This window comes from Canis lupus, chromosome 26, assembly GCF_048164855.1.
Source record: "Canis lupus baileyi chromosome 26, mCanLup2.hap1, whole genome shotgun sequence".
In the NCBI taxonomy this organism is placed as follows: domain Eukaryota; kingdom Metazoa; phylum Chordata; class Mammalia; order Carnivora; family Canidae; genus Canis; species Canis lupus.
This window is the reverse complement of record NC_132863.1, coordinates 1,841,725-1,980,861: the sequence shown is the minus strand read 5'-3', so window position 1 is coordinate 1,980,861 and position 139,137 is coordinate 1,841,725. Positions and strand designations below refer to the sequence as shown.

General features: G+C 57.5%; 2 protein-coding genes and 2 long non-coding RNA genes across 11 annotated transcripts; 2 read left to right on the top strand and 2 right to left on the bottom strand.

The window, feature by feature from the left end:
• Positions 1 to 28,952: 28,952 nt before the first annotated feature.
• LOC140617942 (polycystin-1-like protein 1) lies at positions 28,953 to 108,696 on the bottom strand. Its single transcript, XM_072799775.1, has 55 exons — positions 108,673 to 108,696; positions 108,523 to 108,583; positions 107,633 to 107,721; positions 104,807 to 104,895; positions 104,516 to 104,636; positions 103,841 to 104,037; positions 102,752 to 103,035; positions 99,735 to 99,908; positions 98,374 to 98,493; positions 97,724 to 97,892; positions 97,023 to 97,262; positions 95,699 to 95,831; positions 91,594 to 91,800; positions 88,566 to 88,747; positions 86,472 to 86,693; positions 83,985 to 84,145; positions 82,809 to 83,123; positions 82,142 to 82,207; positions 80,532 to 80,702; positions 79,572 to 79,649; positions 78,284 to 78,426; positions 77,593 to 77,713; positions 75,685 to 75,796; positions 73,287 to 73,482; positions 72,511 to 72,567; positions 67,827 to 68,039; positions 66,419 to 66,658; positions 64,603 to 64,713; positions 64,338 to 64,492; positions 63,174 to 63,274; positions 62,166 to 62,358; positions 60,927 to 61,010; positions 58,993 to 59,200; positions 57,970 to 58,076; positions 57,104 to 57,326; positions 56,201 to 56,374; positions 55,200 to 55,473; positions 54,917 to 54,963; positions 54,086 to 54,230; positions 52,471 to 52,609; positions 51,451 to 51,535; positions 50,913 to 51,065; positions 49,921 to 50,039; positions 46,628 to 46,738; positions 45,570 to 45,693; positions 44,243 to 44,326; positions 43,846 to 43,994; positions 43,089 to 43,323; positions 42,426 to 42,530; positions 42,048 to 42,188; positions 41,043 to 41,177; positions 39,242 to 39,415; positions 35,247 to 35,408; positions 34,202 to 34,372; positions 28,953 to 30,627 (listed from the first exon to the last, which is right to left on the bottom strand). Exons 7-54 carry the CDS (start codon positions 102,963 to 102,965, stop codon positions 34,214 to 34,216), a joined length of 7,431 nt encoding a protein of 2,476 aa, XP_072655876.1. The 5' UTR covers positions 102,966 to 103,035; positions 103,841 to 104,037; positions 104,516 to 104,636; positions 104,807 to 104,895; positions 107,633 to 107,721; positions 108,523 to 108,583; positions 108,673 to 108,696; the 3' UTR covers positions 28,953 to 30,627; positions 34,202 to 34,213.
• Positions 108,697 to 108,792: 96 nt separating this feature from the next.
• Positions 108,793 to 122,368, top strand: LOC140617945 (uncharacterized). 2 transcript variants are annotated; one of them, XR_012018094.1, is made up of 6 exons: positions 108,793 to 109,108; positions 109,436 to 109,515; positions 113,127 to 114,961; positions 115,234 to 115,372; positions 116,119 to 119,010; positions 119,533 to 122,368. It is a non-coding gene; the product is annotated as an uncharacterized lncRNA (long non-coding RNA). The 2 variants fall into 2 exon arrangements; XR_012018093.1 differs by having other exon boundaries at positions 119,527 to 122,368.
• On the bottom strand, positions 120,824 to 134,708 carry LOC140617943 (checkpoint protein HUS1). 7 transcript variants are annotated; one of them, XR_012018091.1, is made up of 10 exons: positions 134,549 to 134,708; positions 133,885 to 134,012; positions 133,626 to 133,802; positions 132,380 to 132,487; positions 131,222 to 131,296; positions 126,649 to 126,748; positions 125,213 to 125,332; positions 124,488 to 124,673; positions 123,256 to 123,567; positions 120,824 to 122,615 (listed from the first exon to the last, which is right to left on the bottom strand). XR_012018091.1 is itself a non-coding variant. In XM_072799776.1 (9 exons), the coding sequence occupies exons 1-8, from the start codon at positions 134,598 to 134,600 to the stop codon at positions 124,504 to 124,506; spliced, it is 903 nt and encodes a 300-aa protein (XP_072655877.1). In that variant the 5' UTR covers positions 134,601 to 134,708; the 3' UTR covers positions 123,335 to 123,567; positions 124,488 to 124,503. The 7 variants fall into 7 exon arrangements, 5 of the variants coding, with proteins under 5 accessions (XP_072655880.1, XP_072655881.1, XP_072655877.1 ...); XR_012018092.1 differs by lacking the exon at positions 124,488 to 124,673 and having other exon boundaries at positions 133,912 to 134,012; XM_072799776.1 differs by lacking the exon at positions 120,824 to 122,615 and having other exon boundaries at positions 123,335 to 123,567; positions 133,912 to 134,012.
• On the top strand, positions 133,600 to 135,709 carry LOC140617946 (uncharacterized). Its single transcript, XR_012018095.1, has 2 exons — positions 133,600 to 134,054; positions 134,973 to 135,709. It is a non-coding gene; the product is annotated as an uncharacterized lncRNA (long non-coding RNA).
• Positions 135,710 to 139,137: the final 3,428 nt, after the last annotated feature.

Here is a 139,137-nt window from a genome sequence, read left to right as displayed (position 1 = left end):
TCTGGTCCTTGCAGAGCGGCCCCGGGACGTGCAGACATTCCCCAGAGTGTGATGTGTGAGAGCCCATTAGTTCTCAGGAGCCCCAGGAGGATGACCGTTGATCTCCATCTGGCTGGCAGCGTAACAGAAGCCACAAGAGATTGGAGGAATGACACAGAGATTGCCAGAGCTGAGCCCTGAGCCCTATACTTTGGTTCTAAGTGGCAGGTTATTTCGGCCATATGGGTGGTGGCTTCTGGTTCTAGAAGGAGGGTCACGTGCGGGGCCAGAGGATCCCCGGCTCGTGGAGCTTTCAGCGCTGCTTGTTCTCGGCATCCTTTCGGTTCCAGCCAACATCAGGGGAGACATGCTCTCGTGTCCTGGGGAAAGACCCAAACAGCCAATCCACAGATGGCCAGTTTACTTAAGAATGAATTCCCTGTTTTAAAAAACCCTGATGGAAAAAAAAAAATAAATAAATAAATAAAAAATAAAAAACCCTGATGGGGGTGTGACCCCAGGGTCCCGGAATCGAGTCCTACATCGGGCTCCGTGCAGGGAGCCTGCTTCTCCCTCTGCCTGTGTCTCTGCCTCTCTCTCCGCCTCTCAAGAATAAATAAATAAAATCTTAAAAAAAAATTAAAATAAAATAAAAACCCTGATGGGAATGGAGGGTATGATGCTGAGTGAAGTAAGTCAGTTGGAGAAGGAGGATCACATGGTCTCACTCATTCAGGGCCTAGAAGTAGTGGAAGGGATCACGGGGGAGAGGAGGGAACCGGGTGGGAAATACCAGAGGAGGAGACAAACCATGAGCGACCCCTAACTCTGGGAAAAGAATAAGGGGCGGTGGATGGGGAGGTGGGCGGGGGCGGGGTGACAGGGTGACGGGCACGGAAGGGGGTACTTGATGGGATGAGCACTGGGGGCTAGACTATATATTGGCAAATCCAACTCCAGTAAAAAAGATACATATAAAAAATAAAATAAAAATTCAGTTAAAAAAAAAACAAAACCCTGTTAATAACTAAAAAAGAAAAGCTAGCGCCCGGCGCCAGGGAAGTCATGGTGAGGGGTCCCGGCCACACTGTGGGCCAGGGGGCGTCCACCGCCCTACGCCCTCCCGGGAGTGATTCAGCAGGGGTCATGGGTTGAGTCTGTCCGTCTGAAGTGGTCTTGCCCCTCAGGACCTTCATTCCCTTGGGTGGAGGTAGGGTCTTGCAGGTGCTGCCCGGAGAAGAAGGGGCTGCGCTGGGGCAGGGGGCCTGGGCCAACACCACACGAGCTCTGAAGCCAAGGGGAGCTCTGCACACAGCCACACCGGGGGAGCACGGCGCACACAGACCCAGGACGGGAGGCCGTCTACACTCGGGGGAGTGGGCTCTTCGTCCCTCTGGCCCAGAGGGACTGCCTCCAGCCTCTGGGCATCTGGGACAGTCCAGCAATGGGGACCCTCAAAATACCCGACTCCACGTGGCACAGGGCAGAGTCGCCTCCGGTGTCCCCTCAGATAACGAGAGTGGACACAGACTCACACACGGGGGTGCAGGGCTGTCCTGCCCCAGCGACGGCCAGAGACGTCGGGAAGCCTCGGGCCCACGCACCTCTGGAAGCTCTTGGGTGGTGGCGCCAGGGCCTGCGTCCTCCCCGGGGTGCCTGGGGCCTGCGCCTGGCTCTGCCACCATCCAGCCATCCACCATCCAGCCTGTGCGCTGTCCCTGCGGCCTCGGACGCCTGCGGCATGCACCTCTTGCAGCCCTAAGCGGCCCGTCCTCTGGGGCAGCCCCTCCCCGACCCCAGGGCTCAGGCAGCAGGATCCCCCAGCACAGCCCGCCTGACCCCGACCCCTGGCTTTGGCGACAGCAGTTCTGGTTTCCGACAGCAGCTCATTGTGGGGCCTGTGTGCTGGACCCCCCGCAGCCTGAGCAGCTCTATGGACCTCTGACCCCTGACCCGCGAGCAGAGACAAGGTGAGCCCGTCTGGGGCAGCTCAGCCCCCCAGGAGAGCCAGAGGATAAATCTGAACCTGTTTACATGCTCTTTCCCCGAAGGTGATGAATGGCCTCCCCCACGCAAGGCAAGCCTCCTTTTACGTGGCTTGGAGAGGCACAGGCTGTCCTGCCTGTCCCTCGGCTCTTGGCCCCAGAAGGGCAGGGGTCAGATTACCAGCGCCGTCATTCATCTCTCCTCCAAGGCAAAACCTGTGTCCACACAGGCAGAGGGAGAAGCAGGCTCCATGTGGGAGGCCTGATGCGGGACTCGATCCCAGGACCCCGGGGTCATGCCCTGGGCCGAAGGCAGGCGTCAAACCACTGGAGCCCCCCGGGTGCTCCTTCTTCTTCTTTGTAAAGATTTATTTATTTATTTGAGAGAGAGAGGGAGTGAGTGGGGCGGGGGGGTGGGGGGCAGAGGGAGAGGGAGAGAGGCTGAAGCAGACGCCCCGCTGAGCTTTGGGCCCTCCCCGGGGCTCCGTCCCATGACCTGAGCCGAAACCGAGAGTCGGACGCTTAACCGACTGAGCCCCCAGAAGACCTGCCTCTCGGCAAACCGTTGGGGCAGTGACTGTAGGGTCTGTAGTTCTCCGGTAGCGTACAGGGGTCTCCTTGCCTCTCCGTCCTGGGCAAGCCCCCGTGCCCGAGGGAGGGGTACGAGCAGCAGCGCGGGTTATGTTAATGTTTCCTTGATTCCTGGGGCTTTTGAACATCCGTCCTTTTGTCCTGCTGACTGCTGCTGTGCTGGTTGTGCTGACCCTCATCTTCTCACTTTTGGCCGTTTTTGTAGATTTGCCTTTTTCGCTTGGACTCCCGGTGTTCATTGTACGTGTGGTGTGCAAATTCGTTGTCACTTATGCGTAGTAAGAATCTCTCTTCTCACCCCACGGCTATCTTCTCACTTTTGCTTACAGGTTTCAATTTCGGAGAAAAATTTTAGAGTTTTAAACGTGAAAAGAGAAATTACAAAAAATACATGCCACTTACGCCACTATCAAAAAGAATAAAACACTAGGGGAATAAGTTTAACCAAGAAGGTAAAAGACCTGTGGTCTCAAAATGATAAGACTTTGATTAAGGAAACTAAAGATGGGGATACCTGGGTGGCCCAGGGCGTGACCCCGGGGTCCTGGGATCGAGTCCTGCGTCAGGTTCCCTGCATGGAGCCTGCTTCTCCCTCTGCCTGCGTCTCTGCCTCTCTCTCTCTTTGTGTCTCTCATGAATTAATAAATAAAATCTTTAAAAAAAAGAAAAAAGAAAAAGAGACTGAAGATAACATAAATAAATGGAAAAATATCCTGCGTTCTTGGAGTGGAAGGCTTAGTATGGTTACTATGTCCATACTACGCAAAAGGACCTACAGATCTAATGCTATCCCTATCCAGACTCCAAAGACATTCTTCACAGAAATAGAACAAACAATCCCAACATTCACACGGACCCACAGAAGACCCCAAATGGTCGAGGCAACCATGAGGAAGAAGAACGGGGCTGGAGGCGCCATGATTCCTGGTTTTCAAATGATGCTAAACAGCTGTGGTGACCGGCACAGCCTGGCACTGACATAAAACAGACACACGGACCCACGGAACCGAAGACAGAGTCCGGAAGTAAATCCACACGTACACGCTCGCCTGATCCGAAGATGGTGCCACAAGGGAGCCAAGAACACGTAATGGGGAAAGGGCGGCCTTCAATAAATAACATCGAACAAACTGGACGTCTGCTGAAGAGGAATGAAACTGGTCCCTACCACTCAAAAAAGAAGAAATGGATTAAAGAGTTGGGTGTAAGACTTGATACCATACAAGAGGCAGAAAAAAACCTAGTGAAGAGGCTCCTTCACGTGGCTCTGGGCCATGAGGTTTTGTTTTGTTTTTTTTTTTTTTGATTTGACACCAAAAAAGAAGGCAACAAAAGAAAACAAAAAATAAGTGCGACTACTTCAAATTCAAAAACGTCTGCACAGAAACCATTGGCATAATGAAAGGCAATCTACAGAACGGGGGAAGATATTGGCCAAGTACATTGGATACATTGGATAAGGGGCTGATTTAACCCGACGTGTGGATAACACACATAACTTAGCAGTGAAAAGCAGACAAGAAAATCTCTAAAATGGGCAAAGGAGCCGAATAGATATTTTTGCAAAGAAGGTGTCAGAACGGCCAACAGGCGCACAAGACGCTCCACGTCACTCGTCACCAGGGAAATGCAAATCCAAACCACAGTGGCCCGCCGCCGCACCCCCATCAGGATGGTTTGTCAAGACAACAAGAGAGACGGCACGTGCTGGCAGGACGCGGGGGAGAGGAGCTCTTGTGCGCCGTTGGCGGGAGCGCGAACTGGTGGAAAACCGCACGGAGGCTCCTCAAGGACGTCGCACAGGACCGCCGTGATCCAGTAGGCCCAGTCGTGGGTATTTATCCACAGGATGTGAAGCCACGGTCTCAGGGCGGTCTGCACCCCACACCCCCCGCAGCATGATTCACGGTAGCCGGGACGTGGAAGGGACCCACGCGTCGTCCGTCAGCGGGTGAATGGGTAAAGGAGTTGGGGTACGTGCGCCGTGCAATAGCATCTGGTCTCAAAAAGGAAGGAAGTGACGCCATTGGCAATAACATGGATGGACCTAGGAGACGGGCCGAGTAATGCGGAGTTGGGCACAGAGGGACAGATTCTGCACGATCTCACCTGTACATGGGAGCCAAACGGTTGGGCCTCCCGGAACGATGGCAACCGGGGGCAGGAGGTGAGGGGACATCCATCCACCGAAGGGCACGCGGCTTCAGTTACAGACGGATAATTCGGCGGGGCCCGCGTGCAGCATGGTGACAACCGTCACTACAATGTTGTGTGCTCGACGTCTGCTGCGACAGTAGGCCTCGGGTTCTTATCACACGCAAGAGATGACAAGTCTGTGAGCGAAGGGATGTGTGGGTCAGCGCCTATTGGGGTCACTGCAAGCGCGCGTGTACACCTCCTTGCTGTGTCGTTCGCCTTAAATACTTCTAATTTCATTTGTGAATTCTATCTCGGGGAAGCTGGGCAAAAGCTGTAAATAACAAGATTATTTTAGTTTTTTGAAGTTTGCTTTTGGGTCTTGTTTAAAAAAAAACAACAAAATTCCTTTCCTGCTATAAATTAGGCCATAATGATTTTTTTGTGTGTGCATTAAAAAAAAACACATGAAAGTTTTACATTTTTACATTTAGGTCTCCAACACGTTGGGAATGTACACTTTTTTGTAGTGTGAGGGTGAATCTAATTTATGTTGATGCACATGGACTCCAGTGGTCTCATCACCGTGAGTTCCCCGGGGACGTGTCCCCTCCCCGTCCTGTCGTGCATACACCACCTCCCCAGTCGCCCCAGCTCAGAGCCGCACTCAGGGCCGCTCTGACTCCTGTCCCCGAAGCCCACCCCACAGCCCCTCCTTCAAACAGAGCCCCTCAAACCAGCCGCTTCTCACCCAACCTCAAACCACAGCCCCCCGCCCCCCCCCCACCCCGGGCGACTCCTCGGCCTCCCAGCCAGTCCTCCTTCCTCATCTCCTGCTCGCTCCCCTACAGCTTCTTGTTCTTGCAGCACAGTTCGGTCTTTACGTCTTTACGCCCTGCTTGCTCACACTCGGAATCAAATCACAGTCATACTGTGTCCACAAGCCTCCCCCGTGTCCTGGTCCCGGGCTACCTCCTTACCTAGTTTCCTACCCCCTTCCCTCTCTGCCCTTCTCTCTCTCTGTCTCTGTGTCTCTCTCATTATGTTGCAGACACGTTTGCTGTCCCTCACACACTCAGGGCCTTTGCACTTGCTGTTTCATCTTCCTGCCACTCCTCCCCCTCAGGCAGGTGCACAGCTTTAACCTCATTCAGTTTTCTTTTCTTTTTAAGATTTATTTATCTCTTTCAGAAAGAGAGAGAGACAGAGACAGAGAGACAGAGAGAGAGAGAGAGGGAGCAGGGTGGGGAGGGGCAGAGGGAGAGAAGAGAGAAAATCAAGCAGTTTTCCCATCAAGTGCAGAGCCTGACCCAGGCCTCCATCCCACGATCCACAAAATCATGACCTGAGCTGAAACCAAGAGTCACATGCTCAACTGACTGAGCCACCCAGGACCCCCCCCCTCCCCGCCCCATTCAGTTTTCTGTTCAAATATCACTTTATCTGACGGGCGTTTCCTATTCGCCCTAAGATAAAACCCTTTCTTTTTTTTTTTTAAGTTTTATTTATTTATTCATGAGAGACACACATAGAGGCAGAGGGAGAAGCAGGCTCCATGCAGGGAGTTGAGATTTAAGTCCCTCCTTGTTTTTATCTCCGCGTAGACTCGCACTGGGATTTTGATTGGAACTGAATTGAATTCACACATTCGTTTTGGGTAACTATCACCCAAAAATTGGAACATCTCTCCATCTATTCAGATTTTCTTTCACGTCTTTCAATAGTGATCAGTAATCTTTAAAAATGAAGGGCATCCACGTATCTCCTTAGATTATTTTTTTATCTTTTTTTTTTTTATCTCCTTAGATTATTGTTGGGTGTACTCGCTCATGGCCTCCCCGCCCACGGTGAGTAGCAGCGTCTTTTACTCCGGCATTTTCTAATTGCTGATGTACAGGGACATCATTCATTTTTGTATATTAATTTTCTATTTAAGATTTTTTTATAAATGTATTTTTTATTGGTATTCAATTTGCCAACATAGAGAATAACGCCCAGTGCTCATCCTGTCAAGTGCCCACCTCAGTGCACGATATTTTTTCAATTGATTGTATTGATTTGGGGAGGGGGCAAGCATGTCATCTGAAAATGAAGACAGTTTTGTTAGTTCCCTATTCTCGTCCTTCTTACATCTTTTTCTTATCTTATTGCATTGGTTTTCTATCCACAGCACAGAAGCAGTGAGAGCAGACATATGTACCAAATGCCTCTAACACCGCGCCATCCGGCGTGACATTCACTACAGCTTTGGAAAAGCCACTCGAGTTCTCTCACTAATTAGTGGGGAAGACTTTATGGTGAAATAGTGCTGAATTTTATGGATTATTTTTTCTCCTTTAATCGATGATGTGGCCAATAACATTAATACATTTTCTGATGTTAAGCCATCTTTTCATTGTCACGCTAAGTCCTACTTGTCATAATGCATTGTTTTCACACTGTTGAATTTGATTTTTAAATACTTAATATTTCTGAAATTATGTGTGTTCATAAGACTGATCTGTAATTTTCATCTCCTACATTGATTTTAGTCAGTTTTTCTTTAAAAAAATCCATGCCTGGGGATCCCTGGGTGGCTGAGTGGTTTGGTGCCTGCCTTTGGCCCAGGGTGTGATCCTGGAGTCCCATGTCAGGCTCCTGGTGTGGAGCCTGCTTCTCCCTCTGCCTGTGTCTCTGCCTCTCTCTCTCGCTCTATGTCTATCATAAATAAAAAAATAAAATAAAATAAAATAAATAAATAAATAAATAAATAAATAAATAAATATCTTAAAAAAAATCATACTAGTTTCACAGAACAACTTGATTAGGTTTTCCTTTTCAGAAATTCTCTGGTACAATGGGTATGAGACAGAAATATCTATTTTTTTGAATGTTTCATAGCACTTGTTTGTGAAAAACCCTCTACAGGTTTTCGGTACTCCTAGATTTTTAATTCTACTTATTTAATATTCATGATTTAGATTTCCCATTTTTCTTTAGTCAATTTGATCATATTTTTCTAGAAAGTGTCTAGTTCATTTAAGTTTTCAAATGTGTTGGAATGAAGTTATTCATAGTATTGTCTTACTAAATTTTCAATTTGCATGGTGTCTGAATTCATGTCTTTTTATAATCTTATTATTTATTTGCATTCTTTCCCCATTATTTCTGTATCATTTCTGATGAGATGTATTTACTTGCAACATTCTTTTCAAAAAAAATCTTTTGATTTTGTTGAGTTTACTGTTTTATGTTTTAATAACATTAACTTCCGTGCTTGCCATTTTTATTTTTGTTTTCTACATGTTTATTTATCTTTCTCTAGGTTCTTGAGTTGAACATTAAGATTATTTTTAAACCTTCCTGCTTTATAATAAATATATTTAAGATATGTTTTCTTCTAATACTGCTTGAGATGAATCATTCAAGGTAATTTGCATTGTGATTTTATATTTAAGTCATGAGTTATTTCAGAGTTATTTTAAGTTTCCAGTCATATGGCTGTTTCCAAATAATCTTTTTATTTTTTGCTCTAAGCAAATGGTTGCATTGTGGTCAAAGAAGGGGTTCTAAGTAACATTAAGTTCTTGAAAATTTGTAGAGACTTCTTTTGTGGCATATTGCACAACAAACTTTTGTAAATAACTCACGTGACTTCAAAAATAATGTATAGTTCCTTTTTGTTGAGTTCATAAAGAGCCATCAGATCAAAATTAATAAGTTTATAAAAAATTGTCTGTTTTTACTACTATTTTGTGTATACTTGATCCTTTTCCAGATGGAGGTCAAGTTGTCATTTTATTGTAACTCTGTCCACCTTTGCTTCAAGACTACGTTGTTAGGTACAAACTATCTTGTGATGATTACATCTTCATCATTGATCATTCCTTTTATATTTACCCCTTTTAAACCTCTTTGCCTCAAATTCTATCTTTTGATATTATTATTGCTGTCCTTTGATTTAATTTGTACAGTTTTAATTCTAAGTGTTTTCAATATTTCTACATTGTTTTGTTTTAGGTATGCCTTTTATAGGGGCGCCTGGCTGGCTCAGTCAGTGGAGCATGTGACTCTTGATGCTGGGTTTAGCTCCTCACTGGGGGTAGAGATTACTTAAAAAATAAATCCCTTTTTAAAAAAAGATAATGCCTTTTTTTAAAAAAGAGACTCATTTATTTATTTTAGAGACAGAGTGTGTGTACATACCCACCATTTGCTTCAACGTGGATGGAACTGGAGGGTATTATGCTGAGTGAAGGAAGTCAATTGGAGAAGGACAAACATTATATGGTCTCATTCATTTGGGGAATATAAATAATAGTGAAAGGGAGTAGAAGGGAAGGGAGAAGAAATGGGTAGGAAATATCAGAAAGGGAGACAGAACATGAAGACTCCTAACTCTGGGAAACGAACTAGGGGTGGTGGAAGGGGAAGAGGGCGGGGGGTGGGGGTGACTGGGTGATGGGCACTGAGGCGGGCACTTGACGGGATGAGCACTGGGTGTTATTCTGTATGTTGGCAAATTGAACACCAATAAAAATAAATTTATTATTAAATAAATAAATAAAAATAAAAAAGATAATGCCTTTTTTTAAAAAAGAGACTTATTTATTTATTTTAGAGACAGAGTGTGTGTACATGGGGGAAGGGGCACAGGGGAGAGATAATCTCAAGCAGACTCCCCACTGAGCATGGAGCTTGTCACGCGACTCGTCCTCATGGCCCTGAGATCATGACCTGAGCCGAAATCACAATTTAGATGCTCAACTGACAATGCCACCCAGGCACCCCAAGATATGCTTTATACAACACATAGCTGAATTTTATTTTAAAACCCAGCCTCATCATTTTTGTTAATAACAAGTTTAACTCATCGTATTTCTTGTTATAGGTGACCATGTTTGGGCGTATCTACCTTTCTTCTCTTTTGTTTTTATCATTTTTTTCTCCGCTTTTCCTTTTAAAACTTCCTTTGTAAAAATAAATAAAAAAATAAAATAAAATAAAATAAAATAAAATAATGAAATAAAATAAAACTTCCTTTGTGCCTCCGTTCTATTGTAAATGTTTTGTATACTGTTTATATTCGGTGCCTCATTTTCCTGGTTCTGAAGAACACACAGGGTCTGCTGGGGGTTATCCTCACCTCGGATGCAACATGGTATATATGTGGCATGTAGATCAACACGCATGTATGTATTAACGTATTATATAGCCAGTACGTTACGTTAATACACAGATTCACACGCACACGGAGCTGAACTGTCGTTCATTACCCTCAGTGTTATATCACAACATTGCATTCCCGCCTCTTCGCCTAAGAGAGCAGCACATCTTCTAACTACCTGCTGAACATCATCCACCCCATACAGTTTCTGTCGTTCAGATTTGTAATTTATCATCTTAACGAAAGAATTAATAATCATTTTTTTATTTTATTATAACGTATCAAGTCCTGTCCTGGCCCTTGACCTTGTACACACGACTTCACTCTGGGTGTGCTTGTCTTCTCCCTCGTGTGCAACTGTCTGCAGGCAGGACATAGCTCTCAAGCCTCTCGACCTCATGCTGGAAGGCGAGTTTACAAGGCATAGGATTCCACGTGATGAACGCTCACCCTCCGTGCTCTGAAAACACCATTCTGGTGCCTCTTGCCTCTGCTTTCCCTGCAGAGGACTCTTCTGTGGTCTAGCTGACCCCTGTTTTGCACCATCTTCCCTGGTAGCGTCAGCGTTGTGACGCCCAGAGTCCCTGTACAGGTGTCTCGCTGTGGACTGGCCGTTGAGCAGGACGCCTTTTGCAGGGGGCACTTCTGGTTTGAGGACTTCTGCATTTCTTCAGAGCCTAAAATGTCTTAGGTACTTTATCTTCAAAATGGGTTTTCTTCCATTCTCTGCATTCCTTTTTTTCTGGAAGTCCGTTGTCTGCTGTGGGGCCCCTCATTGAGGTGTGGTCTCCTCTGCTCTCTGTGGATCCCGGGGAACGGGGCCCTTGATCCACCTTTACCTTCAACTGTCTCTAAAGTCCATCTTTCCTACTGCTTTTCTTTTTTTTTTTTTCTACTGCTTTTCTGATTGTAATGTCAGCACTACAGTTCAATTTCTTAGATTAAAACTTTTCATCATTCTCTCTTGTTTTACCTTACGACAGTTCTATTTCACACTCTTTGTTTTTTTTTTTTTTTTTTTTTTAACTTCATCTGGGGGCCCTTGGATGGTTCAGTCAGTGGGGCATCCAACTCTTGGTTTTGGCTGGGGTCGTGATCTTGGGGTCCTAGATCAAGCCCTGCGTTGGGCTTTGTGCTCAGCACAGAGTCTGCTTGTCCCTCTCCCTCTGCCTCTGCCCCTCCACGCTTGTGTGCACGTGTGCGCTTTCTCTCTCTAAAATGAATAAATGAATAAAATCTTTAAAAACATGTTCTATCTGCTTTTAAGTTCTTGTATTGATCACTGCTTTTATTGACTTTCCTCCTGAGTTTCGAAAAACTTCAGGGGTTTTGAATTTTTGGTATCATCTCATTTTGAGTGGAAATCATCTCATTTTGCTTGGATATTGTTTCATCTTATTCTTCGTCTCACCTACAGCTCTCTTGCTGCTGACTCTGTGGGTGCCCCACCCAGACCAGGGCAAAACCACCAGTTCCTCTGGTGCTGTTTTGAGGTGCTGACCATGGAGTCAGTGTAGGGAACTCAGACCCAGCCTCACGGCCACGGATCCTGGTGGTGCTGTCCAAGCCCCCAGGGCCGCAGGAATGCACTTTCTGTCTCCGTGCACGGAGGCGCCGGAGCTTTGAGGAGCCGGGCTCCTGGGCAGATGTGGTGTCCCCAGGCCAGCGTCCAGCCCCAGGGCAGGTTGCACTTTGTCCGAGTATCTCCTGGGAGTCACTGCGGGACGCAGAGCCTGGGGGCTCTCATTCCTCCTCTGCTCCCTGGAGCCTGGCTGCTCCTGGCCCATGGGGGTGGTGCATCTGGCCTCCCATTCGTCAGTGCTTTGTGTCGGAGCAGGTGGGTGCATCCGGGAGCCCATGCCTAATGGCACATTGAGTAGAAGAGCAAGAAGGCTTCCTGAGTGTTTCGGGACAAGCCTTGAAGTGAACTGACGGGACAATTCCTGAAAAGTGCCTCCGCGTCCTTCACGAGGAACTGCTCAAAACCAGGGCTGGAGGAGCATCGCTCAATGCCTTTCAACAATGCCTTGCCTTTCAAGGCTGTGGACCGGCCGAGTTTCCTCTTTATCCTGGTCGCCTGTGGCTGGTTTCGGGCCCAAATTTTCATCCTTGCTGTCATTTGCTTTCTTCTTCATGGTTTTTATTCCCCATCTAGTTTATTGACTACCTTGCAGGATTGACATCCTTGTTTATACCTTGTCTCAAGATTTTATTTATGCATTTATTTATTTAGAAAGAGGCAGGTGTGAAAAACAGAAATATGTACAATTCATTGTTTGCAATAAAAAATACTACTAAAAAGAATTTTTTCGTAAAATACGCTTTAATGTTTTTATTGACATAATCTCCGTGTAACATTTTGTTCGTGGCAGGTGGACAGTGTGATGAGTTGATACCTGTGTGCGTTGCAAATGGTCACCATGACATCTTTATGGAAAGGGCTTTTAAGGTCTACACTCTTGGCAGACTTCGAACACACAGCACTGTTTTGTGCACTGCTGTCGCCGTGCCCCCCGTTAGATGCCAGGACTTGCTCATTCACTTTGCACCTGCAAGTTTGTACCTTTGAGCCTGTCACTCACTGGCCCGTTCTTACCTGCTGCCTCTGGCATCCACCAAACTACTCTGTGCATCTAAGAGTTTGTGGCTTTAGATTCCACACCTAAGGGAAGACATACGGTATTTGTCTTTCTCTATTTCACTTAGGAAAGCAATTTTATAAAAACAGAAATTAGCCCTGCATGCGTGTTTCTGGCTTTCTCACCTGCACACAGATTCATAGAAAATGCCCTGTGTTCTTCCCTCCCTTCCAGCCAGCTGCCTGCCCCGCTGTGAGGTCCCCACCCTGTGTGTGACGGGGGCTCTCAGGGCGAGGGCGAGAACCACGGGGGCGGGAACCCGGCCTGGGCAGGCTGCACCGGGAGGGGCCCCAGCACCCGGAGTGCAGCAGGAGGCCAACGCGATGGGCTGCCCCCCCATAGTGGGATGCACGGGCCCCTTGAAGCAGCTCTGTTCTCCATGGAAGTGAGGAGATGCCCCCTCAGAGCCACCTCCAGAGGGTCCCTGGCATCTGGCCACGGGGCCGGGCCACTCGCCTCCGAGCCGCTCTGTCCGACAGCAAGGACAGTCGGGACCTCCGTGGCTCTGGGGAAAACGAAACGGTCCTGTGTGTGCAGCTTTCGGGTAGCGAATCGGCTCTGTGCACACGACAGCATCACGTCCTCCCCCGACAGCCTGGGAGAGCGTTTCCATCGTATTTGATGGAGCTGTGCATGACCCCATAGCTTTCTGGGGCCAAGTATGAGCCTGAAGCTCAATAAAAATCATAAGCCAGTTCCCTCTGCTACCATGGGAGGCAGGAGACGCAGCCACATTTTGCAAATGAAGAAGCCGTGTCTCTCGGAAACCGGGAAATGCTCAAAGCGGATAAAGGAGGAGGAGGGCTGTGGCCTTGGCCAGTGACCCCACAGCCTCTGCACGCTCCAGCCCGACTGGAGCAACGCTACCTGCCGACTGTGCAGCGTTCCGGGGTTCCGGGGCTGCTGCCTGACTGGGGAGTCCCAGCCGCCGGCTGTGGGGCCCACACGGCGCCTTGGCGCTGCACCACCGTCCGTGTTCAAGGTTGGGGGTGAAGGTCCCTTAGCACCTTCCCTAGTGGTTATTTCCCCATTGGTTTTCCCAAACAGAACCTTCTCCCGAGTCCATTTGCCCAGTGGCTGTCGGAGCCCACAGAGGAGTGATGGGGACTGTGGTTCGGAGAGCTGGCCCTGCCACTCACTAGCCCAGGTACTTGACCACCCGAGGGCCCTTGTTTACTCAGCTGTACAGTGGGCGATGGTGACAGCGTCTGCTGCGGAGTCGTGAGACCCCAGGAAGTCAAGCTGTAGCCCCTGGACGATGTGTGACTCCCCTCCCTGCGGGAACCCCGCACCCTCTCCACCCTGTTTCCTGCAGGGCCTGGTCAGGTGTGTGTGCAGGTGGATGGAGACACCACGGTGGGGACAGAATGGCCCTCCCGGAGGCGTCCCCAGGCCAAACCTGGAGCCTGTGCATGGTAAGGGGCTTCTGGCTGTGGATCGAATTATGGTTGCCAGTCACTGTACCCTAAAATGGGGAGATAATTCAGGATTGGCTGGTGGCCCAGTGGAATCTCAGGCTCCTTAGCGGCAGAGGCAGTGGGGGAGTCAGAGCCGTGGCCCCAAGAAAGACGCCCCGGGCTGCCTGCTGTGAAGATGGAGGAAGGAGCAGCAGCCACCCATCAGGGCCCCTGGAAGCCGGAAGGGCCAGAGACGTAGATTTGGTCCCAGGCCAGGCCTCAGCCAACTCCAAGACTTTTGCCCAGTGAGACCCATGTCAGTGTTCTGGCCTCCAGAACTGTGAGATAATGAATTTTGTGGTTTGTAAGCCACCTAGCTTGCGGACCAAGGTACTCCCGGCAGGTGCCTGGCAGGGGCTGCGCCCAGAGACGCTGCCTTGCTTGGTGCCATCACCTGCGTCCTCGTCACGTGGCCTCGGGCCCCCAGAAGCTAAAGCGGCTCATCCTCTAACCCACCCTCATGTAAGACCACCGGGTCCCCACGGACGTGTCACTCTTGCAAGCTGCAGAGCAACAGAGACGAGCCAGCAGCCCACTCCCGTGCCTACCTGTGCTCACCTGAATCACGCACACCACGGCCCAGGTGGCGGCTGGCCCTGCCACGTCCTGAAGCAGACATTGCGCCCGCCACGCCAGCAGCACGGGGCCACACGGGTCTCCCCGCACCGGCGCCCCTGCAGAGTCCAGAGACACACTGTCCTCTCGGAGGAGCCCTCCCCGTCCCCAAATATATAAACGCACAGAAATTACCACCAATTCTCTTAACATAACACTCTTCGAGGCGGGTTCCAGTTTACTCCCATTTTGCCCACAAGGTGACGACGCTTCGAGATGAGCCTTGCCCGGGGTTCTCCACACCACGAGGCACCGCTGAAAACCTCCCCTGTCCGCCGGGCGCCAGCCCGCTGCTGGGAGGCCGCGGCGCACATCCGTGCCACCCACCTGCCCCATCTTCTCTTTTTTAATGCACTCTAAACTAGGCACTTGGAAACTATTAGAATCCAAAAATATGAGCATGCCCTCCAAATTCAATAATCTCCTTAAATCTGATCTGAGCAGGTAAGGTTTTTTTGTTTTTTGGTACTCCAAGAAGCGGCAAAAGAGCACGTAGGTTTTTATTTTTATTTTTTTTATTTTTTATTTTTTTTTGCACGTAGGTTTTTAAATGGATCAAAAATAGCAGCCCAGTCAACCGCAAGGCTTCAGTTTGACCATTTAGTACTGAATTAGTAAGGGAAAAAAATGAAAGCCAACTTTACAATCAATTGCTAACTTTATAGAATGAGGACTTTATTTCAAAAACTCTATTTAAAAATCAAAACCCCGGGCAGCCCAGGTGGCTCAGTGGTTTAGCGCCACCTGCAGCCCAGAGCTTGATCCTGGAGTCCCGGGATTGAGTCCCACATTGGCTCACTGCACGGAGCCTGCTTCTCCCTCTGCCTGTGTCTCTGCCTCTCTCTCTCTCTCTCTCTGTGTCTCATGAATAAATAAATAAAATCTTTAAAAAAAAAATCAAAACCCCATCTTGGTCCATTTCTTTTCTTTTGAGAAGGAGCAGGCGGGGAGGGGTAGCGGGAGATGGAGAGAGAGAATCCCAATCAAAGCCCCACTGAGCAGGGGGCTCGATGCTGGGCTCAATCTCATGACCCTGAGGTCATGACCTGAGCTGAAATCAAGAGTCAGATGTTCAACGACTGAGCCACCAAGCAGCCCTGTCCTGGGACAGTTCACTGCATTTATTAGATTTATGTGCTAACTTATAGGAACAGAGACTCAGCAGCTAAACTAGAAATTTCACAACATAAGATTATACTCTTGTTGCTAGGACAGATTCGGTAAAACAAATAAACAAATACAATACAATTCGCAGTCCTGTTCCTAGACTCTTGTTAGTCATTCTGGACACAAAGAAAGTTCATGCAGGAGACTCGCCAGGAGTCACTAGGCAAGTGAGGGACGCAGAAATGTCAGATGGGATGGTGGGTGCAGGGCCATGTCCTTTGGGGGGGGTGAGCAGGGCCATGTCAGATGGGATGGCGGGAGCGGGGCATGGAAGATGGGGTGGTGGAAGAGGGGCAATATCTTTTTTTAAAAATATACATATATTTTTTATTGAAGTTCGTTTTGCCCACACATAGTATAACACCCAGTGTTCATCCCGTCAAGTGCCCCCCTCAGTGCCCGTCACCCAGTCACCCCCACCCCCCGCCCCCCTCCCCTTCCACTACCCCTTGTTTGTTTCCTAGAGTTAGGAGTCTCTCATGTTCTGTCTCCCTTTCTGATATTTCCCACTCAGTTCTCCTCCTCTCCCCTATAATCCCTTTCACTATTTCTTCTATTCCCCGTTTGAGTGAGACCATATAATGTTTGTCCTTCTCCAACCAGCTTACTTCCCTCAGCATCATACCCTCCAGGTCCCTCCACAGCGAAGCAAATGGTGGGTATTTGTCATTTCTATTGGCTGAGGAATATCCCATTGTACACATAGACCACATCTTTATCCATCACCTGTCGATGGACACCGAGGCCCCTTCCACAATGTGGCTATTGTGGACATTGTTGCTAGAAACATCGGGGTGCAGGTGTCCCGGCGTTTCCCTGCATCGGAATCTTTGGGGCAAATCCCCAACAGTGCAATTGCTGGGTCGTAGGGCAGGTCTATTTTTAACTCTTTGAGGAACCTCCACACAGTTTTCCAGAGTGGCTGCACCAGTTCACATTCCCACCAACAGTGTAAGAGGGTTCCCCTTTCTCCACATCCTCTCTAACATTTGTGGTTTCCTGCCTTGTTAATTTTCCTCATTCTCACTGGTGTGAGGTGGGATCTCATTGTGGTTTTCATTTGTATTTCCCTGACGGCAAGTGATGCAGAGCATTTTCTCATGTGCATGTTGGCCACGTCTGTGTCTTCCTCTGTGAGATTTCTCTTCATGTCTTTTGCCCATTTCCGGATTGGATGGTTGGTTTCTCTGCTGTGGAGTTGAATAGGTTCTTTAGAGATCTTGGATGCTGGCCCTTTATCCGACAGGTCATTTGCACGTAGCTGCTCCCATTCTGGAGATTGTCCGTCAGTTTTGTTGAGTGTCTCTTTGGCTGTGCGGAAGCTTCTCATCCTGGTGAAGTCCCAATAGTTCATCTCTGCTTTTGTTTCTCTGGCCTTCATGGGTGTATCTTGCAAGAAGTTGCTGTGGCCAAGTTCGGGAAGGGTGTTGCCTGTGTTCTCCCCCAGGGTTTTGACGGAATCTCGTCTCACATTTACATTTTTCATCCATTTTGAGTTTATCTTTGTGTCTGGTGTGAGACAGTAGTCCAGGTTCACTCCTCTGCATGTGGCTGTCCAGCGTTCCCAGCGGCATTTATGGAAGAGACTTGTCTTTGTTCCAGTGGATGGTCTCTCCTGCTTGGTCGAATATAAGGTCTTGACCATCGAGTTGAGGGTCCACTTCTGGATTCCTCTTCTGTTCCATTGATGGATGTGTCTGTTTTTGTGCCTGTACCACACTGTCTTGCTGAGCACAGCTTCGCAGCGCAACCTGAAATCCGGCATTGTGCTGCGCCCCCTCTGTGGTCTTCTTGGCTACTATTCCCGTGGCCATTCGGGGTCTTTTCTGATTCCACACAAATTATAAGATGACTTGTTCCAACTCCATGAAGAAAGTCCATGGTATTTTGAGAAGGATTGCATTAAACGTGTCAATTGCCCTGGGTCACGTTGACATTTTCCCAATATTAATTCTTCCAACCCATGAGCATGGAATATTTTTTCATCACTTTATGTCTTCCTCAGTCTCTTTCAGACATGTTCTGTCATCTTTAGGGCAGAGATCCTTTACCTCTTTGGTTAGGTTTATTCCTAGGTAGCGCATGGTTTTGGGTGCAATTGTATGTGGGATTGAGGGGAGGGGCAATATCCTATGGACATGGGGGCATCATCAAAGAAGTACTGTTTTCAGTTGGGCAAAATGAACAAAGTATTCCTCTTACAAATAATGAAGCCACTTCTGCTCTTTGACGTGTCGCAGCCTTTGACCTAAGACTCACCAGTTTCCAGGGTATTTATATTTTATTTTATTTTATTTTATTTGAAGTTTTTCATTTTTTTTAATTTATTTTTTATTGGTGTTCAATTTACTAACATACAGAATAACCCCCAGTGCCCGTCACCCATTCACTCCCACACCCCGCCCTTCTCCCCTTCCACCACCCCTAGTTCGATTCCCAGAGTTAGCAGTCTTTACGTTCTGTCTCCCTTTCTGATATTTCCCACACATTTCTTCTCCCTTCCCTTATATTCCCTTTCACTATTATTTATATTCCCCAAATGAATGAGAACATATAATGTTTGTCCTTCACCAACTGACTTACTTCACTCAGCATAATACCCTCCAGTTCCATCCACGTTAAAGCAAATGGTGGGTATTTGTCGTTTCTAATGGCTGAGGAATATTCCATTGTATACATAAACCACATCTTCTTTATCCATTCATCTTTCGTTGGACACCGAGGCTCCTTCCACAGTTTGGCTATCGTGGCCATTGCTGCTATAAACATCGGGGTGCAGGTGTCCCGGCCTTTCATTGCATTTGTATCTTTGGGGTAAATCCCCAACAGTGCAATTGCTGGGTCGTAGGGCAGGTCTATTTTTAACTCTTTGAGGAACCTCCACACAGTTTTCCAGAGTGGCTGCACCAGTTCACATTCCCACCAACAGTGTAAGAGGGTTCCCTTTTCTCCGCATCCTCTCCAACATTTGTTGTTTCCTGCCTTGTTAATCTTCCCCATTCTCACTGGTGTGAGGTGGTATCTCATTGTGGTTTTGATTTGTATTTCCCTGATGGCCAGTGATGCAGAGCATTTTCTCATGTGCATGTTGGCCATGTCTAGGTCTTCCTCTGTGAGATTTCTGTTCATGTCTTTTGCCCATTTCATGATTGGATTGTTTGTTTCTTTGGTGTTGAGTTTAATAAGTTCTTTATAGATCTTGGAAACTAGCCCTTTATCTGATATGTCATTTGCAAATATCTTCTCCCATTCTGTAGGTTGTCTTTGAGTTTTGTTGACTGTATCCTTTGCTGTGCAAAAGCTTCTTATCTTGATGAAGTCCCAATAGTTCATTTTTGCTTTTGTTTCTTTTGCCTTCGTGGATGTATCTTGCAAGAAGTTACTATGGCCGAGTTCAAAAAGGGTGTTGCCTGTGTTCTCCTCTAGGATTTTGATGGAATCTTGTCTCACATTTAGATCTTTCATCCATTTTGAGTTTATCTTTGTGTATGGTGCAAGAGAGTGCTCTAGTTTCATTCTTCTGCATGTGGATGTCCAATTTTCCCAGCACCATTTATTGAAGAGACTGTCTTTCTTCCAATGGATAGTCTTTCCTCCTTTATCGAATATTACTTGACCATAAAGTTGAGGGTCCACTTCTGGGTTCTCTATTCTGTTCCACTGATCTATGTGTCTGTTTTTGTGCCAGTACCACACTGTCTGGATGACCACAGCTTTGTAGTACAACCTGAAATCTGACATTGTGATGCTCCCAGATATGGTTTTCTTTTTTAAAATTCCCCTGACTATTCGGGGTCTTTTCTGATTCCACACAAATCTTAAAATAATTTGTTCTAACTCTCTGAAGAAGTCCATGGTATTTTGATGGGGATTGCGTTAAACGTGTATATTGCCCTGGGTAACATTGACATTTTCACAATATTAATTCTGCCAATCCATGAGCATGGAATATTTTTCCATCTCTTTGTGTCTTCCTCAATTTCTTTCAGAAGTGTTCTATAGTTTTGAGGGTATAGATCCTTTACATCTTTGGTTAGGTTTATTCCTAGGTATCTTATGCTTTTGGGTGCAATTGTAAATGGGATTGACTCCTTAATTTCTCTTTCTTCAGTCTCATTGTTAGTGTATAGAAATGCCACTGACTTCTGGGCATTGATTTTGTATCCTGCCACATTGCCAAATTGCTGTATGAGTTCTAGCAATCTTGGGGTGGAGGCTTTTGGGTTTTCTATGTAGAGTATCATGTCATCGGCGAAGAGGGAGAGTTTGACTTCTTCTTTGCCAATTTGAATGCCTTTAATGTCTTTTTGTTGTCTGATTGCTGAGGCTAGGACTTCCAGTACTATGTTGAACAGCAGTGGTGAGAGTGGACATCCCTGTCTTGTTCCTGATCTTAGGGGAAAGGCTCCCAGTGCTTCCCCATTGGGAATGATATTTGCTGTGGGCTTTTCATAGATGGCTTTTAAGATGTCGAGGAATGTTCCCTCTATCCCTACACTCTGAAGAGTTTTGATCAGGAATGGATGCTATATTTTGTCAAATGCTTTCTCTGCATCTAATGAGAGGATCATATGGTTCTTGGTTTTTCTCTTGCTGATATGATGAATCACATTGATTGTTTTACGGGTGTTGAACCAGCTTTGTGTCCCGGGGATAAATCCTACTTGGTCATGGTGAATAATTTTCTTAATGTACTGTTGGATCCTATTGGCCAGTATCTTGTTGAGAATTTTTGCATCCATGTTCATCAGGGATATTGGTCTGTAATTCTCCTTTTTGGTGGGGTCTTTGTCTGGTTTTGGAATTAAGGTGATGCTGGCCTCATAGAATGAATTTGGAAGTACTCCATCTCTTTCTATCTTTCCAAACAGCTTTAGGAGAATAGGTATGGTTTCTTCTTTAAATGTTTGATAAAATTCCCCAGGGAAGCCATCTGGCCCTGGACTCTTGTGTCTTGGGAGGTTTTTGATGACTGCTTCAATTTCCTCCCTGGTTATTGGCCTGTTCAGGTTTTCTATTTCTTCCTGTTCCAGTTTTGGTAGTTTGTGGCTTTCCAGGAATGCATCCATTTCTCCTAGATTGCCTAATTTATTGGCATATAGCTGTTCATAATATGTTTTTAAAATCGTTTCTATTTCCTTGGTGTTGGTAGTGATCTCTCCTTTCTAATTCATGATTTTATTAATTTGAGTCTTCTCTCTCTTCCTTTTAAAAAGGCTGGCTAATGGTTTATCTATCTTATTAATTCTTTCAAAGAACCAACTCCTGGTTCTGTTGATCTGTTCCACAGTTCTTCTGGTCTCGATTTCGTTGAGTTCTGCTCGAATCTTTATTAACTCCCTTCTTCTCTTGGGTGTAGGATCTATTTGCTGTTTTTTCTCTAGCTCCTTTATGTGTAAGGTTAGCTTTTGTATTTGAGTTCTTTCCAGTTTTTGAATGGATGCTTGTATTGCGATGTATTTCCCCCTTAAGACTGCTTTTGCTGCATCCCAAAGATTTTGGATGGTTGTATCTTCATTCTCATTAGTTTCCATGAATGTTTTTATTCTTCCTTAATTTCCTGGTTGACCCTTTCATCTTTTAGCAGGATGGTCCTTAACCTGCACATGTTTGAGGTCCTTCCAAACTTCTTGTTGTGATTTAGTTCTAATTTCAAGGCATTATGGTCTGAGAATATGCAGGGGACCATCCCAATCTTTTGGTATCGGTTCAGACCTGATTTGTGACCCAATATGTGGTCTATTCTGGAGAAAGTTCCATGTGCACTTGAGAAGAATGTGTATTCAGTTGAGTTTGGATGTAAAGTTCTGTAGATATCTGTGAAATCCATCTGGTCCAGTGTATCATTTAAAGCTCTCGTTTCTTTGGAGATGTTGTGCTTAGAAGACCTGTCGATTGTAGAAAGAGCTAGATTGAAGTCACCAAGTATAAGTGTATTATTATCTAAGTATTTCTTCACTTTGGTTAATAATTGATTGATATATTTGGCAGCTCCCACATTCGGGGCATATATATTGAGGATTGTTAAGTCCTCTTGTTGAATAGATCCTTTAAGTATGAGATAGTGCCCCTCTTCATCTCTCACTACAGTCTTCGGGGTAAATTTTAGTTTATCTGATATAAGGATGGCTACCCCTGCTTTCTTTTGAGGACCATTCGAATGGTAAATGGTTCTCCAACCTTTTATTTTCAGGCTGTAGGTGTCCTTCTGTCTAAAATGAGTCTCTTGTAGACAGCAAATAGATGGGTCCTGCTTTTTTTTATCCAGTCTGAAACCCTGCGCCTTTTGATGGGGTCATTAAGCCCGTTCACATTCAGAGTTACTATTGAGAGATATGAGTTTAGTGTCATCATGATAACTATTCAGTCCTTGTTTCTGTGGATTGTTCCACTGAACTTCTTCTTAAAGGGGAATTTTAAGAGTCCCCCTTAAAATTTCTTGCAGAGCTGGTTTGGAGGTCACATATTCTTTTAGTTGCTGCCTGTCTTGGAAGCTCTTTATCTCTCCTTCCATTTTGAATGAGAGCCTTGCTGGATAAAGTATTCTTGGTTGCATGTTCTTCTCATTTAGGACCCTGAATATATCCTGCCAGCCCTTTCTGGCCTGCCAGGTCTCTGTGGAGAGGTCTGCTGTTACCCTAATACTCCTCCCCAGAAAAGTCAGGGATTTCTTGTCTCTTGCTGCTTTAAGGATCTTCTCTTTATCTTTGGAATTTGCAAGCTTCACTATTAAATGTCGAGGTGTTGAACGGTTTTTATTGATTTTAGGGGGGGATCTCTCTATTTCCTGGATCTGAATGCCTGTTTCCCTTCCCAGATTAGGAAAGTTTTCAGCTAGAATTTGTTCAAATACATATTCTGGCCCTCTGTCCCTTTCGGCACCCTCGGGAACACCAATTAAACGTAGGTTTTTCTTCCTCAGGCTGTCGTTTATTTCCCTTATTCTATCTTCATGGTCTTTTAATTGTTTGTCTCTTTTTTCCTCAGTTTCCCTCTTTGCTATCAACTTGTCTTCTATGTCACTCACTCGTTCTTCCACTTCGTTAACCCTTGTCGTTAGGACTTCTAGTTTGGATTGCATCTCATTCAATTGATTTTTAATTTCTGCCTGATTAGCTCTAAATTCTGCAGTCATGAAGTCTCTTGAGTCCTTTATGCCTTTTTCTAGAGCCACCCGTAGCTGTATAATAGTGCTTCTGAATTGGCTTTCTGACATTGAATTGTAATCCAGATTTTGTAACTCTGTGGGAGAGAGGACTGTTTCTGATTCTTTCTTTTGAGGTGAGGTTTTCCTTCTAGTCATTTTGCTCAGTGCAGAGTGGCCAAAAGCAAGTTGTACTTGATAGAAGCGCGAACTCTTCTCACTGTAGCATTCCAGGTGTTCTCTCTTTAATTCTCAGGCCGAATTCATAGATTTTCAGGATAATTTGAAGGTTTTCTAGGTAATTTGGTGGAGACAGGTGATTTGGAGACCCTACTCTTCCGCCATCTTGCCCCTCCCCCCCAGTTTCCAGGGTATTTAAATCCTGAGTAGCAACAACGGCGCTGGAAATGCAACTGTATCACTTGTACCCAGATCAGTGACCTGAAAGTTCCTCTTTCATGGCCTGGAGGCGACTGACGTCTCAGGCCCATGTGTACTGGCCTCTGTCCCATGACTGCCGTCCCCCACACAGGGGCTGTGGGGGCTGCGACCCAGACCTCCTGCTACCTCAGAGGCACCTGGGATCCTGAACCAGACCTATGCGGAATGCAAGGCAAGACCATTTATCTTTGAAGGAGTTTTGCCCATAGAACAAACGGGTGACCATATCTTTTTAGACATGAGCTGAGCTAACAAGCTGTTGTATTAGTGATTCAATCAGGACATTTGTCCAGTAGAGAATCTCAACAGTCTTTGAAAATATACCCTCATACCCTTAACTCAGTGGAACAACGGATCTAGTCTGAGGCCCACCTGAAGCACGCCATCGGCCCTGCCCAGCACCACAAAGATTTCCATTTATTTCTTAGGCGAGGGCAGCAAACATGGGCCCAGAAGTAGAAGAAATTGGACCCTGCTGAAAGGTGTCCCACCAGCCGGTCAGCGACCGCATGGCCAGGGAGGTGGGCCCCCCACCCTAGGGCAGAGGCCAAGCTCTTGAGCAGGATGTGTTGACTACGAACCCTCATGGTCCTGGGCTGGCTCACTTTCCTTGGTCCATTTGGGTCTGGGCTGTGATGCTGTTCAGATGCTGGTGAGCCTTTTGTGGCTGAAACATGCTGAAATGTACTGCTTCTTCCGGAGCAAGCTGTCAGCTCGCTGAGCTGTAATGTCAGGCAGGGTGGTTGCTGTTGTGGGCAGAGCTTCTGTATCTCTCGGGCTTGGCCGATTTTCTGATCTTTCTTCCACCCACATTTCCTGCCAGTGTTCTCTCTGGAGGGGCCTGGTCACTGACACAAACATATTACTCTGATCCCAAATAATCCCAACCTTTTGAGCTTCCAGGAATGACTCTATAGGATCCACCAGGGCACAGGATCTCCCCCATCTGAGTCTCAGTATGTCAGGAAATGGAAACACATGGCATGGGGCCCAAGGCGGGGCTGGACCTCATTAGGCAGAAATCAGAGCACTCAGGACGGCCACCCCCTGGAGGATCTCAGATGCCTCCGTGCTCTGGAACTTTCACCCTGGAAAGATAATTGAGGGAAAAGATAAACCACAGGCTGGGCTGGAGGAAGTTGGTCTGGGAAGCAGCTCAGGTTGTGATACACATTTCTGAGCCGAGCCACTCTCCTGCCTGCTAGAAAAAGACACTGCATTTCTTATTAAAGTGTCATTTCCATCATGTTGGCCTTGAATGTTATAATAAGATTATTAATTTTTTTTTTTACTTTAAGAGAATTGTAGGGTTAGATGCAGTTGTAAAAACCTGTACAGAGATCCCACGAGCCCTTTATCTGGCTTTCCTCAATGGTAACATCTTGCACAACCAGAGGACAATCCCAACTTGGATGTCACATCTGATAAAGATACAGAACATTCCATCGCCAGGGTCCCTCCTGCTGCCTTATTCTAGCACAGGCTTCTCCCTCCTCCTCCAGACTCAGCTGTCCAGCCCTACAACGTTGCCACTTCAAGAGTGATCCTACAGGACATACCCTGAGCTTGGCCCTTGCAGGCAGCAGAATTCTCTGAGACCCACCCTGGTGCTGCACACACAGAGAGCCTGTTCCTCCTCAGTGCTGCGTAGTATTCCACAGACAAAGGCCCTACGGTTTAGCTGTTCCATCGGTGACGGCTATGGGGAGGTTTCCCTGCTTCGGGGTATCACAATAAAGCTAGGGGCATTCATGCACAGGGCTTTGTGTGAACACTGGTCTCCATTTCTCTGGGATAAATGTATCGTTTCTGGTGCCATTCCCAGATCCTAAGTTTTCATGTTTCATTTTATAAGAAATTGCCTAAGTACTTTGCAGAGGGGCTGTGCCACTTTACATTCCCACCAGCAGTGAATGAGAGACCTGGTCTCTGCATCCGCACCCTGTGTAGAGTCACTGCTCTTCCCTGAGCCACTGTTATGGGTGCGGGGTGATGCCTCACCATGGTCTCACTCTGCATCTCCCTGGCGGCTGCTGAGGCTTCTCCCAAGTTTCTGGGCGTTCTCTTCAGTGAACTGTCCAATCATGTTTTGGTCTTTCTTTCTTTCTTCTTCTTTTTTTTTTTTAAAGATTTTATTTGTTCATGAAAGACACAGAGAGAGAGGCAGAGACCCAGGCAGAGGGAGAAGCAGGCTCCATGCAGGGAGCCCGATGTGGGACTCGATCCTGAGACCAAGGATCACACCCTGAGCCAGGGGCAGGTGCTCAACTGCTGAGCCACCCAGGTGTCCCTTGGTCTGTTTTCTAATTGGATTTCTTGTAATTTATTATGGAGTTCTGAGAGTTCTTTATATATGCTAGATACTAGTCCTCTGTTGACTGCGGTTTGCAATCTACGGTCGTTTGCCCTTTAAACAGGGTAGCATAGAAAGCAAAGCTTCTGGTTTTGATCTTGTGAATTGTGCTGATGTGTTTCTTTGGCTCTTTTTTCAAGAACGTTATGGCTTTATGTTTTTCATTTAAGACCCTGATCCACTTTGAGTTAATTTTTGTAGAAGATGTGAATTGCAGGTTGAAGCACTATTTTTCTCTTTTTTTTCCTTGCTTCTGACTGTCCAATTGCACCAGCACCGCTGTTGAGAAAGCTGTTCTTCCTCCGCTGAATTATCTTGCACTCCCGTCAAAAACTGGTTGGGCCTGTTTGCGTGGCTCTATTTCTGGATTCTCTGTTCTGTCCCCGTGATCTCTGTGTCTGTCGCTCTGGCCCACTGCACCGTCCTGACCATTGCCGCTACCTGGCACAGCCATCCCTCTCCGCTGACTCAGCATCCAAGAAACCAGCAACCCGTGAGGATTATGCACTTTGGCACCCACAGCCTTAGGAGCAAAACCTGGGCCTGCTGAGGTCATTCGAAGGGCAGCCCACATTCCTGAAATTCGACAACCAAGTTTCCTTGCTCCTTGCCCGACCTCGGGGCCAGGAAGATGGTGCAAACGACAAGCAGTAAGGTGAAGCTGCCAGAGTCAGCACAGATGTCCAGAAAATGGCCAAGCTCTGCTTGCTGCACAGAAAGCCTCCCTAGGGCCTCTACCTTTCTGAGGCCGAAGGCCAGTATTTTAGTGCCATTCAGCCAGTTTGGCACGTAGACGATCCACAACAGCGGGAGACATCGGGGAGAAGGTGGTCAGCCGGGGACAGGGGTTCCCAGTCTACAAATCTGGTCCAGCAAATCCCCACACTGGGCGGTGAGTGGTGACACGCTTGGGCCTGGCACAGCCACCACGCCTGCTGTAATTAGGGCATTTTCTGTTCCACTCAAGAAAGACGTAGGAGATGCCAATAGGGGAGAGTGGGGTCTGGCAGGGAAGCTCTAGCCTCTGCTCTTCCTCTCCCCTTGGCTCCCCCTTCAAAGTTCCTGCCTCACCCCTTGACTTCATGATGTGAGATGAGCTCCTCAGCACCCATCCCTGAGGCAGCACCCCGAGGGCACCCCGAGGGCAGCCAGTTCACTAGAATCTGCCAGGGTAGACACTTACTTCCCAGCCACTGGGGGATGGGGCCAGTCCTTTGCTAAAGGTGTGGCGCACAGACACCCGTGTGGTTTCACGGGGAGGCCCAGTCATGCTCCTGTATTGTTTTAAGATGTATTTATTTTAGAGAGAGAGAGAGTGCGTGGGCCAGGGAAAGGGATGCAGGGGGAGGGAGAAGCAGGCTCCCCCCTGAGCTCAGAGCCCAACTGTTTGGGGCTGGATCCTACAGCCCTGGGATTATGATCTGAGATGAGACCAAGAGTCAGGTGCTTAACCACCTGAGCCACCTAGGTGCCCCTTAAACTGCCATTTCAAGGGGCAAAAAAGAATTCACTTTTGGTTATTACCTGATCTTTTTCAGAGTGAAAGAACTCAGATGATTCATTTCTTCTGTAGTTTTTGTGATAATCAACGGGTCCTAACATGCAAACGTTCGTTCTATGAAAGCCTCTCTACAGGAGGATCTGTGCAGAGTGAAAAAATAGAAAGTCTGTGAAGTTTTTGTGTTCACCCAAGTGCAATTCCTCAAAAAGCTGAAATTAATTAAAACGACAGGGCCCTTGTCTGCAAATGGCTGCAGCTATTCAAAGGTATGTGTGATGGGTTCCACACCTGGGGGTGACATCCAGATGCTGACCCCAGGGCCTGCGGATGGGACCTCACTCTGCAGATGATCACATCAAGATGAGATCCCGTGGGTGGGCTCCAACCCCGGGAAACCGCGTCCTTTTAAGACACATAGAGGTATGTGCTCGGGGTCACGCCAGGGAAACCAGAGCTGCGGGGTCCCTGGTTGAGGCGCCGGGCGGGGGGGGCGGGGGGCGGCCTGGAGCAGACCCGGCCTCCCCCACCCTTACCCCCACCCCTGCGCCCTCAGAGGCCACGAGGCCGAGTGGCACCGCGTCTCGGATCCGGGCCCCCCCCCCCCCCACCGTGACACAGTACATTCATGTTCCGGAGGTTTTGTTGCCGCCGCCCCAGCAGACAAATGCAGCATTTTGCTTATTATTTTGGGAAATAACTGTGGTTTGACTCTTTAGCTAAAGCAGAAACTTCTCCGGAAGGAAGCCAGCTGACAGCGTAGTTCAGTCTTGAGGAATTCAACTTCCTTGGCTCCCCCTACGAGATAATTTGGTTCGAGTAAATAAATTATGTCTTCATAGTAACGCAGAAGTCCTGGTTTATATCCATCGTGTCTCAAATGCTACTCTAGCGCACATCTAAATAAAAAGGGATTAACAATAATATTTCAACCTTGCCGGAGCTCAGTCTGCCCGGAAGGAATGAATCAAGCCCAACAACAACGCTCCGTCTTGTGAAGTTATCACGGGCAGACTTAAATATAATCCCGAGAGCAGAGGACATTTATCTCTGAAGACTGTCTGCTTGAACATTTCTGTCTGGTTCTTTCCACCTCTAATGTAGTATGTGTTTGCAAATCACATCTGAATAGTTCTCTTGAATTTAATTAGCTTTTCTTGTGGTGTCCATGGAAGGGAAAAATTCCAAAATATACTTGGGCATGAAGAAAAGTTTAGGAAAAAAACAAGAACCATCACAACTAATCACACCCGTAGCTGTGACTCTAGAGTGTTGTCATCTTGCCGTTGAATGAGTCAACAGAGACTTTTTGTTTATTTTCTTAATTTTTTTAAGTCAGCTCTGCACTCAGTGTGAGGCTCGAACCCACAACCGTGAGATCAAGAGTCACTCCGTCAATCAAGCCAGGCCGGTGCCCCCGAAGCTTTTCATTTGGAAATCATCTCAGACGTATAAGAAAAATTACAAAAAAAAAAAAAAAATTACAAGAATAGTTCACTGGAGCGCTCCTGTACATCTACTTGGAATCATGTATTAACATCCTGCCCTGGTTATTTTGCCTCTTTCTACCCGTATCCACATTCCGGTAGCTTCTTTTTTGTAATTGATGGCTACATATTTACTGGGCAGTCGGTTCTGTAGAAAACACTGTGAGAAGAGGGGGAGACACAGCTCACGGGCTGCCCAGCAGGAATGCTGAGTCACTTCAGTCAAATCCAGGACAAATCTCCTGCTTCCAGACCGAGTGGATCTTGGGAGTTACAGGGGAGCACGTTCTTCCCAGGACACCTCATTTTATTCATTTATTTATTTAAAAAGATTTTATTTATTTATCTGGGACAGAGAGGGTGGGGGTGGGGACAGAGAGAGAAGCAGACGCCCTGCTGAGCACAGAGCCCACATGGGGCTCAATCCCAGGACCCCGAGATCAGGACCTGAGCTGAAGGCACATGCTTCACCAACTGGGCCTCCCAGGCGCCCCCTAATTTTATTCTTTACTCTCCCTTAAAAAGATTTTATTCTTAAGTGATCTCTACACCTAATGTGGGGCTTGAACTCACAGCCGTGAGATCCAAAGTCACGTGCTCCACCAACCCCGCCAGCCGGGCACCCCAAGACCTCACTGTAATCCAGCATCTGCATCCTGAGTGGCCCCTCACAGCCTCGTCCTGCAGATCCGTTGCTCAGAACTTTGCCCCCAGTTCTGAGATGTGCATTTTCCAAGTTCAGGAACACTGTGTCTTCTTGGTGGACACAGACATCAGTGGACCCCCACCCGCAGCCCCTGGAGCTGTGCCCGCTGCATCTCTTGGTGAACGAATGAAAACCCAGGTTGAGTGATTATATGTGAAGCCCGTGAGGAGCACCACACATTTAGGCACCGGGAGAGCCTCCTTTACCGGGGAGGACACTGAGGCTCAGGAGTGAAGTCACTACCCAAGCCCCCCACCCCCCGCCACTGGCCTCTGACCCTCACTCAGCAGGTGCTCCCCCACCAGTCCTGCCTGCCTCTCTGGGGGGCCCAAACTTTCCGTGTGCTCAGGCTGAGTGGATATTTCCTTAAGCAAACCAAACCCTTCATAACCCGTTTTCTTCTCAAGGATTCAAGTATTGAGTGTTCATGAGCCCAGAAAGCTTGGTTTACAGAACCCAGTTATGACCACAAAAAGTCCTGGGTGGGAGAAGGGAGCTGAGCAAACTTCCCGGACAGGTTTCTGTGACATTTGTAGGCGGTCCGTATTAAGGAAAATCAGGTCTTCTAAGTATCTCCTAAGCTCGCCCGCAAACTGGCAAAGTTAAGGGAAGAAGTAGGAAGAAAATCCACCCTTTTGATGGCTCCCTGTGTCCTGTCACTGACTCGCAGGACGCACACACAAACCTCCCTGAAAGCAGGGGCCATGGGCGCCGGCGTGCCAGCCTCCTCGGCAGACCCACGTCCACAGTCACGAGGACCTCGATGTGGAAAGTGAGTGTGGATCCTCCGCGGTCACACCAAACGCCCAGTGTCCCTCCTGGCCGGCGAGTGCTAAGGAATTAACACTTCTTTGTAAAAAAGGACCAAACCCGCTGGGGCAGACTATAGCTTGAGGCCAGGGTGTTTCTGACCTTCTGGATGTTCCTGCCTTACGTAACCAAATTCATAAAGGTGAATCCACAGGAAAATATGCAGGAAAAGCTGCTCTGGCATCTCTCACTTGCATCGAAATTTCAGTGGCCTGGCCATCCCTGCAAAGCAGCGTGTCCCCGGGGTGGGGTGGGGTGGGGTGGCAACGGGGCTCGCACATCAGGAAGAATTAAGAATTAAGAATTTGGGGGCAAAGTCCTTCTGCTCAGCGAGAAGCACCGCTGGGGTGCGGCTCTCCCCGTGGGTGGATCAATGCAGCCGAGGCACCCTGCGGTCACCACGCGGGGGGGAGGGGGGGGCGAGAGGAGTGCAGAGGGGGGCAGCCCCACCGCATGTCGCTGCACTGACTCACCTGGAAAAGACAAAGAACAATGTGATTTGTAGGTGGTTCTGATAGCTCCAGGCATCCAACTCTTCCAGTTTATGATACAAATCTTAATCATTAATGGCTAAGATGAAAAACAGCTGCCCCGAAGTTAGGAAATTCAAATGGGTTGTTTCCTGAGATCACATCATACAAAAGGGGTCTGTCCTGCGAGGTCCGGCCCAGCCTGCTCCAATGCCGACCACCGTCCTGGTTCTCTCCTGTTCTGGGCCAGCTGGTCAGGGTGCAGGAAGCTCCCACACCCAATGTGGGGTTTGAACTTGTGGGGTTCGAACTTGTGACCCTGAGACCAAGAGTCGCTCAGTTGCTGACTGAGTGAGCCAGCATCTTAGCAAGATTACATTCTTAATAAAGAGGATGACCTCCAATCATGATGATATTCTTCTGAGAAAATGCTAAATTCCTAAAGTCCTGTTTTATGATTTCTAGAAACCTGCTTCTAGGGAATCAGGATCAGTATGCACTTGGCACCACATTGGAAGGCAGCCTCACTGCCCTGTTCACTGGACGCCACCAGCTCCAGGAGGAGGGGCAGGAACGTCCTCTCTCCACCGTCTCCACTCACCGTGCAGGATGCTCAGCCTATTGAGCATAAATGTTGGTCGAATACTTGCTTGTTCATCTTATGAAAATGATCTCTTGAGTCAACCCTTAACTTGCTCCATGTATTTTAGAAATAAACTCGATTTATATGCTTTTCAAGATTCTCATGATAAAGAAGTTGGATGTGACTCAGCAACTTTGTGATAGAAAGCCACCTGTTCTATCCAATTCTCTGGCAATCCAGGGTGTGAAATGAGATGTGAAATGTGGTTAAAAACACAGAGCTGCACGCTGCCCACCTTCCTCCGATCGAGAGAAGAGGTTCCGTATTTTGTGCCTGGTTCCCTGGAATCCTTGGTTTCATGAATAGGGCTCGTTCATTTTATGGATTTAGGTATTCTGGTATCAAAATCAATAAGGCCTGGCATGTGGTTGTTTTGTCTTTCTGAATTAGAGATGTTGCTGCCCGGTTTTGACGTCAACACATCACTTAGTCCTGCAGAAGCACACCTGGAAGCTCTCTCTGTCTCTGCAGTCTGGGACCGTTCAAAGGACATTTTGAACTCAAGTGTCTCGGAACAGTTTGATCCTATGTCCCCTGTGGGACCATCTGAGCCAAGATGCCTTGGAAAGGACAGTCTTCACACAGGGCTTGCAGCTTTGGTCCGACGAGTCAGCTCGTCGGAGCATTGAGGGCTGTTTTCATGTTCCAAATATTTTATAGTTCATTTAATTCCCCTAACTTTTGCTTTCTCATTTTTATTCTGTGCATTTCTTGTACTTTCTTCTATCATATTTAGCTATATATTAGCTGAGAATTTATCCACTGTTATAAGGTTCCTCTCAGGTTATTTTTAGCTGATTTAATTAAATTGCATTTCATCCTACAAATTCCTTCCTTCTAGCTTTACTTAGTGTACGCGTGCATGCATGCACGTGTATACATATGTGTGCATGCGTGTGCATGAGTATGTACGAATGTGCGTGTACACGCATGTGTGCATGTGTGTATGTGTGTGCATGTGCATTTGTACACGTCCACATTTTTCTGATGATTTCAGTTGAAGACACATTTACTTCACTTTCATTGGCTGCTACTCCATAACATGCCCTATTTTCCTCTGAGCGCTAAGTTAGTGGTATACATTGTCCTTTGTTTTAACTCTATAATCTAGAAATAATATCATTGACCTCACGGTGTGAATGAATACAAATGCACAGAATCATCTTTCTTCTGAAATTTTGTATTGAGCTGTTCCATTATTTCATGTTACAAAGATAGTAAGGGGCACCTGTGCTTTTTTTTTTTAATAGATTCTTTCTCTTCAAAGTTCAAATATGGATGCCATATTTCCTATTCTGTAACAATTCTGTTTTTCCTATCATTTGCCCAGTTTTCTACTGGCATATACATTTAAGTAGTTTCTCATAACTTAAATAGTAATTAGTAAATAACCGTTAAAAAATTTTAACTACTTGGAAGTGACTTGATTTTCGGGAGGAGGGAAGGCATTTGGATGTCAGTAAGATATTTCTTTAGTTACTTTATTAGGATTGGTTCTTGTTTTAATAGATTGGAATCCACGGAATCCATTTCTTCCCTGGGATACAATCACTCTTTAAATATATAGATCTATATCTTTAGTTCAGGAAAGTTTTCGTAAATTATATCTTTAAATATTTTTCTTTTCTGCTCAAACTTCCTTCTCTGTGAGGGAGAGGCAGACACTAGTTACACACGCCCTTTCTTTGACTTCTTTTTTGTCTGACTTCTATGTGTATGATTTCCCCTAAAGTCAATTTTAACTTTTTGTTTCTTAGATCCTATTTTGTGGAGTATTCTCAAACTTGCCATCCATATCCTCCACTCTCCGTTTTGTGACTCGGTTATGTTTTCCTTTTGCTCAGCCTGTGTTTCTGGCATCTGTTCCCGTTCTTTCCTCGACTCTGTCAATTCCCCTTTGTGCTCCCAAACACTCTTTAGCTCTGACATCTTGGCTCTGTACTCTTATTTCAGAGAAGTGACTTCTCTGTGCATTTAGTCTTGTGTGTGGAGAACATCATGCCTATGATCTGACCTGTGTGTGGCAATCCTTTTTAGGCCTGGTCCTCCTCACGGTCATCTTTAACGACTACTTCTTGGGTAGCATGACACATCATCCCATGATGATTTGAGTTTGTTATGAGTGCCCACTTCTGCACGAAGGGGTCCATCCCACAGTGGCCAGGGAGCACGCCCATGACACTGGGTTTTGTGACTGTGGCTGGTCTGGGCTCCACAGAGTCTCTCTGGATCTCAGGGAACCCCCTGAGAACACACTGGAGCCCCATGCTCACCTGTCTTTTCACTGTGTGGCTACCCCAGCATGTGTGTCTGTGTGGCTCCAGGTCTGTGGGCCACCAACAGCCTTTCTCTGGCTACCACATCAACAGATGGTTTCTTCAACAGATGGCTTCCCATCAGCCCTGTGTCCTCAACACTTGTGTTCCAAGGGGTTCTTTTAGCTGTTCTGTGTTGTATTCTCTTTTCTTCCAAACCAGGGGCCTTTGTGTGCTGTTGAGATTGGAGAACTCTGTGTGTTCTTGGAAATGGCAGGGTCCTCTCTCCTTTTGGTCTAATTTTCTCTGCAGTGGCCACCACTTGGGGGCTTCTTGGTCATGTTCTGGGGCATGGATATTTCCTGGTGTCTGGGAAGATGGAATTCCCATTTCTGTTTCTCAGTATTTTTGTGGATCCCAGCTGTAATCAGAGGTAAGGGCACAGAGATATTTCTGCCACCATTATAAGCTGGAAGTCATGTGACACCTTTTCCATTATTAAGTAGTTCTTTAGTTCTGGCCAGAGCACACCTGCCTACCAGCTTACCTCCCCAGAGGAAATATTTATGCAAATCAACCTCATGATTTAGAACAGCAACCAGTTCATACCTTCCTTAGAACTTAAAAAAACATTCTTGCTACAAAGAAGAGTGATAAAAATAATTTCTCATTTGTTTACCCCAGTGGCTTGTTAGGCAGAAATACCCGCTGAGGAATGACCTTTTGCCCTGGCCTCTCGCATATCACAGAATTGCTGCTCTGGAAGAGGAAGCTGTAGGCTGTCAGACAAAGCATGAATCTTTGACAGAAGTTCATCCAGCAGATCAGAAACGTCATCCAGGTAGTAATTCTGAAGCAAAGAAAATCAGATTAGTGAATGCCTTCAAGAAACTGTTTTTTTTTTTTTCTTTTCCCCTCATTTTCTGAAGTATTTTATGATACTGACTTTAGATGGCATTGTGCTTTGTTAGAAAGCTAACTGGATCCTGGAGTCAGAGGCCTGGGTGCTGGGCCGGAATTCTAAGCTCTCTGTTCCCTGATGCCCCAGGCACATACAGGTGTGCACACTAGTCCCTGACTCCCCAGGTCACACGCAGATGAATGTTGGGGTTCAGAATGCCCATATGAGGACTGTACCGTGGATTTAAAGGCAATGAGGGATGGTAAAATATATGATAAAGAGTGAAGCCCTATAAAAATGCCCAAGATCACAATCGCACATGATTGGCTTTGGACCTGTACTGAGTGATGCCCAAGTATCAGTCACAGAGGAGTAGCCTGGCCTTCAGTGTGCCGTGGTCTGCTTTGATTCGCTTACATTCATGTTGGGGTGACTAGGCGACCCTGTGCTAAGTCCTCATGTTTGGGGAGAAGTTTGGCCCTGGTGGCAGAAACCGAAAGCAAATGGTTGCTCTGCAGGGACAGAGTGTGGGGCGGGGTGGGGGGTGGGGGGTGGGGGTGGGGGAGTCTGTGTTAGCAGAGGCCAGAGTCCTAAACCCCATTTCTAACCTTACAGGGTCATCCAAGGATATCATGAGCTAATGGAAGAGACTGTGCTTCTAATCTGCTAAGTGCTTTAGAATTTCAACTGGAAAAGCCACGGCTTTGCAACAACACTTGGCAAAGAAGCACAATCACACTTAAATAACCAGAAGCAACGCTGTGCAAGGAAAGCATCGTCTGGATGAGCCATCATGCTTGCCGGCCCAAGACCCACAGCTTACATGACTCTCAACCATCTCGGCCTCTTCCTGCTGTGGCCTTTCCAGTCCCAGCCAGGCCAGGGCCTCTGTCCGCACATAGGCAGTCACGTCTGCCAGTCTCACAACAGACTGGCTTTGAAAAGATTTCCTTTTTTGAGCAAGAGTCGTGAAGGAACCTCTCAGCTGGGGAGAATAAAAAAAAAAAAAGAAAAGAAAAAAAAAACAGACAAATTTCATGTTATCAACCAAAACATGGCTTTCCTAATGTGATAGACTATAAAATGGAGATTATAGCTGATGATGCTATTCTATCACCTTTTAATAAGACGGTAACTGCTTAGCAAAAAAGTCAGGAAATATCTCTCATGCGTTGAACTAAATTGCAACAAGATGAATTCAGTGATGAAAATGGATCTTATGGGCACCCGGGGGGCTCAGTCGGTTAGGCTTCTGCCTTCAGCTCAGATCATGATCCGAGGCTTCTGGGATCGAACTGCACGCCAGGCTCCCTGCTCCGTGGGGAGCCTGCTTCTTCCTCTCCCTTTTCCTTGTGATCTCTCTCACTCTCAATCTCTCTCAAATAAATAAATAAAATCTTTAAAAAAAAAGAAAGCAAAAGCATTTTTCTATAAAGGGTGTTTTCAGTGTCTAACAGTTGAGGACAAAGATGGTCAACAGGGTGGACATCTCCACATGCAAACTTGGCTTCAAGGTGCTCTGCAGCCCCTCCAGGCTGGGGGCAGCTACCTCCGCCCCCTACCCCGCAAGGCAGGGAAACGACCTCACGGGGCCTCTGCAAAGCAGCCCAGCTTGTTCCTTTCTCGACTGCAGGCTGAGACCTGTTAGGTCAAAAAGCCTGTGGGCACAAAACTCAAAGTTGTATGCATTCAACTGTTGTAAAAATAGTCCAAACAAGCAAAGTTTGAGCCATTTTGAGCCTGCTTTGCATACTCTGCAGAACCTCAGGGACAGCTGTTTCCCAGGACTCCAAGACGCTGCTGCCCCTGGGCGCTCCGACTCAGCCTTCCCACTTGCTGCCGGGCGCCATCTCCCCACGAAAGACGCGCACGGTCCCCTCCACATCCCCCTGGCCTTCTCCCCCTTCTTCTTTTTTTTTTTTTAAATTTATTTATGATAGTCACAGAGAGAGAGAGAGAGAGGCAGAGACATAGGCAGAGGGAGAAGCAGGCTCCAGGCACCGGGAGCCCGACGTGGGATTCGATCCCGGGTCTCCAGGATCGTGCCCTGGGCCAAAGGCAGGCGCCAAACCGCTGCCCCACCCAGGGATCCCCCTCCTCCCCCTTCTTGATGGTGGCCCTGAGACACAGCCTCTGGATGGTCTCCTGCCACGACGCCTGTCAAGATGTGGCCACATAGAGCTCGTGTGGGTTACTGTCTCTCGTGGTCATATCTTTTTCCTGCATCAGCCCTAAATCCCTGAGCCCTGGCAACGGGCCAGAACCCCGCAGGGACGCCTAGGTGCTGAGCACAGGACACTGTCCGTTCAGATAGCATATGTGGGCAGCAGGCTTCCTGCCCTCCCAGCCACAGGAGCCTGTGGTAATGCGTCCCTGCTCCTGCACTCAGAGACGCTGGGCACCACCGCCCTCCTGCTCCTAATGACAAAGTCCAAGCACCTCATGATCTTAGCATGACATTCAGTGCCCGCCACACCTGGCTCCAAGCATCATTACCGAAACCACATCTGCTTGACCCTGAGCTCCATCATGGGCTTCACCACCACCTTTGTTCTTATGCTGCACCCCCAGCCCTCCACCCCAGACTACAGATGCCGCTCCCAGGCGTCTCCATGGGCTGGTCCCTCTCATCCGCTAAAGGCCACCTCAACTATCCCTTCTTCTGTGTGAGGATGTCCTGGTCTCCTCAGGAGGACGAAGTGGTCACTATTTCCCTTGCTCTTTGAGGAAGCTTTAGTTAGGTTCTAAAACCACAGACAATTTGTGGAGCTCCTGAGTGGTTCAGTTGGTTAAGCAGCCAACTCTTGGTTTCAGCTCAGGTCATGATCTTGGGGTCCTGGGATTGAGCCCCATGTGGGGTTCTGTGCTCAGCAGGGAGCCTGCTTGAGATTCTCTCCCCCTCTTTCTCCCCTGCATGTACACTCTCTCTCTCAAATAAATATAAATAAATCTTAAATAAAGTAAAATTGCATACAATTTGCTAAAAACTACTGAACACTGAAGAAAAACAACAAAGACCTAAACAAATGGAGATACAGGGATGCCTGGATGGCTCAGTGGTTGAGTGTCTGCCTTTGGCTTGGGTCATGATCCCGGGGTCCTGGGATCGAGTCCCACATTGGGCTCCCCACAGGGAGCCTGCTTTTCCCTCTGCCTGTGTCTCTGCCTCTCTCTGTGTCTCTCATGAATAAATAAATAAAATCTTAAAAAAGTAAAGAATGAAACTAAACAACTTCCAAGAGAAACATAGGAGAAAACGCATGTGACCATGAGGTTGCCATTCATTTTCAGATAGGACACTAGTAGAATTTATAAAGGAAGAAATTGATAAATTGGCCTTTATAAATATTAACAACTTCTACAAAAAAACCTGTTAGGAGAATGACAATGACAAGCCACAGAATGGGAAAAATATTTCCAAATGACATATCCAATAAAGGAAATGTATCAAAAATCTAAAAATTGCTATAATTCTTTGTTTATACACGTGTCTTCCTCTATGGACTGTGGACCATGTCTTTCTATGTTTGTTTCACCATTGCTTGAATAGAATAGGTGTTCTTTAAGTAATTGTTGAATGGGCGCATGATTGAACAAATGAGTGGATGGATGGATGGATGGTAGATGGATCATGGATGGATGGATGGATGGATGGATGGATGGATGGATAGGTGGATGGATGGAGGATAGGTGGGTGGGTGGGTGGGTGGATGGATGGGTGGCTGGATGGATGGAAGGAAGGAAGGATGGATGGATGGATGGTAGGTGGATGGGTGGATGGATGAATAAGTCTATGGATAGATGGATGGATGGATAGATGATGGATGGATGGATGGATAGATGGATAGGTGGACGGATGGAGGATAGGTGGGTGGGTGGGTGGGTGGATGACTGGATGGATGGACGGAAGAATGGATGGATGGATGGATGGATGGATGGATGGTAGATGATGGATGGATGGATGGATGGTGGATGGATGGATGGTAGATGGATGGATGGATGGATGGATGGATGGATGGTAGGTGGATGGGTGGATGAATGAATAGGTCTAAGGATGGATGGATGGATGGTAGATGATGGATGGATGGTAGATGGATGGGTGGATGGATCAATAGGTCTATGGATGGATGGATGGTAGATGATGGATGGATGGATGGTAGATGGATGGGTGGATGGATCAATAGGTCTATGGATGGATGGATGGATGTATAGATGGATGGATGGATGAATGGTAGGTGGACAGGTGGGTGGATGGATGGATGGAAGACTAGGTAGATGGATGAGCAGTGAGTAGGAAGCTAGGAACACTGAAAGAAACAAAGGGCTCAGGTCTGAGCATTGTCAAAGTCTGAGTTTATGGTGTGTGTGTGTGTGTGTGTGTGTGTACATGACTAGATTTGCAAGTGACGGATCAATAGGAGGCTGGGAAACAGGGAGCCCCATTCCTAATGCAGCCCTGAGGCCAGAGAACCTGTCCAGTGAAGGCTAGCCGATAGACTGCAACCCTTATAAGGTGGGAAGATTGAAATAATAAGGCAAGTTAGCAGCAAGTGTGAGAGGAGGTTGGGAAAGAGACAGGGTGTGGCTCGGTGCCTAGAGGGCCGGGGGCTCCCTGGAGGAGGCAGCTCCCTGGAATGCTTGGTCTTGCTGGACCTGTTCAGGTTGCAGCCATGTCCAGCCCCTGCCCAGCATAGGGCAGTGGCCTCAGGGAGCCATGGCCACGTGGGAATGTGCACACGGACCAAGGAGAAGGTCAGCCCGACGGCAGGTGGATCCCAGGCACACCCTGACTTCAGAGTCTGGGCAACAGGCACGTACCATTCCCAACCATGCGGTGCTCATCACCATGAAGAGGGCCCCGCAGCACCAGGCTGGGGCCTGCAGGTCGGACCTGGAAAGACGGGACCGCGGGCCTCGGGAGAAGTCTGTGAGGGTGCCCGGTGGCACCGCACGCAAGTGGCTGTGCGCGGCCAGCGCCAGGACGCCTGCCAGCTGCAGGGAGAGAGACCGTGACCCCGGGCCCTGGGCCCACAGAGCCTAAGACAGGCTTGCAGGCTTCCAGAGCTTTACAGTAACAAGAAGGTTGGAGAAGCAGTTATTGGAGTGTTGGTCATGTCATCCCTCGTGGCCTGGCTCCTCCTGGCGCGTGCCCTCTGAGGCCCTGCTCACGGCCCCTTCCTCCCCGCCCCCTTCCCCCTCCCCTGACCCTCCCCCAGAGCCCCCCACCCTGCTCCTCCTCCATCTTCAGTGGGGAAGGGTGCCTATCCCTCCTGCCTCTCCCTGCCCTGTGCCCTTGCTGCTGGCAGCCGCGCTGTCCCAGGGGCTGGCCCTGTCACCCGCCCCGTGGCCCGGCGCCCAGCAAGGCCCCGGTAAAATAAACCACTTACGGAGCAAAGAGAGTTCAGTTTAGCTCAGGTGACATTTTATGGTCGGTTGTTGGCCTGGGAGCCTGGGGTTGAACCCGGGGCCCAGTGTGTGTGCGCACGTGTGTGTATCTAATGCACCAGCACGAGACAGCCCCGGTGGGCGGACCAGCCATCGCAGCACCCTCCTCGGCTGCACCCCCCAAGCCCCTGCTGCTCCCATTTCCCGGCTCCCTGTCCCAGCCCTGCATCCGGGGCCTCCCTACGAACACGTGGGCACTCCCTTCACTTGCCGTTACTCCCCCAGTGGAATCGCGCGCCGCCAGCGTCTGGACCAAGCAGGTGCTCTCCCTGCATGCCCGTAATTTCTGGACGGTTTGGATTCTCTGCTTAATTTGGAAATAATTTATTCATGATGTTCTGAGCTTTTTTTCTTAATTTTTTTTGCACTGCTTGTATTGCTAAGGGCTATAATATAGATGAATTTAATAGATAAGCTCCTCACACGTAACCTCTGGGCCCGGGCAGCCACCAGGCACACACCTTCCATGTGCTTCTGGAGAGAGAGCTTGGGGAACCGGCCCGCAGGTGTGACAGTGGGTTTAGGAGAGGTGCAGCCGGGCTTGAAGCCAGGTCTCCAACTCCTGTGTTGGCTTCTCCTGCCCCGGCCACCGAGCATAAGGCCAGCAGGGTCTGGGGACCTGTGCTTGGTGCCCTGGGAGGCTGACAGCCAGACCACCTCATCTGGCCAGCTCGCCTGCACCCTCGTCCACCTGACAACCTGGCTGTGGGGCAGGATCGCCAGGGACCAGGTCGGAACCACCTGCACCCCAGAACGTGGCCAGCATCCCACGCGGGGCCCTGGCCCTCCTGATTCTGGGTATCAGCAGCCTGCCAGTGCGGGGCTGAGCCCTGGACCCCCCGGGCATGGGAGCCAGGCTGTCCGAGCACCCACACCTACAGGTGTGTTTTCTTCGGAGGCCCACTGAGGCACGATTCCGTGGGGAAGGGGGAGTAAGCAGCTTGCAAGTGGGCTTCGGGCAATCGCAGGGGCGTCTCCAGGTGCAGGGCCAGAGTCGGGAGTGTCACTGGCGTTAGTGCCCCACTCCTGCCTCCGAGGAAGGACCTGGCCTGCCATGTGGGGTTGTGATGATTCGGCGGGGGGAATCATGAGAGAGCCCTGCGTAGGCTGCGTCCCCCTCGAGAAGGTGCCGAGAGGGCACGGCCTGTGCCCGCCTCCTGGGGAGACCTCTTACCGCTGCCGCGAAGGCGCTGGCGAGCGAGCGCCGCATCAGGAAGGAGCAGGACGCCGTGGTGCCCCGGATGCTGACAAGGTGGATGCACTTCAGGGTCAGGAGGAAGCAGAGGGTCCCCTGCAGCCACATCACCCTCTGAGACAGAAGGACAGAGCCGGTCAGCGGGTCACCCCGGCCAGCGAGGGTGCATGACGCCCGAGCACCTGCCAGCCCTGCTCCAGGGGCACGTCCCACGGGTGGGTGTCCACTGGGTGTGACGTCTGCGGGACGGGAGGCGACCATCTGCACAGCAGGAGCAGGACGCGGAGTAAGGACAAGTCGCGACGCAGCTGCCAGCCCGGGACCCTGACTGGGCCAGCTTGATGCAGGTCTGCACGGCTCAGACCTGGCCGGCTGCCCTGTCTGGGCCTCAGTTTACCGGGCTGGGAAAAAGCAGCCACAAGAAGGGCCTCACGTCCCCAGGCCGCAGTCGGGGAGCACTGTGCACCATGTGGGGGGCCGGCAGGTGGGACCACACTCCTGTCGGTCGGCCCCACGCTGTTCACGCCCCTGCCCACGTTGGGGGGGTTCGCTCACGGACCAGCGCTCCGGTCTTTGTATGGCTCCTTCCTGGGGGCCAGGCCCCCTCTCTGCATGGGGGCGTGAGTGTCGGCCACCAGCCCGTGGTCCCCGGAACTCAGCCTGGCCTCGCAGCTGCGGCTCTGGGGTGGAGCCCAAGAAGGCGGAGGAGCCACAGAGCCCAGACCCGTGGCGGGGGCGGGGGGGCGGAGCAGGAGCCTGAGGGAGCCCTCCTGGCAGGTGAGCAGCCGAGGATCCGCCTCCCTGCCCCCTGGAGCCTCCAGCCCTGAGGAGAGAGCCCCCCAAGGCCGGGCTGACGTTCGCGGGACTCGGGAAGGCCGGGAGGGGCCGCACTGCCCCCTGAACTTTCAGGGATGTGCATGAGCTGTCCCCTCGGGCGGCGTCACGGGCACGGCCCACCGAGTGGCCCCGGACGCCCCGCTGTACCTGGCTCCATGACGCCGCGAGGCTGAGGTCCATGGACCCTCGGAAGTGTCCTCTGTGGAGGCGGTCGGTCACTGCGCCCGCCACGGTGGCCAGGTGGCAGGAGGCGGCATAGCGGGCGAGACCGGCCCCGGCGATGGCGAGCTGCGAGGGCGGGAGAAGGTGCCTCAGGGGGTGCCCGGGGGGGCCCACCACGGCCCCCGAGGCTCAGCGGGCAAAGGGAGCCGGGGGCAGCGAGGGGACGGACAGCGATGCCGTGCGGAGGGTCAGCACGCAACCGGGGGACTGCCTGACGGCCGGAAGGAGCCGGCACAGCAGGTGGCATGTCCGGGTGGGGCTTTACTGTCCGGCTTCTCCTGGGGAAGGGGACAGGACCGCTACCTCCAGCCAGCTCCCAGGTTCGCCCCAGTAGCTGTGGACGCCCTCCTGGGCCGCGCGGTGCAGCTGCAGGCACGACTGGGTCAGGCTGAGCACCAGGAAGGCCAGCTGCTGGAGGAGCGGCGACGCGGGGGGAGAAGGAGAGGGTGGCGGGACTCGCGGGGCGCCCACGCTTGGCGCTCCCCGCGGCCTCCCCCCCCGTCACCCCTGGGCGACCTGCCAGGTGTGAGCGCGTCTGGGCCGGGCGCACACACAAATCCTGAGAGTGTGAGCCGGAGAGTCCCCAGGGCCTGTCCCCAGCAGCTCCGGAGATCGAGCCGTGGCTTCTCAGCCCTGGGCCAAGTAGGGCCCTCGAGGCTCCCGAAGCCCGGCTATGCTCCCCTCCGCGCCGTTGGGCTATGCCCTCCCTCTCCCGTGTCCGTTCACTGAGCCGGGGGTGGGGCACGGGGTACCCGGGAGCCCGTCCTGTGGGGGCGGGGAGCTCCCCGGGACCCCCAGCTGGGGCTCTGAGGTAAAAACCCCTTCAGGACATCCGTCTGCCTCCTGGGGAGCAGCGGGGCACGGGCTGAGGTCTATGTAAACCAACCCGCTATCTGGGCGCCCACTGTGCCCAGCGCTACAGGGGAGACCTGTGAGCCCCGGTCGGCAAGGGGCAAGAGGACCCACCTCGGGAAGCGCGAGGCGGTGCCACAGGCCCGAGTCACTGTGGAAGGCCGCCACCGACTCCACCAGCGGGGCGAGGGCCAGGCCGCCCCCGGGGAGCAGCTCAGCGTGCAGGGCCACGCTGGACAGCAGCCGTGTAGGACAGTTGTAGAGGACGAAGTGCACGGACACGGCGCTGGTGCCGCCGTCGATCCACCCACTGGTCCTGAGGCCGCTCAGTGCTGCGTGGGCTGCCGGCCTGCAAGGTGGCGCATCAGGGGCCCCGGCTGCGGCTGCGCACGTGCCCCTGCGGGTGCCCGCCTCCCGCCGCGGCCCGAGGCCGGGGCCTCCCCTACACACGCACGTCTGGGGAGGCCTGGCCCTCTGCCTCCCGTCCTGGGTGCACCCACCGTGGCGCCGGACTGAAGCCCCCTGACCTGTCAGCACCCGGCCGCGGACCACGGCTGCAAGGCGGGTGGCTCATCAGAGCCACGTGGGAGAGGCCTGCCCTGCTCACGAGGCCCCTGAGGACCAGGAGGCCCGTGAGCATCCGCGAGGCACGAAGCCAACAGGACGACTCCCATTAGGCTCCCTGAGCGCCGGCCTTGGGCGGATTCGGGAGGAACGTGGCTCGCTGCTTCCGTGCTCAGGGCCGAGGCCCCGTTAGCAGGCAGCACCGTCTCCGCCACCGCCTCCCCACCCTGCCTTGCCCTGCGATGGGCCTGCCACTGCTGCCGCGACGGACGGACGGACGGGGCGGAGCCGACCCGAGCCCACTGACCTTGTGCTGCCCAGGCTGAGCTCCCATGGCTCCCTGGACCCACAGCCTCTGGAATCCCCAGGGGTCGCAGGCTCCGTCACGGGGGCGCCGTCGGGGCCGCCAACTTCGGGGGGAGGGTCTTCGGGGAGCGCCGGGGCCCGGCTGGGCAGCTGCGGGAGAAACCACTGGTTGGAGGGAGAACCAGACGCTCAGCCCTGTGGCCTGGGGTGCCCGAGCCCCGGCGCCGGCTCCCACACAGCCCACCCTCCTGTCCTGGGCTTCTGCTGAGCCCAGTGGGTCAGGGCTCAGACGTCGGGAGGGCCGCGCAGTGCAACACGACACATTGAGTGCACTTCGAGGAAGCCGACGCCTGAGCAAGAAGCGAGCCCGGGAGAAGGGCCCGAGTGGAGCAGCTTACCTGGCCCGCGCTTCCCGAAGGCCACCGCAGCTGTCTGATTACCAGGGAGCCCAGCAGGTAGCACGTGCCACCAAGGGCCCGGGGCTGGAGGGAGAACAGAGGCGGGCCGGTGGGATGTCGCACGGCCCCCACGGCGCTCCCCGCCAGCCGCCGGGTCAGCAGCCACCCCCACCAACAGGACGCCCTGTGGGATCTCAGCTCCCCTACGGCCTTTGCATCACAGCTGAAGGGCCACCTGGCCTGTTCCCCTAGACCGTGCCCAGCGCCGTCCCACGTGACGACATGGGGGCCCGGAAGCCCGCGGGCCCTTGGGCAGCACTGGTCCACTTGCACGTGCATTTTTTTCCGATAAATACAGGACAGGACTGTAGTCGTGTTTCCTCTCCCTTAGAATTCTCTTAATCACACGTCTCGTCTCCAGCTTCCTTCATCGGGACAACACAGCAAATGGCACGTCTAACACAGACGGCCGTCTGGACGCGGCGTGTCCAGTGACGTGTCCTCGCTGAGGCTTTGGGTCCCCCCCGCCCGCCGGCTGCGAAGAGCCCGGTTCTGGGGGGACCGGAAAGTGCCACGGAGGGCGGCACCCGCACCCTGCGCTCCCCAGAGGTTGCTGCATGGTGTTTGGGGGATGCAGGAGAGAATCATTTTATTATTTCTTAAAACAAGGTAGAAAGTGGAAGATAAGCAGGGAATAGGGCTCTATTCTCTGAAATGCGTAACTGGTCACTTTTTCTCAGAATTTAGGGCAAGCCTGGCCTCTTGGTGGAAGCTTCCTGGATGCTCCCCCTCGGTCCTGGGCTGCCCTGCACCCCCGTGCCACAGCACTCTGTGTGCGGATACAGCCCTCTGTCCCCGCGGCCCCAGAGCTCCTGGGGACCCGCTGAGCCCTGCGCCCGGCCCGGCCTGGCCCCCGCAGGTGTGCACCTGACAAGGGTGTGCTAGGACGCAGCAGGGCCGCGCTGGGCCAAGAAGCAGCCAGGTGACCCACGGCAGGCAGCCACTGGCCTACAACCTCGTGGTCACTCGGGAATACACACGGTGGGGGCACCGGGGGTGACGTCGCTCGAGCGTCTACCTTGGTTTCAGCTCGGGTCGCGACTCAGCATCTGCTGGGGAGCCTCTCTCTCTTCCCTTCGCCCCGCCCTGTGCTCTCTCTCTAAAGCAAATAGATAGATCTTTCCAAAAAAACAAGAAAAACAAAAACAAAAAAACAAAACAACCACCCCAAACCAGAGGGCACCCGGTACTGCACGCTAAGCGTCTGGCAGCCTCGGCTGTCTGTGCCGCGCCCTCCTCTACGGCCCCGGCTGCAGGCGGAGCCCACCTGAGTGCCCGGCGGGCGGGCCGGGGGGGCGCCGCCTCCGTGCAGGCCATCCAGCAGCGTGGTCAGAGTCCAGCCCCACCAGTCCGCCACACTTCCCAGGCCGCCCGAGGCGCTGCTGGCACCCCTGAGCACGAGCAGAAACAAAAAGCGATTATTTTTTCTCACATATGGATTTGAAGTCCCTGCAGGAGTGAAAGTGAAGCCACGCGCAGCGTGAGGTCCGGCGTGACTCGGGGAGCCCTTCGCCCCCGGGCCGCGGGCGGGAGCGCCGCCCCATGTGATGCCTCTGTCGCTTGCCCTGCTCGCTCGACCGCCTCCGCCGCGCAGGCAGGGGGTGGCCAGTGCAGGGCGGGCACGGGGACAGGAGCAGAGGGCGGGGGCCGGGACCCTCAGCAGGGACACGGCTCGTCCACCACCCCCTACGGGCACAGCATCGCCCTGCCTCTCCCCGGCCAAGCACCCGGAACAGCCACCGACCCCGCGGCCAAGAGACCACGAGCGTCGGGCGAGGGGGCGCAGGCCAAGCGGGGGCCGCGTGCGCTGGGAGTCCGTGGGTGCCGGCCGCTTTCTCTCCAGCTCATTTCCGTTGCTCCCGTCAGATACCCGTTTCACCTCCCAACCGGGGGCTGCTTTCGGGAGCACTGAAGCCATTTCAGACTCGTAAAACGGATCATTTTTGCTCGCTGGGATGATAGGCTGGGGCCGCGTGCCCCGGGCTGCGCTGCACGCACACGTCAGGAGTGCCAAGCCGCAGCCAAAGGGAGGACGAGAAGGCGAATCTTTAGAGAGCGGACCCGTGTCACCTCCTGGCACGCTCCCTCCCACGCGGCCTCTTGGGAAGGACCCGTGGTAGAGCCAAGGATGCTGCGCCCCTAACGTCCCCACAGCAAACAGCAGTGGGTCCCCGTGGCTCTACGCCCGAGTCTCCCTGAGGACGGAGGCGGGGGGTGTTTGTTCCAGGCCAAGCGGCCCCCGCCCTGGACCTGTCTGCGCCGCCAGCCACGCACAGGCCTCTCCCAGTGCAGTAGCCCGGCCTGAGCAGCTGCCAAGCGTCCTACCTTGTAAACTCGGTCCGGATGGCGTGATGCAGGGAATGCGCATCCCGGGAGCCCGTCCGGCAGAGGATAAGCAAATGCAGAAGCAGCAGGAGGGTGAACATGCACATGTCTCTGAGAGAAACGAATTTTAAAATCAGCTGTGCGGCCAGACAAAACAGCAGGACCTGTTTCAGACCCGGCCTTTCAACGCCTTCGAAATCCCCGCACGAGTTTTTGTAAAAGGATCATTTTTTTTTTTCTGCGCATCAATGCCCAGGTTCCCTAGCACCATTTTTATTTATTTATTTTTTAAGATTTTTTAAATTTGGGATCCCTGGGTGGTGCAGCGGTTTGGCGCCTGCCTTTGGCCCAGGGCGCGATCCTGGAGACCCGGGATCGAATCCCACGTCGGGCTCCCGGTGCCTGGAGCCTGCTTCTCCCTCTGCCTGTGTCTCTGCCTCTCTCTCTCTCTCTCTCTGTGACTATCATAAATAAATAAAAATTAAAAAAATAAAATCTTAAAAAAAAAAAGATTTTTTAAATTTATTCATGAGAGACGCAGGCAGAGGGAGAAGCAGGCTCCGTGCGGGGAGCCCGACGCGGGACTCGATCCCGGGACCCCAAAAAAAGGCAAGACCACGCCGCTTGGGGTCGGGTGTGCCCGAGGCATAATATCCGCTTCTTCCTCTCTCTCTTTACGTTGGCCTTTGTCTAGGATCAAGGCTTGCACTCGTTAGTTCATCAAAGGCTGCAAAAATGGCCCGGGCCTAATTCCATCAGTTTGTCTTCCTCCAGTAACTAAACACGTCCGTAAGGAGAAACGTTCCCTCTCTCGGTACGTGATTTCACGGGGCTCGGTTCTTCGCCGCCAGCTTTGTAAGAGTCGGTTCCCACGCGTCTGCTGACACCCGCCGACCACATTGCCGGTGTCGCTGCAAACTCAGGGCTTTGGGGACGTCAGATGAGCTCCAACTCGCGGTCACCACGGTCCCTGATTTCAGGTCGCATCGTCAGTGTTTGGACCGCGAGCCTCTCCAAAGGGGCCTCCGTGTAGCTGGTCATTATTCCCTCGCTCACGATGTGTCCTAGGCTCCCTTTGTCCGTTTCCTGCCACAGACCTGAAGTTGAGAGGCCCAACGGCGCCCGTTTCTTTTTGGTGGAAAATGATATTTGTGGACCAGAATCTAGGTGCCACAGTTGCCAACTGGCCCCGGGTTTCTTTCTAGGCCTCTTCTTGGGGGATAGATGGAGGAAAATAATGGGTTTCCCTTAAAAACAAAACAACAGGGGCACCTGGGGGGCTCAGATGGTTCAGTGTCTGCCTCTGGCTCAGGTCAGGATCTCAGGGTCCTGGGATCGAGTTCCGCGTCGGGCTCCCTGCTCGGGGGGCGGGGGGGCCTGCTTCTCCCTCTCCCTTCACCCTTCCCCATCCCCCGCTTACACTCTCTCTCTCTCTTAAAATAAAATACTTTTAAAAACCCAACATGATCTCATACCGATCCTTCTGATTCCCACTCAGGACTACAGGTTCTGACTTTCTCGGACTTGAGTCTGCGCCTCCGCCGTCCCGTACCGAGGGCACGAGGATGGCAGGCAAAGACCCTCACCGGCTTCCTCCCATGTCAATGACCAAGGCTTCCAACAGGAAACACCATTAGTGGAAACAGCTTTATGACTTTTTCTCTGTCCTTAGGGACCGGGCTTGTAAGGTCAAAGCTTTTAATCTTAAAACAATTTTTTTCAGATTAAAAAAAAAATTTTTATTTATTCATTTGCAGGGGGCGGGGGCAGAGGCAGAGGGAAGGGGTGTGAAGCTGGCTCCGTGCTGCTGAGCTTGGAGCCCGACGCGGGGCTTGGTCCCATGACCCTGAGGTCATGACCTGAGCCAGGACAGGTCGGACCTCACCCGCGCCAGTAACCGGGGGCCCAGTAGGCTCAGCTGCACCCGCGTGGGGCCGAGCATGGGGCTGGACTCACCACCCTGAGACGGAGACCTGCGCTGATGGCACAGAGCCCCAGGCGCCCCAGTGTTAGGCTGTCTCTATCACAGGAGGCCCGGCGCCCGGGGCCTGTTGCGGGTTTGCGGCTGGCTCCCTGGGACAGGTGCACCTGTGACCGTGCTGGGCCTCCCCAGGTCCCCACAGGAACAGCGGCGCTCACACCCGCTCCGCGTATGACACCTCTTCTCCGTGAGCTCCCGCCCCGGCACGGGGCCAAACATCCAGATTCCAGGGCTTTCAATTAGCGATTCCTCATCACGTCCGCATGGACTTTTTCTATGAGCCGTCCACTGGCTTCCTGAGTCCAGTTTCATTCTAAAGACATTGTTGGTCTTTTTCTTTCCAATTTTTTTTTTTGAGCCTCTTTGTACCCGAAGACGAAGCACCGTCGGCTACAATATGTTCCCCATCCTGCAGCCGTTTCCTTACACTACGTGCAGCCTCCTTTGTGACGCAAGGCGTTTGTTCCCTCCCAGGACTTGTATGGTTTGGTTTTCACGTCTAAACGGTTCTCATTCACAATTAACCTGAGTATTTTGTAACAAAAGCCTGCACTTGTTGGGTTTTCCCCACTCCCCTCATGACCGTCTGCTGATTCCTCGTGGAAAACTCCATGCTTTCCCCAGAAGCCGAGACGGCGCCTCCCTCGCTCATGGCGCTGTGACGTTCGGGTGTGGGTTTGGGTCGGCCTCGGGGCTCGTCTTCTGCTGAGTCCCCCGTGCGTGCAGAGCCGCCCTCCCGGGGACACCCACAGCCTAGGTCACGCGGGGCCCCTCGCTCCACCTCCCGGCTCTTCCTGGCCGGCCCTCGCACTCGTCCCTGCCGAGGGGCCTCAGCACCAACCAGACCCCGCCAAGGGCGAGCAGGGGGCGGAAAGGCGAGGGGTCGAGTGTGAGCTTGCACATGGAGTTCAGAGCTTGAGAGGACACGGCATCCTGCCGTCCTGCACAGGTGACCCTGGGCCTCCCGGGGCCGCTCACGCTCCCTGCGCAAGCTCTGGGCGACAGCCCCTGGGGAGCTCGCATGTTCGTGCTGCCGTTCCTCCCCCGCTTGAGGGAACCTCTGCTGCCTTCTCCGCGCACTCGAAGCCGCCAAGTCTCGCATTTTAGGGTCGCAACCTGTCACCTTACTAGGTTCCGCGTCGGTCTGCTCTTCTCGTTTCGCTTCGGTGGGATGTTCCGAGCGCCAGGGAGTGGCTTCTCCTCCCGCCGGATCTGCTGTCACTGCCAACCCGGCCCTGCTGGTCCGTTGGTGTCCCCTTCCCTGCGCCTGGGTCCCCACGTGCGCGCCCAGCTCCCAGGGGCTGCCACCCACCTCAGCGCCCACCGCGTCCGGGTCTGTCGCTGTAGCTTCTGTCTGACGGCGCTGAGCTGGGCAGCGGACGGTGGCCGTGCCCGGCGCAGGTGGCGCACTCGCTGCCGGGCCGCCAACACCTGTGGACAACAGTGCGGTGAGCTGCGTGGATGTGGGCAGGGCTGCTCCCCTGAACCAGGTCGTGGGGGCATGTACAAACCCCTGCCCTGGGCCAGCCCTGCGGCCCGTACAGGACAGCCTGTACCAGGCTGGGTCAGGGGCCCACACGCCTAAGGAGTCAGAGGCCCGTGTCCAGGGAATCACGGGTGCGGAGCCTGGGCCAGGACGCTCCTCCCTTGCAGCCCATGCAGCACCCTGAGTCCAATAGGGACAGGACCCTGCTGGGTGACGCTGGGTGTCGCAAGGTGCAAGGTGCCGCAGGGCCACAGGCGTCCCAGGCTTGCTGACCTGAGGATGCGACCTCTGTGAGAGACCTGTCCCCTGAGGCGAGGTCACGGAGGGCAAGGAGCAGACCCCGCCCCCACCCCCTGCACCAGCCACGGGGCAGGAAGGGGAGGAAAGACCCAGAAGGTGTGAGGAAGTCAGAGCAGGGGTGTGACCCAGAAAAGCCTACACACACAATAGGAAATGCTGATGCCCCACAGCGGGGGGTGGGGGTGGGTGGGGGGGGTGGGGGGGGTGAGTTTCTTGTGGGTCCACTGAAATGTAAATGACTTAGAAGTTCTCTAAGATCATGGCCCAGAATTCTATTTCTCATTTATTTGCTTCCATATTTTAAAATAAGCTCATGTTCTTGATACTCTGGTGTCTTGGTGGGGGGGATGGAGGTGAGGAGGTGGGTCCCATGCGGCCCCATCGCGAGGCACATGTGAAGGAGCATCAGAAACTAAATGCACTCAAAGAAGCAATCAAATCTGAGCCCGAAGAGTCAATTCCAAGGGGCTGGGTGAAGCTGGAAAGCGACGCGGACACGACGCGGACGGTGGCCTCACCTCCTCCTTCTGGCTCGCACAGTGGGGCGGGTGGGGCCTCGCACGCGCTTCCAGTTCAGGGCCCAGGTCCTTGGTGGCCGCATGCAGAGCCTCAGTGAAGAAGTGCGGGTCGTGTCTCCTCCTCCAGGCAAAGCCCAAGGCCAGGAGGCTCACCTGGAGGGAGAGACCCCGACAGTGCATCCCACCTCCCTCGACCAGTCGGCCCCCCGGGATCTTACACGACCCAGTGTCGTCTGCCTGGGAGTCCCCAGCTGGCCACTCCCCAGGCCAGGCTGGGCCAGAGCCTCCGCTCCCCGTGGCCCTGTGTCCCTGGGTGAAAAATGGGTTGGAGAGGCCCCCGCTCCCCGCCCCCCCGCCCAGTCCGCGGATGTGTGCAAGGACCAACGAGCAGGCCCCAGGCAGCAGGGTGCAGGCCCTGCCCCCCAAGCTCCTCCTTATGCTCAGTCACATGTGAAGGGATGTAAGGATGCATCACGTGCAGCCCCCACCCCGGCTGATGCAGCCACTCCGTGGGAGCCCCCCCGGCCCCCCTGCTCACCAGCAGCGGCTGCGTGACCAGCACACAGCACAGCACAGAGGCGGCCAGCAGGTACAGCCAGCGCACACACTGCGTCGGGTTGAACCTGTCCGCGGGAGAGAGCAGCTGTCAGCGCTGCCTGGCTGTGCGTGGGTGGCGTGGGGGGGGGGGCGCTGCGGGGGGGGGGGGGCAGCGCGGAGCTGGGCGCCCTGTCCGCTGTCCGTCCCTCTGTGCAACGGACGGAGTTCTATGGGGAGGGGCAGGAGGGCACGTCACCCCGGGAGGCTCTATGGGGAGGGGCGGGAGGGCACATCACCCCGGGGGGGGGGGGGGGGCGCTGCTGAGCCACACAGGGACCGGGAGAGCAGAGGGGCGGGCACTGGGGGCAGGGGCGGGGGGGGGGGGGGGGAGGTGTGGGGGAGGCTCCAGGGTAATGAGGCCGATAGGTCTTGCATCTGCGGAGCACTGAGCAGGTGCCAGGCGCCGAGCCCGGGATTTCATCTGCTTCTCCTAAACCCTGTGACCTGTGAATGTCCCCATTTCACAGCTGAGCAAACCGAGTTGCAGAGAAGTAGGATTTCTGTTTGTTTTTTAAGTCCCCTGTCATCACGTGAATGACTTCGTGCATTTGAAGAAAAGAGTCGGGGAGAGCAGGATGTGTCCCGGTTTTACAGCTGCCCTCCCCTCCCGGGGCCCGAGGGCACGCCGAGCTGCCTGGGGACCAGATGGAGAGGCCACCGTGCAGAGGGACCGAAGCAGAACCGTGGTGCCGGCACGCCTGGCCCAAGCCCGGCTCCTTGGGTGTGAGGGTCCTGCGGTCTCTTGTGGCAGGGGCTGCATCCGCGAGCCCATGGCCCAGCTGCCCCGTGGGGCCTGTCGACACATTCCCCACCCAGGGCCGCGGGAGGGAAACACGGGAACCGAACTGGCAGCAGCCATCGGGGCCCTCACGTTGCGCCCCAGACATGCTGGGGTTTTTTTACTAAGCGCCAGACTCTCCATCCAAGGACCTGAGGCTACCTGAAGGCCGTGCACGCTCACCTGTATCCTAGAAACGCCGTCCCTAGGCCACAGGCCACGGACACCGTCCCGCAGAGGACCCATGCCGCGGAGCCCGACCAAGGCAGCAGGGCCCACGGCCAGCGGAGCACAGCGACTCCTCCAAACCCGCTGCTGGCTGCTGCAGGAGAGCAGGGAAGAGGCATCACCTCCAGCCACGCGTGCGGCTGGCGCCCTGTCCACGGGAGAGCCATGGGCGTGGATGTAAACGGTTCCTGAGTGGCTCGGAAAGGTTTCCAGAGATACGGACCCTTAACTGGCCAGACAGAGTGAAGCGGGGTGCCTGCCCCGCGTGGGTGGGCCGTGGCCAGCGGCAGGCAGCCTGCGTGAGCGCGGCCCCACTGCCTCACGTTCTCAGGGCACGGTGCTTCTTACACCCGGATTTCCCCCTCGGATGCCGCCATGGTCTGCGCCCCTTTACAGGTTTCATTGTGCCCTTGAGGGAGGAGGGGAAGAAGGGGGAGGGAAGGGATGGAGGGGAGGATGGGGGGGAGCAAGAGATGGGGAGGAGGAGGTGGACCAGGAGAGGAGCGGAGGATGGGAAGCGAGGAGCAGGGGAGGGGAGGGGAGAGCAGGGCCACGCAGAGCAGGCAGGACCGTGTGGAGGCAGCCGCCTCTTGCAGGGCCCGGGGGGCACGTTCTGGGGAGCGGAGCACGTGGTCACAGGCCCCCCAACATCTCGTGTCTGCAAGAGGAGGCGGCGGGAGCCCCGCCACTCAGGGGAGCAGCCCGGGGCACGCGTGGGGCAGGAGGAGGCCTGCCGGCCTGGAGCGAGGAGCACCCGCGGGGAGGCTCCAGGCAGGAGGCTGCTGTGTGCGCGGTGGGGCCGAGCTCAGCGGTTGTCCTTTCCCCCGACCTCCACGGCCTGCTGGCCTTTGCGCCCACATGCGCCCAGTGCGCCTGCTGGGCTGTCGGTGCCAGTCGCCCTCCCCGCTCCCCGGGACGGGCCGCAGACCCCGGCGCCTCCGCCGCCTGCGCCCCCCGGCTGACCCGTGTCCACACCCGGGCCCGAAGCCGGCGCCGAGGACCTCGGGCACCTGGAGCTGGGGGCTCGCTGCTCCCCCCGCAGGCACCTGCACCCGCCCCCGCCCCAGGCACCCCGTGCCAGCGCTGACCGGCTGCCCCCTCCCCACCCCCGGCTCCCTGCCGCAGCTGTAGCGGGTCACCCTGCGGCACAGCCAAGGTGGCCGAAGAGCCAAGGGCAGCGGAGAGTCCCTCCTGACCCAAAGACGCGACCAACCCACGTAAGTGAGCGCCCGCCGGCCGGGAACGCCCGGGACGCGGGAACCAAAGCTTCGCGTGTGGTCAGAGCGTCCGGCCTCCTCGGCTCCAGCTCCCACTGCGGGGCCCCGCGTCTCCCAGGAGCCCCGGGTGCAGGAGGGCCCGGCTCTGCACCCCAGCCCGACGTCACTGGACCCCCGCCCCGACGTCACCGCGCCCCGCCCCAACGTCACCGCACCCCGGCCCAGACGTCATGCGCCCTGGGCCCCGATGTAACCCCACCCCCGGCCCCGACGTCACTGGGCCCCCGGCCCTGACGTCGCTGCACGCCCGGCCCGATGTAACCCCAGCCCGGCCCCGACGTCACCGTCTGCACCTTGAGCCCCGGGGCTCCCCTTCTCCCTCCGAGCGCGCTGGGCGGCGTCAGCTCCCAGGTCCTCCCGCTCAGGGGGCGGACACCCTGCACCGTCACCCCGGGCCGCCCTCCTGCAGGCCCCGCTGCTCCCGGAGACAAGGCTGCCCTGCAAGGGACGGAAGAGGACGAGGCCGGGCTTGCGGGCTCTCTCCGGAGCTGGGCCGGCGTCTCCCGGGGACTCAGCCCGCGGGGCCGAGGTGGGGGTGAGCGAGGCACGGGCAGCCCGGGACCAGCTCCTCCGCGTCTGCCGGGGTGGTCGGCGCCCCAGGCAGTGCGGGGTGGCGGCAGCCAACAGGGAGAGACGGAGCGGCCAGAGTGGGTCCGGAGCGGCTGACAGCCCCAGGCGGGGGAGCAGGGCCCAGGGGCCCGACCCGGAGGGAGGGGGCGCTCGGCAGGCAGGCGGGGGCTGCAGAGCACAGGGAGCCACGCGCCCCGCCCGGCCCAGGCAGGCCCCGAAGGACAGCAACGCGACGCTCGCCCGGCCTCAGAGGCGCCCCGGGCCCAGCCGGACCTGCTCGTGGGCACGTGTACCGGGCTGAGCCCCCGCGGCCCTGGCCCTGCCGACCCACGACCCCCAGCCCGACCCCCAAAGTGCCTCTGCCGGTGGGTGCGTGGCCCTCCCGACTCTGGCCCACGGCCCCTCTGGTGCAGCCTCCATGGGGCTCCCCTGTGGTCCGGCCTGCTGGGCCCTGACCCCGGTTCGCGAGCTCCATCCCCGCCTGGGCCTGGCCCGCCATGTCCAGAGAGACCCGTCAGGACGGCGACAGGACCAGGCCGGCCGCCTGTGCTTACCTCGCGCCTCTTCCCTGCCTCTGCCGTTCCTCCACGGGGGTTGGGGCCTGATGATAAAGGGGTCCAATGGCGGTGTTCACCCAGGGACTCCAGGTTCTCTGGGAGAGCCTCCTTCAGGACACAGCCTCCCCACGGCCCCGCCGGGCCGAGCTGGGCCTCCCCGAGACACAGGACACGCGGCCCGTGAGCCCTTCCCCGTGGCTTCCCAGCTGGGGCTTGGCGGGGTCGCAGCCTCTCCCCTTGCCGTTGCCTGATTTCCCGGCTGCTCTCCACATCCACTCACCCGGAGCTGCCCCCACGAGCTGGGAGCGGGACTGGCAGGCATTCACGCGGGAAGGTCCGCCAGCGTCCTGCACAAGGGAGGCGGCCGTCAGGGCGGGCGCCCCACGACGCAGGAGGACCGGGGAGCAGGGCGCGTGCACAGGCTGCCGTACCTGGCTGAGCCTGAAGAGCAGCGACAAGAGTTGTGCCCCGGGAGAAGCCAGCAGGGTGCCCAGGAGGCCCGTCCACAGGGACCCGGCGGATGCAGCATCGGGGGCGCTGAGGGCCCACGCCAGCTGTAGCGAGGTGCTCAGGTCACCAGAGTGCGTTGGTGTCATCGCACGGGCTTTAAGGTGAGCGCACCAAACTCTCTGCTGGATGCGCTGCCGGACGCCTATCTGAGGATCCCTCACCAGGGTCCCAGCAAAGGGGAGGCCCGCGAATGGCCATGAGGTCACCATAAGAGGCGAGTGTGAGTATTTCCACCTCCCAAGAGTCGTGCTGCGCTTCTGCAGGAGAGCAGAGCCCCTAGCCCCTCCTCCCCCCGCCTGCCACCAGCCGCCCATGCGGATTCTGAGCAGCGTCTGCGTCACATGCGGCGCAGTCAGGCCACATTGCCAACCGCAGGCGGGCATCCCCTGGGCAAGTATGGCCTTCGGAACTCTTCCCTGCTGCTTCTGGCCGGAGGATTTGTAAAATCTGAATTAACTGGCAGCCTTATAAACAGCCTAGCAGCACGCTCTGGGAAGCCCAGGCTGCTGCGCCCCTCGGGGGCTCAGGAGGGCGTGCTGTGCGCTGCGGTGGTCGGGGAGGAGGCCCGCCGCCCAGAGAGCACCCCGCCTGCACCCAGGCCAGCGGCCGTGCATCCCCTCTGGGCGCTCGAATCACAGCCTCCCCCCGCCCCCCCACCCCGCTTAGGCCCTCTTCCGAGGACTGTGAGCCCGCGGATCCCTGGGCTGAGCAGGAGTCACACCGTGAGTCTGGGAGTCGGAAGCCACTTCCAGAAAACGTGGCGCCCCCCACCTGCTCCTGTCCTGCCGCCGTGACCAGGGCAGTGAGACACGCGTAGGCACACAGCAGGGCAAAGGCCACGGTGAGGCGTGCCGTGGGCAGGAAGCCGCTGGGGGAGGGCCGGCTGTACACGGAGGTCCACACGTGGAAATCCTCCAGATACTCTGTGAACTTGCAGTACAAGAGCTGCAACAGACCGCGAGAGGGACGTCCGCTGATGCGGGGGGTCGCCCCGACGGCGGGAACTCCGGGGGGCAGCCATCCCAGGGTGATGCTGCTAGCCCACCAGCGGGACGCTGGGCCGTGCTGGGTGCTCGGGCCCCCAGGCCCCCCCGCCCTGCGCCCGGGCCCTGCTGTGGGCTGGCGCCTCCGAGCCCCGGGATGAGCCGTCGCTGGCTCTTGTGCCACCCCTGAGGGTCCACAGTCCATGTGCCCACAGGCCCCCCCGTTCCCAGCATGCTCCCCACGGCCGGGAGTGCGCCGGCCACCCGGGCTTCAGAGGCCTCAGCGAATGTGCAAAATGCGCACGTGCAGTTACACCCGTGTAAAGCACACTGGCGTACAGGGCAGATGGGGCCATGGGCAGAGCAAGTTCCATACGTGGCGTTGCTGTGGCCCCTCGTGCTTCTGCCCCCGGTCCCACCCTTGCTGCTTGCTGGTCATCCGGGGCCCGGGACACACAGGGCACCCATCCTAACAGGCGGCCCCCTGGGCGCCGCAGGCCATGCATGGCTGTGAGTTCGGTGAAATGTCCTCACGGGCAAGGTCGGCACCGTGCTCAGTGACGGCGGCAAGGACCGTCCCTCGGCGGTGGGCTGCTCGCTGGGCGCGTCACGCTAACCGCAGTGCGGGTCAGAGCGTCGCCGCAGGGGGATGCGGCCCAGCCTCGTGTCGTGCCAGCAGCCCCCCACCTACCTTCCAGAAGCCGAGGCCCCGGCGCAGGCTGCCCAGCTCCCACGCTGTGTGGCCGTCCCGCCCGCTTGCCGCCAGCCAGCACTCAGCGGGGAAGAGCCAGCTGTGCCCCGGCCCGGCTGCCAGCTCCTTCACCATGATGTGGCTCACGTACCAGGCCGGGGCGGGCCCACGGCTGTCGTGCCAGAGGCAGATCCTCCGCAGCGGGCCCAGCAGAGCGGGGACGCTGAGGACACAGCGGCACCAGGTCAGGCCGGGGTGTGGGCGGTGGGGCCTGGAGCATGGTGATTCCCACCCTCGGGGGGCCTCGGGCGTGTCAGCCCACGTGCGCCTCGCAAGGGACCTCTGGGGCCCCTCCGGAGCCTGGGGCATGGGCAGGGAACCCCGCAGGCCCCCGGGCCCCTCAAAGCAGGTGCCTGGCTGCGCCGGGCGGGAGCACATGCAGCTCCTGTACCTGCCGGCCCCCCTGAGCCCCGTCGCTTCAGGGCCTTCGTGCACCTGCCCCCGGCGTGGATGAGCCTGCAGGAGACCCCTCTGGGGGCAGGACCCTGGCACCCGATGCACCTGGGACACAAGCTCTCCAGGAGCAAGGGCGCCGAGGGTGGCTCCTCCACACCTCGGGGCCCAGCGGGGCCGATCTTGGGTCAGTGGCCCCACCCGTCCAGCTGCTCGGGCTCCGCACAGACACGTGTCCACTCTCCCCAAGGCAGGAGAGCGGGGTCAGGGCTGTGAGGAGCTGGGCACCCCCCCTTGCCGTGCGCAGGGGGCTCCCCTCCGCGTCAGCACACAGGAACGACCAACCCACGTGCGCACTGGTGCTCCCCCCGGACTCCTGCCTTGGCCACCCCATCCTCACGGGCCTCGCTCACCTCAGGACAAAGGTGTGCCTGGAATTCCTTTCAAACAGGGGCTGCTCTGGACAGTAGAGCTCCCGGGGTCCTGAAAGCCCATGCTCCCCACATAAGACGATGTAAACCTCAGAGCAGAGACACAAGGGTAGGACTTTGAGGTCCTGGACACCCCACACTACGCTGTTCCGGAACCTTCCTGGAAGGCCGAGGACCACAGCACAGCCCTGCCCCTGGCCACTGCCCTGCACTCTCCCGGGACAGACCCCGGAAGCAGCGCCTGCCCGCATCAGCCGGATTCCAACATGTTTGATCTAGAAAAGCCAGAGACGGCCGCTCAGGTTCACGGGGGCACGTGCAGGTCTCAGAGGGAGAGGGCGGGTGCAGGCGCGTCACCCTCCCGGGCTCACGGGGGCCGTGGCTGGGACCAGGGTGGCCGCGGGCCCTGCAGCCTCGCATCCCAGCCCCGGGGCTGCCCATTGCACACCGGGGCAGCTTCTGTGGCCCAGAGACACGATTCTGAGGCCTGCAGCTCATTAATCTTGTCTCCAAGAAAGCTGCTTACTTATTTCGTTTTTAAAATCCTCCCCCATCGCAAAGTACAGCTTCCCTTGAGAAGTTTCTAGATCTTGTTTCAATCAACAGTCTCTAGTCTCGTGGAGCTGCTTTGGGGCACGTGAGGTGGAGGTTTAATAGGGCTTTTTGCAAATGGTCCCTGCCCCTCCCATGGGACCTCCCCCGTCATGCTCAGCTCGGGATGCGCCCCGTGCACCGTCCACCTGCCTCACACGGGGCAGGGCGTGCGGGCTGGATGTCCGGGCTGTTCTCCACGGAGAAGATGGAGAGGGACAGGTGTTTGGGGTGGCCCCGCGGGTGCAGAGGGCTCACACAGGCATGAGCGAGGGAGAGTGGGACAGTGGGAGAGGAGGGGGACAATGGAGCAGCCGGTCGGGCCAGTCCACGCTGGGCACGTCTGGGGCCATCCCTCGCGCCATCCGCAGCCTTGTACCCCGTACCGTGCGGCTCCCGGGGCGACCGGCTCACCTTGGCGCTACAGCGGGTGGGAGAGCGGAAGCCTGTGTCCACGACAACCGCGTACAGCTGGTGGCCGGATGGAGCATCTTCTTGCAGAAAAATGTAACCGGCTTTCTTTCTCTCATGACAATCTACCCGTCTGCTTTTAGTAACCAGAAGCGCATAAAGAATTGTAAAAACTACGATCAAAACACCGGGGAGCAGGTTCTCCGGGTGTCTGTGAACGAAAGGAGAGGAATAAGTAGTGAATCATGAAAATAAACATTCAGGCAAAGACTAAGCAACTCCCCCTACACCGGCTCGCACTCGCACACCCACACACACGTGCTCAGAGGCCCTGAGTCTTCACCAAAGTGTTTGTAGATTGTTGTCCGTTTTGTAACCGGAGAAGACAGTGGATTCTGGCCTGGGGAGGAGGCCAAGAAGGGGAGGGCGCAGGGCATGGTGTGGCCTCTGCATCCCTGTGTGCTTGGGCGCTTTCTTGATGACACACAGTCAGAGCATGGGTCCCGCTGGCCACACGAAGACTCAGGGGTATGACGTCCATAAAGCGCTTGGACATCGGGTGTGATGAACACCCCCTCCCTCCCGCCAGACCCTGCCCACCCGCCCCGTCCCTCCCACCTTCCACGGTCGGGCTGATTGCCCCCCACACACAGGCCCTCGCCTCCTGCTCCCAGGGCCACAGCTGGCCAGGGGGTCACCGACCCCTCCAGACCCACGGAGCAGGGTCCGCTTCGCATCCCTGGTGCAGGACCCTAACCTGGAGTCTCACGGGCCTCTGACGGGGCTTCGCAGGGCGGGAGAGGGCTGGTGCTGGGCCGATGCTGTGCTGCCCCTGCCTGACTTGGGATGTTGCCCTTTACGTGGGGGTCCCCGGGGCTGCCCCTCTCCTTGCCCCCCCCCCCCCCGTCATATCCCAAAACACCGTTGAACAGCTGTCCCGAGTCCCATCACCGGATGCCTGGTGACCTCGCAGCCCCCACACCTGTGGTATCAGGGATCCACTCACTGGTCTACAGAGTTATCTACTCTTTGGTGACTGGTTAAATAATATGGTCCAGCGGGATCCCCATTACGTCAGCATAAGGGGGAGGAGCCTGACCCAACGCTCATCAGGAAACGCAGCCTCTGCCATCTGTATTCACTCAGCAAACAGCGCTCAGTGCTGCCCTGAGCCAAGCCCATCCGTGGTCCATGTGGGGGGCGAGCAAGGGCTCCTGCCCCCACAAGCTCACCCTCTACTTACTCATGCTTCAGAATCCAAATATGCTTGTTCTGTATAAAACCATAGCCCAAGAAATGAGCTTGAGTTGCAATCTATTATCTAAAACGGGACACATTTGGGGCACCCAGCTCCTCAGTTGGAAGAGCGTGTGTCTGCTGATCTTGGGGTTGTGAGTTCGAGTCCTGCATGGGGTGTAGCGATTACTCCAGTAAATAAACAGGCGCCTGGGGGGCTCAGTTGGTGAAGCATCTGCCGTCAGCTCAGGTCACGATCCCAGGGTCCTGGGACCGAGCCCCATGTCGGGCTCCCCGCTCAGCTCGTGCTCACTCGCTCTCTCTCTCAAATAAAGTCTTTTAAAAAATTTTAAAAATAATAAAGACAGCTCCCTTCTGTTTGGAAGAGAAAGAGGGAGCTACGGACATGCGTAAACCAGGCTGGGCGCACCACCGTGTCCCCGGCGACAAGAACAGCCCTGTCAATGTGGACCCACAGGCTAAAAAGGATGCGGACATTCTCACGTTTCTGCGTCTCCTGCCCGTGGATGGAAGGACAGACGCCATATGATATTCATGGAAGATTATCTACTCATGTGGGCCGGCCAGGATGCAAACCAGCGACAGCGACGTGGGCTTCGGGCATCTCAGGAGGACACGTGGGCTCCCGCGGGGGCAGCGGCGCAAGTAAAACTTACTGTTCTCCAGAAAACGGAGCTCACCTCTGCAGCTCGGAAATGTCACTCGCTGAGAAAGTGGCATTCGGGCTTCTTCTCGAGATGGACACGGGCGCCAGGCGGTCATGGCTAGGAGGGAGACGTGGGCTGGGGCACCAAGCACGGGCCGAGAGTGGCGTCTACAGCATCATGTACGCGGGTGGAAGGAGGGCCAGAAGGGGTGCCGGGGGCTGGTAATCGCGACTTCATGCAGATGCCTCAGTCTCCACACCCCGCAGGCTCCAGCCCGGCCCCGCTGGGGGCAGACGCATGGCCACCAACCAGACTCCCACCAGCACCCGAACGCCAGTCCCGGGCTACAGGCCCCCGTCCCGCCACTCCTTCCGTGACAACTGCTGGGAGGCCGATTCTTAAGGTTTTAGTAAAACCTACTTGTCTCTCATTATCCTGGGAGCAGGGCCCATACGCTGGTCACTCCTGGGCCTCCGGCCCACAGACCGGTGCCCGCGGACGGCAAGACATAATAGGGAATAAATATGTCAGCGCACTGATGATTACTTTGATATCAAACTGAACTTCTGAGCCACGACCAATAGGGTCGATGTGTCACTAGCCAGGACACCGGATAAATTAAAAAACACAACAGAAGAGCAGCAGCGAGACGTGCCGATGTGGGGTAGGACCTGGACCTATCGGGTGCCGCAGCCCCCGATTCTTTGTAAGAAGGAAGTGACTATTTCCATTCCTAAACGTGCCCGGTCACTGTACCCGCATCTGGGGGAGGGGTCACGGCAGCGCCCCTGACGGAACGGTCAGCTTGGCCGCTGGATGATGAACAGCGTCTGCTCCAGCCGTGCGACCCATGCACCCAACTCGCCGGAGGCTGACATGGTCCACGGGGACCGTGCGCACATGGAGTTTGCCCCGGCAATCACACGTGAGCTGGGCTCTCCGCAGACAAGCGGTGGAGATGGCAGAGGCCGCATGGCTGGAGGGCAGCCACGGTGGGCGCCACCGTCCACCCAGCAGCGCGCTTCGACAGACTCGGGGACGCGGGCCGCAGCCGTCCCCTTGCAGGGGGCACCCAAGAGCACTGGACAGCCAGACCTGGCTCTCCTGGAGGCTCCTGTACCGAGGGCACTAGGCTTGCGGATGGGCAGGGGCGCACGAACCAGGTTCCCAGGAACCCACGGCCAGGGAGGCTCCAGGGACCCGGCCCCACGCCGAGGAAAACGCGGTCGGCTTCTAAAAACCTCGGGTTTGTCCGCAGCAGCACGTCTGTACCTGCAGTTCACTTTTCCTGGAGACACTCCTGGCTGTGGGGAGGAGCTCGCTGGCCTCCACTCTCCGGCTTCCCAGACGACGCACTGCAGCCAGTGGAAGCGCACAGTGTAGTTCACGGCCTTGGCTGAGTATCTGTTCCGAGGGCTTCTGTCATAGTCAGCATCCAATAAGGATAAATAGCCCAAGCTGAGGTCTAAAGGGAGAAAATAAAATGAAATAAATACAACCTGAAGGTTGCAAGGTGTAATGTGTTCCAAAAACCACTGGAGGAGTGGCCAGCGCCGCGGAGGGCAGTGGAGCAGGGCATGGGAGGCAGGGGGCAGGGGCAGAGGGGCCGTGGGGCAGGGAGCAGGGCATGGGGGTGCTGGGGGCGGGGGCAGCGGGGCGGGGTAAGAGTCATGTGGCCACTTCCTCTCCCAGATTATTTAAACTGTGCAGCAAACTGGTGCAGACAAGCTCCCCCGCCTGCCCTCCCACGGCCAGCAGGGTGTCGGATCCGTGTGCCTCTCTTCCGGGTGCACCCAGGTCCCTCCCCACCCTGATGGGGGAGGGTGAGGCAGGGAGGCCCCACAGGAGAGGCAGCAGCAGCACCTGGAAGGTGGCGGGGGGGGGGGGGGAGGAGGTGAATGGGCTCGGGCCACACCCAGGTGTGCACCTGCCGCTCGATGCCTCCGCCACGACTGAAGCAAGGCGCTGCCATCCACACGAACCTTAGAACAGCCCTTGTCACCACGAGAGCAACTCAGACTGACAGGACGGGGTCCCTGGACGGCTCAGTGTGCTGGGCGCCCAGCTCCTGGTTGCAGCTCAGGTCCTGATCCCCCGGTCATGGGATCGAGCCCCTTGTCGGGCTCTGTGCTCAGCAGGCAGTCTGCTTAGACTCTCTCCACCCCCTTCCCTCCTAGCTTATGCGCATGCTCACTCGCTCTCTCGAATAAATAAAAAAATCTCTTTAAAGATTTTTAAAGTAAAAATTAAAATTAAAATGAGGAGACCTCGCCCACTGACCTCTCAGAGGCCCAGCAGGTATATGCAGGTGCACGGGCTGCTCATCCCAGACGTAGACCTTTTTCACAAGAAAAGCAGAAGGAGTGGGTTTCTCGGAGAACCTGGAAGGGAAGACAAAGCCCCAGTGTCCAGTCGTGTTTTGCTTTCTCCCCTCAAAGACCTCCACCAGACGCTTTTGTGCAAAGATCCCTTTGACGACGAGGACACAGGTGGGGACGCAGCTGCGCTCACTTCACAGCACCACTGGGCACCACCCCTCGTGGCGCCGCAGAATAAAAACCTCTGAATGAAACACAGACTTGGGAGGAACACGGTAGCTCCGCGGGCTCAGGAAGGTGGCGGCCAGGCAGCCTCCCCTGCTGGGGACAGTGGCCGCGGCCTCCGGGACGGCAGACGGCAGACGGCGGACGGTGAGCCCCACAGGGCCGCTGGGAACCGTCTACCTGTGTCTGTGTGACTTAAAGAATTAAGTGAAAATGCAAACGGAGAGAAGCGGCCTGCCCCAGGTAGCGGCCCCGCTCACGTGGCAGGATGAGGGTGGAGCCACAACACACACCGAGCCCAGGCGGCAGGCGGTGTGGACGGCGCCCCGTGGGAGGCGCAGCTGGCGGAGGGGCCCGCTCGGGCAGGGGGGCGCTGGAGGGAAGCTTTGTCGGAGGCCCGGGGACCCGGCCCTGTGACTGCGGGATCCCAGGACACCCTCCCCACTGGCCAGCTGCTCAGCATCCCCTCTCGATCCACTCACGAACTGGGCCTACCTGAGCCTCGCAAGCTCAGTATCGTGGGGAAGGGGATTCATTAGCAAACCTCCTTCTCAGATACATCGGTTTGAACACATTTTTTTTCCATTAAAAAAAATAAATAAAAAGTAGAATTCTGACCCAGGTCTACACTGGAGAGAGAACCGGATTCCGCATGGGGCCGCCTGTGCGGTAACAGACGCTCAGGTATTTCTTCTTCTAAGCTTAGCAGGCAGGAGCCACATCTCAGAGGAGACAGCGTGCGGCTCCTTCCGTGAGCCAGTGACCACGTCACGTAGGGCCATTGGACGACAGCGTCTTGACTGCGTGCAGAGTGGGTTTCCCTCCCTGCTCTCGGAGACGCTCTTGCTGCGGCCTGGCTCCGGGGTGGCGGGGTCCCCCCACCCCAGCCCGGGCAACGCACCTCACCAGCACCATGACCGGGAAAGCTCCTGACGGGGGCCTAAAAAACTCAATCCTTATGTGCAGGGACTCCCGGGGGGTCGCAGCGCCCGTGAACTCATGAACGTTCACTCTGTCCCGAAGCAGCACAAACGCCGTCCTGGTTCTTCCGTTGTCCTGTCACCAAATGGAAAGCTCGGTCAGCAAAATCGGCCTCTGCAAAAGTAGAGGCAGGGGAAGCGGGTCAGCGCGGCCGGCGCGACCCCGGGGGCTTGCAGGGCCCTCACCAGGCCGCCTTCCTCCCCAAACTCCACGGCCACGGGCGCCCTCAGCCGCCAGCCGCCGACGGGCCTCCTGCTGGAGCAGCCGAACAGGGATGCGGAGACCACCTGGCCAATCTGCGGAGACAAGAGCCCCGAGGTCCGGGGTCGTGCTGTGCACCCGCCGGGAACCGGCCAAGACGGCAGGGCTGCGGCGCCGCTGCTTCGCTCGGGCGAGGACCCTCACGACACTGATCATTTCCAAAGCCCTTAAAGCAGTTTTTTGCCCCGACAGGAGAGAGAGGCAGAGGGGGAGAGACTCCCAGGCGGACTCCCCGCCGCGTGCGGAGCGCCCTGCGAAGCTCAGTCCCACGATCCCGAAATCAGGACTTGAGCCAAAATCAAGGGTCGGACGCTTCCCGAGCTGAGCCACCCACGCACCGCGGCGCTTCTGCTCCTTCCCTGAGGAGCAGCAGGAAGGCAGATTGCGGGCGGCCAGGAAGGTACAGAAGGATGCACAGACGGAGTGGAGCGGCTGGCCCGGAACGGCGGCGCTCGGAGGCCCCGCCGGCCCCACCGGGGGAGCCACGTCGGAGGCCGTGTCTGTGCGCCAGCCATGTACACCCAGGCTCCTGGGGTCTTGTGCAACATCTTCCAAAATCGCCAAAGTTCCCCAGCTGACGTCACTTTATTTGGCTACACAGGGATCATCGGAATTCACTTAAATCGTCGGTGAGCTGTAGCTCCCCGTTGAACGTTTAGGAACGACTCTACCGGGGTTATCACTAATAATGTTTTGAATAAAAAAAAAATCGTGCTTTGAATGACTCTTCCCTCGCTTCCTCTGGATTCCTGCAAGCACAGCAGCAGGTCCGGCATCTGAAGCTCCGCGTGAGCTCTGCTCGGGGACCATGCACCACGGACACCTGCTTGCCGCAGCTCCTTGGAGGGGAGTCCCTTTGGAGCGTTACACTGCTGCACCTTAAAAAAAATTATTTTGGGATCCCTGGGGAGGCTCGGGGGTTTAGCGCCGCCTTGGGCCTAGGGCGTGACCCTGGGGTCCTGGGATCGAGTCCCGCGTCGGGCTCCCTGCGTGGAGCCTGCTTCTCTTTCTGCCTGGGTCTCTGCCTCTCTCTGTGTCTCTCATGAATAAATAAATAAAAAATCATTTTAATGTCTATTTCCTTACTGCTTGTTAATGTGAATGGCTTTCATATGCTGATTAAGCATTTCTATTTCCCTAAAGCAATAATAAAACGTCAATGTTTTGTAAGATGAGCATTTTTCACCCAAAGAAGGAATCGCCAGTAAGTGGTGGATTCATTCATCAGGCATTATCGGGCACTTGAGCCAGGCTGGGGTCCTTCACGTGGGTCCTGGGTGTGGAGGCACCACGTCCCCAACATCCCCGGTCTGACACCCGCTCTGACCCTGCTGCCCTCCTCTGACAGCCTCCTGGGGACCCAGCGGCCACCCTCGCTGGTCCAGCCCGGGCGTGCTCGTGAGTGAGCATGGAAGAAGAGAGGTACGCTCTGGGCGGTCCGAGGTAGCCCCTTCTTAAGTTTCACGGGGCTAAAGTCTTTATTTGGTCACAGAAACGAGTAAACCAGGTTAAAATGGCCTCACGGGCACTACTGAGGGGACCCAGACATCTGGATCCTGGGAGACCTAGTTCTGCTAAAAGTTTCTTCCAAAAAAAATAGAGCCAAGGGCACATTCCACATGGGCCCTCTCTTGGCCCTGAGCAACACATGCCACCTGCACCCTCTCCTCGTCACCAAAGCTTCCTTACCGCGGGTTGGAGGTGGTCGTGGGAAGGGACCGGTCACCTGCCATTTCGTACCTGCCCAGGACCTCGTCCCCACGGATACAGGTTCTTCTTGAAGAGCATGAGCTGGCTAATGTAGCACGGGCCCTGCACAGCCCCCACAGGACTCTGCGCGGCCAGGTCTGCAGGCAGGTGCACCTGGACAGAGCCCAGGCTCTGCACGGAGCTCTGCAGGTCGTGGTGAAGACGCGTGCGGAACTCCATCTGCCCAGCGCTGACGTGGAGCTGGTGCTCCGTGCTTGCAGAGAGGCCGTCCTGAAACAAAGCCCAGGGTCAGCGCCTGCCGTGCCTGTGGGTCAGGTATCTCGGGCCAGAAGCAGGTGAGGGGCGGCGAACAAGGGGAAAGGTGGCCCATCTCAGGGTGCTTGAGATTCGGTGGCCCAAGCAAGCGCTGTGACATGAAGACCTAAGCACCGAAGGACAATACTAACACACAAACTGTTTTCTTTGCTTCTGACGCGTCCTCCCGTGATTTTATGCATTTTGCAACAAGTGTTATACTTTCATTATTCCTCTGGGGGTCTTGTAGCTCATCCAGAAGCAGCCTGAACATTGCGTGGACCTGGCAGTTGACCTCAGCACGGTGCCACAGGGCTCAGCGAGGGGAGAGTTAGGTGTACAGCGCACAAATGCGTGACCGCTAATCGCGGTTCCTCTTACGAGATTCAAGCGGGAGCGTGTTTATTTTCGGATTTCCCAAATGTAAGCTAAACCAGTAAGTCTGGGCAGGAAAGAGGATAAATGGGTAGGAGAGGAGAAAAAGAAGCCTGTCTATGAACTCCTTACAACCTGGGGCCATTTCCTACGGGGGAAAAATCCGGTCAACCCTGCAGTTACTACAGCAGAAACAAACGTCAGTGGATTTTTTTGTAGTTGAATAACAGAATAACATGCTTTTTGCATGAATGCACATTAGGAATCCTTTGCATTACTTCAGTTTGCTCCTCAAGAAGAACGTGTGCTCAGAAATGCTGTCTCTGAGGCTGGTAGCACCGCAGACATCCCAGAAGGAAAGCTACCAAAACGTGGACGGATGGAGCAGAAACAGCTTTTCATGGGAATATTACAATATTCCCATGAAATACTGATTTTTTAAAAGATTTTATTTATTTATTTATTCATGAGAGACACACAGAGAGAGGCAGAGACACAGGCACAGGGAGAAGCAGGCTCCATGCAGGGAGCCCGACGCCGGACTCAATCTTGGGACCCCGGGGTCACTCCCTGGGCCGAAGGCAGACGCTCAACCTCTGAGCCCCCCAGGCGTCCCAGCACTTGGAATTCAAACCAAAAATTTCCAAGGGCCCCACGACCACCCAGAACAATCAACACAGTACTTGAAGAGCCAATTCTACTTTTTGGTTTCTAGAAGCAGCTACACGAGGGGATGGCTGTTACCCGTGGAGAGAAAAGTCTGATGTACCAACAAGAGATCCGAGATGATCTTGGTCCCCTCTTCTTGCAGGAAGCCCGAATTCCTGGGTTTCTCCCAGTCCGAGGCCTCCAAGACTTCGGATACGAGTAGGATGAGCTCAAGCATCAGCCCCTTGTCCACCGCCAGCCTCCCCGACAGCGGGCTCTGAGCGAGGGGTGCCCGGGCAGACTTCAGGATGAGAGCCGCGCTCCTGAAGCTCAGCTGCGGGAAAAGAGAAGGTGTAAAGGGAGGTCTCCCCATCTCCCCATCCCCGCTTCTTCCATCACTATGGGAAATAAAGCCACTCCAGGGCTCCAGGAACTGGGGATCGAGCCTGGGTTTGGTGCCCAGCGCATTATTGGCCAACTTCATTGGCGCCAACGTCCTCTCTCGTCTTCAGTCTCCTGACCCATGAAACAACCACAGAAAATAAAGGTCCCATGGCCGTTTATGCTAAGACACTACTTGGTTTGAACCCAACAGCTGCTTTACAAACCCTTCTGAAATGGCCCCCACCACCTGCTGCAGGCATCTCGAGCCCACGGAACTCTTAGGGCTCCCAAAGGACCGAGGCCTCTTCCTGCAACGCCCTTGCCCTGTGTCTACCGACAAAATCCTACTCCTGTCCTTCCCAAGCACTTAAGAGGGACCATTTTCTTTTCTTTTCTTTTTTTTTTTTATTGGTGTTCAATTTACTAACATACAGAATAACCCCCAGTGCCCGTCACCCATTCACTCCCACCCCCCGCCCTCCTCCCCTTCCACCACCCCTAGTTCGTTTCCCAGAGTTAGCAGTCTTTACGTTCTGTCTCCCTTTCTGATATTTCCCACACATTTCTTCTCCCTTCCCTTATATTCCCTTTCACTATTATTTATATTCCCCAAATGAATGAGAACATATAATGTTTGTCCTTCTCCGACCGACTTACTTCACTCAGCATAATACAAGAGGGACCATTTTCGAACACGTGTGAAAGTAGAGAGAATAATACAGTGTTCCAACACGCCCCCCTCCCAGCTGTGGCCCTTACTCATTGGCAACAGATTTTCTATCCCTCCTTGGATTTCTTTTTTTTTTTTTTAAATGATTTATCCATTTATATGAGAGAGAGGTGGAGGAGGGGCAGAGGGAGAGGGAAAACCTTCGGCAGACTCCTTGCTGAACACAGAGCCAACGCAGGGCTGGATCTCACAACCCTGAGATCATGACTTGAGCCGAATCCAAGAGTCACGGGCTCAACCATGAGCCACCCAGGCGCCCTTCCCCCCTCGGATTTCTAGGACAATGTTTTAAAGGAAATCTCAAGCATCATTTCTATCCACCACACATCAGTGTGCATTGCTGACAGATGAGAAGTCTTTCTAAAGACCTGTCCATGACGCTCTGGTCGCACCGAACAAGATGAATCATGGTTCTTTCCCACGTAGCTTTTAGAGCCAATTTCAAATGCCCACCGGGCAGAGTGCTCTCCACACTGCCTTTCTGGGACACTTGGGCACCCTCCTCCTTAAAGGACCCCACATGTTTACTGAAGCAAGTCTGGTCCCACATTTAGCTTCGGTCATCCGGCCTAAAAGACAAAACCAAATGTCCTCCTGCCTTGTGCCTTAGCAGCTCCCGGGAATTGCTAATAAATGCATATTGATGGAATGGAATTAAGATTCTCCTTTCTGACAGCATGCTTGGTTAACCAAAATGTTAATGTTTCAGAAATACTTCCTGAAATCAAACTCTTTCACCAGCAGTAAAATTAGCTAGTCTGGAAATACCCAGAAACCACTATGAACAGCACCATACAGGAAGGAACTCATCATCCATGTTTTCAGTGTTTTAAAGAACACACTACGACCATTTGTCATACTGGATGTTTTTCAACCAAAACTATCGGAAGCAGTTTCTGGAAATGAGAGCCACGGTCAGGTTTGTCGGGGCACAGTCAGGGGCAGGGAGCACAGTCGGGGAAAAGGAGGACAGTCGGGAGGCAGGGAGCACAGTCGGGAGGCAGGGAGCACAGTCGGGGGCAGAGAGCACAGTTGGGGGCAGAGAGCACATTTGGGGGATAGGGAGCACAATTGGGGCAGAGAGGACAGTTGGGGGCAGAGAGGACAGTCAGGAGGCAGGGAGCACAGTCAGGGGTCAGGCAGACAGTCGGGAGGCAGGGAGACAGAGGGCAGGGAGACAGTCAGGGGACAGGGAGCATAGTCAGGGAGAAGGGAGCACAATCGGGGGCAGAGAGGACAGTTGAGGGCAGAGAGGACAGTTGGGGGGCAGGGAGCTCAGTTGGGGTCAGAGAGGACAGTAGGGGTCAAGGAGCACAGTAGGGGGCAGGGAGGACAGTCGCGGGTAAAGGAGGACAGTCAGGGGCAGGGAGTACAGTCAGGGGCAGGGAGCACAGTCGGGGGCAGGGAGCATAGTCGCAGGGCAGGGACGACAGGCAGGAAGTGGATGCGAGGGCGGGGGAGGAGGTGCGGGTGTGGGAACCAGTGGGCGGCTGCAGTGACGCGCCTGAGCCCTGAGGAGGCCCGCGTGGAGGCCCCAGGTCAGTGTCACCGTCATGCAGACATAACGGAGAAGGTGGTGGTGAGACCCCCGTCCCCCTCCCGGGGAGGAGGTGCAGAGAGCATAGGGCCAGGGACGCTGCCCTGGGGCATGGGGCACCGAGCAAAGAAGGGAGGAGCCCACAGCGGTCACAGCCAGGAGACTGTCCCGGCGGGGGGAGGGGGGGTTCCCGACAGGACGGGAGTTGGCTGGCGCTGGGACAGGACAGGCTCCCTGCTAAGGCGGGACAGCAGCCAGATCCCCTCAGCTAAAGTGTGCAGGTGCCACAGGCAAGAGCCAGCTTCCTGCAGGCCCGGCTCTGAAGAGGAGCCAGAAATGGGGTGACGTCCAGAGGGATTGTAAATAAGTGACATTCTGAGCAAGCAGGGGATCATCCCGCAGAGAGGGAGAAATGGGAAAGGCAGCCAAGAGCTCCGACCTGGAGCTGGGAGGGTTGACAAGAAAGAAGGGTGGGGGCAGGGGGTCAGTGTGGGCTCAGATCGACATCTCGGGGTTGTGGAATCAAGCCCCATGTTGGGGTCTGAGCTTGGCAGGGAGTCTGCTGGAGATGCTCTCCCCCCTTCCCACTGTGGGCTCTGTCTTTCAAATAAATAAATAAAATCTTGGAAGGAAGGAAGGAAGGAAGGAAGGAAGGAAGGAAGGAAGGAAGGAAGGAAGGAAGGAAGGAAGGAAGGAAGGAAGAAGGAGGGAAGGAGGAAGGAGGAAGGAGGGAAGGTGGGAGGGAGGAAGAGAGGAAGGAGAAATCTATAAACAACTTATAAAACTGAACACCCATAAAACAAATAATCAAGTTAAAAATGGGCAGAAGAGGGGCGCCTGGGTGCCTCAGCTCAGTCGATTGAGCCTCAAACTCTTGATTTCAGCTCAGGTCATGATCTCGAGGTTGTGAGATCGAGCCCGTTGTGCTCAGTGGGGAGTCTGCCTGACATTCTCTCTCTCCCTCCAGCGCTCCCCTATGTCCGCTCTCTCTCTCGCTCTCTCACTCACACACACACACACACACACAAAGACATTTCTCAAAAAAAAAAAAAAAAACCCACTCAAACAGCAGAGACATGGAGAGATACTCGACATCACTGGTCATCAGGGAAATGCAGAGCAGACCCCGATGAGGTCCCACCTGACACCTGTCAAAATGGCTAAAATTAACACGGGAACAACAGGTGTTGGTGAGGATGAGAAAGGGGCGCCCCACTGCTGGCGGGGACGCAAGCTGGCACAGCCGCTCTGGAGAACAGCGTGGACGGCCCTCGGAAAGTTCCATTGGAGCTACCCTAGGACCCAGCAGTAGCACTGCCAGGTGCTTACCCAGGGTATACAGGACACTGATTCCAAGGCCTGTGCACGGCAGTGCTCACAGCAGCAAGGTCCTCCACAGCCCCACCGTGGAAGGAGCCCAGGTGTCCACCGGCCAAGGAATGGGTCGGGGAGCGGTGCTGTGCACGCGGTGGAAGGTTACTCAGCCATAAAAAGGAATGAAATCCTGCCACGGGCAGCGGTGCGGATGCTCCTAGAGCTTATTACGTGAAGCGAAGTCAGTGAGAGGAAGACTAGCACCGTGTGGTTGTGCCCCCGTGTGGAATTTAAGGACCAGAGCAAGCAAGCGAAGGGGAAGGAACCAAGGAACGGACTCTGCACTCTAGAGAACAGGCTGCTGGTGAGCAGGGGGCAGGGTGCAGGTGACAGGGACGAAGGGCGCCTGTCGTGAGGATCACCTGGCCGTATGGAAGGCGGAGCCGCTGCACCGAGCACCTGAGGCTAACAGTACCCTGCAGGCTGGTTACACTGGAATTCAAATAAAAACTTGAAAGAAAGAAGAGGAGGCTGGAAACCCTGTACCCAGGTTCGTAACAGAGAGCCACCCCCTTACCCGGAGCATGTGTCGCACGGGTGATACCGCCGGAACCTCTCTACTTGGGGTTTCCTGGCCTCTGTATTGGGGAACGAGCTCATCCCCGGTGATCTGGGATGGGTGGCCCTATTCACGCGAATTCTCAGGGCAAGTCCCGCATCTAGTTTAAGTGTCAAACCATAGCCTGCACTGTGGGTCCTTTAACAACTGACCGAGGGCCTCCCAATTATGCAAAAACAAACAACAACATAGGAAAGCACACTTGGGAGGAGACGACTCACCTTACGAGGGAAGCGTAGGAGGCCCCTCAGCATGAGGACGGAGTGGGTCATGTCTTCCTGACCGGGACAAACAAGCAAACACACGGGGACGGAGAGAGAAGGAAAGTTCGTCACGGTCCCAAGTGGCGTCGCTCCCAGCATCCTCCCGCACGCAGAGCACATCCTGGTCTCTGAGCCGAGACGGTGGAGGCACCGTCCCCTGGACCCACCTGGCCGGCTAGGGCCCTGTGTCCTCCGGGCGTCCCCTGGCCTCTGGCCTCCCCCAGCCCAGCGGGGTGTGACCAGAAGGGCCAGAGAGAAGGCCGGAGCTTGGGGAAGTTCGGGAAAAGGGTGAGAGGCGCCAAGGGGGGAGAAACAGAACTGTGCAGTTCTTGGGTTGGGGCTTCAGCGTCACAGGGCCCTGGGCATGTTCTGAGACGCAAGCACCCTCGGGTGGCTGCCGGCGGCGGGAGACGCAGACGTGTGCTCATCGGGCCCAGAGGCATTTGCACATGCGCCCATTTCCTTCCAAGCCCAGATCATCATACACTTGACTCGGTCATTTCGTGGTTGACAAGTCAAGTCAGGCGGGATTCACCCCCCTTGGCTTAGAGAAACACGAGCAGAGAGATCTGCAGTGATACTGGGGCGCACACCCGGGCCAGGCGGGCTGGCCTCCCGACCTCCCTCCTTGACCATGTTTCACAAGCTAGACGGTGTGCTGGTGAGCCCGCCGGCCACGGGCCTGCCACAGGGATGCCACTGGGGACACGGAGCCCACCCTGCTCCCACCGCACCTGATCTGCCACAGGCAGTCCACACGCAGAAGAAATCAGCGCATCCTGTATCCGCGACCACTGGCCACACGAGGGACTTCGGTCCTCTGCGGCCCAGCGACTCAGGACCCTGGTGATCGTGGTGATATAGTTCCTGATCTCGGTGTAACTGCCCATCAGCTGAAGGGTGGACAGGTGCTTCAGGCTGGAGTTATATCTGAAGGAAACGGAAGACTTGTCGGGATTGCTCCAGCCTGCTGCAAGCCTGCCCCGCCTGCGGCCCGGAGGACTTCTACCTGGTATAGAAAACTCCTTGGGGGGTCAGGGCAGACGGGGAATGGCTCGGAGGACAGGCAGTCGGTGCAAGAGAAACTCAGAAAAGGCTGTGAGGCCTAACATCAGAACTCCGAAAGACCCCTGAGCAGAGCTGAAACGGGCCCAGTGCCAAGCACAATGGCAGAGCTGCATTGCGGCGCACAACGCAGGACGGGCCTGAACTAGACGGAGACAGCAACGTGGCCACAGCTGGCTGGAGGTCCCCAAGCATCTGAACCCCGCACCCTGGTTATGTGGGGTTTGTGCCAGGAACGCAAGAGCAGCCCAAGTATGATAATCAGTCAGGATGATAGCCCATGGTAACGGACCGAGGGACACAACCCACATCATCCTCTCCATGGAGCCAGCGAACCGCTGACAAAATCCAACACCCTTTCATGATAAAAAAATACCATAAATCTAGGAATGCAAGGGAACTTCTTCAACCTCAAAACAAACACACCTATGGAGAACCTACAGCGAACACGACACTAAGTGGTGAACGATGAAAGGCTTCCCGGCTTAGACTGGAAGAGAGCCCCCACATCTCCATACTGGCCACTTCTATTCACCTTTGACTGGAAGAGTCCAGCCCGGGTGAGTCAGCTAGGGGGAAAAGAAAAAGTTATCCAGGTTGGAAAGGAAGGAGTAAAGCTCTGTTTGCAGAATGGAAAAGCGACGTGAAAAATCCCCAAGAACGCACTAAGAAGCTATGAGAACAAATAAATGAGTGTGCAAGGCCGCAGGAAACAGGATCGATAACATAAACACCGATTGTATAGCTACACAGTAGCAATAAGAATCCAAAAGCAGAATTTAGGAAAAACAACTCCATTTACAATAGCATTAAAAAGAATAGGATGCTTATAATTACACTCCACCAAAAAAATTCGATACCTGTACCCTGGAAACTATGAAACATTGCTGAAAGAAATTAAAATCTAATAAAGGGAAAACCGCAGATGGGTGGACTTCATGTTCTCAAGATGACGATCTTCGCAGAGCGATCTACAGACTCCAGGCAGTGCCTGTCGAGATCCCCGGGGGGCTTTGTGCTGACGTTGCCAAAATAACCCCCAGGAGACCCAGAATAACCAGAACGGGCTTGAACAAGAAGAACAAGGCTGGTGGGTTCGTGTTTCCCAATTCCAAAATACGCTAGGAAGTTGCAGGAGGGAAGACGGCGTGGCTCGGGGTGAGGGGGACGCGGCAGACGGAGCTGCACTGAGGCTCCGCGGCATTCCTGGCCAATTGATTTTGACCAAGGGCCTGGGACAGGTTAATGGGGAGAGATTGGCCTTTCTGACGCACGATGCTGAAAGAACTAAATATACCTGCAGAAAAATGAACTTGGAGCCTTACCTCACGCCACACGCACACTGGCCCAGAGGGGATCACCGGGCGGCCCTGCGGCCCAGCAGCTCCCCCTCAGGCATCCGCCACACCCCGCATCTCTGTTCCTAACAGCATTATTCCTAACAGTCAGAAGCAGAAACACATCACACGTCCACCAACTGATGAACAGATGAACAGGTGGCGGGCCCACAGCCGAGTGCCACCTGGCCTCACAGAGGCGGGGTCGCGACAGCCCCGCAACGTGGATGGACCTCAAAGACGCCGCTCAAGCAAAGGGCCAGACACAAAGGAGCACACGGGGCGTGAGCCTGCTTGCAGCCACGTCCAGGACCGGCAAATCTGTGGGAGGACGTACGTAGGGGAGCTGTCGGGGCTGCAGGAGGGAGCCGCGTGGTCGGGAAAGGAGGGGGACAGCGAGCAAGCCCGAGGGTGTAGGGGACAATGGCAAAGCCCCAAAGCTAGGGGTTGTGATGCTGGCGCTCGGCTGTGTTGTGCACCGAACCCAAGGGGCCAAACACACGCAGGTGGGATCCCGGCACGGCGGGCGCCCTGCAGGCCGCGGCCACCTGGGCGCATCGCACACACCTGAGTCAGGGCCGCAGAGGCAGACCCCTGGCTGTTTCTGTTCTCATCCCCAGAGGACGGGTCCCCGGGAGCCACCACAGACCCTGCCTGTGGCTATCGGGGGACACCCTGCTCCCGAGGAGGTGCGGGCCGGCCCGAGGGTGTCCCCGCACAGCACACTCACGTGTCCTCGTCCAGGCAGAGGCTCCCGTGGAAGTGGGGCAGCACGGTCACTGCCACCACGCATGGGAGCGTCCGGGAGCCCACGCCGTCCGTGATCTCCGTGGACACCATGACTGGAAGGGAACGTGGGAGGAGGGTCACTGTGGAGACCAAATGCCCAGCATCCAGAGTCTCTGGGCAGATCCATGCGCCCAGGAGGTGACATCACAACACAGCAGGCCTGGGCCTAAGCGGGGGGCCACCCCGCAGGGGTTCCAACAGTGCCACGCGGCAGTATGGGGCCCTGGGCACTGGAGAGCATCCGGCAGGATTGGCCGTGGGCCCGGAGCCACAGACGTGGCCGCCACGGGCCTCAGGAGCCCGGCAGCGTCACTCACGCACCCAGGCACTCCCTCGTCCGGCCTGCAAGCCCGGCACGCCAGCAGCAGCACGACACAGCGGTGACGGGCCCGGCCCCCCGGGAGACAGGGGCCACCCGACCTCGAGGATCAAGGGCACAGTGATCGTTCGAAGCAGCTCCTGAGCAATGCACGGAGAGGGCAGGTCTGGGGGCAAAGCCGGGACTTCCTTACGCAGCCCTGGGAGCGGCCCGGCCAACGGCTGAGCAGGCCCGGCTACAGGCCCGTGACCAGGGCTTTGCGGGCGGACCCGAGCGGGCGCTGCTGCCATGGAGGCCACAGGGCCAGCCCGGAGCTTCACCGAGGCACAGACCAGACGCAGGTGGCCGCGTAAAAGGCTTCGCAACCGGAAACACAAAGCCAAGGGTCTGGCACTTGATTTTGACCATCGGCGTTTCTCCAGACGTGGCCCCTGGACCCTGGGCCACCCAAACAGTCCAGGCACATGCCCAGCAGGACACTGAGCCCGCAGGCAAGGGGGCCAGTCCCGCGGCGAGAGGGCTGGTGCCACAGGGACGTGGGGCTTCCAGGGCAGAGCACGGGGCCCCCCGGGAGGTGGAGAAGGTGAGAGCACCAGCGGGCAGATGGGCAGGCTGTACCCAACCCGCAGCCTGGGGAAGCCACCCGCAAGAGATGCGCTGCACCTGTTCCGCTCATGTGCCCCTGCCCCCATGACCCTGGAAGTCAGGTCTTCACAGGCATCCATCACCCTGGTGTGCACAAGCCTCCTGTGCTCCTCAGGGTAGGGGGGAGGGCTGAATGACATCACCACCCCCCGCCCCCGACCCGCTCAGTGGCTGTGGCCTGAAGTCTAGGTCTGCAGATTCACATCAAGAAGCCCTTTCGTCCGACACGGAGCCGAGGCCCTGCCCCGACATCCTGCGGGCGTCTCCCCGGCCCTGGGGTCTGTCGGCCTTCAGATGGGGTCCCATGTGGCCACAGGGGGGCGTGGGTGAGGGGCCTGTGGGCTGCGGACCAGCGAGGGCTGCAGGGCCAACTCCAGCGGGTGGGGGAGGCGGGGGAGCATCCGCATGCAGGACTGTTTCAAGGAGACACGGGGCGTGCACAGCTTCACTGTGGAGGAATTCATGACCCAGGCCACGCACAGAGGCCCCTGCGGTCGGAACGCCCTTGCCCAGCGTCACTGACCTGGGTCCCACGCGGGGCCACCTCATGCCCTGTGCTACGTGAGTACAGGCGGCTGGTCTCAAAGGCTGAATTCATGAATGCAAGTGTTCTTGGGCATTGTGGCCCTTGCATATAGTTCAGTTACAACCTCCAGGTACAAGAAATGAATCGACTTACAGTTAATATTGCTAATGCTCTGTTTCGAGCTAAAAAAAAAATAGGGGATCCTGATAATCTAAGAAGCACAAGATGTTTTAAGATGAATACATAACAATGGTAATTTCTAGACACATAGTTTGAAGACTTCCTAGGTTAGGGAGGCAGGGGAAGGTCTAGGGCCGTCAACGAGCACCGCCAGCCGTCCAGGCCCACGCCCGACTCACCTTTGTAATTGTCCGAGGGCTCGCCCGCCGGCAGCACGAAGTAATACTGGGTGTCTCTCCCGTGGTACAAAGTGTGTTCGGAGGCATTTCCTATCCGGTAACTAAATTTGTAACGAAAGTCCTAGGATCCGTTCCATACGGGGGCAAAACACAATGTTGAACAAACCGAATTAGATCCCCAGTAAACACACAGCCCTGCGTCCCTCACTCCACCCAGGACCCTTGTTGGTAGACGGGCTGGGGCCGGGCAGGGGCTGCTCGCACGGGGGTGACCACCGACCTCCGGGGCCCCTTGCCTAGCGCCAAGAGGGCCCCATGCTGTGCTGTCACTCAGGGTGGCGCGCTCCCCGAGCCTGGGAACCCCAAAAGCCACAGAGACACAGATATCTGGGCCTCCTGGGGGTAAGTTCTGTCTCTTTCAAATGAATAAATAAAATCTTAAAAATAAATAGGACTTAATAAGGAAAAAAAAGAAGAGCAGGGCACTTGGGACCTGCAGGAGGCCAGGATCTGAGCCCTGGGGCCGCGCGTGGTGGGTTTGTGGGAGGAGCAGGCCTGGCACCCGAGAGGCTGGAGGGCATCCCCACAGCACCCCTGCACCAACCCCGGCGCCGAGCTTCACACCCACAGCACTTCCCCGAGCGCCTCCTCTACCCCGGCCTCTGGGACGGACCCGCGTGGCCACGCGTACCGGTCTCATCGCCATGCAGAAGATGCTGAAGACGGTGTGAGCCTCGAGGCCGCGGTGTGGCTGCACCTGGCAGGCCACGTCCCGCGGGGCTGGATGCAGGGTCAGGTACAGCTGCGCCCTCCCCAGCAGGCCGCGCGTGGAGGCTACAGCAGAGGATGAGGCATGAGGGCCGCACCCCCCATGGTGCCGTGTGTGAGGGGCAGAGACACAGCCTCGCAGCCCATCCCAAGGCCGAGGCCGGCCTGGCGAGCGTGGGAGTGGAGGGGGCGGGGGGAGGGCTGCTGGGGCACACAGGGACACGAGCGGGACAGCAGGGACGACCCAGGCCTCAGCGCTCAGGCTCTGAGTCTCCCCACCCCGAGGCAGTGACCAGCCAAAGCCAACAGCCCCCGTGTCCGCACTTGGACAAATGGCAGTGGCAGTGGGAGTGAGGTGTGGCCACAGGTTTGCTTGGCGCCTTCGTGGCCGCAAAAGCAAAGGTCTCCCACGTGCTTGACGCAGGCGCCCGGGGGTGCATTTCTGGACGCACCGAGTGAGGGGCTGCAGGACATTTGCAAAGTCGTCAGGCAGAGACGGGGCATGGGAGTGATGGCTGGGGACCCCTCGGGCTTCGGGAAGGGAGGCCCATCGGGCTACGGGGCTGGGGACTCGGCCCAAGCGGCGGACTGTGACTCTAACCCGTGCACACGCATAAGCCATCAGGTCATATGGAACCAAAAGCCTCGGGAAATGTGGCAGAAAATGTAAAACTGCCCCCGAAGGGAGATGTGAGAGCGGGTTATGGAGCAGCCAGAAGGGTGCGGAGCAGGCGCCGTGCGAACAGGCGGCTCACAACCCAGGCTGCGCAGAACCACCGTCACCTCCTCGGGGCTCAACAGGCGTACAAGTCATCAGTCAATTTGCGGGGAGAGAACCAATTTACACAGTTGTCTTGGGGGAAAAAAACCTAATGCACACGTCATTTTCTGTCTTCCTAGAGGCAAACATCTCCACCTTTACCGTGACCTAAACACGCTGCTGACCCCATACGGCCCAGAAGCACGGGGGAGAGGTTCAAGGGGCGGAGGGAGCTCAGCGCGCTCCGGAGCGAGGGGATGGACGGGGCTGCAGCTTCCAGAAGCGCCATGAATCATGACAACCCGCTTCCCCGGGCGCCTGGGGGCTCAGGTCTCCCCGACCTGCCTCTCCCCGCTCCTGCTCGCTTTCTCTCGCTCTAATAAAGAAAATCTTTAAGAAAAAGCAAACCCTGATGGTCCCCGCAGCAGGGCCGGCGGGCAGCGGGACGTACCCACGGAGGCTTGCACGACGTATGTCTCCCCGGGGCTCAGCGAGAACGGCTTTATTGTCACTGCGTGTCCCGTGATGCCTGCGGACAAGGGGGCGTCAGCAGGCTGCGGACACACAGACCCCGGCCCCGGAGCCGCCTGCGGAGCGTGATCGCTGCCTCCGCCACCGCCCTCAGGGTGCGACCCGCCTGGCTGTGGGCCTGGGAGCCCCCTGCAGCCCCCCCTGCCCGAGCACCCTGAGCGGGGGCCTGGGGTCACGTCTGGATCGCACTCGGCTCTGGCAGCGAGCGGACCCTGGCGGGAGCCCACATCACACTTGTGCCAGCTGGGGCATCCACGGGGTCCCACGGGACACATGGGGTCTGCCCACGGCGCATGATTAAGGCGTTTCAAAGCGATGTTCTCGTCTCCAAGGGCACCGACTGGGAAGCATTTCTTAAATCTGGGTATGACTACTGCCCACTGGTGACGGGTCCCCTCCTTAGCGGCCAGAGGCTGACCCCAAGCACGGGCTGGTGGTCTCAGCAGGGAAACCCTGGTTTCCCGAAATGTGGCAGGGGATGGGGAGGAGACAGCCATGTGATGTCAGGGGAACCCCGGGGCTCCAGGGCGGGAGTGCAGTCCCACGCGCAGCACCGCCAGCAGAGCCCCCGTGCCCACGTCACGTGTTGGCCGCCCCCAGGGAGGACATCCGGGTCCCCGGCTTTGGGGGGCTGCCTGGCACAGGCTTGGTGGCCCCTGCACCCCACGGCCTGCAGACAGGGCTCCCGGTGGGCCACAGAGGAGCCCCCCACCTTGGAGTGGAGCCTCTGCACCCTGTCCACAGAGGGACACGCGAGGAGAAAAGGCACAATGAGCCCTCGGGCTGCTCTCTTGAAAGGAAAACTTGCAGAGGAAACTGAGGTCTGGTCCCCAACCCCTGACCAGCTGCGAATCCCCAGACGTGAAGCGAGTGCTCCTACCAGAGGCCGTGTAGCTGCGGAAGAGGGCGCGGCCCACCGGGGCCTTGGGCCAGTCCACCATGAGGGCCGGCCCGGCCGCGGGGCGCAGGGGGCCCAGCAGGTTGTCCCCATCCCCCTGGCCCCCACCAGGACTCGAACTCGGGTCTGCTCCCGGGAGGCTGGCGCCGGACCCTAGGAAGACAAGCCAAGGCAACGGATGGTCAAGGGACAAGTCCCAGTGACGTCCCAGAAGGCCAGTGCCCCAGCTGAGCCCAGCAGAGCAGACAACGCTGGCCACTGCCGTCCTACAGGCCAAGCCAGGGCGAGTGAGGACAGACACGGCGGGGTGTGGAGGGGACCCAGCAGGTGGGCCATGGCCAGGCCATCGCCTGGGGCAGGTGCAGACACAGGCCGGAGCCAGCTCTGCAGTGAGCACCCGGAGGAGGGGGGGAAATGCGACTTGAGGGGGTGAGGAAGCAGGAAACGAGGTGGGAGAAAGTGCCAGAAAGCCACTGAGGATGGCCTGCGGGGGGCCCGGCTGCACCCTGAAAGCACCCGGGCGCGGGCTGTCCAGGCGGCGGGAAGGGAGGTGGAGACGGAGGAAGAGCTCACGGGTGCCCGGGCACGCGGCGGTGCCAGGATGCCACGGAGGACGGACAGACTGACTGCAGACTCACAGTCGCCGGGAGGAGATGCCGTGAGAACACGACCCGCGCGGGGCTCGGAACCGACTCACAGGCAGGAAGGCGATTCCATCAATACTGTGCTTTCCCTTCATTCAGCCTTATTTACGGGGCACCTGCTGTGAACCCGGGTGAGCCCTCACACACCTGCGTGGACACGGGGTGGAGCCGGGACAGGCCTAATGACACCGTGGAGGCAGGGGAGGAGGGCGCCGACGACGCCAGGCTGGACAGATGGACAAATCCGCCATGACCATCTGGCTGTCCTGACACAGAGGGACATGTCACCCCCTGAGCTTCCAGCCATCCTGTCCAGTGATGGATACGTCCTCCACCAAGCACTATCTGTCCCTCGAGCCAGAGTCCAGGCACCGTGATCATCTGGATCGAGGGTCCACGCTGGCCGTGGAAGCGCGCCCGAGGGCAGGAGCAGGGCCACGGGGGGAGAGCTGGCAAGCACCGAGAGCTTCAGCAGCGGCAAGGACACGGGGCTCTCACAGGAGCAGAGCTGGCGGAGACGGAGGCGGGACGGCCCAGCAGGAGGAAAGCACCGGCGGGAAGGAGGCTGGGCTCCACGGGGACACCTCGGGGCTCCGGCCGCCAACACCCGTGGACCAAGGTGGGGGCCATGGACGGCGCCTCTGGGGGCCTGGGGCTACCTGGGGCTCTGGAGCAAGGGACCCCGAGTACAGAGGAGGCTGAGCCAGAAGATCGGGGTGGACAGTGCCCTGCAAAGGAGTCTCAGCTTTTCCCTGTGCCTCTGGGAGCTCTCAGTGCTCATGATGCCAGGGCAGAAGGGGAGCTCTCGACTTCAGAGACTTCAGAGCCTGGGCTGGCGTGGGGACAGCGACACGGGGAACCCCAGAGAGAGGGGACACCTTGCAGCCTGGGCTGGCATGGGGACAGGGGGACACGGGGAGCCCCAGCACGGTGACGGTGACGACTCACAGTGGGCCGGCTGTCTCCCTGTGGGTGGCACCGCCTCCTGGATGTCCCCGTAGTCGGCTTCGAAGTCTATGGGGAGGAGCACAGCACTGCCCGTGACGTGCACAGGCCTCCCGAGGCGCCCATGGCCGCCCAGGCCTCGTGCAGGGTCCACCCACGGCTCGGCAGCGTCACCCCATTGCTGGGGCCGTGGAGGGGCAGGCGGCTGGGTGCCTGGCTCCCCGGGATGAGCCACCGTGGGTACAGGGCCGAAGCCAAGCTCTCGCTCCCCCCAGGCTCCCCTGTCCCTTCAGAGAGCCTCGTGCCCCTTCCCCTCAGCAGGACGGAGGTAGATACATCCCCGCGGCTGTCCTGTCCTGGGGGCTGGGGGTGCAGAGGCCCCCCACCCGCTGGCCTGAGGCCCGGGGCCCCTGGGGCGGGGACATCTGCCAGGCTGCTGCCCAAGGAAGGTGCACGTCGGTGACATCACGAGGGGACGGTGCTCCCCGACAAAGGGTCCCCTCTCCACTTGGGAGGCACAGAAATGGTTCGGGTGCAGCCTGGAAACTGGGGGGAAAGGGAAGGGCCGGGGCACCGGGACGGAGTGGGGGACAGGACGGCCCTGAGCCCGACACGGCCTCGCTGGGGAGAAGGGACCTGAGCACGAGCGTCCTGCAAGCTCAGCACTTACCAGAGGGGGACGGCGACGGGCTCCAGGGCGACCAAGTCCCAGGGGACCCCGCGAACCGGCGAGCCAGTCCAGGGAACGCGGCGTCGCCCGCATCAGGAAGCGGGTGCGTGTCGACGGGCCCCAAGGATGGTGTCCCCGGGAGTGACGGTCCTGGCTGCACCCGGGGCTGTGGTGACTGCTTCTGTGAGGACGCCGCACCCGTCCCACGGGGCTCCGGGCAGCTCGCCGCCGTGGACGGTGCGCTGGACGGCAGCTGCATGGAATCGGCCCCCAGGCCGGCAGCGCCCAGCAGCCCCACCGCCCTGCAAAAGGGACCTGGACCAGACGGGCACCAGGGTCAGACGTTGGGGTAGGAGCAGTACACGTGTCACCCTGCGGGCACTGGGCCCTGGGCCCCAGGGGCCTGAGCATCTGACTCTTCATTCTGTCTCGGGTCGCGATCCCAGGTCCTGGGATCGAGTCCCGTGTGGGGCCCCGTGCTCAGCGGGCGTTTGCTTCTCCCTCCCCCTCCCCCTGCTCACGTTTGCTCTCTCTCAAATGATTACATAGAAAATCTTTTTAAACAAACAAATAAAAAGAAACAAAACCGCGTACGGACGTCATCAGCATGCCACCTTCACACACGTGACCCCTACCTGGGAAGGACTCGTGCAGGAAGTGGCGGGGAGCTTGGTTCCCCGGGGGGAAGCAGGGAGGTAGGTGGAGGAGCAGAGCTAGTGTTCGCGTTGGTCCGCCTGCACCTGCCCTCCCCCACACACCTGGCGCAGGTTAGTCCTGCCTCCTCTAGACACGCTCACCTGTGCCCCCCCCCCCCCCGCCCCCCGTGTGGTCAATCTAAGCGGCGCTGCCTTGAGTTACGAGAAAGGATTTCTACGGGGTCGCTCCGGGACTCCTCGCTGCCGTCACAGCGAGACTGTCGGGCGATAGAGGGAGATACTCGCTGCTGTGCTGCAACCCGTGCGCCGGCTGTTTGCTCGTCAGCCCCTCCGCGTCCCCCCGACTTTGGTTCTGAAAAGCCCACAGGGCGTGGGAAGGGCCCTGCAGGAGGGGCGCCCGCGTGGTCACGCCCGCCGGAGGGCACGGCCGGAACATGGGTCTGGGCAAGTCCGCGTCTGCCCCGGGACCTGAGGCCTCTGCCTCCCCGGGTGGGCGAGGCCAAAGCGGCTGGGGCCGTACCGTCTGTTCGGGTCCCTTCCGTGGCATTGACCAGGAACAGGTCCCAGGAGTAAGACAGGCGGGGCCCCGCGGCACACACGTCGCACTCAGCACGCAGGGAAAGCTCTTCGTTCCAGTTGACAAGCGCGTCCTTGAAGCTGCCCCGGGAGATGCGGACAAACCTGCACCGCGCAGACCCCGGGTGGGGTGTTAGGGGCAGCCGGGGGGCTTCGGCCTCACTCTCCCGGGGGCGTGTGGCACCGGCAAGGCCGGCACGACGGAGCCTACGGGCTGACCGAGCCTGCACACACTCCCCCAGCACCGACCGCCTGGCGCCCCAGGCCGCGCACCCTGCCCGGGAGGCCGTGCGACCCCCCATGCTGCACAGAGCTCAGGCAGGGCCGGGCCGGCACCCTGACCCCCACCCTGGGCCGTGCACCCTGCCCGGGAGGCCGCGCGACCCCCCCCCCACGCTGCACAGAGCTCAGGCAGGGCCGGGCCGGCACCCTGACCCCCACCCAGGGCCATGCACACTGCCAGGGAGGCCGCGCGTCCCCCTCCCCACGCTGCACAGAGCTCAGGCAGGGCCAGGATGACACCCTGACCCCCCTCAGGCCACGCACCCCGCCCTCCCCACCCAGGGAGGCTGCCTTCCCTCACCCCTGCTCCCCTCACCTCGGACCCCCCCTGCCACCCGGAGCCTGACCTGGGTGCCCCCATTGCCAGGTGCATCCTTCATGCCCACGGCCCCGTCCACTCTCGGCCGCCTGCTGCCCCTACCCTACACGTGGTACCCCAGCTCCCTCAGGCCTGCGGGCCGAGCCTCCTCCCCTCCTCCAGGCCCTGCTGCCACCCAGGCTCTCGCCGTCCTGCGGGACATGATGCAGTGCCCTGGCCCCCAGGCCCGCTCCAGTGGGGTGTTTGCTTGTGGATGCGGGGCCCTCAGCAGGTCAGGGTGGGGGAGGCCCCCGAGTGGGTGCGTGGTGCCGGCATCTCCCACGTGAAGGCGCCGGTCCGCGCGGGTCTCAGACTGCAGCCCGTAGGTGCAGCTCCCGGCGCAGGAGGGGTGGGGGCGTGGGGAGAGCACGGCGCACAGGCTCCCCGGGGCTCAGGCTGGCCCGTCCCTGTGTGTGCGTCCGCCCCTAAGTGCTCACACGTCTCCCGCAGGGGTGCAGTCGGGCCAGGAGGGGCCCACCCGGCCCAGCCCGGGCCTCACAGCTGGCAGTGTCCACCCTCCTCCCTCACAACACAGTCCAGGAGGGTTTCAGAGTCAGCGCTTTGTCTCAGGGCCCTCAGGTGGCTGCCTCGGCTCAGGTCCAGGTCCCGGGGTCCGGGGATCGAGTCCCGATGGGCTCCCTGCTCAGCGGGGCGACCACTGCTCCCTCCGCCCCTGCCCCTCCCCCCATGCGTTCTCTTTCTCTCTCTCTCTCTCTCTCTCTCTCTCTCTCTAATACAAAAATAAAATATTGACAATTAGTACATTTGGTATCTTGCAAGGAGCAGAATTACATAGTGCTTTGTATTTTTTAGAACAAAAGTGTCTTATTTATTACATATGATCTTCCGATTTACGGCCCGAGGTTTGTGACCCTGTACGTCCCTTCACCTTCTGTCTCTAATTTTTTTTTTAAGTAGGTCCCATACCCAACGTGGGGCTTGAACTCAGGACGGTGAGATCAGGAGTCATAGCCTGTACCGACCGCGCCAGTGGGCGCCCTGATTCCCCCAGTTTGACTACACGTCAGGACTCCTGAGAAAGGCAGGTGGCCTGGCCTGTGTGGACCGTGGGCAGGTGCCCCATCTTGTCCACCTTATTTTTCATGGCCTCAGGCCTGAGCTCCTGGGGGGCATCTCCTTCAGAGCGGTCTGAGCTCGGTGCCACAGCTCACGTCCTCTCCCTAGCGTCGGTCCTGCCAGCACAGCTAATTTGCTTCCTCCTCCAGGAAGCCTCCCAGGACCCACCCAGTTCTGCACACTTTTAACCACGGGCTGTCTTCACGTCGAGGTGGTTACTGCCCAGGTCCCTCGCAGGTCCGTGTACGGAAGCGGCCTGCCCGTCTGGGCCCGTCCAGGTGACCTGCGTGCCCCCGGCCCGCTCCCTGATGACCCAGGCCCCCGGGGGTGACGGGAGCAGCTGCGGCTCATGCATCCGGGGTCTGGCCTCCTCGTTGCAGACCCAGCTGCCGATGGAGCGCTTCCCTACCCTTGCGCCCTGTGCTGCCTCGACGTCACACGTGGCCCAGCCCCGTGATGCCCGCAAGGCCCTGAGGCGAGGCCCCGGGTGCCTCAGCCCCGAGCCCCAGCACAGGCCTCTGCCTCGGGGCAGCTGCTGGGCTGGAGGGGCGCCTCCTCCTACGTCAGCAGTAGCCTGTACGCGCGTCCCCAGGCCCCAGCCCTCGTCAGTCGGGCCCCTTGGCCCTCAGCACAGGGGTCCTGTGTGGCCCCAGGTCCCGGCGACCCCCCATCACCCCCGGGCCCAGCACACAGGGGGCACGGGGCACACAGTACCTGAGTGCTGTGTCGGGGCGCGGGGACAGGAACACCTGCGCCTCTGAAGAGTTCCGGCCGGCGCTGGACACGGTCAGCGTCACGAGAAACTGGTCGTAGCTGTTGCTGAGAGAGCTGGCAGGAAAAGAAAGGGAGGGGGCCCCGGCACGCAGGCTGTGCGGAGAGGAGGCGGTGAAGCAGGGCTCCCCGGGGGCGCCGGCCGCGGTGCACGTCCAGTGGTACCTGTGGGAGAAGCTGCCGTGGGGCGACCGCGCCGGCTCACTAAACGGGCTTCCCTGGGCCCGGGAGCAGGGGGGGGGGGGGGGGGGGGAGGCCCTCGGGGGGAGCGCTCCTCCTCCTCCAGGCCTGGTGGGCGTGGTCCCCGCACCCAGGGAGCAGACGCACGCTGGACTCCAGCTCGTGGGCACCACGCGGGGCTCACACGGGGGGGCACAGAGTGAACAAGAAGCATGTCTCCTGAGGCCGGGCACCGGACGTACCCAGAACACAAGCATGTGATTGGGGAGCCCAGTGGCCGCCTCTCGCCTCCACCAAAGCCCACACTTGGGACGCAGCAAACGTCCCCGCTCACGGGGTGAAGAGACAAAGTGACTCTTCTAGCTGTTCAGGAATAGTCGTGGAGGACCCACGCTGTGCCAGCCACAGCCCTGCCCTCCTGGAGTGGATTGCAGCAGGGACAGAGCACTGACGGTGCCTGCAGCGAGTGAGTGAATATGGGATGTCACAGGCAGAAGGAGCTATGGACAAACCGCAGACTCAACACGGGACCGTCATCCCTGTGGATGAGGTCATTGGAAGCCTCCCTGGGCACACGATGTCTGACGGAGGAGATGGGTGGTGACAGTTCAGGGGCAAACTGAGGCAAGATGCAGAAGGCGACCCCACTGCCAAGGCACCAAGGGAGAAGCATAGCTGGGCGTCTGAGGGCAGGCGGGAACCGCAGGGCAGGGTGAGGACTCGGGGCGCAGGTGATGGTGGACGCTGAGGCACGGAGCCTCTGTGCTCTTGCTGAGAGCCACAGGGTTGGAGCAGAGCTTGACAAGACTCCGTCCACCTGCTCTGTGAGGCATGGTCTGTTGATGGTCACAGGGAACATGGGGGCTGGGGAGGAGACCCCTGAAAGGAGCCCAAGATGCCACTCGGCCCGGATGGGGCCAGTGAGTTTTCCCAACAGACTGGCCAGGAAGCGGGAGAGAAAAAGAGAACTGCTTAAGGTTTTTGGCCTGAAAGACTGGAAGGATGCCTCCGTCGGCAGAGATGGAAAGGCCGCAGAGGGACCAGGCCAGGAGATGGCAGGACACCCAACCTGAAGGCCAAGAGCCGTCTGGACAAAGGATGCATGCTCCAGGTGACCGGCACATGGATGGTGTCCATGGAGGATGCGTTTTCTAGGTCATGGGCATTGGGTGGCATCCGTGGAGGATGCGTGTTCCAGGTCATGCGAACCCCTTCCGCCCTGTGAGGACCAGCGAGGAACCAGGTCCTCCCCAGACACCAAAGCAAGGAATACCAGAAGAGCCTACTTGCTGAGCACTGAATGCCCTATAAGATGGGGAAACCTAACGCCCAGGATGACGGCAGGGGAAGGGGGCTGTCTCAGGCAGGGACACCTGGTGCTCCTATAGCAGAACCCATCGGGAGCCCCCGAGCCCCTTCCGCCCTGTGAGGACCAGCTGGGAACCAGGTCCTCCCCAGACACCAAAGCGGCCGGCACGTCCATCTGGCCTTCCGGCCTCACGTCCACACAGAGAAGTGTCCACTGTTTACAAGCTCACAGGCTGTGGGGTTTGTTAGGCAGCCTGCACAGACGGAGACGATATTTAAGCTTCATTTTTCAAAATGTGCCATAAATGCCAACTTCCAATGCTGCTCCGGGTTTCCTCCTGCCCCTCCCCCACGCTCCCCACGCGAGGGTCCTGAGTGAGACGTTAGCTCAACAGATAAAGGCAGAGGTCCCAATAGGGTGCAGATGATGCCAGCGGGATTCTACAGCCACCCGTGCCGGCGTTCTGAGCCCTGGCTGGGAGGGGGCCACGGGCGAGCAGAAAGGCTGCCTCCACCTCACCAGCGGTCCCACGGCCTTCCCGCGCTCACCTGAGGGTGGCCCCGGGGTTGTCTGGGTCGTAGGACTGGGAGCCACTGAGGATGACGGTGACTGAGGGGGACCTGGAGATGAACAGTTGCGTGCCCTCGGAGATGACGCTGACGGGGGCCCTGGCCCGCACCTCCACCCCGACGCTGTAGTTGCTGTGCACGACGCTGCCATCCACCTGAACCTGCAACGTGACGACAAGGGGGCGTCACTCGGGGCCCGGGCAGCATGCTCGCTGGAGCCAGACCGCCCTCTACCGCTGGAAGGACATTGGGGTGCCCACCGGCTCTGAGTGGAATGTGAGACTCTTGAACTTGGGGCATGAGTTCACGCCCCACCTTGGGTGCAGAGATGACTTAGATAAATCAAGTTTTTAAAAAATAAGACAAAATTGGAAGGAAGCTGGTGAGTGTAAACGTGCCACCGGGTCCCGCAGCAGCTCCAGAGCGGCCCAGGTACCGGGACCCAGCACGTCACCTGTGTCAGAGGAACAGCCAGCTGTGCCCCGAGTAGAGCCACGGTGGCCGGAGTGCAGGAGGGCAGGGGCGAGTGGGCACAGCTCCCGCCTCCGTGACTCAGCTCCCCATCATCTGCACACGGTCCTGAGCCGAGCCTGCCCTACGACGGGAAGCCTGTCCACGGTCTTGGCTGGCAGAGCTGGCTTGCCCTAAATTGCATTCCTAGGGTGGCTGCGTGAGCATTCAACTCCCGGTTTCCGCTCAGCTCACGATCTCAGGGTCATGAGATCCAGCCGCGTTTGGGGCTCCGCGCTCAGCGCAAAGTCCGCTGGAGATGCTTCCTACCTCTCCCACCCTCCCACCCTCTCATTCTCTCAAATAAATGTATAAGTAAATAAATAAAATCTTAAAAAATCAACCTACACTTGTGGCCTCCACGTGATGGTCTTGAAGCAACATAAATGAACTTCAAGACACATACTTGGAACCTCGGGAATCCTGGAACGTTCGATAAACAGGACGTCCCAAAGGGCTCTTTGAGGACTTTGACGCAATTTGGAAACCAAAGCAAATGAGAGCATGACACTTGCTGCTCGCTTCGTGGGCTGCGCCTGGTCCTCAGTCTCCTTCAGAGGCGCTGCGGCTCCCTGCTGGTGGCTCCCCTAGGGCGACCTGGCGGCCATCGAGCCCCCTGGGATCACACTCCCATGTCTGCCGGCTCAGCCAGGCCCGCCCAAGGAGTGTTGCACTGTCCCAGGATGGGGACGTGCAGGTGCGGGAGCTGCCCATCAGCATGGTGGGATGGCGGGACCTCTGACGGTGCGACCCCCGAGCCATGCGACGAGCAGCTCAGATTCGAACGAAAGCACCTCAAAGCACCTCATCGAGGCAGGACCTGGAGGGAGACGTGGCCGGAGCCTGCTCCCCGGCGACGAAGTGGCCCATGAGTAAGTGTGCCAGGCAACGGGGGCCCTTGAGCGTGGTGGCTTCACCCCTCCCTTAAGCCGTCCCTCGTGGGCAGGAGTGGTGCCGTGACCCTGCCGGCCGGAGCCTGGGGAAAGGACGTCTCGCAGCCCCGGACACACCAGCCCACGGTGCTTGGTCCCCTCAGCATTGCAGTGCCCGTCACCGCGCATCTTACACAGCTGTGCACTTGCTCAGAGCCACGGAGGGAGAGGGGACCTCGCGGGCACGCTGTCCTGTCCCCTCCTCTCTTTGCCAGGTCGTCATTGTGTCCTTACACAGTAGGAACCAGGTCCTGCACAATAACCCCCCACTAACCTCCAACAGTATGTGTGGTCTGCATAGTCTCGGGCCGGAGAACCACCATAGACACCTGGCCTCTCAGGAGCGGGACAGCCACCCAGCGCGGGATTATGCCTGCACCTCATTCCTGCCCCCCTAGGGACACCTGGAGTCAGGCTGGGAGGGCGGCCTGAGGGTCTGCTCTGGGCCCCGGCAGCCCAGCTGCAATCTACCCTCCTCCCCCACTGCCCTGCCCTCCTGCTCAGGGACCCCAGCACAATCCCCTAGCCCCCCACATCCACCTGAACTCCCTCCACCATTTCCAACATGGCCCACTAAGCACTGAAGCCCGACCCCTTCATTTCTGCCTTCCCCTAGTCTTCAGAAGAAACCCACACTCTTGTGCTCAGACCCATATTCCGTTGCCCACCCTCTCAGAGCCCAAGAGCTTCCATGGGGCCATCCACAGCCTGGGCCACCCCGGGTCCTCTCCTGACCTGGCTCACAGCCCACCCCGGGCTCCCTGTCTCATGTTCTCCCTCCCCCAGGAGCTGTCAAGCTCCGGGGGGCTAAGGCTACATAGTCCTCCCTGCATCCTTATCTCCCTGGAGCAGAGCCAGGCGCAGACAGCCTCTTGTCACCAGGAAAACAGGGAGTGGCCTTGCTCCGCTCCACGCGCTCAGCCTCAGAACTTCCTTTGAATTTCCCAGGTCATTTTTTACAAGCAGTCAGCAGGGCAGGTGGCTAAGGCCAAGTCCACCTACGTCCACCCACGCTGCCACTGCAGAGCCCACGTGGCAGGGGGTTCCGGACGCCCCCTCCAGCCTCTGCTCCCTGCCTGCTTTGCCAGCCTGCACCCCGGGCACGAGCCCCAGTGTCTGCCTGCGAACAGACTCTGTTCCATGAAGCGGACTCTCCTAGAAGGGATCATGACACATTTTCACCATTTTTCCAGCCACAATACACCAAGTGCCAACAGCGGCCCTGTCACCAGGGTGCCCTCATGACCTCAGTTCTCCGACAACATCCCCTCCCTTTCCAGGCAGAAGCTCTGTGATGACACAGCTATTCCCCTGACATCCCGGGACTACTTCAGAGACACCATCAAAGCGGATGCACAGGAGGCTTTTGTTAGAAGAACAAGATTTTCACAATTACTTTGCCCGGGTTCAGACATGAAATTTGCTCTCTCAGGGGAACTGAAGCATTTCTCAGGAGCCCAGCCACACTTGTGTAACCCTCTTTGTCTTGGATAGAGCAGGCTGGGGAGACAGGGGCTGAGCTCTTGCTCTGAGGCTGGCGGGAAGCCTGTGAGCCGGTCACGCACCCTGGCGAGAGCGGTGTAGTTCCCAAGCTCCAGGAAGTAGCCGGGGACAGTGATGGTCTGCCTGCGTGTGCTGACACCAGGGGGCAGGGGCACTGGCCACCCCTCGGAGGTCTGGATGGTCCAGGTGTAGGAGAGGCCTTGGGAGATGTCACAGAGGATCGCAGACTCGAACGTGACGCCCAGAGTCACAGGCTGAGACCTCCACACCTGCGGGTTAAGGAGAAAGAGATCTCGAAACGTCCATTATGTCTAACGCCGCAGAGAAGCACCAACGCTTACTCTCAGCAGGGTACGCAAATTATACACATTTGCACCATCACAGGTGGGATCCTTACAGTTGTAATATAAAGCACGGAAACAAATGTATGTCATTTCTACAGACAAAAGTTAACAAGTTGATATAAAAACAAGAAGAATAAGTGACTATTTATACTTAAATGATCATGAGAAAAAATCCTAAGCATAACGTTAATGGGAAAATACAAAAGGAGAGAGTTAAGAGATTTGATTCCGATAAAAAATAACTTGAACGTCAAAACTCATTTTAGGGGTGCCTGGGTGGCTCACGGGTTGAGGGCTGAGTGACTGAATCAAATTCTTGATTTTGGCTCAGACCATGAGACCGAGCCCCACATCAAGCCCCACTCAGCGGGGGAGTCTGCCGGAGAGTCTCCCCCTCTGCCCCTCCTCTGCTCGTGTTCTCGTCTCCCTCCCTAAAAAAATAAATCTTTTTTTTTTCTTTTTTAAAAAATCATTTCAAAAAGCAATCAACAGAGAAAAAAGAAAAGCATTTGCAAAATACATGACAGTTAATTTTGTTTAAAGTCAGTAAGACATTTTCAACATCTCCAATAGAAAAATGGGCAAAGACATACGTGGGCAAATCACAAAATGAAATTTACACTTACATTTCATTGTAGGCTTTTGGCTATGAAATTACATAAATGTTGTATATATTCAAAAATCAAGTCAAAATGCAAAAACAAAGCAAAAAGAAACCAAAAATTTATTTGCTAACCGGGAACCCAAACGAAGGAATGCAACCATATTTCAAGGAAGCAAGAGAGAAAAGAGAAATGTTTCAAGTTACTTCAATGTACAGCGTCTTGAGGATATATTCTAAGGGCCAAAGAACGAACCACAGATAAATCTGAAAACTCACAAAGAGGTTTCACTTCTGATATTGTTACTTTGAAAACATTTCCCATATATATTAGGAAAAGTGCTAATAATTAAAGATGTTGATGTTATAGACGCAGAGCTTTTAATAGGAGAGAATTCAAGCATAAAATGTCTCAAAAACATGTAAATTCTGCATACGTAATGTTTCTGGATGGGAAACAGCAGGTGAAATCATGGCCTACTTTATGCTGAATGTGTGACTCCCTGCCATGTGCTCTACGGAGCTGGCACACGATGACGCCCCAGGAACACCGAGCACCCCCTGCACCAGATTTCCACCCCCCGTCACCCTATGCGAAAGCCTGGGGCTCCGTCGAGAGATGCCACTTCCAGGCGAAGGCAGCTGCCCGTGGGCACGGCAGGAGCTTTCCAAGACCAGTCGGGGAGGCAGAAGGCCCGAGCCCAGAGCGAACCCGACGGGCCCCAGACAGGCCACCCCGAGCCTTTCACAGACCATGTCTGCAATGACGGAAGAGCTAACACGACGTCGATCACGCGGAGAATCAGCGGCCCCTGCCCCCGTCCTCCCACGAAGCCCCCACAGCTCAGCTGTCACCATCAGAAGAGGCCGGTGCTCACCCTCCCTCTCCGAAGGCTGAGAATTAAGGGAAAGATTCCAGCGCTATTTTCTCGCTTTTTTGAACTAACAATATTTTAGGGAAATTACAGATCTAGCTGATGAAGAAAAGCTTTTTTTTCCCCTATTCTCTCTCTATTTTTTTTAAATAAGAAATCTTTGTGCATCCCACATCAAACAATTGCATTAAGAAATTCTGGAGACAGAGCAGTGGGATAATGAGCTAGGGTTAGGTTACCTTTAGAGATCACTGCCGGAGCACCTGGGGGCTCAACAGTTGAGCATCTGCCTTCCACTCAGCTCAGGGCATGACCCTGGGGTCCTGAGATCGAGTCTCGCATCGGGCTCCCCGCAGGGAGCCTGCTTCTCCCCTGCCTGTGTCTCTGCCTCTTTTTTTTCTCCAGGAACAGGATGGAGGGTGGAGGATGGAGGAGGACTGAGGGCTGCGGGATGGAGGGAGGAGGACTGAGGGCCCAGGGATGAGGGCTGAGGGCGGAGGAGGGCTGAGGGCTGAGGGGTCAGGGTGGAAGGTGGAGGGTGGAGGATGGAGGAGGGAGGAGGGAGGAGGTGCGGAAGGGATGAGTGTGGAGGGTGGAGGGTAGAGGGTGGAGGATGGAGGATGGAGGATGACCGAGGGCCCAGGGGTAAGGGATGAAGGTGGAGGTGGGATGAGGTTGGAGGGGGGGATGAGGAATGACCATGGAGGATGAAGGAGGGCTGAGGGATGAAGGGTGAGGGTGGAAGGTGGAGGGTGGAGGATGGAGGGTGGAGGATGGAGGAGGACTGAGGGCTGCGGGATGGAGGGAGGAGGACTGAGGGCCCAGGGATGAGAGAGGAGGGTGCAGGAGGGATGAGGAACGAGGGTGGAGGGTGGAGGATGGAGGAGGGCAGAGGGATGAGGGAGGAGGGTGCAGAAGGGATGAGGGTGGAGGGTGGAGGGTGGAGGATGGAAGAGGGCTGAGGCCCAGGGGTGAGGGATAAGGGTGGAGGAGGGATGAGGACCAAGGGATGAAGACTTTGCCCCACTGGCAGGACCCCCCTCGGGGTAGACAGTGAGCACACAAGCTCCCCTGCAGGACTTGTTAATGAAAAACTCCCACAAAAGTGGAGAAAAGGGTAAACTTCTAGGAGGAGTTGGGAAGTGGGATTTTAAGAAATACGCGATTCCTTCTAGGTGGGAATCGACCTTTGGCCTTCCTGCCGTGTGAGACACAGGAGTGCGCTCTTGCTGCATTTTAGGTGATTCTCTCTTTTCCTTTATCCTTTTAGAAAATGTGTCCAAGAAAAACAAAATAAAGAAAAAAATGGACTCATCGGTGTTGTTTCCTTTGCTTCAAATGTGAAAAACCCCTAAGTACCTCTTTTTAGACCAGAACCCGGGTCGCACAGCCAGTACCGTGTGGACCTGGGGCTGCGGATGCCTCCCTGGACCAGGCTCATGGAGGAGAAGCCCCGAGCCCTGGGTGCACCCACGGTCAGGATTTAGGCCCAGACCCCTGTCGCCCTGGCTCTGGCCGCTTCCAGTCTCCACACTGGGGTCCCCCGGAACGCTTTGTCCCTCTCCCCGACTCAGCCCACCGCCCATGCAGAATGCCGACCACGTGGGTGCGTGCTGGCCTAGCGGCGCCTGCGTCTCGCCCATGGGTGGCCGTCACGTCCCGCAGGACCCACGTGCCAGGACCACCAGGGCCTTGCCCTAGGGACGCTCTGTGTGTCCCCCCGGTCTCCACGCCCGACCCCACACCCCGGTCAGAGGCCCAGCAGGTGTCTCTGGGGCCGGAGAGCCACAGAACTCACGGGCGAATGCAGCAGCGCCTCGGGCCGTGGGTTGCCTGTGTCACTGGGCATTTCGGCCCCAGGGAGGGAAATCCGCTCCAACCCGGAGGCTCGAAGGAACAGAAGAAGCAGAAAGCTGCCCGGTGCTTCCTAAGCCCTGGTAAGCGCTTGGGAAGGAGCGACCGTGTCCCTGGGTGTTGACATCACGTGAATCCAAACATCCCTTTCTCCTGAAAATGCTCACATTTTCGCGCAGCCATGCCTTAGTGATTGATTGATTTGGGAGACAGAATCCCCACTGCCCAGGGAGCCCCACGTGGAGCTCAAACCCAGGACCCTGAGAAGGCAGGCTCAACTGACTGAGCCCCACAGACACCCCTGCACAAGCAACCTCTCCAAGCCCCTGAGAGCAGGCACACGGGGGCCAGGATGGGCCCTCCCTCGGCCGAGGCACCAGGCCCCAGAAGCCCCGAGACGCGCCCTCCACGTCCGCTGCAGCAGCTCCAGGTGCCAGAGCTCCTCTCCGCCCCCGGTTCCCCATGCCGCGATGACCACCAGGCCTGGCCCTACCTGCACCTTCCCCGGCCCCATGTTCTTCACGGGGGGTGGCTGGCACGGCTCCCGCACGACAAACAGCTGCTTTGCCAGGGAGACAGCACTGACGTCGTTGAAGGCTCGGACCTGGACGGTGAACTGTCCTTCCCTGGAAGGGCCACAGCCACGGGAGTGAACACATGCGGCCTGGCAGATGTCTGCCGCTCCCTCTTCCTCCAGAACACCCTCCACCCGCGTGAGGACAGGACTCGACGGACTGACAGCGCATCCGTGAGGACAAATGTCCACGTGGGCCACCTGCCGTGCAGGGCGGGGGGAGCCAGGTGCCCGGCTCCCAGACCGACGTCACCCGCTGACGGAGAAGTAGCCGTTCGCGTGGGGACCCCCGGCAGCCACGGCCTGGCCCCTCTACGTGCCATGGGCTGACCTCCATGCGATGGGCACCGCGGGCCCCCGACCGGGATGTCTGGGCACGGTATTCCTACCCAGCTCCCCGACCCACAGGGCCGGAGCCCCCTGCCTTCGCGGTGTCAGTATGGAACACTGCTCGGGGTCCTGCTCGGGGTGCCGGGGGTCGGGGAGCCTGGGGAGCTAGACAACAGGTAGGGCGCGGGGCAGAAGCACACTGCCAGGAGCCTGGGCCGGGTGCCCATCGGGTGGGCCCACCTGGGCACTGTTGCCCACTCCTTTGCTATCTGAACACCCACCTCCAGAGGAGAAGGCACCGGTACATCGAGAGCTAGCGACGCGGCCCTTCGGGTATGTCCTTGCGCACGGCAAGGCCAGGGGCTCTTGAGGAAGTCCTGCCCGGAGGAAGGACTGCCACCTGTCCCTGCTGCTGCTGGCGCCCCAGCGTCGTGCCAGCCGAGGCTCAGCTCCACCCGGAGGCCTCCCTGGCCTGAGCACCTGGGCACCCGTGCCAGGGCGAGCCCTGCAGCGCACACCCCTGGCCTCCCTTGGGCACGCCTGCCTCCCCCCAGTGGTCCCGCTATGCCGGGGCGTCCATAATGCTCCAGTCCTTCTCCAAACAGGAGGCGCTCACTCATGCTGGACACTCTCGGGAGGATGGTGAGCCCCTGGTGGTCCTACCTCTTGTCTCCCCGCCCTACCCGTGCATCTGGCACTGAGGGGGTCAGTTTTCCTTCCTGCCATGCCCGGGCCCCAGGCCGTGAGCTCCTGGAGAGCAGGGGGTTCATCTGAGTCTTCCCAGTATCCATCAACTGCATGTGCTGCTAGGTGGGCTGTGCAGAGCTGGGGCTCACGTCTCCAGCACCACCCGCAGGGCTGCACCTGCACCTGCGCCTGCACCTGCGCCTGCACCTGCGCCTGCACAGCTCACCTTTGGTAGGTGTGATGGGCAGAGCTGCCCCCCGGGCCCACGGTGCCATCCCCAAAGTCCCACAGGAAAGCCACGTTGGTGCCAAAGTTGAGTCTGCACGTGAAGGTGACGCTGGCATTCAGCAGAGCTGAGAGGGGAGACACCAGCCGGTTGGCGACGATTCTCCTCTGCGTCCTGATGCGGCGGGGCTCCGAGGCCACCCTGCCCAGCCTGCTGGCCGCCTGCACCGTCACGCTGTACCTGCAGTGAGAACCATGGACAGGGCCGGGGGGTGACAAGAGCGGGTCAGAGAGGTCAGAGGTAGGGAGCGGCCCTCTCACCCCAGAGAAGGGCAGGGGGTGCCTTTCGTCCACAGAAAAGGGCCTCCCCGACCCCGTGGTTCCCGCTTACCGGGACAGGTGGCAGGGACGCTGGGCCCGCCCCTGTCATCGTGTCAGTCACTGGCAGAGCAGCAGGGTCAGCACTGTGACCCCTGCTTGGATGGGGATTGATTTAGGTGGAGGGGGTTGGATCTGAACCCAGGACCGCTTGGTTCCAAAGCCCCAGGCCCGCCCCTAGTTCAGGCAGAGGGACCTCCTCGTCCTATAACATTGAATGTGAGTCCCCCCCACTCGCCAAAGCGCTCCAGAGATCATCCTAGGGCAGCCGGGGGACCAACACATGACTAGGCCGCCAGCCCGTCACCACCCTCGTTCACTCACCACTGGGGGATGCTGAGTCTTCTCTTAATGCTCCTGGATGTTGTCCTCAGGGCTGGACCTTCTCCAAAGGACCACACGAACTCCAAGGGGGCCGTTTCCTCCGTGACAGCCAGGAAAGTGATGTCGATGTCAGTGGCAAACATGGTTCCGTTTGTGTAGACAGAGACGGCTGTGAGAGCAGGGGAGGCACAGAGCTTTGGCGCGGAGGGCGGGGGCCGTCCAGGGACGCAGCATCCTCACCTCCCATGCCCTGGGGCCGGGAGCGGGATCCCCAGCCTGCCCACCCGCACGTACGGCTGCGATGACAGCCCAGCTGGGTGGTTCTGGCTGCAGACCAAAGGCCACCAAAGCCACAGCTCATCAAGTGACAGGGCCAATGCACAAGCATCCCCGTGACTTCTCCTTGAAAGGCCATGGGACAGGCCCGGGGGCTTGCAGAGGGGTCCTGCTCCTGGACCCACCCCATGCCTTCAGGTCGGAGGCGCCACGCGTGTGGCTTCTAGAAAGCCCTAGAACGACCTGCAGGTGAACACAGGGCTGCTTCAAGGGCAAATATGAATCTCAGCAGAGCGAGTCACAGATTCCGGGGCGTGCCGGGGCCCCCGTGACCTCGACGGACCCAGCAGTGCAGGGTCAGAGTGGAGACGTACGCTGCATCCGATACTGGACAGTCACGCTGGGCCAAGCCTGGCCACCGGCCACACAGCTCTGACATGTGAAGGACACGTTACACGGGGGACCGGCTGCAAAGTGATGTGTGACAACGGTGCCTGAACAGAAGACAGAACGAAACCTGTGCAAGGGCCCTGCAGTCGCTCCTTCGTCTCTCGCGGCGGGTGACCAGTGTCTCCCATCCGTTGCGTTCCCTCTCTGAACCCCAAGGTCCTGCTGGGTCCCCGAGGGCTGTCGTGCAGGGAAGATTCCCAACAGCTCACCCATCTTTATGGGGAAAGGAGGCGGATCTCCTCTTTTTTTTTTTTTTCCCAAGTACTGCTGTTCTGTGCACTTTCTCCATTTATAGCGAGAAAATGCTCATTTATAACAGTGATAAGAGTCAGTGGGTGTTTCGTTCATTGGTGCTTTGGAATTTCTGCAAAATAAGTATCCCATGCCTCAGTGATGTCATCCCACTAAGAGAACCTGAAGCTTCATCGTGGCTGTGACGCGGCAGTGACCGCGGACGGAAGCTTGTGTTTGATTTGCACGGGACTCCCTGCTTTCCTGCCTGTGCCTGAGCTTCCGCCTCCCACTCCCGGCACAGAACCCAAGGCTAAAATACCCTCCCAGCCGTGCTTTCTGACTTCTCGGACAGGAGGCTCCGGGAGACCGACTGCCTGCGAAGTGTGCGTCAGTGCGTGGAACGAGCTGCGTGGGAGCCTCCGGACACGGCCCCCAGCGCCTTCCCCTCTCCCAGTCCTGGGAAGTGAAGCCCGTAACCCTGTCCCTCAGACCAAGCACTCGGGTGCTCCTTCCTTCCACCGCTGCGGATATCCAGCTGGGGTTCTCCGTCAGCCCCGCCGGCCCCCGAGGCGGGTTCCTCTCTACGATGCTGAGCACAAGGGGGGCCCCTCATGGTTGCTGTGGGGCCTGATGCAGTGATGCGTGAGCGGAGCCCCCAGCGCCCCGTGAGTGCTCCTCCATCCCCGGTGCCCGCCAGCTGAGCTGCGCTCTGTGCTTGGTCTGGACCCAGTCCCCAGGGTCCCCCTTAGAACTTCCTCATCCTGCAGCCACACCCCCCGAATCCCCCGGGCCCTGGCCACGCCCAGGAGAGGCCACCCCAGCTCCTGCTCTTCAGATGCACACCCGAGGCCCTTGCTAGGCGGCCAATCCCAGGACCAGGATGTCACACGACTTCACCCTCACATGCCCCTCAGGGCACAGGACCAGGCAATGATCGTGTCCCGGATGAGGCAGGTAGGCGAGCGCGCATCTGAGCTGAGAATCGCTACGGCCTGGACGCTCACCGCCAGCAGGCCGGTGTGGGCCCTCAGACTCCGGATGGGTCGCTTACTTTTCTGATCCGCGTGGGAGCCAGCAAAGACCAGAAGCTCATCCCTGCGGATGCTGCTAGAATTCATGAACACTGACATGGTCGCGGGGCCCATCTCCACGTAATAAGGCCCGAGCTCCCTTCCGGGTCCACAAAGGTCGTTGTAAATAAGTGCCTTGAGCACATAGACTCCTTCTGGAAAAGGAAGCAAGAATGGCCGGGTGGTGAGCCGTTACCAGCGGGAGGACGATGATGGGTGAGGCTGCTGGGAACCGACACGGCGGAGGTGGCCCTGTCTCGCGGGGGGCCACTCTGTGGGCCGGGGCCAGGCACATGACGCTGGCAGGGTGCAGCATCTCTGTGATGCTCCACGGTCCCGAGCGTCTGATAATTCTTGTTCACAAAGGGCGCCGCGTTCTGACATTGCCCTGGGCCCGAGGGGATGCAGTCGTGCACACTCACGAGGCTGGAACACACCCTGGCCGTGCCGCAGCGAGGCGGACTGCCGTGGCTGTGACCATCACAACACGCATGCGACACGCGCACACAACGCCCTTCTATGACGTGGGGGGTGCCACGAGGGGTGGGGTGAGCCGGCTGGCAGGAGCGAGGGAGGCCCCAGCTCGCGAAACACACCACGCTTAGGACGGGAAGTTCAGTACCAAGTCATAACCCACGAAGGACACCACCCACGGGAAAAGATCTCTGGGATTTCATGTGAAAGAATCAGGAGCTTCCATGACACAAGACCACAGGGCAGAAATGCAAGAAAGGAGGACGACATTGCAAAGAGAATCACAGGAAGCAGAAGCGACAGAGCAGGACAGGAGGCGTTTGGAGCCGAAGCGAGGGGCGTGAGCAGATGAAATGAGCGGACTCGAGACACAAAGGCCCCCAGCGCGTGCGTGGCCTGTCTCCCAGAGAGAGAGTGGAAATGCCAGCAAGGACGCGTATTTCAAGACATAATTAAAAAAAAACAAATCTTTGCTGAAATGAAGGAAGACGAACCGTGTCTCCCTACTGGAAAGGCGCACCGCGGGCCGGAGAGAGTGGACTCGGGGCCACCAGCACTGAGGCTCAGGCCCGGAAAGCTACGGGATCCCAAGTATAATCACTTTGAGCCACACAAAAGCATCAAGTCAGCTCTAAGGAGGAAAAGGGAAGCGACCGCAGGGCCCCCCAGCAGGGACGTGTGGAGGATCGCGCGGACGGCTCCCGAAGCACGGAGGACTCCGCCGTGCACCTGCACTCGGTCCACACGTCAGAGGTGGGTGAGAGCCGTGCAAGGTGCACCAGGGCCGCACTAGAGCGGAGCAGCTCCGCTCCTCGAGACGGGAACACGCGACCACGGCCAGAAGCTGTCGTTGAAGGACAGCACCTCTGAGAACCGTGAGAAGTGACGATCTTATTCCCTGCATCTTCCTGATGCATTTGTTACAAAAGACCATCTGGTAACGACTGCCCCAAACACAGGAAGGCTCTTGGCACTCACCCCACACGCTAGCGGGTGGCCTGACTAGTCACGGCACGGACACGCGTCACCCAGGGAAACAGGGACTGGGAGCAGCACACGGCGGGATGCTCAGGTTACGCATCCGGGGAGCGCGTGTGGGAAGCACAGGCACGAGGACGCGGACGGCCAGGATCAGCCCCGACAACAGCGCGGGGAACAGGGAGCAGGGAGCCTGACAAGGGACTTGATCCCGGGACCCCAGGACCCTGACCTGAGCTGAAGGCAGATACTTCACTCACTGAGCCCCCAGGTGCCCCAAACACCGGTTCTTTAACTAAACCAATGAAAAAAGTGGAGAAAGCACATCATTAGTCAGCTCTAAGCCCAATGTGGGGCTTGACTCAGGACCCCATGGTCAAGAACCACGTGCTCCACTGAATAAACCAGCGAGGTGCCCCATGTCTCCGGATATTAAAAAAAAAAAAAAAAATCCTGGGACACGTGGAGTGTGAGTGCCTGGCTCTTGATGTCAGCTCCGGTCGTGGCCTCAGGGTCCTGGAGTCGAGCCTGTCACAGAGTCTCTCCCTCTGTCCCTCCCCCTGCTCATGCTCCCTCTCTGTCTCTTTCAAATCAATTAGGTAAGAAAGTCAGTCCTGATAAAAGGGGAAAGATGAGAAGTTCCTCAACATCCGGCAAGTTCTATCAACCTCAAAGCTGGTACCAACTGCAGTGGGCGCCACTGAAGTGTCTCAAGACGAAGCCGCCGCCGACCATGGTCAGCCGCAGCCCCGCTGAGCAGGGACACAAGGAAAGGACAGTGGCAGGTGGGGGCTTGGTGACGGCGTGTCCCGATCCGTGGCGCTGAGGGCCGCCGTGCACCTGGAGGGCAGGCTCGGCCGCCAGGACCCCGTGTGTGGACGCGGGCGGCGGCGGGGAGCGGGGCCGGGTGCTGCCCTCGGCTGGGATCCTGCTCGTAGGGCGCACGGGGCATCGCGGAGGTAGAAGCGGCGTCGCCCGAGGTAGGAGTCGCACCTTTGAGAACGAACCACGCTCAAAACATGATGTAAAACAATGAACGGAAAGCCGTGAGCTGTGGCTGGAGAGCAGGGAAGGGTCCGGATTCGCCCCCGCCCCCGCCCCCGCCGGCGGCCCTGGGCCCGGGGCCTTGTCCAAGCAAGTGGCTCCAGCACCGAGATGCCCGGACTAAGACGTTTGGCGCCACTTGGCCGGAACGCAAGCGTTGGACATTTCATGCAAGTGACGAAGCGTGCAAGGTGCGTGCGTGCGATTCTCAGCGGAGATCAAGCCCTCCCTGTGGCGGAGTCACGTGGCTCCGCAGGCGCGTGGCCTCAGCACACCCCCTGCCCCCCGGACTGGGGGTGCACCCCAGGGCCCCTGGTGGGAGTGAGCGAGGAAGGGCATATGGGGAGCGGTGCGGCGCAGGCTCCTGAGACATCTCAACCCGGCAGGCGCCGCGGGGTTGCGGGGGGTCTCCTGCCCGCCCCAGGGTGGCCGGCGCTCCCTCTGGGGTCTGCCTCCCTGCGCCCCGCACCCGTGTTCTGATCCTCCCCGCTGAGCCCCCTACCTTTCCTGAACTGGTGGTAGGCGGTGACTGCGATTCCCCGGGACACATTGTAGATCGTCACCTGGACCCCGGAGCTGTCCCCGAAATCCACCCGTAGACACAGAGCTGCCTTGGGAGATGCCCGGACCCGGAAGCCCAGACTCAGAGGGGCCCAAGCGTCCGTGTCGGGGAAGCCATGGTCGGCGGCATCCAGCGCATCAGGAGGACTGTGCATGGACACGGCTCCGGGGTGACAGCGAGTGGGGGGACGAGGCCAGGATGCTGAGCCACCGTGGCCGAGGGAGCTGTGGGGAGAGGCAGGACAGCTTCAGGGAGTACAGGGGTGCGGCCCGCAGGGGCGGAGGCAGGAGGGGGGCCACCCGCCCCAAAAGCAAGCGTGGCAGGACTTGATGGCGGGGCTACTCTCCCTGGTGCCCAACGTGGGGTCCCGGGGCCCGTGGCGCCAGCATCATGTGGGCACTGGCGCCAAGTGCAAGGCAGGCCAGGAGCCCACGGGGACACTGACGGCCGCCAACATCTCAGAGCCACTGCTCTGGCCCTTAGTCCCAGCAGCCGCGGAAGCCCCTGCCTCGTCGCTGAAGTGAGGCCCACACGTGTGTCCCTCGGATGTTTCTGAGGAAACGCTCAACACGGATGGCGCCACTTCCCACAGCTGGGGTGGCGGCTGCCAGCTCGCAGGACGTCTTGGGTGATCATCGTTTGCCTCGGTGGCTGGGCCCGTAAACCAGGGCAGACAGCCCGCCAAGTGCAGAGAGAAAACTCTGACAACGTGGAAATGTCGAGGTGCCAGTGCCCACGTCCTCGCTCCCTGTGGTGTCCCTGCCCTGCCGTGCACCCCGCGCGCCTGCCAGGAACACGCAGTCATCACAGCTCCACGCTGGGCGGCTGGAGGACCGATCCGAGACACAAAGCACCCGCAGTAGCGTGGGCTCCGGTGGGAAGCAGTGGCCGGCTGCGCAGTCGGGCTCCCAGGGGCCTAGGCACTGGCCACACACACAACCACCACGAGTGACGTGGCCAGCTCACCAGCCGTGGCTCCGGGATCGGGGTGCAGGGTGGAAGCCGGCCTCCCCGCCACCCTCACCCTACCTTCTGGGCAAGGTGGGAGGATGTGCAGTCGGAGAGCTGGTCGGGGCGGACACAGCCGGCCTCACGGGGACCCCCGGGGACGCAGCGGTCGAGGCGACGTCAGTCCCTGGAAGCACGTCTGAGGCCACATCATCTGCAGATGGGCAGGAGGGGATCCGCACCCTCAGGCGGCAGGGCCCTGCCGGGGGACAGCTGCGCTGCAATTCAAGAAGTGGAGGAGGGGTTGCGACAGGGCCGAGGCCAGGGTCGGCACTGGTTTCTGCACCGTCAGGAAGCCCTGGGGCCCAGCGGGGCTGAGGCTCCCTCCTCCGGGGCTGCAGGTGCAGGGGGCCTGTGCGCTGCAGATGGGCTGTGGGGGCGCCAAGGGAGATCAGCAGCCAGCACCAGGAGCTTGGGGGCCGCTGTCGTCCCCCGATCACACTGCTCCCCGGCTCAGCTGCTCTGCATGAGCACGTTTACAGGGTCAGCTACACACCAGAGCGCCCAGCCGGGCTGTGGTGCTCCTGCAGACGTCAACGATGCGGTGTCCTTGGTCCTTTACGGAGGCCCCGAGTCATGGCCTGCTCTCGGGCCGCCCAAGCAGCGTCCTGGGAACGGGCCTCAGCCATGGGCTCCAGGGCCACCTGACCCCAGTGGCGCTCTGGCCACGCTCACCTGTGCCGGGCGGGCACCCACCTGGAGAAGGCCACAGGGCACACTGCTCCCTGGCCCGACCGCACATTTCCGTGGGCGACAGGGGTCCGGGCCACTGCTGTTCCAGAAGCTCGTGATTGTGACGGAAGGTCCCCAGGATTCTCTGAAGATGAAGGGGGAAAGGCGCAGGACAGGGGGGCTGGTGGCACTCGCGGCTCACGTGGCCCGTGGGCCCAGGACTGCCTCCCCAGACGGCACTCCTGAGCGCACCCCGGCCCAAGCGGGTCCCCGGAGGCCCGTATGCAGGGGCTCCGAGGGGGCTCACTGACATACCTGTCGGTGTGGTCGCCCGGGTCCGAAGCGGCCTGCGACCTCCTGCTGGCGGCACTTAGTGGTGCTCTGCTGGTGGCTTTCACAATGTCCTGCGAGTGGGACAAACAGTGCTAGTTTGAGAGCTGCTCACAAAACCCCAGTACATTTGGGAAAGTAAGACTGTTTCATTCACAGGATGGCAGCTGGCCCCGCTGGGCCGCAGAGCTCCGGCACCAGATAAAGCAGGCTAGCCTCCCGTCCCCACGGGGCCACGTCCTTGGGGCCACGGGGGGCAAGCTGGAGGGCAGGGGGTGGGTGGGAGGCAGGGAGGTCAGTCAGGGTCTTCCGACCTGGGCCTTTGCATGTCCCTCTGAAGGGCGCAGGGGTGTGGGCACCAGAGGGCACAGCCTGGCCACTGTTTTGGAAGCACCGGCCTGGCTGCCACACTGGAAGCATCTGCAGGAGACTAGGATCCCAAAGTGGATACTCTGAACTGGCTCTCAATTCAGACACTGGATTGGCTCTACCGACTCGAGCAGCTCTGTTTCCAGCACTGCCGTGGCCACGGAGCAGCCCCGGTACCCCTGAGGGAACCCGCACAGAGGCAGGGCTCCGTAGGACGTTTCTGTCCAGCCGAACACCACACGTCTCCCTTGATTTATGACGGGGCTGTGTCCAGATGGACCCATCGTAAGTCAAAAATACTGTTAAGTGGCAAATGCATTTGACACTCCCAACCTCCCGAACGTCAGAACTCAGCTTGGCCTGCCTCAAATGTGCGCAGGGCACTTCCAGGAGCCTACGCCGGGCAAAACCCTCACATACGAAGCCTATTTTAAACTAAAGTGCTGACTCCCTCCTGTAACGGATTGGATGCTGTGCAGACAGGAGGAAACGGAGTAGCTGTGTGGGCACAGAAGGGCCGTCGGGGCATCGGCTGCGGACACTTGCGACCGCGAACCTGCCTGGGAGCTGCTACCCAGCACCCGCGAGAGGATGAACTGCACGTTGCCAGCAATGGGAAGGGATCTCCATTCAAAGCTCCAAGTACGTTTTCTACTGAACGTGTATTATTTTCATGACATCGTCGAAAAGTTGTAAGATGAGCGATCGTCAAGTCAGGACTGTCTGTGCAAGACCGTGCTGCTCCTAAGTGTGCTGGACAGAGTGGGGAAAGGAAGGATGAGCTCAGGGATTCAAGGGTCTCTGTCGGCCCCACGGAGTGCCCTACCTCCTGGAGCCGCGGGGCAGGGCCTGCGAACCAGGGGACAATGCCAAGGGCCTGGGTGGGTGCAGGCAGGGCGCCTGGAGGGGACCCGACCTTGAGGCCGTCACCCACCTCGGCTGTGCCCTACAGCTGTGGCTTCCGCGACAAAATCCAGCCCCTGAGACAAACAGGAGGGAGCAGCTGGCAGTGGAGGTGGAGGGTGCGTCACAACTCTCCGGGGCGGCCACCGCCTCGTCCCACATGCACAAGCCCCCAGCGCCCCCAACAGTGCTCCCCTATGTGTGTGTGCCTTAAAGGAGCCAGCACCCTCGGGTGGAGGAGGGTCCATGCGTTAGCTGGTGCTCGACATCCGTTTCAGCGTCAGTGGTTTCAGCCAATGATGAACAAGGGCCCATCCCCTCTGGGGGACCCACTCATGGGCACTCGTGGGACTGCCCACGTGCACCCCCCTCCTGCTCTGAGGGCCGGGCTAGGCGCTCACCCCCCAGAGGAAGGCGCCTCGAGGGCCTGAAAAGGCTGCAGAGCAGGCCGACAGACGCCTGGCCCCGCTGCCCTCCACTGCCCCCATCCCCTCTGGAGGATAGGAAACCCGCGCTAAGGCAGCCCCTCTCCTGAGCCCTGGCAGGTGCTGTGAGCCGTGAGCACCCAGAGGCAATGGGACGGGGGCAGGGATGAAGCCCCGGGCCCTGTCCCCAAGGATCCCCCGCAACCACCAGCCCCGGGGCCTCCCTCCCATGAGCACTCCTGTCGCGGAGACCGCTCACCCCGCACACCCCACTGCTCCTTCCTCACCTCTGCCCTCTGCCCACCACCACGCACATTCCATTCCGCCCTCTATCAGCGCCCTGCAGCTTCACGTCTTGCCCATAAAGCCCTGCAGCTTCACGTCTTGCCCATAAAGCCTCCCCCAAGCTCCCCGGCACCTGGGTTGGCACCTGGGTCGGCATCGCTGCTCCCGGGAGGCGGCCTACCCTCCCCGCCAGGCCTCACGGCCCAGGCACCCAGCTGGGGCAGGGAGTGCTCACCTTCAACCAGCAGGACTGAGGACAAGCAGGAGCCCAGGACACGTGTATCCCACGGGCTGGGGGGGCAAGGCCAGGCCCACGGATGCCCAGCGAGCGTCGGCAATGCTAGGGTCACAGGGACGCTAGTGCCGGGCGTCCTAGCATCCAGCCGGGGGGGCAGCTCTCAAGCACCCTCCAGATGGAGAATTCAGGAGAACCCCACCCGCTGTCCTCGGGTCCTCCCACAGCAGCTGATGCCGCTGCCGAAAAGAAACCACAGCCGACCCAGGAAAATGCAGCTGCAGCTAAGGAAATTTGGGAAGCGATATTCTAGAAACGTGGTCAACTTGCTGAAGATACGTCATTCGAGCAAGTACCGACAGACCACAGAGTAATCCAGCAGGTGCAGCTCTGAACGCTGCCCGCCTCTGAGCAGCGTGAGATGCGCAGGAACGTCCGGTGCGTGGCAGGGCGGCCTCCTACCGTGGCTCGCCCGAGAAGGCCCGGCTGCCCGTCTCTCCCCAGAGCGTGGGTCTCGGCGATCATTCACCCGCCACGCTCTCCACCGGACCCGAAGGGTTTTCTGGGGGGGACTAGGGCTGGGGACACAATGACCTGTTCAAACGGCCGTGCTGATGCTGAGCCCGAGACAGCGAAGAACAACAGGGAAGCAGATGGGGAGGCCTCCGGCTGCTGGGGCTGGCCTGCAAGACGGGACCACGTGGGGGGCGATGGCCACCCTCCTCCCGTGACCCCAGGGCCGCCCGCACCTGCGCCCCCAAGGCTGCGGGAGGCAGTGCTGACTACCTGACAGACGTTACTAAAAGCCCCAAATATTTTACCTGGCAGTCACAAAAACTTAATTCCCATCGGGGAACAGTTTTTCAGAGAACGGGGCCTCCTGAGAACAGAAAGCGCCAAGCTAGCTCTTATGTTCTGAGCCGAGACAGTGGGTGCCTTCCCCTCCTCAAAGACCCGGGATTCACCAGGGGTCGGGGCAGGGTGAGGACACGGCTCAGCCCCCCAGCGCGTCCCGTCCTGTCACTCTAAACTCAAGATCTCCAGGTCTGTTTGCCGAAAATCACCCCCAATCTGCCAGCTGAACTATAGGAGTGCGTTTTATGATCTTAACCACCCCTAAGATTCACTTGGGGTAAGGAGCTGTACTTACTCATTTGTGTTTGTTCTAGGAAAACCAATTTGGTTATCAACTTTTTATGTAACATTTAATCTACCAACTGTGATCTTTTATGGCTCCCAGACCCAACTCTGGAATGGGGGGGTGGGATCCTCCCTGCAACATCAAGCAATGCTTTTTTTTTTTTTTTTTTTAATTTTTGTTTTAACACCAAGCAATTCTCAGATACCAGCAAGAATTCAACTGACTTCTGGCACCTTCTGCCCAAGGCAGCGTCAGACCCCGCAGGTGACGGCCTTGGGTCCCCCCACACTTCAGGCCCTAGCCGTGAGCCCCAGGCTGTTCCCTCTGCTTCTGACCTACCTACCACTACAGACGGCAGGTTCCAACACTCTCCTCCTTAGGAGGAAGCCCACAGCCACCTTCACCTGGAAGGGATGTGATAAAGGATGCGAGTCTAGGGCCAGACGGGAGGGAGCGGCGCCTGGAGCTCCCACGCCCCACGGGGCCCACCGACCCCAGTCTGCACGTGAGCACCTGCCCCGGGAGCTCTGTGATCCCAGGTCAGTTCCCCTGGCAACCGGCGCCCCCAGCCCTGGGGAGGGTTCCAAAGTCTCCATAACAAAACATAACAAAAGACACCCCCTGGCCCTTTACTGCTGGCAAGTCCTAGGGTCCCCAGAGCTGTGCGCCACTAGCCCTGGACCATGACCGCACCCACGTGGGAAGTTCAGCGTGGGCGTCCCCACAACCAAATGTGCATTTCTTCTAAATCCCAATGTGGCAGGTGACTTTTACCAAATGGGGTGTAGTCGGCTCCACCGGCCTATCCTCCTCAAGTCAGGCCTGCCCTCCTTCCCGGGCAGCAAAAGCATTTTACAAAACGAAGAGTCTGGAGTTTGCCCAACGCGATACTACACAAACGCCTCCTCATCGAAGCCGCCAGGGCCCTGGTTTGTAGCCCCAGGTGGCCATGGGGGGGGCGGGGGGGCTCCAGGGAGCAGGGCCCTGGGGGGCGGCAGGAGGTCCAAGGCCTCGGGGACGCAAGGCTGAATACACACCCTCCGCCTGTGCAGACCGCAGAGCCCCCTGAGGAGGATGGGTCACCGAGCAGGTGCCGATGGGGTGGGCAGCCCACAGCCCCAGGGCAGCAGGGGTCTGGGAATGCAGCCCCATGTGAACCCCTGGCCACCCCTGCTCCCAGATCATCACAAGGGCACCTTGGCTGACAGCCTTTCTCGTTAACCTGGAAACCCCCCCAACTTTGAACTTTCCTAAAGTGGCGCGTGAGCCTCAAAGAGCCGACAGGAGCAGGCTGGACAGGGAGATCCCGTTAATCCTCAGACACAAATGCCCTGAGGTACTGTGTGCACAACTGGGGACGTCTGTGGGGAATATGGGAACACCTGTGAGGAGTACTGGGGACCCCCGTGACAAGTACTATGGACCCCTATGAGGAAGGAGTACTGAGGACCCCATGAGGAGTACTGGGGAGCCCATGAGGAGTACTGAGGACCCCATGAGGAGTCCTGGGGTTCCTATGAGGAGTACTGAGGACCCCATGAGGAGTACTGAGGACCCCCATGAGGAGTACTGGGGACCCCATGAGGAGTACTGGGGATCCCATGAGGAGTACTGAGGACCCCATGAGGAGTCCTGGGGATCCTATGAGTACTGAGGACCCCATGAGGAGTACTGAGGACCCCCATGAGGAGTACTGGGGACCCCATGAGGAGTACTTGGGATCCCATGAGGAGTACTGAGGACCCCATGAGGAGTACTGGGGAGCCCATGAGGAGTACTGAGGACCCCCATGGGGAGTACTGAGGACCCCATGAGGAGTACTGGGGAGCCCATGAGGAGTACTGAGGACCCCCTGAGGAGTACTAGGGAGCCCATGAGGAGTACTGAGGACCCCATGAGGAGTCCTGGGGATCCTATGAGGAGTACTGAGGACCCCATGAGGAGTACTGGGGAGCCCATGAGGAGTACTGAGGACCCCTTGAGGAGTACTGAGGACCCCATGAGGAGTACTGGGGATCCCATGAGGAGTACTGAGGACCCCATGAGGAGTACTGAGAACCCCATGGGGAGTACTGGGGAGTACTGAGGACCCCCACAAGTACTGGAAGTTGAGCTGCAGGATAATTTCTGCCAGGGGTGGAGAGGTTCCAGAAGCCTCCACAGGACTGGCTCCCTCGTATCAGGACCAGGACGCACAATCTGGCCTGACCGCACTTGTGCACGCGGAGTCGGAGCTCTTCCTTCGCAGCAGTGTCACGCGCAGGCAGCTCTGTTCTTGGGACCCTGCCCCCCAATTACCCCCGCAGCTCACTAACACTCTGCCTTGCTCCTCGAGCCACCGAGACACCTGTCCCCACCCTCCATCCCCCCCGCTGTCGGCTGTTCTGATGGCCACACACAGACGCCTTTGCTCCGACGCCCGGCAGTCCAGTCTTATTAACCAAGGCCTTCCAAGAGCTCCTCGATGCCCCAAAATAGGATTTCCGTTCCCTGGGCCGCCGGAAGCCTTGCCGGCGTGGGAGCCCCCGGGGTGCAGGCCGCCCGCACTCATGCCTCTGGTCTGCACCCCGGCTTCCCACAGCAGATTCGGGCTTTGCAAGTGAACCGGGCCTCAGGGACGCAGCACCAGGCTGAAAGCAAGTGTGATCCGCTCCTGCCGGACTAGGCAGGCTTTCCCGGGCTGCACGGGCCATGCCTGCATCTTCTGGAAGCAAAGCTCGAGCTCCCCAGACACGTGGGGGTGGCTGCTCTCAGGACGTACCTGGTCCCAGGACGCCAGTGGGGGCGGGTTCTCCAGAACCTGGGCTTCTTCCCCAAATGTCAATGCACCTGGAGGATGGCTCACCTTCGTGGGGCTCGTAAAAGGCACAGGATTAGCGTGGAGCTCTAGGGAAAAAGGGAAAAATAAGGCCTGAAGACCAGGAGAGAGGGGATCCCAGGAGCCGTGAGCAGAAGTCCACCCAGGTGAACAGCCCTCCCGGGCGGGTCACGGCGCCGGTGCCCGTGGGACCCGCCTCTGAGAGGGCCGTGTCTGCGCCTGGTGTGGCTTCTGACTCACTAGTGAGGTGTCTCGGAGATAAGTCCGCGCTAGGCGATGCCGGGAGCCCCAAGGACGGAGCCCACGCTCCCACCTGGCCCGGAGGGCTGTCCTCCCTCTTCCGGGGCTTCTCCATCAGGAACATGGGACACAAAGCGGGGGAGCCCCAGCCCTAAAGTCTGGGCGAGGATTTGCTGGGCAAACGTGAAGACCAATAAGATGCGCCAAAGTCTCAAAGCCAGGACGTTCCCACACAAAGCCTCCCTCCGGAGGCCCCCGCCCCGCCCCCGGCACGGCCAGGCCAGCTTCCACCTGCCTCGGCTGATGGGGGTTAGACGGAACATGCATCCGAAGGAAAGCCACAGGCCGCAAAGGGGACCCTCCGCCACGTCGGCAAACCAGGGCTCCGCACGTAAACTGCCCATCTTCCAGCCTCGCCCAGAAACCCCCAGTGAGGAATTTCTGGGTGAGCATCAGTGACTGACTCTGTTTCCCCCCGAAAGGGAGGTGGGGAGACCCACTAGTGAGACCTCTGCTCTTCCCCTCAGGGAAGGTGACCTTGCCTGGAACAAGCCTTTCTTTTCTCTTCCTATAATTTCCGTGTCCTGCCTTCCTGTAAAAATCTTCCATTTTGCGCAACTCCCGAGAGCGTAACTCTACCTGCCGAAGCATGAATTGAACTTACTCAGTGGATTTTTTTTTAAGTGATCTCTACGCCCAACATAGGGCTCGAACTCACAACCCCGATACCAAGAGTCGCCGCTCCACTGACCGAGCCAGCCAGGCGCCCTGGAAGTTTGATTTTTTTTTTTTTTTAAGATTTTATTTATTTATTCCTGAGAGGCAGAAACACAGGCAGAGGGAGAAGCAGGCTCCCTGCAGGGAGCCCGACGCGGGACTCGATTCCGGGACCCCGGGGTCACGCCCTGCGCCGAAGGCAGCCTCTCAACAACCAAGCCACCCAGGCATCCCTGGAAGTTTGATTTTTAAGAATTGCACACGGTTTAAAGCCGTAGAAGCTGGTGCCGGTTTGAGGGTGTTTGTGATGCCCTTTTCTCTAGTCCTGGAGATGCTGGCAAAGGTGCGGCCCCCGGGCAGGTCCCCAGGGCGGTGCCCAGATGCACAGGTAGGAAGAGGCGGTGCTCTAGTTGGATTCCCTCGGGCTCCTCCCACACCCAGCTCTGCTCCAGGGGCTGCCGCAGCCTCTCCTGGAGGCCAGAAGCCAGGATCCCCAGGACCAGCCCTCCCCAGCACCGCCCAGCCCGTGACACTGGCCTCCGCCTCCCCCAACCCAGGACAACGTCCAGCCTGATTTAAATATTTTGAGTCAACACCACTGGATTCGAATCATGCCAATAAAAGGTGACCCAAATTAACCCACAACCATGTTCCCGAGGGTCCTTTAAAATAATGCTGTGAGTGTGGCAACCTGCCACCCATGGAGCAATATGCCAACCTGGGTATGAGGTGACTCCCCAACTAATATGTCCCCGGAAATGTCTGCGAATGAGCTAGGGTGATAAAGCGACTTCTGTTCTCTGAAAGCAAGCGAGTCCCAGAGTTGCTGCGCTCAGGCTATGAGAAGGAAACGCAGTGGAAATGTCCCGGGCAGCAAAAATTATATGAAAAAATCTTGAAGACACGTGGTCACAGAATCACATCAACAGAAATCGCTAGGGGAGAAATGGGCTGGATGAGGGACATCATTCCCCATGACCTTCACAGAGGAATGGGAGCGCTGCTTTGGCCTTGGGTTCAGTCCAGATGCAGAACCCACCCCACACGTGCGCCTCCTGGCGTCTGCAGGCCGGGTGCACCGGGTGGGTGGGAGCCGGGTGGGAGCTCAGATACGCCTCCCCTGCAAAGGAACACTGGAAATTAAGCAACCCTGTGGGATTTCTATTTTCTAGGATCAATAATGGACATCCCGTCCTGCGTTGGTGCAAGGAAACCTCAGCCCTGTGGCCGTGAAGCAGCCCCCGTAACCTGGGCACCCTGTCTCCTAGCTCCGGGGTGGCCCCCAGACTCGGGGGTTCTCAAGGTGCAGCCCCTGCACAAGCAGCAGCCCCCAGGGCCCCTGAGGCATAATGGCTGGGGCAGCCCCAGGATCTCAGTGAGCCCCCGGGGGGCCAATACCCTGGAGTGAGGAGACTCCAGGAGGGGTGGTGGGAAGGCTCTGGGCCACACGGGGCTTCCAAAGCCGAAAGCCTCGCTGACGGGCAAGCCTGGGGCCAGCTGCCGAGTGTTTTCATTCCCTGCCCTCACCTGGCCACAGGGTTAGGATGGCCCCTCTGGAGGTGGCGCCACCGGGCCCTCGGGGGCCAGCTGTCTTCCCAGGCCCTCAAGGAGCACCCCGCCCGAGGCCGAAGCCCCTGCGCCCCTGGCTCCTGCAGGGTGGGAGTCGGCCACGGGTGCCGCAGGAAGTCCCATGGTTTTAGTCACAGCCACCCTAGGCCCACTCTTCCCTCCGGGTCTGTGTGCCCCGCATCCAGTAGACAAGCACGTCGGGGCCACACACGGACGTAAGCACGGGGCCAGTTCTCAAATCATGACTTGAAACGGATTCCTCGTCTGACTGTTAAGTAAGCTCTCTGGCTTCATTCAGCTCGGGGAGCAGAGCAGGTCAGGCTCGCGCCCCCCTCCCCGTCATGACCCCGTCCCCCAGCCACGTTCACCTCTCCGGGGACCTGACCCACAGGGAAGGGAAAGGCCGGACCAGCAGCGACGCGGTGCCAGGGGTCTTTCCCGTGTGCCCCCACCACGGAGCAGGGCGGGGGCAGTGCAGCTACGCCCCAGGCCAGGTCAGGGAGACGGGGGAGAACAAGCAGCTTGGCCTGGCTTGACCTTGAAGGTGATGTTTCCAGCGCCAACCGTCCACGGCGCCTTCCCACGTTCCCCGAGGGCGCCCACCGAGCTCAGGACGTGGCTCTGGGGCCCTGCGTACAGCGGTGGTACGTGACCCTCGGGGCTCCCTGGGCCCACCGACTTCTGCTCTGCTGCCCAGTGGGGGCTGGGGGAGGCACTGGTCACCCCCCTACAAGCTCTGGCCTCTCGGGGCCAGGGGCACCCACGCCTGTGTCCAGGGGGCCGCCAGCCACCCAGAAAGATCCATGTGCAGTGACTCAAATAGGCCTGAACCGAGGTGTGGAGTCCGGGTCTTGAGCAGACGAGGGGCACCCTTCAGGGTACCAGGCTGCGGTGTGTCCGGCGGGTGTGAACCCCGCCCCGAGGCTGGGCTCGCCTCCCCGCGAGGATGCACGCACACACACAGGCTCGCCAGCGGGTCTCCTACCTCCGGGTGTGCCTGTGAGGCCGGGCAGCCTCCTGCTGAGAGAGACGCGGTCTTCTCAAAACTGTCTTCTGGAGGCGAGGGCGCAGCCGGGGCCGCCCGGGGCCGCCGAGCACCCTCTGCAGAACGGGGGCTGACGGGGGGACAGTCTGGGCTGGGGCCTCTGCCAGCTGCCCCGTGAGCCATCCCAGCGTCTCCCTCCCAGCCTCAGCCTCACGGGCTCCCACAGGCCAGGGCCATGAGGAGTGAAAGCACGGGCAAGAGACCAGCTGGAATCGCACACATCACAGGGCACAGCTACAGGCATTTCTGCAGGGCCAGGGGCAGGTCACATGGGCAAGGCCCCTGGGACCCCAGGCCTGCCCCCACCCGAGGCCAGAGCCAAGAGCTGCGCCTGGACGACGTGTGACGGCAGCAGCCCTCCTGAGCAGTGCTCTCAGGGTGCAGACCACGCAGGTGCAGGTGCCCGACGAGGCAAAAACCCTTTCTACTGCAAACAATGGGGTGGGGTGTAGAGAGGATGATGTAAACGTGGGAGAGACTCACCCGGCCCGGGGGCCCCCACCTGGCTCTGGCCACGCTCCCAGAAGATGTGTTCCTGAAGCTGCCCCCCACTCCCCGTGGGACGGCACTGCTCACACTCCAGGGAGGGACAGGGTTCCTGTGCACCCGGGGGTGCCGACGGGCACCTCAGTATTTCCAGCACCAAGAACGACTTTCCTCTCCAGGGCCAGGTGGGCCCAGCTGAGCCCAGGAAGGACCCCGATGCTCCCCCACACTTGCCGGCACCTTCTTCTTTCCCTGAGACTGGGGGACGCAGAGCACTGGAGGGACTCAGGATACCCTCCTCAGGGCCACGGCTTCATGGTAGGTGGTATGGGGGGCACTACCTGGGGCTCAGCCCCATCAAGGGAAACCTGCACCTAAGTCGCTAAGACCCCCATGTGAACAGACCCATCAGGGGGAGGGCGGGGACCCCCATGTGAACAGACGCACCAGGGGGAGGGTGGGGACCCCCATGTGAACAGACGCACCAGGGGGAGGGTAGGGACCCCCATGTGAACAGATGCACCAGGGGGAGGGTGGGGACCTGCCATGTGAAGAGACCCACCAGGGGAGGGCAGGAACCGACCCCTCATGTGAACAGATTCATCAGGGGGGGAGGCAGGGACCCCCCATGTGAACAGACCCAGCAGGGGAGGGCGGGGACCCCCATGTGAACATATGCATCAGGGGGAAGCAGGGACCTCCCATGTGAACAGACCCAGCAGGGGAGGGCGGGGACCCCCATGTGAACAGATGCATCAGGGGGAGGGCGGGGACCCCCCATGTGAACAGACCCAGCAGGGGAGGGCGGGGACCCCCATGTGAACATATGCATCAGGGGGAAGCAGGGACCTCCCATGTGAACAGACCCACCAGGGTGAGGGTGGGGACCCCCATGTGAACAGACCCACCAGGGGGAGGGTGGGGACCCCCATGTGAACAGATGCAGGGGAGGGCAGAGGAATCCCCCTGGCAGGCCTGGAGGGGGAGCTGTTCTGCCTTCTCTGTCCTGGGGCTTGTCCTTAGAGGCCACTGCCACCGTGTGCTCTGGGCATGTCCCCACTCAGGTCCTCCGGGGGCAGCAGCTCCCCCTGCGCCACCTCCCAGGTAAGGCTACGCAGCACAGACCCTCCGGGGACGCCTGGGCCTCTGTGGCTGTAAGGGGACCTCAGGTCCAGGGGGCTCAGACGTGTCCACACGCCGCAGGCTCACATAGGCACTTACGGAGCGCACGCGCACACACGCAGACACAGGCACTCCCGCCTCTGCATACTCGCAGACACGCCAGCACACACACTGAGGACAGGCACACAGTGGAAGGCCAGCTCGGTGCTGGGGTGGGCACAACAGCCAGGAGACCTCCCGTGCCTCCACGGACAGCCGCCGCGGCTGTGACTCCACTGCTTCGGACACAGGGCTCGGTACTGTGCCAAGGGGCCCTGCGTCGGTGGAATTTCTCACAAGATCCAGAGGTGTAGGTAAAAAGTGACGGTGACATCCCCAAGCCCTGTTTCCCATCCTTCTGGGGACAAAGAGGTGGTCCTGCAGAGTGACACAGGGACCACCAAGTGCCAACGGCAAGGCTCCGGGAGCTGCTGGGAGCTATTTGGGATCAAAGCAGAGTGAGGTGATAACAGCCAGAAAACCAGGTGATGGCCGCAGCGGGCAGCGTGGGGACACAGCGAGGAACTGGCCCCCCGGAACCAGCTGCTCCCGTAAACAGGCGGTAACAAGACAGGCTCAGGGAGCTGAGGCCCAGCCTGCTCCTGGCGAGCTCCGGCTGAGGACAGGGATCCCGTTCACCCTCAAAGCGCCCTGGGGGGCGGCAGGTGCGACAGTGGGGTCACGTGCACTTTCCGGAGAGGCCAGGTGTGAGGAGGGGCAGGGGCGGCCTGTCCTGCACAGGCCCCTAGGACGCGGGGCACACGCAGGCCCCGGTGGCCACCTCCGCACACCTTGCTGACCCTGGGCCCGGGGCAGGGCGCGTGGACCGTGGAACTCCCAGGGCCACGGGGCCCAGCACGACGCACACGGGTGTGCAGAGGGGCAACTGGAACGAGGCCTGCGCTCCTGCCCCACGCTCCACGGGGACCCTCGGCACCAGCCTGCCCTGTGCCCCCTGCACCCCTGCATGCCTCAGCTGCACACCCCCCTTCCCAGGGCTGGTCCGAGTCCTCCCAGGGCAAGTCTCTTTTTTTTTTTCTTAATCTTTATCAGTTCCCTTAATTATGTCCACGTTCTAACTGAATTGGGATTTTACAAGAGTTAGTTTTACTCTGTTTCACCCAGGAGACTAGACCACTTGGGGTGAGCCCTGGGAGTAGACTGGAGGGGCTGCATGTCCTGGGGGGTGCTGGGTGCCGCACGCTGTGGCAGGAGCTCGTTCCTGGGGTGGGGGGGCTCGGAGGACGACCCAGGAGCCCGCAGGTCCCACTGAGGCAGCGCTCTGAGCCTGTGATTTCCAGGTGCAGGTGAGTAAACAGACCCCGAGGCCCTGGGGGGTCAGACCTCAGCCGGTGCTCAGCACACACGGGCCGCACTCGGCCTCCCAGCCCGCGGCTTCTCCCAGCAGGAAAGTGTGTACTTTCCACTCCACCAGTCACGGCCTTCACACGGGCTGTGCACACAGGAGGGATCCGCGGCAATCAAACACCCGCCGGGTGGACAAACAAAACCCCTCTCCAGAGCCCTACAGCTGCCTCTGCGACCCCTGGTCACCCTCCTGGCGAATGTGACGGCCCACTTCTGAGCCCCACCCCCACCCCGAGCTGGCGTGGCACCTGCAGTCAGGGCCATCTCCTCCCGTGGGGCCTCGGGGCCCCGGCTGACGCTGCAGGCACAGGACTAACCCAGCACACTGGGACACAGGAGGGGGCCAGCGGGGGCCCCGCACAGCAGCAGTGTCCCTGTGCTGTCCCTCGTGCCAGCTGTGGCCACCTGGGGCCCCTTGAGCCCATTCAGGTACGTGGATCCAGCACCTCCATCCTGTTAGCCACGTTTCCAGGGTCATGTGGGCCTGGGGCCACCACCGTGCCGCTCATGAGGACGCAGAGACGCCACAGAGGTGACAGTGTTGGAGGAGCTTCTCAGGCTGCTTTCCGTGCAGACGCTGTGGACGGAATCGGTTGGTGGTTCCCGTTGGTACTGCCACGGAGGCCCGTGGGGAGCCACCAGGAGTCCCCAGGACGGCTCCGCCCAGTCCTGGAGGCGTTTCCCACAGCTTCCCTGCGCCAGGACTGAGCCCCCAGGAGGGTCTTCTGGGACGCAAGGCACCTGAGGCAGCCGTCCAACCCTCCTTGGTTCTTGCCAAACTTCAATGAACAAAAGCCACCTCTTCAGACTTGTTTTTTAACCACAAACTCCGTGTTTCAGATCTAACACCCGACGCACAGGGCAGCACGGTGCGCACACCTTCCGGCGGCGCGTGCATCAGTCACACGGAGGCAAACAGCCGGACACTGCGGGGTCACCTTCCTGGGCTGTTAGCACAGCCCTTGCTCCCCCGCACCCCACGGAGCTCAGCTGCGTGCACGCGCAGCAGGCCGGCACCCGCGTTCACACCGGACGCTCTACCGCGCCTTTCTGATCCCCAAGGTCCCCACGGCCTGGGCGCAGTGCCCGCCTGTGGGTGCCCCCTGCCGCACGAGCATCACAGCGGCGGGGGGCGGTAATTACACTGCAGCAAAGGTGAGGGAGGTGCGGAGATCCCGGGGGACGTGCACTCACCTTCGTTCCAGGTGTCCCCAGGAAGCGGCTGCAGCAAGCACAGCAGAGGCACTGCTTGCACGAGCACCCTCCAGCCCAGCTCCCCGCAGACGGCGCCCATGGGGCCTCTTGCTCACACCCCAAACCCTGGCACCTCCGATGGGCCTGCAGTGGCGACAGCCGTCCTGTGGCCTGTCCCGTGTCCCAGTGGGGACAGCGAGCCCAGCCCTTAGCACCTTGCCAACCAGCCAATCGTGAGTGTGTTGGGTGGGGGAGCTCAGGTCTCACCCACCCATTCCCCCACCCCTCCCTCTCCATCCCCCCACCTCCTCCCTCCCCCCCCAAGGCCTGGAGCAGCCTCCCCTCAAAGGCGCCTCCTACATGGTGGGAACACACAGGGGCAAGTGTAGCTCCAGCCAGGGAGGTACCCTGGTAACGGGGAGTGACACGGGGCAGGCGCCCTGCACTCCCAGGGGAGGGCCAGCACAGGACACCTGCATGGGACACCTGCATGGCCCTCTGCCAGCTACTCCTGCTGCTGGAGGAGCAACCGTCCCAACACTCACTGTCTCAGCTTCAGGGAAGTTGAGTGTCCACAGATGAGCACTGAAACACCCTCATAGGGGACCATAAGGGATCCCAAACACCTGGGGTGCTCTGGCCACTTGGGCACAGGGCCTCCCTCCTGGTATCCTGATCCTTTCCTTCGCCTCCTCCTCCCCCGCCCCCCTCCATCCCCCCCCCCAATCTTCTCCTCTCCTTCTGCAAAGTTACAGGGAGCAATCCCACCAGCAGGACACAGATCATCACAGAAGTCATCATTCAGCCCTGAAGACTCCAGTGATCACTTTGATTTTTCTCTTAAAAATACATCACAAACAGGAAATCATAAGTACTTTTGCCTAATCCTGTTCCAAGGCAGTCTTGGAAGGGTGGGGTCTATCGGGTCCAGAACACACGCTGGCCCACAGGAGCAGCGCAGGGCCATGGGGGCACCCGCCCGGCTCTCGCCTTCTTCCTTTGTCCTTTTGCCTCAAGTGGTCTCCCCCTTAAATCCACACCAAGCAAAACTCATGACATAGTTAAATGATAAACCATGATCCAGAAATAAGATCTTCGGAAGCTGTTGCCACTTGCGGCCGCCGAGATCAAGTGATGTCAGCCTCACACCACGTGTGCTGGAGGCGGGCCGGGGACAAGGAGAGCCACTGCCGACTCTATGCAGGGAGGTCCCGTGTCCCTAGAGGCAGAGGAGCCACCAAACACCCCAAGTCACCCGGATTGTGACCCTCTGGAGACCCGTCCAGGCCTGGGGGAGCCACTCCCCGGGGGCTCTTCCGCCAGGGGCTGGAGGTCAGCAGGGGGCACGGCCCCCCACCTCCTCACAGGTCTGCCCCCAGGAGGGGACGCCCCAGGCCCCGTCCCGGCCCTCAGTCTCCCCGCCCATCCTGCTCCTCCGACTCACACAGCAAGCAGTCCCTGAGGACAGAGGTGTTCTGGTCACCTGTGCTGGGGCGCAGGGCTGTAGTCACGGCATGCAGGAAGCACGGGCAGGCCCTCCTGGGGGGCCGCTGGCAGGCACCCTAGGACCAGACCCAGGGCTGGTTCCTACCCGGCTGGCCAAGCGCCTGAGGGCTGTGCTCCCTCTGACCCCACAGCAGTGGCCTCCGAGATGCTAAGCCCAGGGCTACACCCAGCACAGGGGTGCAAAGCCGGGGTCTCCCCGGGCCTCCCGGGGTCTCTGCTGGAACCGGGGCTCAGTCAGTGGGGATCAGGGCCCCCCGTCCCCATGCTCCCAGGGGTCATCATCTGCTCATCGGGGACGGGAGGCCCTGCAGCCTGGGCCCCACCACAGGCCCGCCCACCTTCAAGGGCGGGAAGCAATCATTCTGCGCTGTGCCGCTACCTGATGCACAAGTCCGCGTGGCCTCCTGGACCTCAACATGACGAGTCAGAATTTACTTTTCTATCCAGAAAGTACATGCGTGAAGGTAAAAAGTCTAAAGGCCTATGGTGAGCAAACGGCCAGAGATGATGGACTGCATTCCAATAATACATACTACTCAGTCCCTTAAAAAATAATTTATTTTTTCATTACAAAACCGACTAGAAGAGTTTTAGAAAATACTTAAGTTTACAAAGACCAAAATGAAACATTCACAAGTCATCAGGTTTAAGTGCTGCTGCATATTTTTCCAACCTTTTTCTTTTCTTTTAAAGATTTCATCTATTCATGAGAGACACAGAGAGAGAGGCAGAGACACAGGTGAGGGAGAAGCAGGCTCCCTGTGCGGAGCCCGACGTGGGACTCGATCCCTGGACCCCGGGGTCACGGCCTGGGCTGAGGGCAGGCGCTCCACCACGGAGCCCCTGGGCGTCCCCCAACCTTTTTCTGACACCCACACGTACGTGGCTATTCTCAGACCTGGAGTCCGGTCATACCACCTGTAGCTATGATCATAAACACTGCACCATGTCAGTATGTTGTTTCTGTAACGTTACTTTGAGAGCAGAAAACACTGTCGAGCCATAGGTTATTTAACAGATCCCCTATGAATTCATATTTAGGATATTTCAGGGATTTTGGTACAACAATACAGAACACCTTTAATTATCTGTGTAAATCCCTATAATAAAAAGTATTGGGTCAAAGGGCAGACAGCCCTTTCTAAGGCTTTTCCACACGTAAAAACCCAACCAGAGCCCAGCAGTGGCTGCAGGGTTAATGTCTCTCCCGTATCCCATCCTGACCCACATCCTAGCTCAGGGTTCACGTGGAGAAGCCAAAAAACCCAGCAGAGCTCAGGCTTCCTTTCAGATCTCCCATCGGGACCCCCATAAAAGGCCACGATTCCAAGCGCAGCTCTGCCCTTCTGCCATCCACCGAGAACTGGAAGGCCGCTCGGCACCTGGCCAGCCCCACACGACGGAAGCCGCAGAGCGAGTCTCCCGGGTGTAGGACGTGACTGAGGGGCTCAGCACTGGGACAGACGAGTCTCAAAATATGTTAACTGTTCAAGTTATGTTCACGTTTCTAACCTGAGCTAACGGAACTGCAGTGGTTACTGCTCAGCACAGCAGCTTGCTGGTTTCCCTAAGCACCCGTGGGAGAGAAAGCCGTCCTCAGTCAAGGCTCTGAGACCCAGGGAAGCACGAAGCAGGGCGTCCTGCCGAGCGGAAGACAAAGACCCCTGCGTCCTGACCCCCGGAGACAGCCTGGGTGGCCTTGCCCACACGGAGACTTGGGCCAGCCCCGAAACCATCAACACAACTCTACACGCAGAAAGAAATCACCTGTGGGTTTACAGCACTTTAGAACCTGCGTGCAAAGCTACTTGACCACAGCAGAGTTAAAATGAAGACGCTCTTCCCAGACTCGTGAAGTGACTGGTGGACACGGAGCCTGAAACGTGTAGGATTCGTTACTCTGGACGCACAGCGAAGCCTGGAGAGAGGGCCACCGATCACGCGTCAGAGGCCTGGATTCGAGTGCCATCCCTGCCACCAGCTCGGCGTGCCTGGGTGCACTGCAAGATCCACTCTGACAAAGGATCTCAGGCGTCTGTGCCGCTCCAGCCTGGACAGGCCCTCCAGCAACACCGGATGCCCAAAGGTGGGATGCAAAAATACACACGCCGGACGCCGGAGGAGCTGAGGCGCGGTGGCCACAGGGGGCGGCCAGGAGCCACTGCGCCACCACCTCGTGCTACAAACCAGTACTGTACACTCACTCTGTGCGAAACATCATTTGGATAATCAGCAGTGACCAACTTCCCAGGTCGGTAACTATCACAGCAAAAAAAAGGTTTATGAACTATCTTCAGGCTGCTTCACTGAACATCATGATTTCCAAGTCTTACTGCAGCAAGGAGAGAAGAGAGAAGAGACACTTGAAAACTGGAACGATATGAGCTTTAAAGAGTTGCTTGAGGGCAGGCAGCCCTGGTGGCTCAGCGGTTTGGCGCCACCTGCAGCCCGTGGTGTGATCCTGGAGACCCGGGATCGAGCCCCACGTCAGGTTCCCTGCATGGTCCCTCTGCCTGGGTCTCTGCCTCTCTCTCTCTCTCTCTGAATAAATAAATAAATAATCTTTAAAAAAAAAAAAAGAGTTGCTTTAACAAATGCTACGTCCCACGCGAACGCTCACTGACAAGCATCAGAAACAGCACTCGCGACCCTGGGTCTTACCACGCGCTCCAACGCGCTCAAGTGGCTGGAAGACAACTGCTCAAGGTTGCAGATTCCTCTTCCGCTTACCCTAACCCCGCACCTCACTTCTCGGCCTTGACATGCCAGTTAAGACGCGTCACAGCGGCCTCCCCACAGCGGGATCGGATGGGGCAGCGTCGGTGGGGGGGGGGCGGGAAGCAGGGCCAGGGGGCTCTGCGTGCTGCAGCTGGACACCCGTGTGACTGAGGCGGCCACAGGGCTGCCCCGGCCGGTTATCAGGCTCCGAGGACAGAGCCAGGGGAGGGTGGGGTGTAGAAGCCTAAACCTACCTGAAGTCTGGATAAACACAGTCTCTTTTCCTCATTTTCCACATCTTGACAACAAAACAGACACGAGAACAAGGGAGAATAAAATGTAGTATGTTTATCCAACTGTCTTTCATTAACCCAACTTTTAGCCAGAAAATTTCTGAAGAAGTAAAATGCACAGACTTGCATGGCTCTACACATGGCCCACGGCCAGCACGGCGCAGCCCCGAGCTCCTGGGCAGGGACCGGTCTATGATAGGGCTGGGATGAAGTACTGCAGGGAAACGTCCTCGTGGAGCAAATCAAAGTGGATAATCTTGTTACTGACGAGGTCTGAGGAGAGAAGAAACCCTGTCACTGCCAAGAGCCCCAGCACTGCGGCCCACCTCCCTGGGGACAGGCTGCAGTGGAGGACAGGGCACAGGAGGGGTGCACGTCGCACCGAAGCCCAGGTCAGGTGGCGCACACAGGGCGAGGGGCACATTCCTTGGGAGCCCTGCTCGCTTCAATGGCCATGAGAGGCCCTAGCGAGAGGCAGTGGTGACGGCAGGGCCACAGCCAGCACGGGCAGGAGCGCGGGGGCGGGTGAGGGGACCCCATGGAGCCCATGAGGGTAGGCCAGGCCAAGTGCCAGGCTGCGGAGGGACCAGTCACAGGGGCCGTGGGTGGGGCAGGCGGAGACCCAGGGTGTGGGGCAGAGGAGTGGGACGCTGCAGGACGCCACCCCGGGCCAGAAACCACAGACAGAAAAGCTGGTTTGAAATATCAAGCAAAGGGTAGGAGAAATCCAAGTCGTACTGTGTCACAATCCCTGGCTCATCACTGACCTCTGGGGATCCCAGTCACCTTTCTGAGGGCTCAAGCCACTCAGCTGGCCGCCTGGTGTAGAACCCACAAGGCCCGCTGTCCTGAGCGGGCCACGAGGGGGGGGGACTCAAGGGCAATGCCCCCCTCCCCCCGGGCTTCCACTCTACACAGGGCAGGGCCGGTTTGCACTGGCGCCACCCAGCAGCCTGTGCAGAGCCTGTCAGCAGACGGGAGGGCTGGCTGAAGCCTGGTCCGACCCCACACCAAGACGCAGCTCCCACCCTCAGCCCTAGAACCCACAACAGGCCAGGCCAAGGGTTCTCGGGATGCAGCGCACGCAGACCCTGGTACCCACCCCAGGATCCGGCCATTCCAGCATCTGCGACCATAACCCTGACCCTCGGTCACCGTGCCCCATCGCCCCATCTAGTGGACGTGCTCACTGCCCTCCCGTGATCTGCTTCACTGCGTGTCTCCTTCTATGGGGCTGCTCCTCCTTGGCAGGCACAGCCACCTACAATTTTCTGTTCCCGTCAGGTGCGCTCCTGGGCCATCCTGAGCGCCGCTCCCAGGTGGCCGGGCGCTCAGCCTGCCGGCTCCTCTGTGGAAGGTGTGGCTCCCTTTCAGATGCCCTGATCGGAGTGGCGAGGAGACAGAAAGAGCCATGGAAAGCTCAGGGCGAGCAAGCCCTTCCTCCTGTGTAGCCAATAACTCCTGAGAGCCAGGAGGGAGGTGCAAGCTGAGGAAGATGGGGCCGACCGCGATCCAGGGCCCACAGGCAAAGATCGGGACAGGAGGCAAACGGCCAGGTAGGGGACAACTGTAGGCAGCGCTCAGGGTTCGACCCACGAAGGCAACAGAGGCAGAGCAGGGGAGCTGGGGCCAAGCCCACTTGACGTCAGGGGCTCCTCTCAGCAGGTCAGACTGGACGATCAGCACCCGTTGTCTGGAAGCCTCCCCGGATACAGACCCACACAGCCCCGTGCCTAGCCAGCGAAGCTGCAGGCCACCAGGCGCTGCTAAATCCAGGAAACCCCAAACACCCACCTGCCCGAGAACACCGGGTCCCTGTGGCTGAGCTGTGTCTGCACTGAGGAGACCACGTACCGTCACGGGCCTGCCTCTGATTATGGGATCTGAAACGTGGACAACGATACACACACACACTCACTGCACACAGCCCTCGTAGGGTTCACTTGCTGTCCAGCGAGGAACTGCAGGAGCTTCCGGATGTCTATGTGCACTTCAGCCATCTGCTCGGGGGGTCTCTCCTGAGACGCGTCTTCAGAGGCTACAATGACACGGACAGTGTGAGAGGTGACCGGGAAGTGTGGGGACTTAAACGGACGATTCCCGTTGCCACTGGCTGGCACAGCCTGGAAATACAAAGTGTGAACACAGTCGTGGCTCAGCAAGCAGCTACCGAGGCCTTCCCTCTAAAACACTGTGCAAAAAAAAAAAAAAAAAAAAAAAAAAAAAAAAAAAAAAATAAAACACTGTGCAAACTCCCAGGGACTCTACCTGAAATATGACCCACTCTCCCCATTTTGGTCCAAGGAAATGGTTCCTGCTAGCCCCCTGCCACATGCTGAGGAGCGGGACCACACAGCTCACATGTGACTGCTCCTCCTTGGGAACGAGGGGGAAGAAACGGTCCTTCCCCCTCTGGCCAAGCATCACACACCCTTGTTGTAACACATTAAAATAAAGAAAACGAGTAACACGGAAGGCACTCATTTCACATGGCTGTCAGCAAAGCCTCGCCAGGTGGACCTCCCATGGCTGGATCAGCACATGCTTCGCTATAGAGTGGACCCCCCTAGGATGCACCTCTCTTAACGCAACGTGCACTGACACACCCTAACTGTAGCACCGGGGGTCCTATCACACGGTTGAGAACGTTGGAGGGGGCCCCAGGGGCTCAGTGGTTGAGCACCTGCCTTCGGCTCAGGTCATGACCTCAGGGTCCTGGGATCGAGCCCTGTATCTGGCTCCCTGCTCAGCGGGGAGCGTGCTTCTCCCTCTGCCTCTCCCCGACTCAGCTCTTGCTCAAACAAATAAAATAAAATACTTTTAAAACTTTAGAGAAAGAACAGAACACACCCGGGATCGATCCGTTTTCCACATCATCAATGGACGTCCCAGGGCCCCGTGTGGCGTCCGCTCCAGCACCCGCTCTGTGTGTCCCAGGAGCTCTGCAGGCACCACTGGGCCCCCTCACCCCCGGCGCCCCTGTCACCCTGTCACTTGCCGCAACTGAACTGGTCCCGTGATGTCCCAACACCACAGAGGGGACGAAACATCAGGTCAGGCGAAGAAAGCTGTTATGTGCTAACCTAGTCCATAAATACTAGGGACTGCAGCGGCAGGAGGTGAACCCTGTCTACCCGGTGTCACTATTCCAGGGCAGAAATGGGCAGATACGGGCCCCTGGGGCCCCAGGGACCACAGGTGCAGGCGCTGCTCCTCAGGCCAAGGCGGCTGAGCTTCCCCAAGCCTGAGACCCCGTCAGCCGCATTTCTCCCGTTCTGCAGGCAGAGATCTGAGCAAGCTGTGCCCCCCGAAACCACGTGTTCCACACACAACACGACCCCTGGGAACACGTACCGGGCGGAGGGTTCCCAAGGTCTTTGAAGTGAGTTGTGACACACACTAGTTCTGTTTCTATTTTCAAGTTCAACTCTCCGCTGAGGTTTGCTTCCATGATCTGCAAATGGAGTATTTTACAGTCTTAAAAAAGAAGGAAACAAAAGGGGGAGAAAGAAGATCAGCTCCTGCTAAACCAGGCAACACAGCGGCCGCCAGCTGCAGCCCCCTCGGGGAGGGAGGCCCACCCGACACCCCGCAGCCCCCGCGGCCCCCGCAGGAGGGCCCATCAGAGCAGAGACCGGGGAGAGGCGGCAGCAGCCTGGCCCCAGGATCTTGGCAGGTGCCCGCGCGGACAGGAAGCCATGGGGGCGAAGCACAAGGGGAGTGGAACGGGAGGGGGGTTTCCAGGAGGGGAGGACAAAGAGCGAGAAGGGATAGCGGAGGGGCCGCCGTGGAGGCGGCGTGCTGTGACGTGCCGTGGTCACAGCAGGACAGAGCCCTAAGCCCTGAACCTCAAAACCATCTGGGGTCCCACTCTCATGCCGAAAATGAGAACCCGTGCTCTAGAGGATTCCTCAAAGGACTGTGGTCAAGCCCCAAAGGACTGTGGTCAGAGAAGACAGCCAGCACGGTGGCAAGAGCGCTCGGAGACGCAGGGTCCAAGCAGCCGCGTCCAGCTCCGCGAGGGCAAACCGCCGGGAACAGAAGGGAGACAGCAGAGCCCGAGTTGGGGCCGGGTCGCCGGTAGAGACAGCAGAGGAGGACACGGGATGGCATGGTGCCCAGCAGCAACACGGAGCCCTGGGCAGCACATGAGGGCCCAGCGGTCCCCGGGAGCCCTGGAAATGGGGAGGGGATGCACCTGCATCCGCCTGCGGGGAACGCTGCCCGCACAGAGGAAGGCCGGCCAGAGCGGCTCACGGCAGGCTCCAGAGAAGGCCCCTCGCCACGCCTGTCCCCACCGCGAAAGCCACTCCTCGCAGTGACTCAATCAGAGCGGAAGCCCGCCCGCCCTGGAGAGCACGCGGTACAGGCCAGGGTGGCGGGAACGCCGAGCAACACGACTCCCAGGTCGTCTGTCCCAAGCGACCCTCTGGGAGGCGGCTCGACGGGACCGCAGGCAGTCTGCTGTCCCCGTACGGCGCAAGCAACACCCGCGCCACTTACAGGGGAATGTGGGAGCAGAGTCCCATGGGAGCGTTTCCGTGCTGACAACGGGGACATCCTCAACTGCTACAAACAGGAGGGGCATGTGGAAATCAGGAGAAGCTTGTCCACAGCTGTATTCTCTAAGCTGTCAAACCCATATTCTAACTACAAATGCAACGTAACTACAAAACTTTGAGAATCTCCTGGGAACATAACCCGTTTTTAAAAACCAAGCTCAGGAGTGCCCGGGGGGCTCAGTGGGTGAAGCCTCTGCCATCGGCTCAGGCCATGATCTCGGGGTCCTGGGATCGAGCCCCGTGTCGGGCTCCCTGCGCGGAGGGGGGCTGCTTCTCCCTCCGCCTGCCCGTCCCCCTGCTTGTGCGTGTGTGTGCATGTACTCTCCCTGTCAAATAAATAAGTTCTTTATCACAATTAAAAAAAAAAAAGGGAAAAAACCAGACTCAAGGTTGGGAGGTGAGATTTCCAAATTTCGAAAGGTCTGGAGATGTGGCATTTCCGTCTGCACTGCCAGCAGAGTGGCTTGGTGACCTGCACTGAGGGACAGGCCCCGGCCAATCCCCAGAACCCGCCTCCCAGTCTCCCAGCCTACGCCACTTCCAAGGTCACAGACAGCTCTCCTTTCCAGCTGCAGCCTCCACCACCAACCAGCACGCTTGGGTAACGGGACTAAACCCACCAGTGAGGTTCACAGAAAGATGCGTGTGCCGCCGTATAGCCCACGGCCTCGCGGACCAGCCCATGGCATGCGGTCTCTCTCCCAGGTGTCGGCACCTGCCCCCCTCTAAAGCCGGAGGTCTTCGGGAATCCACAGAGCTGTCTGCAAGTCGGCAGTTTTGGTTACCCACCAAACCCAGAGGCTGGTGGGAAACCTGAGACCTGCGGGGAGTCGGGGGGGGACTCGGCCCGCAAGGCTCTGGGCTCGGGCAGCCGCATCTGTACGCAGCAAGCGCAGTCTGATATTCCTCATTCCTGTCCCTTAATACCTGTGAACTCAAGTATTTCTCATTCTAGAAACAAAATTAAAAACCTCTCTGAACTTGACTGAGCACTTATCTGGAGTTTAAGATTTTTATTTCTAGGTCATCTCTACCCCCGACGTGGGGCTTGAACTCACAAGCCTGAGACCGTGAGCAGGAGAGGCGCAGAAGCCAGGCAAGGACCCACAGGCTCCGAGCGTCCCAGGCGCCTCTGATGACTTGAAATTGAATAGGAAACAGTCCTCCAAAGATCGGACTGTTGCATAATCTTGGAAACATGCCCTCGAACGTTAAGTGCTTGCTGTCAACTCTCCATGTGAACCCAGACACATGCTGTCGCATTTCTGAGCCCATCCTCCTGGAATCCAGCACAGAACCTGAGCAAAATAACATAAAACAACCTGCAGGTTCTCACTGCCTTTGAAGTGGTTTCACATCAAGATTTCATTCAGGAAAGCAGCCTGCCAGGCTCTCCTAAGCTTTCTTCTGATCCTAAAACCGAAGTGATCGCACACGAGCCCACCCACTGGGGCACCAGCAGGGTCTGGAGTGTAATGGCCACCAAAACTCAGGGACAGAGGGACAAAGGCCTAGTCCTCTGAGCGCGGGCCACCGAAGGCTGGCTGTGACCATCCTTGGGAACATCAACCGCTCCAACGTTACTCTATTTCTCACGGGGCTGGGAAAGCCCTTACTTCTCTGTGATTTCGCCAGTGACCGTCCCCTACCACTTCTAAGCGTGACCCAGTGCGCTGGGCAGCCAGCAGGAAGCGTCCAGAGCAGCAAAGCTCCCATGAAGATGTGCCATCCTGCTCACCTCGGGGGATACCTGGCACAAGGCCAATGGGCTGCACGGTGTGGCCAGGAGGGGCCTCAGGCCCACGTGGCCCGAGGACCACCCCTTGCCACAGCGTCACAATACCATCACCCCTGCTTTAACCACAAAGCTGACGAGTGCAGTTTCTGAGCTGAGGGCAGGCGGAGCAGGACGGGGCTCTCACCTCGGCCACTGCAGGCGGTGCCAGGCCAGGCAGCAGGCACACCAGGCTGCGCATCGGGACTTGGTCCCAGACCCCAACCCACACCTCCTGAACCAGAACGTCAGCTGGCTCTCCCTGCAGGCCTCCCCGCTCCTGCCTGGGACCCCAAGTACAGCCGCACGGGCCCCACCCCGTACCCAGGAGGTAGGGAAAGACCGGGGGGCTCAGCCCGGGTGTCAGCACCTCCTGGAGGGGGATCTGCGCAGGCTGAGCCCCCTCCTTTCCCTCTCTCCCCCTTCGGACGCAGACTTCTGGTCAGGCTCACTGAGCTGTGTGCCTGGCCACTCCAGAATACTTCCCAGCAAGAGTTCCAGACTGTAGCAGCCACGGCATGAAATCTGTTTTTAAACATTCCAGAGAGGGCAGCCCCGGTGGCGCAGCGGTTTAGTGCCGCCTGCAGCCCGGGGCGTGGTCCTGGAGACCCGGGATCGAGTCCCACGTCAGGCTCTCTGTGTGGTGCCTGCTTCTCCCTCTGCCTGTGTCTCTGCCTCTCTCTCTCTGTCTCTATGAATAAATAAAATAAAATCTTTAAAAAATTTTAGAAAATAAATAAATAGGGATCCCTGGGTGGCGCAGCGGTTTGGCGCCTGCCTTTGGCCCAGGGCGCGATCCTGGAGACCCTGGATCGAATCCCACGTCAGGCTCCCGGTGCATGGAGCCTGCTTCTCCCTCTGCCTGTGTCTCTGCCTCTCTCTCTCTCTGTGACTATCATAAATAAATTAAAAAAAAAAGAAAAGAAATAAATAAACATTCCAGAGAGAGAAAAACATCTCTGATGGCTCTGGGCCCCTGTGCTGAGTCATTTCCACTGAACCAAAAGAACACTCAGAGCCCTGGATTAACTGCCCTGCCTGTCCCCCCATGTGCCTCACGAAGCCCCTCAGAGCCTCTTGGGGGTGCCCAGAGTTGCCCCAGAGGAAGCTCCCAGCCTGACAGCTGGATTCACGTGAAAGCAGCCACAAGAAAACGCAGACATTTGGGGGTAGCCTCGTCCCGGGCTAAGTGGACAGGACCCTCCATTCACGGCCAGCACCAGTGACTCCTTAAACAAACACGTATTAGCAGATCAAACATGGAACGTCGTGTCCAACATAGGAAAGAAGGCCCAAAACCGCTAAACACATCCTCACGAGGCCACAGATGCAAATACACGGGACGAGGGCCACGGTGGATGCTCTCCCCGAGGGGAGGCAGCAGAGAAGCCCCAGAACAGGATTCTGCTGGCAGCTGTGAAAGTGCTGGCTCTGCACCCAGGCCAGGTCTCCGGGGCGCCCGGACACCACAAGGCGGGGCATGAAGGCATCCATACCTCCAGCAGGCGCGGCCTTCTCCCAGGGCACGCGGCCCAAGCCAAATGCTTGTAAGATACGTGAAATGCCCTTTTCTGAAGAAGTCACCACTTACAAGGTGATTGCTGATGTTCTTCATTTTTTCCACGATGCTCTTCATCGTCTTCAAGGCTGGTAAGTAAATACTAACCTACAAAACCAACGAGGAACATCGAAGGTGTTAGAAACATGATCACGGTCAGGTAGTGACAGGGGCTCACTACCCGTCTGCGATGCGTGTGTGCTTAGCAGCTCTCAAGGCCCGTTCTCTAGTTGTCTGAATAAAGTTCCTTTAAAAACACGAAAAGAAGGACGCCTGGGTGGCTCAGTGGTTGAGCATCTACCGTTGGCACAAGGCGGGACCCCAGGGTCCCGGGATCGAGTCCCGCGTCGGGCTCCCTGCACGGAGGCTGCTTCTCCCTCTGCCTGGGTCTCTGCCTCTCTCTCTGTGTCTCTCAGGAATAAGTAAAATCTTTAAAACACAAAAATATGAAAAGAAAAACAACTTTACCACCCTGCTACCTCCTCCTGCCTCTGGTCACCTGGGCGACGGCGTCCCTGTGGGCATCCGCCTGGGGCCAGGCCGGCAGCCCTTTAGCCAAGATGCCCCTGCATGGCCGGCGGGATGATGCAGCACCATCCTCTGCCCTGCAGGGCCACAGCCACACGCTGGCCCCACCCCACACGGATAAACCCTGCGAGGGAGCCTGGCTCCAGCCCTCAGCCCGGGCTCCGAACAGCGCCTGAGACGGTGCAGTCCCTGTAGGGACCTGCCAGCAGGAGTAAACGGTCTCCCCAGTCTGTGTCAACACTTCCCTTTCCAGAAATTGTGAGCAAGAGGCGGAGGACTCTGTGGCACCGCCCTGACTCTCGGGGGCTCTGGGAGGCCCCCCGGCAGGACCCGCTCTTATACACGTCCTGGACAGCGCTCCCCACAGATCTGTCCCCTCTGTGCCCCGCTAACTCCAGTGCTACGACCCAAGCACTTCTCTCTCCGTGTGTCGCGTGTGGTGTTTCCGCCAAGTGCAGCGCTATCTTTAGGTATTTTACATAATCCACAAAAGGCAATTACTGCAATTCTTTTCCTGAAGTATCCTTTAAAAATGACTAGCATTTCCTCTCAGGTACTGTATGATTTTTAAATAAAATAAACTACAAGACCGTATCTGAAATCAGGGAACTGGAATCACAGCACTGAACACGTCACGAGCGAAAGACAACTGGCATCACTCACATCGGAGTCTGGGATGGTAGGTTCTTGCAAATCCTTCCACAGCTTTCTAGGAATAACCTTGACGGGGATGTCATGGGTCACCACGCGACTGCTGCTCGACACAGATAACTGTCAAGAGAAAAATTAAAACATATTCTCGTAGCGTGAATTAAAAAGACAGAATAACTGAAGGATAAATGGAAATGGGTACCCAAATCTAAGTGGAACGGCCTCAATTTGTTCATCAAGGCACATTCACCAGATATTTAGTGCAGGCCTGTTTGGCTCTTAATCCTGTAACAGGTTAGATGTGTGGGAAGTAACACAGGGTCCCCAAGTTCCAGGGGCACAGGTGGGTCAATGAGCAAGAAAACCAACACCCACAGGGGCATCCGGGGCTCAGTCGGTGAAGCATCTGCCTCTAGCTCAGGCCATGATCTTGGGGTCCTGGGATCGAGCCCCGAGTGGGGCTCCCTGCTCGGCGGGGGTCTGCCTCTCCCTCCGCCTCTCCTCCTCCCCCACTGCTCAGGTGCACACATGCAAACATGTGTTTTCTCAAATAACTAAATAAGTAATCTTTAAAAAAGGGAGGTGGCTGCATTGAGGGAAGGTGAGGAGGAAGGGCACTGGGCTGCAGGTCTCAGGGAGCCAGAAAGGGAGACATTCCAAATGGAAGCCTGAGGGCCCCCAAAGTCTGGGAGCTGGGAAAGAAGAGGATGCTCCAGGGGACCATGTGGACGGCGGGAGTCGGTGATTTGGCTCCAAGACAGCGGGGGCCAGGCGCGCAGGGTTCTGGACATCATGGTAAGACACGTCAACCCCATCCTGTGGGTCAAGAGAGCCTACAAGGTGTGTGTCCCGAGGACAGCCAGGCAACAGAGGCTTCTGGAAGCAGCACTGACAGGTGTGCATGCTGGGAGAACAGGAGGTCACCCGAAGGTGTCAGAGGGGACGTGGGGAAGTCCTCCCAAGGTGCAAACAGACAGAGAGCATGATTTGTGCACGAGGTGACCACACCTGTAATGGGAACACGCAGTCGGAAGCGGGGTGGGGAGGGCCCTGGCACGGGGAAAGACAGGGTCCCAGCCCGCGGCAGGAGCGCAGCACCATTTACACACGAGGGGGCCTGACTCCCGTGGAAAGCAAGTGTCTGCGCGCACATCCCTCCTGCTGGTAAGCCAACTAGCTTCCCGTGTGCTGCTGCAAAGTCCGGATTCACAGCCACTGGTAACCCGGCCGGGGCGGCTCCGCGCTGCCCCCCACTCACCAGCTCTATCGAGACCGTGAGGCAGGGAAAGTGCTTATTAGTCAGCTTGATCTTCAAGGCTCTGGCGTTCTGGGCCGTTTTCAAAGCTCGAGATAAATTTTCCGCGGTTAGGTCTAAATAGATGGCGTTGTTCTCCGCAGAGATGCCCTCCATCTGGAACTCGCTGAAGAAGTTCTCCTGAGGGAAGGCGAGGAGGGGACCCTGTGGCCTTTCCCAGGGCTCCCGCGGAGGTGCCCCGGCCGCCCGCGCCTCCTCTCACCTGCTCCAGCTCACACCACATGCTCACCCCTGCGCTGGCCACTCTGTCCGACAGCACGAAGTTCAGCTTCTCCGGGCTGATGCGCAGCGTGCAGGTCTTGGCCAGCTTGGCGATCATGGCACTGACCCCTGCGGGGAGCGAGGGCGCAGGGCAGCTGCTTCAGGAGGCTGGTGCGAAGGGGCCCGGTGCAGCGCCCGGGGAGGGGGGGGGAGGGGGACGGGACGGGACGGAGCGGGGACGGGGAGGGGGAGGGGACGGGGAGGGGGAGGGACGGAGCGGGGAGGGGGACTGGGACGGGACGGAGCGGGGACGGGGAGGGGGAGGGGACGGGGAGGGGGAGGGGACGGGGACGGGACGGCGGCGCGGGGCTCCCTCTCACGCTGGGCCACAGGGCTGCAGGCCGAGCCGGGGCGAGCCCAGGGCCCCCCCCCACGCTCGTCTGGCCCAAGGCAACTTCCCCGACCGTCCTGGGCGCCGGCTCAGCCCGCGGGCCCCACCGGCCTCCAGCCCCCCTTCCCCCCCTTCCCCCCCTTCCCGGGGGCCCATCACCCCCCCGCCCCGCGCCGACGCTCTGCCCCACGCCCTTCTCCCCGTCGCCGCGCGCCCCGGCATCCGCCGGCCCCCGCCCCCGCGCCGCCCCCGCGCCCTCCCCGCCGCCGCTCACGGGTGAAGTGGTTCAGACAGGCCGCGTCCACGATCTTGGCCCGAAACTTCATGGCGGGACCCGCGCCGCCCGGGCCGGCGGGCGCTCCCCACGTGCCTGCAGCCGACCGCCGGACACCGCGCCGCGCGGGGAGGGCGTCAGCGCACGGCGGGGCGGGCGACCGGGGTCACATCCGGGGGAGGCGGGGATGGGGGGGGGCTCACGTCCGGGGGGCGGGGCTCCGGGGCACATCCGGGGCGGGGCTCCGGGGCACATCCGGGGGCGGGGCGGGGCAGGGGCGGGGCGGGGCGGGTGCCGGTGTGGGGGCGGGGCGGGGCGGGGCGGGGGCTGCAGCGACGGCCGGCACCGGCAGAGGACGCTCGTGTGCTGATGCGCTCCGATATCCTACAACTTTTTAAAAATGTCTTATTCATTTATTCACGAGGGACACACGCAGGACAGAGGCGGAGACCCAGGCGGAGGCAGAAGCAGGCCGCACGCAGGGAGCCCGCCGGGGACCCGACCCGACCCGGACCCAGACCCGGACCGGACCGGACCGCCGCAGCAGCCCCCAGCCCGAGCGCCGGCCGCCCCCCGTGTCGGGCGCTGATGGGCGCGCTCGCCCCGCCTGCACTCAGGGTGTCTGTCGAAACACGCGCACTTAGTCCCCCGGTGTTTCCGGCGCCCTTCTCTGGGCCTTTCTAGTCCTTGTTGGTTTCGCCCTCTTTCCCCCTTAGAATCCCTTGCCGGACGGGCTCAGCGGTCCTGAACTCCTTTATTCGTTGCCTGTCTGGGACACTCCCGATCTCTCCTTCCGTCCTGGACGACAGCCTCGCCGAAGAGAGGATTCTTGGCTGCGCACTATTCCCATTCAGCAAATTGAACATGTCCTTCCCCTCCTTTCTGGGCTGCCGAGTCTGTGGGCAGATCCGCCGAAACTCGACTCACCTCCTCGTCGGTCGGGGACTCCCGCCCCCGCAGCCCCGCCTCGGCCGTCAGGACCCTTTCCTTGTCTGTGTATCTCGTGAGTCCAGCTGCCACGTGCCCCGGCGGCGTCGGCTGCTCGCGAACTTAGTGGGAGTTCTCTGTGCTCTCGGTTTCAGTGTCTGTGTCCTTCCTCGGGTTAGAGAAGTTTACATAATTTGTCCAAGTAAAACTTCTGCCCCTTTTTCTCTCTCTTCATCTTCTGAGTCTCCTGTGATATGAATGTTATTGTTTTAATAAGTGGCTGAGTTCCCTCCGTCTGCCTCTGTCGTCCATGACCTTTCCTGTTTCGAAGGCTTCCACTTGGGACTGCGTCAGTTAGAGCATTTTTAACGTTGGCCTGACTAGATTTTAGTTCTTTTATTTCTACAGGAAGGGATTCTCTAGTTTTCTTCTGTGCTCTTTTTCAGCCCAGCTGCTATCTTTATAATCATTGTTTTAAACTGTAGTTAGACATCATCTATGTGTATTGATGAACTTCCTGGCCGTGAGTACTACCTCATGTTATTTTATGGAGGTGAATTTCTCCATCTCCTTATTTTATCCAGAAAGAAGGAAGAAAAAAAAAAAAAAACAAGAAAAACAACAATAACAACAACAGCAACCACCCCCCCCCCAAAAAAAACACCCCACTAGATCCTGTGTGTGTTTTGGCCTGCTTGTTAAAAGAATCTAAATTCCAAAATAAGAAAGAAAATCAAAGTACAATGAAAGTAAGCAAAAATAAGTCACATATAAGGTATATACATAAAAATTAAAATCAAGCAATGAATAAAAAAGAATCGAAGAAAAGAAATGAAAATAAAGCAAGCACAAAGTACAGACGAAGCTCGACCCCACTCTCCCCGCGGAGCTGGAGCTCTGCGGCCTCGGCCTCTGCGGTCGGTCGGTCCACCTGGCCGCAGCGAGGGGGCGGGGCGGGGCCTGGGGGCGGGGCCGCGGCGCTGACGTCAGGTGCGCACCTGCCTCGGGGGTGATGCACCTGCCTCGGGGGCGATGCACCTGCGGGTCAGAGGCGGGGTCTGGCCTCCCGCGGGCAGCGCTGTGCTGCCCCTAGCCTGGGCGCTGAGGGCGGGATGCGGCAGGGGCGCCGGGTCCCCTGGGCCTGGGGCTGAGCTTCCCGCCACCCAGTCTGCAGGGGCCTCCGCAGAGGAGCGCCCGGCCCCGGGCCTCCGCCGCTTCTGCAGACCCTGCGTTCACCCTGCCTGAGGCCCAGCTTCTGTTTATTTTTTGATCTCGGACAAGTGACTGAGTTTCACACCTCCAAGTTTTAGGGGCTGCCCTGGAGGAGACCCGTGCTCCTCCCGCCCGGGGGGGTCTCCTCCCACTTCTGGCCTTTGCTGGCCCGGCCCAGGGACGTGGCTCCGTGACTGCACAGGGGTTTGCAGTTTGTGGCCACACAGGGCAGACAGCTGGCCCTAGTCCCGCGGCTCTCGGCCGGGGTCCCCGCTCCTGGGCCTGGGAACCGTTGGTGCCACCGTCCTTGGGACCCCGGGGACCCTGAGCCCACCCTGTCGCTCCAGGGGCCGCCCCCCACTTCGCCTCCCGAGCACCGTCAAGGCCGGCGTGTCCCCCACTCTAGCAGACTTCTGAAAGTTCTGACTTTGTGCTCTGCTGCTTCTAATACTGTGCGTAGACCCGTCAGCCGGCTCCCTGCCCCTGTGGGATCCGGGGCTGTGTCTCCCCCAGACCGACTGATTGATTTTCTTTTTAAGATTTTATTTTTCTGTCATCTCTACCGCCACATGGGGCTTGAACTCTCCGCCCCAAGAACAAGAGTCGCATGTTCTTAGGAACCACACCGAGCGGCCAGGCTCACTTTGATTGATTGATAGGTAGTAATTGAAGCCGACGTGCTGCCTGTGTCAGGGCAGAAACTGAGCCCCCGCGTGGAGGTGCGGTGGAGTCATTGGGACCTTGATCGATGTTAAAGAAAGCCGAGCCTCCCCGGGAGCCCAGGGAGTGGGGCCCACACACGTGACAAGTTGGCCATTTCCTTGACCAGCAGTCATTTGCCTGCCGATTTATTTAAATTGCTATTCAATGGTGAAGGTCGTTCTAGGATGGGGATACAGCGAGAACGTTCTAGGTTCGGAGGTAGCTAAAGCTCCCCCGTCATGGACTCCATGTCCCAGTTGGGTGCAGAGATAGGCGAGCCAGCAAAGAGATGAGAAACATGGCCTTGGGGTGCCTGCCGGCCTGGTCGGGGGACCTTGATCTCAGGACTGTGAGTTTGAACTCCATGTTGGGTGTAGAGAGGACATAAAAATAAAATCTTTAACAAATAATAGATGGATGAACTAATAAAGCATGACATCGAAGGTAAGTGCTCGCTTCAGGACAAACCTCAAAGCGGACTATGTCTAACCTGCGACCTGTTCTTGATCGCCCCGCTTGCACTCCTGGGCCCAGATGATGTCCTCCACGAGGGACGGTCCCACCCGAGTGGGAGTGGGCTTCCTTCCCTGTAAGGCCCGTGCCTCCCCTCGTTCTGCAGGAGAGAAGAGCCGGGAAGGCACGAGCTCGGGGGATCAGCATAAACCTCGGCGATGGTCCTTCCCAATCCCGGGAGCCAGAACTCGGCCTCCTTTTGGGACCCGACGTCGTAAAGAAGCCCGTGTGGTCAGTGGCTCGGATGCAGGGTGGAGGCCGAAGGAGAATCAGGAAGAACAAAATAGGGGGGAAACCAGAAGCTGAAGGAGAGGAGGACAGATGTCAGCATCCGGAGCCTTCGCGGGGACCCGGCGTCCTTTCCCAGGAGGGGCCCCCCTCTGTAGGGTGCTTCCCGCCGCCCCGCGCTCCCCGTTGGCATCCGCAGGCACATCCCTGGGCCTCCAGCGCCTCTGCAGCCGTGGTCTGGAGCGTCCTCCGTGTGTCCTACCGGGGACCCCAGCATCGTGTCTGTAACCATCCGGCTGCTGTCTGACAACAATCGGGGGATTCCGACGTTTGTTGGGTTTGGGGTGTGTGTGTGTCTGTCGCCGTGCCGCAATCTGATCCTCAGGCCGCGTCATCCTGATGCCGAAATGGTTGAAACACCATCATTTCTGGTGCTGGCGCTGGGCGGCTAGCTGGGTTCTCCTGGCCGACCCGGGCTCCCTCGTGCCGTGCCGTCCTGCTGGAGGGTCAGCTGAGCTGGAAGGTCCGGCTCGGCCATATTCCCATGTCCGGCAGTGGGTCCCGCCAAGCGCCGGCTGCTTCTCTTCTCCCCGATGCCTCTCCAGCAGGGAGCCAGACCTCGGGGCCGCCCTGGGGGGGAGCTCCTGAGGAGCCGGCTGCCCATGGCGGGGAGCCCTGGGGCTGCCTGTGTGTGGGAGTCAGGGTGGGGATGGGGCTGGGGTCCCTCGGTCCCCTGTGCTGCCTGGCCTTCAGGCTGAGCCCCATGCTCACCCAGCCCCTACTCTCTAGGGCGTGCAGGGTGCCCTCCACACACTGGTGCGAGAGATCCAGCAGCACCAGGTGTGCATGCTGAGCCCACCCGGTGAGGGTGGCCCAGGTGTGAGAGCTGCAAGGGCCTGCTGTCCTGACATCCCCTCCGGGGCCACGCTGACCGCCCCGCGGGCCCTCTGTGCCCCAGGTGCACAGGCCTGGGGTGGGGAGGGGAGGAAGCGCCCCAGAGCCCAGGC

Coding starts and splice junctions, on each gene's coding strand:
- LOC140617943 (XM_072799776.1), bottom strand. CDS start 134,600: ATGAAGTTTCGGGCCAAGATCGTGGACGCGGCCTGTCTGAACCACTTC. Junction 134,013..134,548: donor CTGTCTGAACCACTTCACCC/GTGAGCGGCGGC, acceptor CGCTCCCCGCAG/GGGTCAGTGCCATGATCGCC. Junction 125,333..126,648: donor CCTTGGGAACCCTCCGCCCG/GTACGTGTTCCC, acceptor GTGTCATTGTAG/CCTCTGAAGACGCGTCTCAG.
- LOC140617942 (XM_072799775.1), bottom strand. CDS start 102,965: ATGCACAGTCCTCCTGATGCGCTGGATGCCGCCGACCATGGCTTCCCC. Junction 95,832..97,022: donor GCCCATCACACCTACCAAAG/GTGAGCTGTGCA, acceptor TGGCCCTTCCAG/GGAAGGACAGTTCACCGTCC. Junction 56,375..57,103: donor GGGGCCTCGGCTTCTGGAAG/GTAGGTGGGGGG, acceptor GGTCTGTTGCAG/CTCTTGTACTGCAAGTTCAC.